General features: G+C 48.2%; 4 protein-coding genes and 1 pseudogene across 8 annotated transcripts; 1 reads left to right on the forward strand and 4 right to left on the reverse strand.

The window, feature by feature from the left end:
* Positions 1-1,981: 1,981 nt before the first annotated feature.
* STX3 (syntaxin 3) lies at positions 1,982-51,148 on the forward strand. Of its 4 annotated transcripts, XR_008685662.2 has the most exons (12): positions 1,982-2,110; positions 20,271-20,354; positions 34,310-34,409; positions 35,144-35,218; positions 36,263-36,330; positions 39,303-39,411; positions 40,403-40,476; positions 40,581-40,715; positions 42,369-42,479; positions 43,934-44,035; positions 46,562-48,992; positions 49,526-51,148. XR_008685662.2 is itself a non-coding variant. In XM_055424198.2 (11 exons), exons 1-10 carry the CDS (start codon positions 2,081-2,083, stop codon positions 44,015-44,017), a joined length of 870 nt encoding a protein of 289 aa, XP_055280173.1. In that variant the 5' UTR covers positions 1,982-2,080; the 3' UTR covers positions 44,018-44,035; positions 46,562-51,148. The 4 variants fall into 4 exon arrangements, 3 of the variants coding, with proteins under 3 accessions (XP_055280173.1, XP_055280175.1, XP_055280174.1); XM_055424198.2 differs by having other exon boundaries at positions 46,562-51,148; XM_055424200.2 differs by lacking the exon at positions 1,982-2,110 and adding an exon at positions 14,230-15,238 and having other exon boundaries at positions 46,562-51,148.
* A 227-nt stretch (positions 51,149-51,375) lies between these two features.
* Positions 51,376-55,824, reverse strand: MRPL16 (mitochondrial ribosomal protein L16). The gene is made up of 4 exons (XM_055424201.2): positions 55,673-55,824; positions 55,336-55,401; positions 53,084-53,232; positions 51,376-52,041 (listed from the first exon to the last, which is right to left on the reverse strand). Exons 1-4 carry the CDS (start codon positions 55,725-55,727, stop codon positions 51,556-51,558), a joined length of 756 nt encoding a protein of 251 aa, XP_055280176.1. The 5' UTR covers positions 55,728-55,824; the 3' UTR covers positions 51,376-51,555.
* Positions 55,825-66,344: 10,520 nt separating this feature from the next.
* CBLIF (cobalamin binding intrinsic factor) lies at positions 66,345-85,403 on the reverse strand. Its single transcript, XM_055424197.2, has 9 exons — positions 85,310-85,403; positions 84,225-84,401; positions 83,250-83,363; positions 82,679-82,819; positions 81,267-81,448; positions 73,261-73,438; positions 71,552-71,753; positions 69,314-69,432; positions 66,345-66,639 (listed from the first exon to the last, which is right to left on the reverse strand). Exons 1-9 carry the CDS (start codon positions 85,386-85,388, stop codon positions 66,578-66,580), a joined length of 1,254 nt encoding a protein of 417 aa, XP_055280172.2. The 5' UTR covers positions 85,389-85,403; the 3' UTR covers positions 66,345-66,577.
* Positions 85,404-91,803: 6,400 nt separating this feature from the next.
* Positions 91,804-92,849, reverse strand: LOC129554205 (ADP-ribosylation factor-like protein 6-interacting protein 1 pseudogene; annotated as a pseudogene).
* A 5,948-nt stretch (positions 92,850-98,797) lies between these two features.
* Positions 98,798-115,167, reverse strand: TCN1 (transcobalamin 1). 2 transcript variants are annotated; one of them, XM_088843357.1, is made up of 9 exons: positions 114,685-115,167; positions 110,656-110,835; positions 109,543-109,683; positions 107,589-107,744; positions 106,259-106,437; positions 103,309-103,492; positions 101,242-101,425; positions 99,293-99,411; positions 98,798-98,985 (listed from the first exon to the last, which is right to left on the reverse strand). In XM_088843357.1, the coding sequence occupies exons 1-9, from the start codon at positions 114,887-114,889 to the stop codon at positions 98,924-98,926; spliced, it is 1,410 nt and encodes a 469-aa protein (XP_088699483.1). In that variant the 5' UTR covers positions 114,890-115,167; the 3' UTR covers positions 98,798-98,923. The 2 variants fall into 2 exon arrangements, with proteins under 2 accessions (XP_088699483.1, XP_055278789.2); XM_055422814.2 differs by lacking the exon at positions 114,685-115,167 and adding an exon at positions 113,449-113,600.
* Between the last annotated feature and the right edge of the window lie 26,059 nt (positions 115,168-141,226).

The following is a 141,226-nucleotide window of genomic DNA, read 5'->3' on the forward strand; positions in this document are numbered from 1 at the left end:
TTACTGGTTGGGGCATAGACTTGGATTACTGTGATACTGAATGGTTTGCCTTGGACATGAACAGAGATCATTCTGTTGTTTTTCAGATTGCACCCAAGTACTGCATTTTGGACTCTTTTGTGGACTATGATGGCTACTCCATTTCTTCTAAGGGATTCTTGCCCACAGTAGTAGATATAATGGTCATCTGAGTTAAATTCACCCATTCCAGTCCATTTTAGTTCTCTGATTCCTGAAATGTCAATGTTCAAGCTTGCCATCACCTGTTTGACCACTTCCAATTTACCTTGATTCATGGACCTAACATTCCAGGTTCCTTTGCAATATTCCTCTGTATAGCATCGGACTTTACTTCCATCATCAATCACATCCACAACTGGGTGTTGTTTTATCTTTGGTTCCATCTTTTCATTCTTTCTGGAGTTATTTCTCTGCTGATATGAACAAAGCTAGTGGACATGATGGAATTTCAGTTAAGCAATTTCAAATCCTAAAAGATGATGCTGTGAAAGTGCTGCACTCAATATGCCAGCAAATTTGGAAAACTCAGCAGAGGCCACAGGACTGGAAAAGGTTAGTTTTCATTCCAATCCCAAAGAAAGGCAATGTCAAAGAATGCTCAAACTACCCCACAATTGCACTCATCTCACACGCTAGTAAAGTCATGCTCAAAATTCTCCGAGCCAGGCTTTAACAGTATGTGAAATGTGAACTTCCAGATGTTCAAGCTGGATTTAGAAAAGGCAGAGGAACCAGAGATCAAATTGCCAACATCCGCTGGATCATTGAGAAAGCAAGAGAGTTCCAGAAAAACATCTATTTCTGCTTCATTGACTATGCCAAAGCCTTTGACTGTGTGGATCACAATAAACTATGGAAAATTCTGAAAGAAATGGGAATACCAGACCACCTGACCTGCCTCATGAGAAATCTGTATGCAGGTCAGGAAGCAACAGTTAGAACTGGACATGGAACAACAGGCTGGTTCCAAATAGGAAAAGGAGTACGTCAAGGCTGTATATTGTCACCCTGCTTATTTAACTTCTATGCAGAGTACATCATGAGAAACGCTGGGCTGGAGGAAGCACAAGCTGGAATCAAGGTTGCCGGGAGAAATATCAATAACCTTAGATATGCAGATGACACCACCCTTATGGCAGAAAGTGAAGAACTAAAGAAGCTCTTGATGAAAGTGAAAGAGGAGAGTGGAAAAGTTGTCTTAAAGCTCAACATTCAGAAAACAAAGATCATGGCATCTGGTCCCATCACTTCATGGGAAATAGATGGGGAAACAGTGGAAACAGTGACAGACTTTATTTTGGGGGGCTCCAAAATCACTGCAGATGGTGATTGCAGGCATGAAATCAAAAGACGCTTACTCCTTGGAAGGAAAGTTATGACCAACCTAGACAGCATATTAAAAAGCAGAGACATTACTTTGCCAACAAAGGTCCGTCTAGTCAAGGCTATGGTTTTTCCAGTGGTCATGTATGGATGTGAGAGTTGGACTGTGAAGAAAGCTGATCGCCGAAGAATTGATGCTTTTGAACTGTGGTGCTGGAGAAGACTCTTGAGAGTCCCTTGGACTGCAAGGAGATCCAACCAGTCCATTCTAAAGGAGATCAGTCCTGAATGTTCATTGAAGGGACTGATGTTGAAGCTGAAACTCCAGTACTTTGGCAACCTGATGTGAAGAACTGACTCATTGGAAAAGACCCTGATGCTGGGAAAGATTGAAGGTGGGAGAAGAAGGGGACGACAGAGCATGAGACGGTTGGATGGCATCACCGACTCGATGGACAGGAGTTTGGAGAAACTCCGGGTTGGTGACGGACGGGGAAGCCCTGCGTGCTGCAGTCCGCGGGGTCGCAGAGCGCCGGACTGCGCTGGGCGCCGCTCGGCCGGCCGCGGGCCCTTTAAGGGCGGGGCGCGGCCCAGGTGAGGGCGGGCCGCGGGGCGGAGCCGCGCCCCCGGGGCCGCGTCGGGAGCGCGGGCGGGCCTAGCGGGGCGGCGGACGCTCCTCCTCGCCGGGCCGCTGCCTCTTCCGGCCGCTCACCTGGGCCCCGGCGCCGGCGCCAGCATGAAGGACCGGCTGGAGCAGCTGAAGGCCGTGAGTCCGGGGGCGGGCGGGCGGCTTCCTCCGGCCCCGGGTCCAGGCCTGCGCCCCCCGGGCCGGACGCACGCGGCCCCCTCCCGGGTCGCCTGCCGCGAGGCGTCGCCGGGCTGCGCTCTGCCCGACGCCCCCCGCCCCGCCGGCTGGACGGCGGCTGTCGAGAGCGGGGGTCCCGGGGGGCGTCCAGAGAGGCTCCCCGTGAAGGTCGGGGGCGCGCGCCGCCTGCCGCCGCTGCCGGGCGCTGCGCCCCGACCCGCCTCTCCGGGCGCCCCCTAGTCTCTCTCCCTTGGGGGGCGCTGGGAGAGCAGCTCCCGTGGGCGACCGCCTGCCCGTGAGCTGATCTGGTCCAGCGGATGGGTCCCGCGCCTCGCCATCCAGCTGTCCGTAATTATTAATCCCCCGCCCGCGCCCCGCATCCGTGGGACGGCTGTGATCAGGGCCAAGGATCTGAAGGGAGTCCGCTTCCAGCCCCGCTGCATAAAAGCGGTGAAACTTTAGGCTACCTACTCTTTTGAACCTGTTTCCTTATCTGTGGAAGGAAGGTTAATGGTACCCTGGAGATTTGTGTTGAGGTCGGATGATGTAATCGGGCTTAGTATAGAGAAAGGGTAAAGCATGGGTTTTTACGTGCAATATTCATTGACTCATTGAATAAATAATTACTGATTGTTCTCTATGGGGCAAACCCAGTGCTAAGCCCTGGGGATTGGGTGACTCAGGCTCTGTCTTAGGGGAATTTAAGATCTAGCCCTTGATGCAGAGTCGTCCCATCTACTTGGGAGTCTGTCAGAGGCGCGGCCGCTTAGGCTTCCCTCCAGAGCAAGGGAATCGGAATCTGATTATCCATAAATCTCTCCAGGTGATCTTGAGCACACTGAAATCTGAGCAGCAGGGGTCTGGATAGAGCTGGGGTTGCCTCCCCGCTCCACTGCCTACCAGCTCTGCCCGTGACCTTGGAGCCTGTTTTGTCATCTGTGAAATGGGTCATCCTGAGGACTAAACCCAAGAGGGCGCACCCAGGACTGAGCAGTGGTGGAGCTCACGCTGGTCACTGTAACATCCCTCTGGAAAAACGAAGCCTTGGGCAAGCGTGAGGGAGTGCTGGGCTGATGTCACAGTTGTTTTCTTTCCCCGCCCTAGTCTGAGCTGAGACCTTCCTGACCCTTTCACCACAGGGGAGGGGAGGGGACGGTCACTGGTGGTGGGAGTCAGCCGCCTTGCCGCCTCCTTGCCCTTTGTCATCTGAGCCTCACAACATCCCTGAAAGGACAGAGCAGAAGTGGCTGCCTCTGTTTGTAAAGAGGGGGAGACTAGAGCTCAACCTGGGGAGAACGGATGCCCCGGGTCACGGGGCGGACGGGAGCCCCATCCAGGGAGGAGCCAGGCTCCTGACCTCTCCCTGAGCCCTTGTCCCAGAGGCAGAGAGCAAAGCAGAGTGAGGTGTTGAAGACTCGCTGGTCCACTACAATCTGCAGTCATGAAGCAGTGCAGAGCTGGTTGGCAGAAGAGGCAGTGCCCTTCCTTAAGTGAGGAAGTCCATTTCCAGGGCAAGATGTCCTTTCAACAGACAGCAGAGAGCCTCAGTTGAGCTCTTCATCCCAAGCATAAATTCAGCTTGTTGGGAGGAACCCAAGCAAGTCCCTTTGCTTCTCCGAGCCTCAGTGTTACCGTCTGTAAAATGGAGCCAGTGCTGTGTCTCTCCCTTTTCCTCCCGGGAGCGTGGCGGGAGTGAGATTGTAGACGGAGCTGTGAGGCTGGGGGTGCGGCCTCGTGGAGCAGGGAGATGGATGAACACGCCGTGCAAAGAGGACGGGGCTCGGTCTCGGAGAGTCTGACGGTGGCTTTGCCGCTGAGCGCCTGCTCCTCGGTGTCACTACGCCTCACTGCTGCTTTCACCCCGCTGTGTGACAAAGGGAGTTCGGTGGAGCTCCAAGTCCCTTCTAGCAATGTTAACGTTTTCCTAGCTCACCTCCCCTAGCCAGCCCCTCCTTCCTCCAGGAGAGAGAGAGCGGGCTCCTTCAGGGCAACATCTTCGCTCTCTGATTCCTTTTGTCATGGTTTGCTAACCTGCTCAAAGCCAGTTTCACCCTGAGTGGCAGGGCAGTTTGACCTCTGTCAGCAGGGATCTTTCTAAACCCTGGGGCCAGCGGAGGTGAACTGCCCCCAGACAGCTGAAGAGCCTTCCTGTGCGGGGCGTCAGTGCTGCTTCTGTGGATAGGAGGAGAATAGTGAAGCTGGGAGGCTGATGGGCAGATGTGATGACTCTATAAAGCATTTTTTTTAATTTTGTTGCTTATTTATTGACTGCTGGGGCTTTGTTGCTGTCCTGAGCTCTCCTGGACCTGCTTGAGGGGCAGCCCCTCTCCCGCTGTGGTATGCGGGCTGCTCATGGCAGTGGCTTCTCTCTTTGCAGATCATGGGCTCCAGTAGCTGCAGCATGGGGGTCCAGTATTGTGACTCCCCGGCTTCTAGAACACAGGCTCAGTAGATGTGGTGCATGGGCTTTGTTGCACTGAGGCCTGTGGGATCTTCCTGGGATCGCACCTGTGTCTCCTGCATTGGCAGGTGGATTCTTTACCCCGGAGCCACTCAGGGAAGCCCTGTCGTTGGGATTTGTGATACTCAGAGCTGCCCAAGGCGGGGCTAGGCTGGTGGGACCTGGGAGGGAGGCTTGGTGGGATGTTGACTGTTATAGGAATTTGAGCCTTCTTGGAAAGGGAGGCAGCCCATGAAGAGGTTCAAAGTCTCCATCAACCCTGAGGGTGTGTGTTTCTAAAAGGGCTTCACTGGGAGCCTGTCCCAAGCACAAAGTGGATCACCGTACCCTCCCCTCAGGGTCACTGAGGGTGAAATGAGATAATCCCTGATAATCACCCACTGCAGTCAACTCAAGTTCCCCAAACAGACGGGCTGGGAGCAGCACCTTCCCTGAAGGGCGCCCCTTCCTGCTGCCGCGGTCACCGGCTGTGACTCATGGGTCTCTTCTTGCTCTTCTCCTCCTGGCAGGCTGGCCCAGAAGCCTGCGCTTTGGTGACGTCAGGCTGGCCGGGAGCTGTGGTGCCCACGCCCAGCCCGTCTCACCAGGCGGTTCCTGCCGAGGTCTCAGCCGCTGAACTTTGGATTCGCTGAGTCCAGACCCTTCCCGTCCCGGAGCCTCTTGCCTGGCCCTGGTTTCATTCAGCCAGTGTTCAGCCAGCACCTGCTGTGTCCCCGCCCTCCCAGAGGCGCCGGGGCGGGGGTGGGAACTGATGCTGAGGGACACACATTGCTGGCCCTTGGGGATCACAGTGAGCGAGGGGGACACACGAGGAGCAGACCAATCATCCCGTCCTTGAGGCGGAAACGGCCCCGGAAGACCCCGTGGGCCGGTCCCTGGTGCTCGGGCTCCTGGGCCTGGGGGCTCTTCCCAGAAGAAGTGATGCTTCCGCTCGAGGCCTTGTTGAGACTGAAATCTACTCTGTTCAGAGGCTGGAGAGGCTCCTTAGAAGAAACGCAAAGATCCTGGAACTTCTCACCCATTCTCCCTTTGGGCTTCACAGAGACACCATGATTGGTGCTTTTTAGCCTCATGAGCTGCTGGGCATCCTGACATGTAGAGTTTTTTTATTTTTGGCTATGTTACAAGGTGTGTGGGATCTTATTAATAATAGTTCCCCAACCAGAGATTGAACCCAGGTCACAGCAGTGAAAGCTCCAGGGAATTCTAGGCAGAGTTCTTATATAGAGTCCTGGTCTGAAAGAACACGTGGTCATATAGGGAAAACCAAGGGATATGGTCCATGAAAGGCAAACCCCCAGCATCAAATGGAAACAGTGACATTATTTTGGGGGGGCTCCAGAATCACTGTGGATGGTGACTGCAGCCATGAACTTTAAAGATGCTCACTCCTTGAAAGAAAAGTTATGACCAAACTAGACAGCATATTAAAAAGCAGACATCATTTTGCTGACAAAGGTTCTTCTAGTTGAAGCCATGGTTTTTCCAGTAGTCTTGTATGGATGTGAGACTTAGACCATATGGAAGGCTGAGCGCTGAAGAATTGATGCTTTTGAACTGTGGTGTTGGAGAAGACTCTTGAGAGTCCCTAGGACTGCAAGGAGATCAAACCAGTCAATCCTAAAGGAATCAACCCTGAATATTCATTGGAAGGAGTGATGCTGAAGCTGAAACTCCAATCCTTTGGCCACCTGCTGCGAAGAGCTGACTCACTGGAAAAGACCGTGATGCTGGGAAAGATTGAAGGCAGGAGGAGAAGGGGACAACAGAGGGTGAGATGGTTGGATGGCATCACCGACTCAATGGACATGAGTTTGGGTAAACTGCAGGAGTTGGTGATGGACAGGGAGGTCTGGCATGCTGCGGTCCATGGGGTCGCAAAGAGTCGGACACGACTGAGCGACTGAACAGCAGCAGCATCAAAGCTGACCATGCTCACAGAGGGGCAGCAATGTGTGGAACGGACAGAGAGCTGGAAACAGAGGTTAGCCAGAGCCTCCGCAGAGACCCAATAAGGACGCGCTAATGAAATCGACAGCTGAGGAGCTAAAGACCAGAGAGACTTATCCCCGCTCTCTGTTCGGTCTTGTGTCCTGCAGGGCTCGTCCCTGGCCCCCTGCCGCATTTTGAAGCTCCCCGTATGAGTGCCCCCGGAGCGCGGCCACATCGGCTGTACAACCGTCGGAACAGGGGGCTGTGCTTCCCCTTTGAAGGTTTCTAATGGTCCTGGTTCCTTCCTGCCTCCCCGGTCTCCCTGGCCGGATTTGCTCCCTGGGAGAGCTGCCCCGGCTGAGCAGACGTTGGTGGAGCTGAGATGGGAGTGACAGGGATTGTGAGGGATTACAGACCCAGCAGCCAGAGGTCAGAGAGAGAATGCTTGGCTGGGGGAAGGCGATTAGTTCTATTTTTACTCCCGGGGTGGGGCGGGGAGACATGCTTGAGCTTGCTGTCTTCCCTGCCTTCAGGGTCCCTTCCCTGTTTGGCAAAATTCCTGCCCATCTTCCCAGGCTTGCTCCTTACAGGTAACGCCCCGAAACACAGCCCGGGACCTGCCCCCCTGCCAACCCTTGTGGGTTGCACGTTGCTTCAGAGCAAAATAGTTCTCTTCTGTTGTCAGTGGGTTTTTTCTTTTCTTTTTTTCTTCTTACCGTGGCGTGGGCTTGAAGCACCTTCCATCTGTCTTATGAGTTGGACTCTTTAGTCTCCGAAGTCCTGCTGTTGCTCAGATCCACGGGTCTGTGACTTGGTGTCACCTCACCCTGTCAACTCAATGGTCATTGATTGAGCTGCCGCTTCCTGTTGGAAAGGACGTGCGTGTGTCTGACCCTCTCCACCCTGCAAGGCGAGGTGGTGGTATACAGTATTCCCATCTTACAGGAGAGGGGACTGAGGCTCAGGTGGGCTTGAGATTCAAGTGGTGAGGTCAAGAACTGAGCAAGCCCGTCTTGCTTATCTGTTACACTGTCGTTGACCGCCTTCCCAGATGCCCTGTTTGCCCCTTGACGTGGTGGCAGATGGGACCCATACCCTTCCACGTGGTAAACTCATGTCTGTCGACTGATCAGTAACATCGTGGCCCTCACACACCCCTTATTCTTCACTGGGACTTACTCTTCTGGCTTCATCCCCTCTGGGTTAGTGAAACTTGACTGGCTCGAAGTGCAGCATTTACTCTGGAACCTGTAGATTTGCTAATGAAGCCAGAGGTTGATGGTTCACCTTTAAGGATAAGGATGGGTGAGTTCCAAGGCTCGTACCTGTACCTGAACTTCCAGCCCTACTCCTCATGGAGGGTTACCCCCTTTCGGGAAGACCAGGAAGGGGAACATGTGGGTATCATGGTGAGAACCCAGCCACCTCATTGCTCCCCTGGAAAATCTCACACATCCCTGAAGGCTCAGTTCCAGTGTCATCACTGCGGGAAGTTTCCAGATCTGAGCTGATGTCATTCAGCAGGCCTTCCCGGAGCCGCCACAAACTCTTCATTTTTGTTGATACGTAAAAGCAGCCACGTAATGTTACGGTTTTGGAAGCTGCCTGCTGGTGAAGTCCTGTGTGAGAGTCCTGACCACACTCCCACAGCCCAGGAAGCTGTAAACCTATGGTTTTTCCAGTGGTCATGTACGAATGTGAGAGTTAGACCATAAAGAAAGCTGAGCGTCAAAGAACTGATGCTTTCAAACTGTTCTGCTGGATGAGACTCTTGAGAGTCCTTGGACTGCAAGGAGATCCAACCAGTCCATCCTAAAGGAGATCAGCCCTGTATATTCACTGGGTGCTGAAGCTGAAACTCCAATACTTTGGCCACCTGATGCGAAGAGCTGACTCATTGGAAAAGACCTTGATGCTGGGAAAGATTGAAGGAGGGAGGAGAAGGGGACGACAGAGGATCAGATGGTTAGACGGCATCACTGACTCAATGGACATGAGTTTGAGTGAACTCCAGGAGTTGGTGATGGACAGGGAGGCCTGGCGTGCTGCAGTCCATGGGGTCGCAAAGAGTTGGACACGACTGAGCAGCTGAGCTGCAACAACAGGTGAACTTGCTGGGAGGTTCGGCAGTCCCGAGGGGGCCTTATCTCCAGTGTTTTATATCAGGCCTCTTTGCAACTTCCTTCCCTCTCTGCTGTTGGGTCAGCCTGTTTCCTGGCTGGGCCATTTCCATGGCAACGTTCCCCTGTCTGCATGTGGAAATTTGAGTGAGGCTCACCCCCAACCTAAAGAGATCAGTGGAGCGTATGCTGTCTGGGTTTGTTTAGCTGCCTGGGTCAGGAAGCCCGCGGGACAGCAGCGGGATTGCTTTTGTAGGAATGCATGTTTTATGCTAGATTAATTTTGGACTGGCAGAGGGCTTCAAAGGCCTACAGGCTTCTTCCATTGCCAGTGTCTTACATTGTGATGGGGCATGTGTCTAAACTGGGAAACCGACCGTGGTACATCGCCAGCCGCTCAACTCTAGACTTCTTGTGGGTGCCACTCGTTTTCCCACGGATGGTCCTTTCTCTGGTCTAGGATCCCACCCAGGATAACACACGGCGTTGAGTCGCCCAGTTTCCTCAGCGTCCTCTGAGCTGTGACAGCTGCTCAGTCTTTTCATTCATCACGACCTCTTTGGGACAGCCTCTGTGTGTGAGCACTTTGGACGTGTATTTCTAGGGGACCAGGGCTGTGGTTGGGGGGGCGGCAGTTGCTGTTAAGATGCATCTCTCCAGGGTGATGGACCTCAGGGATCTGCATCCAGCGACCCACTCTCCTCCTGGCTCTGGCACTCGGTCTTCGGGGTCTGGGGAGGTTGCCTGGCGCCTTTATGCTTTGGTTTTCTCAGCCGTAAGGTGGGGAGAGTCCCCGGAAGATTCTTGCAGAGATTAAACACCTTGGTGAATTTAAGACCCATGTCTTAGGCTCTGGTCTTATTTTTAGTTATTTTTTGACCACACACTGTGGCGTGCAGGGTCTTACTTCCCTGATCAGGGATCAAACCCGAAGCCCCTGTGCTGAAAGTGGGAGTCTTATCTACTGGATCACCAGGGAAGTTCCAGGCCGGTGTCTAGAGTCCTCCTGGCAGGTGGGCTGCTCAGTAGCTGCCAGCATTCCTGGGCTTTCCTGGTGGCTCAGCCGGTAAAGAATCTCCCTGCAGTGTGGGAGACCTGGGTTCAGTCCTTGGGTGGGAAAGACCCCCTGGAGAAAGGAAAGGCTACCCACGCCAGCATTCTGGCCTGGAGAATCCCATGGCCTGTATAGGCCACGGGGTCTCAGAGTTGGACACGCCTGAGCGGCTTTCACTTTCACAGCCATTAGCGTGAAAGTGAGCATCCTGGGGCGGGGGGTTGGGGGACAGAGGCTGAAAGCAAGTTGGGGAGGAGGCTGAGGATGAGGGAGGCAGACAGTGTAAGTTCCTTCCTCTTTCCTGCATCCTTGGCAGCTGGATGCTGAGGGGTGTGGGGTGCTGATGGGCTTGGGAGGAGGGGAGGAAGCCAGGGAAGCGTGGAGAAGCCTAGGGTAGGGGAGGAGGAAGCAGAGGGTTCACTTTTGAATCTCCCTGAATGCTCCTGGGGTGAGAGGGACAGCAGGAAGAAGGTGTGGCCCTCCCGGCCCAGATGACTCCCTGCAGGCGTCCTTTGCCGTTTCCCCAGGGGTCACCTTGCCATCCGTTCTCTAATGCCCCATCGTCACCTGGGCGTTCGGTCCCTTGGACCGAGAGCTGTCATCTCCCCCCACGTGGTGACGGGATGGCCTGGGCGCCGCCCATCTGAGACCGTGAGGTTCAGGGGAGAGCAGGGTGCCCAGTCTGGTCTGCGTTATTGGGAGATGAGAGATGTTCAGTAAATACCGCTGGCTGAGTGAGTGGACAGATGGATCTGGGACTCCGGATGGGACTTAGTGGTGAATGAGAAAAATGTTGTGGGTGAGGCCCTTGGTTTTGAGACCCCAGACCTTTGTCTGAAATGACCCACTGTGACCCAGGGGTTGGCCCACGCAGGGGTCCATTTGTTCCTTGTTAGCCCTGCGGCTCTGGGTGCGTTAACTTCCGGTCACAGATCGCTCGTCAGTGTGGATGAGTCTCCCCGCACGGTGGTTTTGTTTCTTCCTCCTTCCTCTAGATGAACTTCCAGCTCACTTCACTACTCCTGCTCGATATCCTGCTCAAGGCCTGCCCAACAAGAGCAGAGGAATGAATGTGGCACGTGGGGTGAAGCTTCGATGAGTTTTGTGTCCAGCAGATGGAGTGCAGGATCTTTTCAAGCTTCACAGACGATTAAAAAACACTGACCATGTGCTCAAACAAATAAAATGCTAAATTCCACAAAATATTAAGTCATATAGGACTTGTTCCCTGATGACGATATAATGAAGTTAGATATTAACTATGCAATAATAGCTCTCCTTAGGTTTACCCACTTTGAAGATTTAAATTCTTAATGTATTTAGAAAGAACTGACTCACTGGAAAAGACCCTGATGCTGGGAAAGATTGAAGGTGGGAGGAGAAGGGGACGACAGAGGATGAGATGGCTGTCATCACCAACTCGATGGACATGAGTTTGAGTAAACTCCAGGAGTCGGTGATGGACAGGGAGGCCTGGCGTGCTGCAGTCCATGGGGTCGCAAGGAGTCGGCCACGACTGAGTGACTGAACTGAACTGATTTAGAAAGTTTACCTACTCTTCTAAATAACTCATGGGTTCAAAAGAAAGCAAAATGGAAATGACAAACTGTTTAGAAATGAATGATGAGTAGTAAAGGTCAACATTTTTGAGAATTAGCAGAAGCAGAATTGACAGAGAGCTCTGTTTCTTTAAATGCGTATGTAGAGAGATGACTTCATTCAGATAAATGAACCACATGTCAGTCCGTTCTAAGGGACCTGCTGTCACCTGAGAATTGGCATTAGAGTTGCATCTTTAGCAGAAACTCATTTTACTGAAAACTGGTAGCATGGCATGGTCTTGGGAGTTAGTCTGTACCCGCATTGCTCTAAACAGTTCCCATGCATTCACTAATGTAACCCCACAACAGCTCCAGGAGCAGATTACTCATGCTGCATGCAGGGAGCTGAGTCTGAGAGGTTAAGTCACTCGCTTAAGGTGACACAGCTACTCAAGTGGCAGAGCTGGGTCTTCAGCGCAGGCAGTCATCTGTATCTCTACAAACCCACACGTCTGTGGGCTTATACACTGGTATGTTTCTTTAAAAAATTAAAAATACTACTTATTTGGCTGCCCCAGGCCTTACTTGCGGCATGTGGGATCTTTTAATATGGCATGCGAATTCTTAGTTGCAGCTTGTGGGGTCTGGCTCCCTGACTGGGGATTGAACCCGAGCCCCCCGCATTAGGAGCTGAGACTTTTAGGCAGTGGACCACCAGGGAAGTCCCTACACTGGTATCTTTTTCATTCCTGCACATAGACGAGTCCAGTTCAGTTTCACCGACATTGCAGGGTCCCTGAAATAACTGTGGATGTGTTTCTGAGCCGGCCTGGGGAGGGCGTCTTCAGACAGAGTGTGGAGGGTAAGAGCTGGGAGCCCTGGCTTCCGCAGCCCTGCATTTGAGCCCTGACGCTGCTCCTTATTAGTGAGGTCACCTGGGACGAGCCATTTAACCAAATGAAGTAGTCGTCTCAGCTGTCAGTGGGGTGTCGTACATGTCCCTCCTGGGGTTGCCATGAGAAGCAAATAGTACGTTTGAAACCACAAAAGTGCCTGCAACAAAATACCCTTATTATCATCGTGACGGTGGAACGCCTGGAGCTCGGTCAGCTGGGACTTTGGCTCTTGTCCAGTTGTCCAGGGACTCGGTGGCCTTGGGTTAATCTGGTAATGAGTTTATTCCTCAGCGTCTTCATTTCCAAATGGGGCCAGTTCTTGCCTCAGACTGTTCAGCCAGAACCACATCTTGAAAGTGAGAGCGTGAGGCTCACCCAGGATGCTGCTGTCGCTTGGTTTCCTCTTAGTTCATCAGGCAGGGTGTTAGCAAAGAGGCAGAAAGGGGAACGTCCCCTCCGGGAGGGTTTCAGTGTAGGAGGGCGAAGGGGCGTTGACGGAGGTCCCTGGGACTCTCAGATGGGGAACAGAGAGCCCTGAGTGCCTGCTGAGAGCTGACACTTACTCAGACTTTCTGGCTCTCTTCATTGGAGGAGAGACCAGAAAAACCAGACGCTGGGCCCAGGCAGGGGGGTATGTGTGTGTTTGGAGTCCTTGGATGTGCTGGCATTTGTCCTTGGGAATCCACAACCCCTCATCCTGGAAAGGAGGCTCGGAGGGTGGGGGAGGTAGGCAGTAGGGATGAGGAGAATCACACGTCCTTGTCTCTTTGAACTAGATTTAGTGTGTGAAGATCTGGGTCTGTAAACAACAGTCTCCCAAGCACAGAGCTCTTTCCACGTGGAGAGGAGGAAGCAACTGGAGGGCCCGACCTGCCGACCCCGGTGCTTTCCCAGCAGGGACATCGGGACCAGACGCGCCTCCCCAGGCCGGACTGCTGGTCCCCCTGTTTCTGTTGTCATCTCCTTCACCCCGAAACTTTCCCGAGGGCTCCTGAATCTCCCTCGGTCAGACACCCACTGCGGGAGGGGCATCAGAGAGCCCGTTAACAGAGACCTCTGCATCTGGGGTGGCCTTTCCCCTGTTTCTTTGTCCCTTCCGCATTGACGCCCTGACTGGTAAGGATGCTTCAGGAGCTGCGGACGATTTGGGTGTACCCTGCAGCCACGCCTCCCCTTGGAAACGAGGCAGGGCTGCGTCTTCTTTCCGTTCTCTTTAGAAGGCCCGCTCACGCGCTCTGGTGGGCTCCTGCTGGCCAGTGCCTCTTCCTCTCCCTTTCTCTTCTCTCTTCGCAAGAGGCCTAGTTCTGAAAGTGAAATCGCGCATTCAACCTCGGTGTAAAAAGCAGATGAAGGTGGAGCTCTGCAGGTGGAAGAGGGGATGCAGGCTTGACTCCCCCGCCCGCATTCCCTGGGGGGCTTTGGAGGCATCCCCGAGGTCTCCTGGGGGTTCACAGAGTCGCGCTGGAAAGCTAAGCTCCTTACATGGTGAGAAAACCGAGGCTGAGTGGGGACCAGTGTCGGCCCGAGGCCCCCATAGCGCCTGTCTCAGCCCCGCTTTCAGCCAGAGGGTGGTGGCCACCTCGCACCTCCCAGGGGCTCCTCAGGCAGCAAACCGCCAAGCAGGAGACGCAGGTTTGATCCCTGGGTCGGGAGGAGCCCCTGGAGGAGGCCATGGCAGCCCGTGCCAGTATCCTTGCCTGGAGAATCCGTGGACGGAGGAGCCCGGCGGGCTGTGGGCCAGTCCACGGGGTGGCAGAGACAGACACGCTGGAGCGACTGAAACCAGGGCTCTGCGGGTGGCAGACGCTCCTCTGAGAGGAGCCCACGGAGGCGGCCCACAGGCGAGGCCGACAGACAAGGGGCTGATTGGCGGTCAGGCTGGGTAGGGGGATTGCGGTGGTGCTGAGTCCTGGTTCTGCGTCCTCCCACCGTGTCCAGAGAGGGTGGCACGGCCCTGCCGTCCTCAGGGGCGTGGAGGCCCAGGCAGGGGGCGAAGGGGGACAGAGGTGAGCTCCGTGCTGCTGAGTCACGGCCGTGTCTCCTGGCAGGCGAGGAGAAGGAGTCAGGGCGGAGGAAGCGGGTGGCGGGCACGTGGTCCTGGCAGGCGTTTTCAGCTGCGGCCGCTGTGGCAGCTGCTGTAACACTGCGGTGGCCACACACCTCGATAAAGATGCCCCAGTGCCCTTCCAGGCGGCGCGCAGTCCCGCCGGCTGAGATAAGGCACATCATGTGCTTTGCTGGCCCTGGGGCTCCCAATGCCCCTTGGCCCCTGTGAGAGCACGGATGCATCCGAAGGGAAGGACCCCCACCCAGGATCCAGTGGCTGTGTTCTCCGGGAAACCCTGACCCAGTGTCACGTGGCTCAGATGACCTGGGGCGATGGCCGCTTCCTGGAATTGTCTCGTCTGGACTGAGCTTTGTTGCTATTGTTGTCATTTCTGAGGGCAGCTGGCTGCCGTGGGACAAACTGTAGGAAAAACTTCCCATCCTGGGAAGATGGGCGTCAAGGAACCTGGGTTCTATTCCCGGCTCTTCCAATAACTCATGGTTTGGTCTTGGGCTTTGGTTTGCCCATCTCTTAAGTGAGAGAATTTGATGATAGAATCTGTAGGGTTACTTTCAGCTCTAACATTCTATATCTTTTTTTTTCTTTTGGTTCTTTCCTGTTTAAGAGTACTTAGATCCAGATAAGAGCTGTAGAGATGACTTTGCAAGATCTTTTGTATAGTTGTTTTATTGAGATGTTACCATGTGCCAGTATTTTGGTCATCTGATGCAGACAGCTGACTCATTGGAAAAGTCCCTGATGTTGGGAAAGATTGAAGGCAGAAGGAGAAGAGGGCATCAGAGGATGAGATGGCTGGATGGCATCACCGATGCAAGGGAAATGAACTTGGGCAAACTCCTGGAGATGGTGAGGGACAGGGAGGCCTGGCGTGCTGCAGTCCGTGGGGTCGCAAAGAGCCGGACACGACTGAGGGACTGAACAACAGCAGCAGCCATGTGCTGTTCATCGTGCAAGGAACTCCAAGTCTTATTTAACCCTCACAGAAGCCCCGTGGACACTGTTGCTCCTGTTTTGTAGGTAAGGAAATTGAGGCTCAGAGATGTTGAGCCAAGTAAGGAAATAGTCACTGAGCCTCAGTGACTAACATGAGGGGTTTCCCAGGTGGCTCAGTGGTAAAGATTCCGAACCTGCCAGCGCAGGAGATGCGAGTTTAATCCCTGGGTTGGGAGGATCCCTTGGAGAAGAGCATTGCAACCCACTCCAGTATTCTTGCCTGGGAAGTCCCATGGACAGAGGAGCCTGGAGGGCTACAGTCCATGGGGTCGCAAAGAATCGGACACGGCTGAGCGCGCGTGCACGACGAACATGAGACGGGGTCACTTACAGATCCCTGGCGGTCCTGATGCTGCAGGGTTGATCTCGACTCAGCCTTTGTGTGAGCGCTTCTGTACGTTTAGACTTCACGTCCTTACAGTTAGGTGGTGGGGAAACAGACACTTGTTAGGCACTGCTGTGTGCAGTGTGAAGCTTCCCACAGGTGAGCTCTTCCAAGCCTCGTAAGAGACAGGGTATGTGGTGTATGGCCACTTAGCAGCAGGAGAACTCGGAGCAGTCAGAGAACTTGCTGCAGGCCTCGCAGCAGGTGATAATGGCGGGCCTCGAGCCGCAGCTCTGGGGGACCCACGGCTGCTTTTCCCCCAGTTCGGGCATCCTCTCATTGGAGGTGTTTGCTCAAAGCCGGCAGGTGGGGAGTCCGAAGGCCCGGGGACTCGTGCGTATCATGACGGACGGCTCACGCCTGTCCGTGCTCCGGGACACAGTCGTTCCCAGCTTCCAGAAACTTCTCTGAGTTCGTCCCATTGTCAGGCAAGTGTATGTTCCTCGGTTTTTGTCTTGTTACCACAGAGATTTGGGGTGACAGACATGAAAGCCCCCTCGGCGTGTCGCAGCTCTCGGGTCTCGAACGGACCGTGTCATCGCTCTTAGACAAATCAGTGTTCCAGCTCAGTGTTCCAGCTCTGGCTTATTCAGAAGACAGCAGGAAAACCCGTGCTGGAGGCGTGAGGGCACGTGGACCCAAAGACGCGAAGGGAAGGGCCCCCCCGCGCGGGAGGAGGGAGGGCTAGCCTTGGCTTCTCTTTCCCTGTGCTGCTTTCCCCTGGGCCTGCCCTATAAATTGGGCCGGCCTGGAGTGCGGTTCGTTTTACCTCAGGTCCTCACTCCTTCCTTTGTTCTGTTTTTGCGGGCTTTTCTCTTCCTTATCTCTTAGCCACCGCCATTCTGGACTCCTTTTCCCTGTTCTAACCGCCTAACACCATGGTGCGGTCTCACCTCATGTCCTTAGCACATTTGCCTGTCTGAATGGAACTGAGTGGGCACACCCATGTGTCCTGTGTGTGAGTTTCGTGTGTGTTCACAAACCCGAGGTGTTTTCCCTCCGTGGGGGTCTCTCTAAGACTCTCAACAAGGGTGCGCTGAGCCGCCTTCCTGCGGGAAGGTCGGGTTCCATTTTCTAGCAAGGGTTTTGGAGATCTTTCACAGGAGATGGAGACCTCTGGAGTCCACTGAGAGGCCCAGGTATTGATGATAGTTGGTAAAAGCAGCATTTTATCTCAAACTTTAGAAAATGCTGGTGGATCCAGGCCGCTGGTCTCGGTGGGAGTTAGTTATTAAACTAAGTTGATTCAGTTTTTGTTACATCTACAGCATATGGTACGTGCTCAGTATACATTCGGAATAGCTTAATTAATGACAAGTACAAGTAATTTCAGGGCTTCCCTGGTGGCTCAGTGGTAAAGAATAGGCCTGCAACCTAGGAGCCAAGGGTTCAACCCCTGGGTTGGGCAGATCCCCTGGAGAAGGAAATGGCAACCAGCTCCAGTATCCTTACCTGGAGAATCCCATGGACAGAGGAGCCTGGCGGGCCACAGTCCATGGAGTTGCAAGAGTAGGATACAACTTAGCGATTAAACCACTACCACCACAAGTCATTTCATTTCATACTTTTCTTTCTCTTTGGCCTGCCATGCAGCCTGCAAGATCTTCTCTTACCAGGGGCTGAACTCGTGCCCGCTGTGTTGGGAGCACAGAGTCTTAACCACTGGACCACCAGGGAAGTCCAAGTACGAGTAATTTTAATAGCAAGTGACAGAAGCTTCTGGCTAAACAAGTAAAAAGCTGTATTACAAGAATACTGTTGGGCTCATTGAAAGAAGACTGCAGAAGATCTGTAGAGCTTGTGCTGAGCTGGGGAGTGGTTTAGGGAAGGTGGAGATGAGGGTAGCATCTTTGTTGGGTGTTGCTAGAGGGCGATTTGGTACAGTTCATTTCACGATTCAGAATCCTCAGGGAGCCTGGGTAGGCACTGATAACTTACCCAGAATCATGTGGGGAAGGTGGAGGAGGTTAGGTACCTTCCCGAAGGAAGATGTTCTGGGCAGGCACACACTCCAAGTCTTCAGGCGAAGCCCAATGCAGCCCCGACCCTCCGGGAGTTCAGGTCGGTGTGGAAGGATCGGTAGGTGAAGGGGTGATTAATGTGGGTGGGGTGGGACTGAAGAGGGTTTGCACAGAATGCATTGGGAGGTCAGGGAGGTTTTAAATGTTGCAGGGGGTGGGGGTGGGGGAGTGTCAGATCAGGGAGACAGAGAAGTTTGTTTGAGATTGAATTGTAAAGGCTCAATGAAACTTTGCCAGCTGGACAAATGCGTTCCAGGAAGAAGTCCTCGGATGACAGTTCAGCGAGATGAAAGCATGGAGTGTCCAGAAACATGTTAGGGGTACCAAGCGCCTGGCCCAGAGATGCGTCATAGAGAAGACAGATGTGTATACCTGTGGCTGATTGATGTTGAGGTTTCACAGAAAACAACAAAATTCTGTAAAGCAATTATCCTTCAATTAAAAAAAAAAAGAGCCATGAGTGGGAGCCAGATCTTAGGGGGCCCTGTGCTCTGTTAGGCTTTGGGACTTTTCTTTTTCCCCCTTAGACCATTTTGGGGGCATTTCCCTCTCTTTTATCTTCCTTTTCTTGAACACAAAATCTTAAAGAATACTGAAGGAGGTGACAGTGCCTGGTCAAACAATATCTAAATGCCTAACAGTACTTAACTGAATTCTTAAGGAATGAATTTGGTTTCAGGAAAGGGCCTGGGATTTTCTAGGTAGGAAACATCCTACCTGGGCACAGGCCCACTAGGCTTTGGGACTTTTAATCCTGGGATGTGAACTCTCACGGAGAAGGATGAGCTCAGCCCCAAGTGTTAGGAAGATGCTCGCAGGGCCGCAGCGGCGTCCTCGACGTCCAGGTCCTTGCACGAGGCTGTGAGCCTCAGGTTGCTGAGGGCTGCAGACACACCAGAGAACGAGGCGGGGACCTCCGTCCTCACCTGTGTCCACCTCTCTGCGACCCCAGGGACTGCAGCCCACCAGGCTCCTCTGTCCACGGGGTTTTTCAGGCAGGAATACTGGAGTGGGTTGCCGTTTCCTCCTCCAGGGGATCATCCCCACCCAGGGATCTAACCCAGGTCTCTGTCATTGCAGGCGGAGTCTTTACCCACCGAGCTCTCAGGGAAGCCCAAATGAGGGGGCGGCAGTCAAAGGCGGCTCCCCAGAGGGCTGGAGGGCCCCAGGTTTCAGAGGGAGTTCCAGGAACTCCATCAGCCGTAGCCCATTCCGGGGATGGTGGCCGGGGAGGGGACGGGGCCCTGGCGGCCTTGCTTGCCTGTGGAGTCCTGTGTTGAAAGTGGCACATCTTGACTTAGGAGGCCCCAGGCCCCTGAAGTGGGTGGAGAGCCGGTATCGAGGTTCACCCCCCTCGCCGCCTCCACCGCCAGCAACCCCTTCTCCCCGGTGCCCAGAGACGGGGTGCTGTGTGCACTGCAGCAGTCCGGGGGACGTCTGGGAAGAAGGCAGAAGCAGCTTGGGCCCTTTGGCGGGTGGGAATGGGGGCGCTTCTTTCGCTGCCACTTCGTGGTCCTGCAGAGGTGGTTGAATGAGATGTGGAAGGCTGGGGTTGCCGGGGGTGCTGGAGGCTGCGGGAGGGCTTCCTGTTTCCTATGAACACGAGCTCTGACCGGGGGCTCTCGCGGTGCCGTTTCCTTTACAATGGATAGTTGCTGAAAGCAGGAAAAGGTTTGCTCCCACTGTGAGGATTTGAAGCTGGTGCTTTGAAGGAATCGGGACTGTTCTAATACATATATCCCTGGTAGGGTAGGTCATGCACCTGAACGTTGTGGAGAACAGGTTAGAAACACGGGGTCCAGACCCAAAGGATGGGCTGGAATCTGTTGTCTCCAACGCTCAACTGTGTGACTCTGGCCAAATCACTTGGCCTCTCTGTTTTAGGGTCTCCAAGTTACAATGACAGCACCAATACCATCATTACCACCCCCAAACGCAACGTTCGTTGAGTGCTTACAGTACGCCAGGCACTGTGCAGAAGTGTTTTATGTTCATCACCTCATTTATTCTGTTTACAAACCTGTGATTTAAGTGCTGTTATGATTAGCACTTTATAGATGAGGAAAGCTGGGGTCGATCGATTGGTGTTTTTCTTTTTTTCTCTCTTTATATTTAATTGAAGTCGCTCAGTCCTGTCTGACTCTTTGTGATCCCATGGACTATACAGTCCATGGAATTCTCCAGGCCAGAATACTGGAGTGGGTAGCCTTTCCCTTCTCCAGGGGATCTTCCCAACCCAGGGACCAAACCCAGGTCTCCCACACCGCAGGCATATTCTTCACCAGCTAAACCACAAGGGAAGCCCAAGAATACTGGAGTGGTCAGCCTTTCCCTTCTCCAGGGGATCTTCCCAACCCGGGGACCAAACCCAGGTCTCCCGCACTGCAGGCGGACTCTTCACCAGCTGGACTCCCTGTGGTTGATTTACAGTGTTGCATTAATTTCTGCTGCAGAGCGGTAATTCAGCGACACACATGTGTACATTCTTCTTGGGAGCTAGGATTTAAACTCAGAGTGTGTGAGAGGTTGATGCTCTGAGAGCTGTTCTGAGATTGGCACGTCGTGCGTGCGACGCGGTGCGCGGCGCGCGTCCGGTGCTCTGGGCTTTCCTGGGGTTTTGGTCTCACCCCGTCCTTTTCGTCCCTCACAGAAGCAGCTGACGCAGGATGATGACACCGACGAGGTCGAGATCGCCGTTGACAACACAGCTTTCATGGACGAGTTCTTCTCTGAGGTGGGTGCCTTCCGATGTGTTTCTTCTGAATGGACTTAAGGAAACGCAGCTTCCTTAGGCAAGAATAAAGCCCGTAGGTCTTTCAGGGGTAGCAGAGGAAAGCCAGTCTTCTGCTGGGGTGGGGAGCCAGACCGAGAGGTTGCGAGGAGAGTCTCCTGTTACTGGGGAGCACGTGGACTTTTAATCTTACTGAGAAGGCCAGCAGAAGGTAAGTTATATACGTCAAAGAGATGCTGTTAAAGTCTTATGCTCATGATAACATTTTCATGATATCCTTTCTTGCCTACAGTACAGAATTTAAATAGAGAACCAACCCAAGGGACCCACCACGAATGTAAGAAAAAGAAGAAAAAAAAAATGCGTTTCATGGCATTTTTAGGCCTGTAATTGGGATAGATCAGAATTGTTAACCAAAAATTCAATCCCTTTGACTTAATTCTGGTAACAATTCACAAACCAAGAAACCGCCAGTTTATGTTTTTTGAAATTCAGCAGAGGCAGAAATGGGTGGCCCCTGTGTACAGATTCACATGGCCTTTGAGGTAGAGGGTCCTGCTGGAAGGTGCTCTGGGAGACGTGAGTGGTGGAGAGCTTGGGGCCGCAGCTCAGCCCTGTGGACTTCCCCGGGCAGTCCGGGTGGTTAAGACCTTACCTTGCAGTGCAGTGGAGGTGGGTTCGCTCTCCAGTCGGGGGTGACCTGACATCCCACATGCCGCATGACTAAAAAACCAAAGCATGAAATAGAAGCAGTATTGTAACAAATTCAATAAAGACTTTAAAAATGATCCATATTAAAGAAAAAAAAAAATCTCAGCCCTGCTTCTGACAGCTGCCGTGCTTAGGAACGTTCCTTCACAGGCTTGCTTTCTTTCTCTGTACACTGGGACTGATAGTGTAATTCCCCAAAGGACTATCGGGAGGATTAAGCGGGTTCGTGTTTCTGAAAGTTCATGCCGCACCTGCCATATATGTGTTTCAACAAGACCAAACCAAACCGCTACCAGTTCCAGCGCTGCACAGCCACCATACTATGGTTTCTGTATTTAGGCTCTTAATTGCTGTATCTAAAGAGGGGTCCTGTTCTCTCTTCAGGGCAGGTGTGGGTTCCTCTCGGCCTCTGGGGTTTGGGTGTGGAAAAGCCACCCTCTGGTCCCTCTCTCAGTGGAGTGGAGCGGGGCTTGATGGCTCCTGCCACTCGTCTGTGAGGGTCAGAGTGGTTTCAGGGTGAGCGTGTGCATGCCTGATGGGGAAGTTAGCCCGGACTGCGCCCCACCCTTCCCGTGGGTGGGCCCGTCCCTTTGCTGGAGGAGTCATGAGATCAGACGATGCTTGAGTTATTTATGAGTCCAGTGTCGTTCTAAGTGTGGACCCTGGAAGGAAAAGCTCTTTCAGTTCAGTGCTGGGGGGGGTGTGAGGAGCAGGGACGTCACTGAAGCTCGTCACCCTGGTCTCGCCTTGGAGAACTAGGTACATTGACTTCTGTCCTAAGATCAGGACTTTCTGCAGTAATGGTGTCCTCCCTTTTCTCTTAACCCACTAAGCGGGGACCCAAGAGGCAGTGTCCCTTGGGAGGTGGGCAGATGGGTGCACCGTGCTTCCAAGACCTGGTCTGAGTCCACCTCAAGCCTTTAAGTAGCAGTTGCCCTCGGGCCAGTTCCAGAACCCAGCTGGGCTTTAATCCCCGCTCTGGAAATCAGGAACAGCAGGACTTACCTTTCAAGCATGGCCCGAGGATCCCTTGAGATCACGTGAGGATCGTACATCTGGAAAGCATTATCTGAGCCGGACAGTGCCAGATGGAGGGTAGTTATTTTTGGAGACTTAGCAAGGTCTCAGGGGCTGCCGCTTTTCTTGCTTTCTCTTTGTTAAATGCTTTTCTATCATTAAAAAAAAGAAAAACGCCCCATCATTTTTAAGGTGGAGAAGGGGACAGCATGCTTGGCTGGAAAGAGCATGAATCTTTTGGACTTAATTCCTTATCTGCTGCTAACTGTGTGATCTTGGGCACGTGTCTTTTTTTTTTTTAACATTTTATTTTATACTGGGGTATAACTAATTAATGGGCTTCCCTGGTGGCTCAGAGGGTGAAGAATCTGCCGGCAGTGTGGGAGACTTGGGCTCGATCCCCGGGTTGGGAAGATTTCCTGGAGAAGGGACCCCCTTCAGTATCCTTGCCTGGAGAACCCTGTGGACCGAGGAGCCTGGTGGGCTGCTGTCCACGGGGCCTCACTGTCCACGTTCAGTCGAGTCGGACACACTGAAGCGACTTAGCATGCATGCATGCATATATATATGTATGTCACAAAGTCTGCTTTAGAGAATGCGGCCTGGAAATATCCTCGAAGGTGGGTTAAAGTGCATTCCAGATAATGGGGGTGTGGGGAAACGAAAAGGTTTACACACCCAGTACCTCCCGCAGGATGGAGCAGAGTAGGTTGCTTGTGAATGTACTCTTGTGATAAAAGTACATGAGACTCTTATCTTTTGGACTTTTGGACTGCTTCCAGCAAGTAGGTCATCCCTGGTTATTTGCAAGGACTGACGGTGTGAACCACAGATGGTCAGAGAGGCATTTGCAAGGTGCAGATGCAGTCACAAGGCCAGGAGGTTTTCAAAATGTACTTTGCCCTGTGAAACTCAAATGATTTATCTCGCCTCCCAGATACTACAGAAGAGAATTGACCCTTGGGGGTTGAGGCTTCATAGGCTGATTAAGCCAGGGTCTAGCAAATGATAAACCTCAGATTTTTGTCTAATTTGCAGTTGTCTGCATATTTTCCTTGGTCTTTTTGTTCAGCTGGCAGAGAGTACAAAGTTTTAGAGAAAACAGGACCTACCTGAGAGATGGCATCGGTTCTGATTGTATCTGCTTATATAACAAATCACTCTACCAGTTAGTGGGGTAGAAAAACCTTTCTGTAATACTGATGGAGTCTGCGGATTAGGAATTTAGGGTTCAGACAAGGGCCCAGTGGAGGCTTTTATTGTTTTTTCTTTTTGGCCCTGCTGTGTGACTTACGGGATCTCGGTTCCCTGACCGGGAATTGAACCTGGGCCCCGGCATTGAAAGCACTGAATCTTAACCACTAGACCACCGGGGAACTCCCAGGGGCGGGCTATTTTTGCTGCGCAGTTTCTGGGGTCTTGACTAGCCAGAGTCTGAAATCTCAGAGACTTCTAACTCAGGCGTCTGGTGCCTGAAGGAGACACCAGGGTGTCTCAGAGGAGAACTGTATTTCACCTCTTCCTGTGGTTTGGGCTTCTCAGCACGCTGGACTCAGGGTCATCGGTTTGGTAGTGAAGCTCAGGGCTCCAAGGCGGGCCTGGCAGCCGTGGAAGTCACACCGCCCACCGTTTGTACTGTACGCTGTTGCTGAAGTGGTCAAAGCCTGATTCCAGAGAGGACTATACAGCTACCCCTCCCAGTGAGGGGACGGAAGGATCTGTGCCGTGACCATGTGGCCCGTCACTTACTATCTTCTTTTGGCTGCACTGGGTCTCAGCTGTGGAATGTGCAGAGTCCTGCACTGCAGGGCATGGGCTCTTTGGTACGGTGCGCAGACTTCTCAGTACTTTGTAGCACAGCAGGCTGAGTTTCCTTGTGGCATGTGGGATCTCAGTTCCCCGACCAGGGATCAAACCCATGTCCCCAGCGTTGGAAGGCAGATTCTTAACCACTGGGCTCACAAACAAGGCCCCATGCCAAGTTTTAAAACCACCAGAGTCACAGCTCCATGTGACATCACCCTACACCAGCGTCACTTCACAGGAGGCCTGGGATTGATCCCTGGGTCAGGAAGATTCCCCGGAGGAGGAAATGGCAACCAACTCCAGTCTTCTTGCCTGGGGACTCCCACGAATGGAGGAACTGGTGGGCTACAGTCTATAGGGTTGCAAAGAGTCGAACATGACTGAGTGATTGAACACACACACACCCCCCAGCATCACAGGCAGTGAGAAAGGTTCCGAAATCCTCTCATCAGGGAGGAAAGCTACCCAGACCTTCACGCTGGCCATCCTTGCAGCTCATTGGCTGGCAGTGGATCACATGGGAGTGGCCACCCTTCGGTTAGAGTGGAGATCAGAAAAGTGAGAACTTGGCTAAGGGGCAGGATTGTCAGGATTACTGTAGAATCATCCTCTAGACCTGGCAACAAAGAAAATCCATTCTGTTAACATGGAAGGGCAGGGCCAGGTGGGGATGGCTATTTGGATGGTGGTATGAGATCTTCCCTGGTGGTTCAGAGGTTAAAGTGTCTGCCTCCAATGTGGGAGACCTGGGTTTGATCCCTGGGTTGGGAAGATCCCCTGGAGAAGGAAATGGCAACCCATTCTAGTCCTCTTGCCTGGAGAATCCATGGATGGAGGAGCCTGGTAGGCTACAGTCCACAGGGTTGCAAAGAGTCGGACACGACTGAGCGACTTCACTCACTGTTAGATGCCCAGAGACTTCTATGATCAATTATGTTTGAGAAACACTTCACACTCTTCTCCTCCCATGGAGATTGAAAGTGCACATGAACTTGTTAAAGATTCTAAGGAGCCCTACAATAAAGACACCTGGTTAACTTACCTGTCTCAACATTTGTTTTTTCATGGAGCCCTTTCTGACATGTAACTGCTGCTAACAAGATGAATGAACTCATTGCCTAGAATGCTGTTATATTCTTTTCTTTCCTGGATGTGCTTAAACCACTGTCAGTTTCACAGTGGTTTATGGAGCAAGCTTGTCTCCAGAGTTACATGTAATCATTTCTTTATTCATTGAACAAACTTCTACTGAGGGACACTATGTGCTTAGCACAGTGATGCGATCTGTGTGAAGGAGAGAACAGGACTAGTGGCTGGTTAGCGAAACTAGGAGGTACGCAGTCTTGTGACTTTTGTTAAAACAAAGATCCTCAAAGTGGGTGTAATTTGGAGATCTCGGTATTAAGTGGAATCTAGCAGGTTAAACACTCTTCACCTCGTTCTTGAAGTACATCTTCAGATGCCTAGTTTGCTGGAAGGTTCTGTGTTTTCTACCGTGAAACAAACATGGTCGACCCCACCATGGTCTGGCTCCACTAGAGGGGCCCTGGGCCTGCCTTCTTTGTCCCTCCGACCTGCTGGTGCTCACTTCCAGGATGCCTCACCATCCTCTGGCTTCTCAGCTCTTGCGTCTCTCTCCCTTTTTTGGCTGCCCTGGGTCTTTGATGCTGTGCATGGGCTTTCTCTGCTTGTGCTGTGGGCTTCCTTGTGTAAGGATCTCTGCTTGTGCTGTGGGCTTCCTTGTGTAAGGATCTCTGCTTGTGCTGTGGGCTTCCTTGTGGTGTAAGGATCTCTGCTTGTGCTGTGGGCTTCCTTGTGTAAGGATCTCTGCTTGTGCTGTGGGCTTCCTTGTGTAAGGATCTCTGCTTGTGCTGTGGGCTTCCTTGTGTAAGGATCTCTGCTTGTGCTGTGGGCTTCCTTGTGGTGTAAGGATCTCTGCTTGTGCTGTGGGCTTCCTTGTGTAAGGATCTCTGCTTGTGCTGTGGGCTTCCTTGTGTAAGGATCTCTGCTTGTGCTGTGGGCTTCCTTGTGTAAGGATCTCTGCTTGTGCTGTGGGCTTCCTTGTGTAAGGATCTCTGCTTGTGCTGTGGGCTTCCTTGTGGTGTAAGGATCTCTGCTTGTGCTGTGGGCTTCCTTGTGTAAGGATCTCTGCTTGTGCTGTGGGCTTCCTTGTGTAAGGATCTCTGCTTGTGCTGTGGGCTTCCTTGTGTAAGGATCTCTGCTTGTGCTGTGGGCTTCCTTGTGTAAGGATCTCTGGTTGTGCTGTGGGCTTCCTTGTGTAAGGATCTCTGCTTGTGCTGTGGGCTTCCTTGTGTAAGGATCTCTGGTTGTGCTGTGGGCTTCCTTGTGTAAGGATCTCTGCTTGTGCTGTGGGCTTCCTTGTGTAAGGATCTCTGCTTGTGCTGTGGGCTTCCTTGTGTAAGGATCTCTGGTTGTGCTGTGGGCTTCCTTGTGTAAGGATCTCTGGTTGTGCTGTGGGCTTCCTTGTGGTGTAAGGATCTCTGCTTGTGCTGTGGGCTTCCTTGTGGTGTAAGGATCTCTGCTTGTGCTGTGGGCTTCCTTGTGTAAGGATCTCTGCTTGTGCTGTGGGCTTCCTTGTGTAAGGATCTCTGGTTGTGCTGTGGGCTTCCTTGTGTAAGGATCTCTGCTTGTGCTGTGGGCTTCCTTGTGTAAGGATCTCTGCTTGTGCTGTGGGCTTCCTTGTGTAAGGATCTCTGGTTGTGCTGTGGGCTTCCTTGTGTAAGGATCTCTGGTTGTGCTGTGGGCTTCCTTGTGGTGTAAGGATCTCTGGTTGTGCTGTGGGCTTCCTTGTGGTGTAAGGATCTCTGCTTGTGCTGTGGGCTTCCTTGTGGTGTAAGGATCTCTGCTTGTGCTGTGGGCTTCCTTGTGGTGTAAGGATCTCTGCTTGTGCTGTGGGCTTCCTTGTGTAAGGATCTCTGCTTGGGCTGTGGGCTTCCTTGTGGTGTAAGGATCTCTGCTTGTGCTGTGGGCTTCCTTGTGTAAGGATCTCTGCTTGTGCTGTGGGCTTCCTTGTGGTGTAAGGATCTCTGCTTGGGCTGTGGGCTTCCTTGTGGTGTAAGGATCTCTGCTTGGGCTGTGGGCTTCCTTGTGGTGTAAGGATCTCTGCTTGTGCTGTGGGCTTCCTTGTGTAAGGATCTCTGCTTGGGCTGTGGGCTTCCTTGTGGTGTAAGGATCTCTGCTTGTGCTGTGGGCTTCCTTGTGTAAGGATCTCTGCTTGTGCTGTGGGCTTCCTTGTGTAAGGATCTCTGCTTGTGCTGTGGGCTTCCTTGTGGTGTAAGGATCTCTGCTTGGGCTGTGGGCTTCCTTGTGGTGTAAGGATCTCTGCTTGGGCTGTGGGCTTCCTTGTGGTGTAAGGATCTCTGCTTGGGCTGTGGGCTTCCTTGTGGTGTAAGGATCTCTGCTTGGGCTGTGGGCTTCCTTGTGGTGTAAGGATCTCTGCTTGTGCTGTGGGCTTCCTTGTGTAAGGATCTCTGCTTGTGCTGTGGGCTTCCTTGTGTAAGGATCTCTGCTTGGGCTGTGGGCTTCCTTGTGGTGTAAGGATCTCTGCTTGTGCTGTGGGCTTCCTTGTGTAAGGATCTCTGCTTGTGCTGTGGGCTTCCTTGTGTAAGGATCTCTGCTTGGGCTGTGGGCTTCCTTGTGGTGTAAGGATCTCTGCTTGGGCTGTGGGCTTCCTTGTGGTGGTGGAAGGACTCTCGAGCATGCAGGCTCAGGAATTGTAGTGTGCGGGCTTAACTTGCCTTGTGGCCTGTGGGGCCCTAGTTCTCTGACCAGGGATCAAACCCATGTCCCCTGCACTGGAGGTGGATTCTTAAACACTGGACCCCCAGGGACGTCCCTCAGCTCTTGTGTCAAGAATTCCCTGTATTTTGTTACTTCAGTTAAAATAACTAGATAGATTTCCATTTTCTTGACCATGTTTTGGGTGGCACAAGCCCAGATACACTTAACTGACTTGACCACGAATCCTAGTTGTCACAGGTCAGTATAGCTCTGAGATCGTGAGTCTCTTCATTCATAAAAGCACAGTTGAAACACTGTTCATAGTCTTGGTGAAACCCCCGGCGGGACTTGACTTCTGATGCCTGGTGACTGAGCCTGTTCACTGTCCCTTCCTGTCAGTGTTTGTTTGCTTCCCAAAGCAAAGAAGCAAACAAATCAAAGAGGACTTGCCTTCTAATACAAAGACTTGGGATTATGTGATTTTTGAAGAAAGGAGTGTGCAGTGGACAAAGGAAGAATCATTTATTTGACCCTTACAATCCCATTACCTTTGTTGCCTCAAGAAGGTGGCATGTAATAAATGTCAATAAATAAGTATGAAAGATTTAACACCTAACTTAGGAGTATGACGGGTGGTGGTGGTAGTTGAGTCATGTCCGAATCTTTGCAGCCTCATGGACTGTAGCCTTACAGGCTCCTCTGTCCGTGGGGTTTCCTAGGTAAGAACACTGGCGTGGATTGCCTTTCCCTTCTTGAGGAGAATCTTCCTGATCCAGGGTTCAAACCCAGGTCTTGCATTGCAGGTAGATTCTGTACCATCCGAGTCCCCTAGGTAGAACAGACAAAGCCTTACACCCTGCCCCACAGTATCTGCCAGTCTCCAGAGTAGTTCTTTCTCTGCTTTTAGAGTAGGTTAGAGTCCACTGGCTAATTAGGTCCACTGGGAATAGGCCATCCATGCCATGAAAATAGCTCCCTCCTTTTAGTCAGACAGTGGTGATTAGTCTAGTCCTTCTGGGTGGGGAGGGGTTGAGTCCAGGACCCCGCTGGACACCAAATCCCTGGGTGCTCAAGTCTCTTTCCTGAAGTGCATAGTATTTGCATATAATCTGCACATAGCCGAGTATCTTAAATCACTTTAAACCATTTCTAGATTAGTTATGATGCCTAGTACCATGTAAATGCTTTGTAAATAGTTGCCAAATAGTTGGCCAATTTGAGTTTTGCTTTTTGGAACTTTCTGGAATTCTTTTTCCCCTTGAGTATTTTTGCATTGAATCCATACACACAGAACCTGAGGATAAAGAGCGGCCCGTATACTGTGGTAATTACGGTTGGTTCCGTGAGGCCGACACCCGGTGTGAAGAGCGGTTGACTTGCTGTCCTTGGTGGATGTCCCTCGGTGGTTGCAGACATCGCGTTTTGTTAACATCGGGATTGTCTCGAGGCTTAAAGGAGACCTGCTTGGAAAGGCTCCGCGAAGTGCGGGGCACGCAGCACACGCGCAGCCCTGCCGGCTGCCTTCGTCTTTACCGGCAGCAGCGCCGGCGTCTATGGAGCACGCACTGCGCCACGTCTTACCTCGCGAAATGCTCACACCAACTCGAGGAGGTGGCCAAGAGGATAATCCTCGATTCACAGCGAGAGGACTGGGGCTCGGAGGGTAGGCGGCTGTTTAAGGTCGCAGAACTGCTGAGGGTGGAGCTGGCGTGTGCGCCCGGTTTGATCCTAACTTATTTCTTAAACTGTGCTATCTAGATCGCCCCATTCCTGACACATCATTGAAAAGCGCCTTTAGAACAGTACTTATTTTTTTTATTTGGCCATGCCAGGTCTTAGCTGTGGCCCGTGAACTCCTAGTTGTGGCGAGTGCAATCTGGGTCCCCAGGCAGGGGTCGAACCTGGGTCCTTGGATTGGGAGCTCAGAGTCTCAACCACTCGACCACCAGGGAAGTCCTAGCAATACATTTCAGAAAGTAACATACAATAAGTAGGCACTGAGGATATGTCAGCTGCAAACTTAGCGTGCTGATTTAAAAAAGAAAAACGTCTGGATTGGTTCCCTCGGTCAAGAGCATTTCTTGAGCACTCCTTGGAGAAAAGTCCTTCCAGGGAGCCTTGGTTAGAGAACAAAGAAAGAAGACCCGTGGTGTCGGTCAGAGGTCACTGAACCGGTCTCTCGGAATGGTGAGTGGATTCCACCCCTCTACCTGACCCAGGCTGGATACGCATGGACCTGGGAGAAGGTGAGCGTGGTTCTTGCACCCTCACCTGGTCCAGGAGGCGGGGTTTGGATCTGAGAGGCGGGGTTCAAACCTTGGTTTTGCCTCTTTCTGCCGTTCCCGCCGTGACTGACATCCTTGGTTGCTTTAAGCTGCAGTGTGCTCCTGCGTAAAAGGGTAGCGATGGTGACATCACAGCCATGCAGGGAAGGGCCTTGTCTCTGGGACAGGTGTGAGTTAAATCAGGTTTAGTTCTTAAATACTTTATTGTGCGGGGTAATGTCAGTCTCTTTAAAACAACCAGAACACACAGACAAACAGCACTTGAACATTTCCATTAGGCACTTCGATCTCCTGTGCGCCCTTCTCGTCCTGGTCTTTGGTTATCTGGCAAATGCACAAAAAGGAAGTTAACTGCATGTACCTGCTACCATGAGGTAGTCAGAAAGTCGCCTTTGAGAAAAACTAACACTTCCAAGAAAAAACAGACACAAAGTTAGAAGAAGAAAAAAAAAGCTCTGCGATTGGCCAGTTGCCCCTCCTAAAGTCCTGAGGTGTTCTGCGATTCCTTAGTGAGCTGACTAAATCGCTGGTTCACTCAGTCAGAGTCCCTGAAGCCCCTCCAGATGGGGAGGCTACTGAGGACAGAGGGAGGGGGCAGCTTCTGTGGGTGGAGGATAAGTGGAGGTGGCAGTGGAGGCCCCTGACCTGGAAAGTTCTACAGACAGGCTGAGGAGAGAGCCTGGGGTCCAGTTCTCCTATCTGCTGGGCCTTCTAGTCTAGTCAGGTGTCTAGAGCGACTCTGAGCTTGGGGTCCAGCAGTCTCATCCTACCAACTTCCTGCCTTGTCTTCCTAGCACTGAACAGACTTCAGTCAGGATGCTCTTCACGTTATGGAATAATAATATTCTAGGAGATATCTTTCGAGTCATCCAGTCCATTGAATTTGCATTACCTTAGGCTTTTGACTTCCTCTTTTTTAAATTGGAGTGTAGTTGCTTTATGATGCTGTGTTGCGTTTCTGCTATCGGTCAGTCCGCTATCTGGGTCCATACGTCCCCTCCCTGTTGGACCTCCCTCCCACCAGTACCTCATCCCGCCCCTCTGAGGCCAGCACAGAGTGTTGGATTGGCCTCCCTGTGCTGTCAGCAGGTCCCCACGAGCTGTCCGTTTTCCTCACGGCTGTGTGTTTGCGTCAGTGCTGTCTTCCCAGGTCCCCGCACCCTCCCCTCCCGCTGTGTCCACACGTCTGTCCTCCGTGTCTGTGTCTCTGTTCCTGCCCTCACATGGCTCATCTGTACCAGTTTTTAGGCTGCACATATATGCATAGGCTCGGATTACCTTGATATTGAATGGTTTGCCTTGTAAACGAACAGAGATCTTTCTGTCGTTTTTGAGATTGCATCCAAGTACTGCGCTTCGGACTCTTGTTGACTGTGATGACTACTCCATTTCTTCTAAGGGATTCCTGCCCACAGTAGTAGGTATAATGGTCATCCGAGTTAAATTCACCCATTCCAGTCCATTTAGTTCACTGATTCCTAGAACCTCTACGTTCATTCTTGCCATCTCCTATTTGACCACTTCAATTTGCCTTGATTCATGGGCCTAACATTCCAGGATCCTATGCAACATTGTTCTTTACAGCATCGGACTTTACTTCCATCACCACTCACATCCACAACTGGATGTTGTTTTTGCTTTGGCTCCATCCCTTCCTTCTTTCTGGAGTTATTTCTCCACTGATCTCCAGTAGCATATTGGGCACCTACTGACCTGCGGAGTTCATCTTTCAGCGTCCTATCTTTTTGCCTTTTCATACTGTTCATGGGGTTCTTAAGGCAAGTATACTGAAGTGGTTTGCATTCCCTTCTCCACATTTTGTCAGAACTCTCCACCATGACCCGTCCGTCTTGGGTGGCCCCACACGGCGTGGCTCATAGTTTCACTGAGTCAGACAAGGTCCATGTGATCAGTTTGGTTAGTTGTCTGTGACTGTGGTTTCCATTCTGTCTTCCCTCTGATGGAGAAGGATAAGAGGCTGATGGAAGCTTCCTGATGGGGGAGACTGACTAGGGGGGAAACTGGGTCTTGTTCTGATGGGCGGGGCCATGCTCAGTAAATCTTTAATCCAGTTTTCTGTTGACGGGCGGGGCTGTTTCCCTCCCTGTTATTTGACCTGAGGCCAAACCATGGTGGAGGTGATGAGGATGATGAGGACCCCTTCAAAAGGTCCCATGATGCACTGCTGCACTCCGTGCCCCCGACCCTGCACCAGGCCCCCGCTGACCCACGCCGCGGCCAGAGACTCCCGGACACGCACAGGCAAGTCCGGGTCAGTCTCTTGTGGGGTCCCTGCTCCCTTCTCCTGGGTCCTGGGGCACAAGGCTCTGTTTGTTTTGGACTGGATGAAGCACAAGCTGGAATCAAGGTTGCCGGGAGAAATATCAATAACCTCAGATATGCAGATGACACCACCCCTATGGCAGAAAGCAAAGAAGTAAAGAGCCTCTTGATGAAAGTGAAAGAAGAGAGTGAAAATGTTGTCTGAAAGCTCAACATTCAGAAAACGAAGATCATGGCATCCGGTCTCATCACTTCATGGCAAATAGATGGGCAAACAGTGGAAACAGGGAGAAACTTCATTCTTTTGGGCTCCAAAATCACTGCAGATGGTGACTGCTATGACAACCTAGACAGCGTATTAAAAAGCAGAGACATTACTTTGCCAACAAAGGTCTATCTTGTCAAAGCTATGGTTTTTCCAGTGGTCGTGTATGGATGTGAGAGTTGGACCATAAAGAAGCTGAGCACGGAAGAATCGATGCTTTTGAACTGTGGTGTTGGAGAAGACTCTTGAGAGTCCCTTGGACTGCAAGGAGATCCAACCAGTCCATCCTAAAGGAGATAAGTCCTGAGTGTTCATTGGAAGGACTGATGCTAAAGCTGAAACTCCAATACTTTGGCCACCTGATGGGAAGAGATGACACATTAGAAAAGACCCTGATGCTGGGAAAGATTGAAAACAGGAGGAGAAGGGGATGACAGAGGATGAGATGGTTGGATGCCAGTTCGACCCCTGGTCTGGGAGATCCCACGTGCCGTGGGGCAGCTGACCCGTGGGCCACGACTCCTGAGCCCGCTTCTCGAGCCCGGGACTGCAACTGCTGAGCCCCGTGCACAGCTGCTGACGCCCCTGCGTCTAGAGCCGGTGACGCCGCCGCCGTGAGAAGGCTGCACAGCACAGCAGATATAAGAAGTAGAGATAGGAAAGTAGATACGAGGAGAGCTCAAGTTCCTCTCCCCTGCTTTCTTTGACCGTTGCAGAGCCGTGATCAGGTTTTCTTTTTTTTTAAAGAAATGGATTATTCACTGGAAGAATGGGCTGCTGGAAGCTGCATCGTGAGTTGTCTTTCCATTGCATCTCAGGGGCTAATACCCTCCTGTGTGGCATCTTACGAGGTTTCTGTTTGTTGACTGTGGCCGTGTTGGCATGCCCTTCGCTGTGGAGGGCGGGCAGGTGGATGTGGAGGCTTCGGGGTGTCTTTGATGTGAGCAATCCCCGGAGGGGCCGTGGGGCCGGGGCCCCTGGTGCTTGTGAAGACAGAGCTGAGGCTGAACTCAACAAGCGGGCGGCAGAGTCCGTGGGGTATAAGGCTCGCCTCCGAGTACTTTCTTTCTTTGTACTCATTTGGCTACTCCGGGTCTTAGCTGCAGCATGCGGGAGCTTCTACAGCGGTGGCATGGAGACTCTTAGTTTCAGCCCGTGGGCTCTAGTTCCCCGGCCAGGGATTGAACCCAGGCCCCTGCACTGGGAGCAGGGAGTCCTAGCCGCTGGACCTCCAGGGAGGCCCCGGGACTTCCCCATGCACACCTGGCCCAGTCAGGAGCCTCAGAAAGGAGCGGACACGGCCCCGGCTCCAGCTCCTGGGTCCCGGTCGTCCAGCGCGGTCAGCTGCTGGGCGGCGTCTCCCAGGACGCGCCGCCGGGGTGCGGCGGCTCCCGAGCATCTCCCCGCCTCGCCACTGCTGCTCACTCCGGGTTTGCTCTCGCCGTTCACCGTTTTCCTCCTTCCTTTCTCCGTGCGTCGCCCCCTCACTGTGCTTCCCGCTTCCGGAGCGGCTGAGGGCCTGCCCGGCATCCTGACCCTTCCCTCTGACGCTTCCTTGGGCAGCTCCTGGCTCTTCTTGACTCTAGCCGGGAGCCTCCATCCGAGGCGGGCAAGTGTCTCCCCAGGGAGCAGTGAAGACGGAGCTTCGCCAACGGCTGCTGGCACGCCTTTCTCTGCCTGCGGATGGGTGCACGGGGCGCTCCCTGAGGTTGGGGGTCCTCGGAAGGCTTCCCGGGGGCAGCGTCTCCCTCCCCAAGCCCCGGCGCTGGGCGGCGAGCGGGCGAGCGCCTCCCTCGTTTGGGGCCAGGGTCTCCCTCCTGACGCCACGGCTGCGGCCTCTCTGCTTACAGATCGAGGAGACGCGCGTCAACATTGACAAGATCTCCGAGCACGTGGAGGAGGCTAAGAGGCTCTACAGTGTCATCCTGTCTGCGCCCATCCCCGAGCCAAGTGAGTGCTGACCCCCGTGACGCTGGGCCGCCGGCCTCGGTTTCCCCCCGGAGCAGCAGGGGAGGGGCGTGTCCCCTCACGCTCACGTGTGTGCCGTGTCACCAAGCACCCTCCTCACCCTCTCCTGCTCACACTGCCCGGCTGGCATCTGTTTATTTCTTAGGCTGCGCCAGCTCTTGGATGCAGCGCGTGGGATCTGCGCTCTTTGTTGCAGCATGCAGACTCTTTGGTTGGGGCCTGTAGGATCTGGGTCTCTGACCAGGGGTCGAACCTGGGACCCCTGCATTGGGAACGCGGAGTCAGCCACTGGACCCCAGGGACGCCCCCATCACCTCTGCTTTTCACGGTCCCACTTGGCCAGACCTTCCTCTCCTTCGCAACGAGTCCCTCTCATGACTGGCGGGGACTCTTCCTGCTGCTGGCATGCCTCATCTCTGCCCCCGCTTTGGGTTTCTGGAAGGTGCACCTGTGCTGTTTTCTCTGCTTGAAACGCTTCCCCAGTCCCTCCTTTTGGTCCACGAGGTGTTTTTATTCTGTAGGTGGAGGGCAGGGTGCCTGGAAAAATGCCTTTAAAAAATGAGCTCCCTGCGTTCTCCTGATGGCTGTCTGGGGAGCCCCTGGGGATGCGTACTGCCCTGGACGCCTGAGAAAGCACGGCCCCTCCTCCGTGGATTGTTGTCACTGACAGGCGTTCAGTCTCTTCTAACCGATTCTGCCGGCCTCTGTTTACGCAGAAACCAAGGATGACCTGGAGCAGCTCACGACCGAGATCAAGAAGAAGGCCAACAACGTCCGGAACAAGCTGAAGAGTAAGGGCTGAGGGGCGGCAGCGCCGCCGCCGGGGCCGGCCCTCCTGGCGCAGAGCGTGGCGTCTCTGCTTGTGATCTGGGCTCTGTCTCTGGCCTGAGGGATGATAGCCCCAGAGCCTCGCCTCTGGTTGAGTGAGGCGAGAATTGGAGTTTGGGGACGGGAATGGAAGTGTGCTCTCAGCTGCTGAAAGTCTGGTGGCTCGGGGCCCTTGACTCACTCCCTCGCCTTTTCCTGGTCCCGTTTCCTCCCCCAGCACCTGCAGACGTGGGAACAGTGATGTTAGTGATGTGAGGATGCCAGACAGGTTAGTCTGCAGGCATCTCCTGGGGACCAGGTGTATCACCTCGCATCACGCCCACTCCCGCCCCTCAGTTCGGGCAGTGTTCTGTGCAGCCACTGTCATAGATTCAGTTCATCTGGGAGCCCAGAAGCTTCTTTAGGTCCGTGGCTGTCATCTGCATTCTCGCCCAACTTACTGTCTTTGGTGATGAGTGCATGCTGCTGCTCAGGGAGAGAAAACGGCGTCGCTGAGCCTGAGGTATCATTTCTTCGCCCGCTTTGGACCGTACTGCCTGTTTTCGTGGGGGCACAGTGCAGGTTTCTGCTGGCCACTTCCAGTCCAGCAGTGAGCCTGTGCCTGCCATCTGCGTATTCGTGCTTGATTTTCACGTTGGCATTGCGAGGTGGGCCCTGCAGCACACCCATTTTTCCAGACCGGAGAACAGGAACACTGAGGGCACATGGCTTTTCCAGGGTAACACACCGGGACGTGGCAGGGCAGGGATTTGAGCACGGGTCTCTCAGTGACGGGGACTCGTGCTGTTAACTGCTGTGCTGAGACGTGGCCAAGGGAGACCCTGGAGTGAAGGTCGTGGAGTGCATGTCCTGGGGCTCAGACGTGAGCTGGCTTGAGACAGGACCTGCCTGCTGCTAGTCTCCCGGGCTGGTGTGTGTGTTTGAGAGAGAGGAAGCTGCACTGCACAGTGAGTTTCTTGGAGGAGAGCAGGGGCTGTGTTGCTGGAATAACCTTCTCTCCCATCCAGGCATGGAGAGGCATATTGAGGAAGATGAGGTGCGGTCGTCGGCAGACCTTCGGATTCGGAAATCGCAGGTGAGATTCTCCTTGGCCTAACAACCATCTATCCCAATCTTTAAATTTTTTTTTTCCCTTAGCTGTGGAGTCTTTTTTATTTTTAAATATTTATCGAAGTAGAATTGATTTACAATGTGGTGTTAGTTTCAGATATACACAAAGTGATTCAGTTACGACATGCACACACGCACATGTGCATTGCTTTTTCAGACCCTTTTCCATTGTAAGTTATCACGAGATATTGAATACAATTCCCTGTGCTGTACAGTAAACCCCATTTTGTATACAGCACTGTGTGTCTGTTAACCCTATATGCCTAGTTCATTCCCCACCATAGAGGTACTCCTCTACCAAAGTTACCAAACTTTGGTAACCAAGTCTGGTGTCTCTGTTTTGTACATAAATTCATTTGCATTAGTTTTTAGATTCCACGTATTTAATACCAGTGATGTTTTATGACATTTGTCTTTGACTCACTGCTTGTCAGTGAGATACTCTCTAGGTCATCCACGTTGCTGTGAATGGCCATATGTCATTCTTTTGCATGGCAGAGTAGTATTACATTGTATACATGTGTCACATCTTCTTTATCCACTCCCCTGTTGATGGACACCGATTGGCTCTTGTGAATAGTGCTGCGGTGAACACTGGGGTCTGTGTACCGTTTCTAGTCAGCGTTTTCATCTTTTCTGGATCTGTGCCCAGGAGGGGGATTGCCGGATCATACGGTAGCTCTGTTTTTCGTCTTTTAAGGCACCTCCCTCCTGTTCTCCGTAATGACACCAATTTACATTCCCCCCAACAGTGTAGGAGAGTTCCCTTTTCTAGCTGTGGATCTTTAAAAACAAACAAGCGGACCTTATTTGGAACTCAGTGTGAAGAACTGGTGGAGGGGAGCTGCCCAGGTCGAAGTGGGGGACAGGGCTGAGAGCAGCCCTGGTGGCCCCTCTCACACGGTCCTCTCAGGAGGCACCTGAGGTTCCTAGGGCACAGAGGCCGGTGTAGTGAGCCTCCCTGGTTTACAGGAGAGGAAACCGAAGTCTTCTCTCTCTTGGTCGTCAGTTGTCCAGCTTGGAGTCAGGCTGTTTGGCGGTCATCAAAGATATGATCCTTGTCACTGAAGAACAGGCGTGATGTTCCAGTGTCACAAGGAAGCTATGACATAGGACCCGCAGGAGAGAGGGTGGGAAGACGAGATCAAATTCTTGTGCTCCCAGCATCGGAAGAGCCTGGAAGGACTGAGGCGCCCAGAGGAGGCTGGGCCTTGGATGGGCAGGAGGCCGACATGGGCAGGCTCAGGGAGAGGTTGTCCTTGGAGGCATGCGGGCAGGAGTGGTCTGTGGAGAGTAGGAGTGGTGTAGGGTGGGTAGGGGCAGACATGAAGAGAACAGTCTGTCTAGAGACAAAAGTTTGTCACAGGATAGTGGGCACTGAGTTTTTGGTAGAGAACCCAGTGCCATATTCCAGGGCCCTTTGACTGCGGTCTCGGGAGTTTGGATGCGATCAACTAGCTGGTATGCATTTACTTTGGGTTGCAGTCTGTTAGGAGGATAATCTGGTAGCCATTTGAAAACTGGATCAGCGTGGGGAAGAGCCAAGGGCCGGGTGGGTCTCTTGTTGGGTTTTTGCAATGATTTTGGTCTGAATTTGCATGGTGGTGGGTTTGAAAGTGCCGGTATTGTTGATTTTGAAAAGAAAAAACCTTCATGGGGCTTGATGCTGAGAAGTGGGCAAGGAATAAAAATGATGATGATTTGAGTTTAGGCACCAGGGCTGTTGATGGAATGCATTGGGTTACAAGCAAGAAAATTTGAAGCAGGAAAAGCTGGGCGATCAGTTCGAGTAAGAACGCAAGGGTCTTTGGATGTGGAGGGGAGTCGGGCAAAGCCTCTGGGATTCCCAGAGTATCTCCTTTGGCCTCAATTACTCTGTGAGTTCAACAAGACAGGTTAGCAGATAACTGAAAGCATGCTTTGAAAAGGTGAGCTGGCTTTCCCGGTGGTGTACAGTTGCTGCTGCTGCTGCTAAGTCACTTCAGTCGTGTCCGACTCTGTGTGACCCCATAGACGGCAGCCCACCAGGCTCCCCCGTCCCTGGGATTCTCCAGGCAAGAACACTGGAGTGGGTTGCCATTTCCTTCTAGGAAGCCGTAAAAACTGAGTCTTGTACCTGGTCTTTGGGTTTTTGTTTTGTTTTCCTTTTTAATTTCTTTTACAATTTTGAAAGGTTACTTTCCAGTTATTACACAATCCTGGCTATATCCCCCCTGGTGTAAAATGCACCCTTGAACCTTCTGACACCAGGACTCTACCTCCCTCTCCCCCACCCGTCTGTCCCCTCTCCACCTTCCCGCTGGCCGCCAGTTTAGCCCCTGTTTCTGTGAGTCTGCTTCTTCTCTGTTATAGTCATCGTTTGTTGGATTTTTAGATTCCACATATAAGGGGATGTTATGCAGTATTTGTCTTTCTCTGCCTTATTTCACTTAGCATAATATCGTCGAGGCCAATCTAGGTTCTCACAAATGGCAGGACTTCATTTTTACCTGCTGGGTGTACTCGATGGTGTGTGCGTGCACACGTGGGTGTGTATCACATCTTCTTCATCCAGTCCTCTGTTGATGGACACTTGGGGGGCTTCCATCTCTCGGCAGTTGTAAATAATGCTGTTGTGAACATTGGGGTGCATGTATCATTCTGAATTAGTATTTTTATACATATATATGTGCATATTTTATACATATACACATATATACACACACACCCAGGAGTGGAATTGTTGGGTCAAATTGTAGCTCTATTTTTAGTTTTTTTTTTTTTTTTTTTGAGAAATCTCCAGTTTCCCAGTGGCTGCACCAGTCTGCCTTCCCATTAAGAACGGCCCTTGGCCTTGCAGTCCTGGGTTGGGTGCTGCCGTGGGTGAGGCTGGGGCCGGGGCTCTGAGCCGTGCCCCTTTGCTCCTGGGGGCTCACGGCCTTGGCCTTGTCCCTACAGCACTCTGTCCTGTCCCGCAAGTTTGTGGAGGTGATGACGAAGTACAACGAGGCGCAGGTGGACTTCCGCGAGCGCAGCAAAGGGCGGATCCAGAGGCAGCTGGAGATCAGTGCGTGTTTGAAGCGCATTCTGTGCCCTGCTCCTGACCTGCCGGGTGCTGGTCTGTCCGGTCATCAGGCCCAGGGAGATGGGGCCTCCGGGTGGCTTCTGCCTTCCGTTGTGCGCCCCAGCTGAGGATGGGGCTCGTGGCACTGCCTCTGCCTGGATGTTCTGTCTTAGGCTGAAAGCGGGTGGCTCAAGGGCGCCAGGTCCAAGTCGTTGGTTGCCATGGGAACCAGCGTTTCCGCATCCATGGAGGGAAATACCTGCTACACAGCCCTGCTCCCTGGGGCTCATGGCATCTTTGCTGCCTGTTTGCAGGTTGCCCCGTTTGTGTAAAGGCGTTAATACAGCCTCGCCCTTTAGGAATCAGGGCGGAACATGCTCTGAGCCAGACACTGAATGAACACTCAGGGAGGGCAGGCTGCCGGGACCTGGGGGCAGAGCGCGCTTGGGCGGAGCAGGGTGGGGGTAAGAGCGCGGGAGGGAGGGCTCACCTGGGAACTGGCCCCTTGTCCTGAGGACTTTGGACCCTGTGGCGGAGTGAAGGGGGTCAGGAGACGTTCCGAGCTGGAAAGGAGTATAGTCAGGCATGGACTGCAGGAGGGTAACTGCTGATAAGGTCGAGGCTGGATTGGGGTAGGGGAGACATCGGAGAAAGGCGAGCAGAAGGCTTGTAAAGGCCACGGCGTAGAGTGAAACTTACTGTGCTCCCACTGGGATTTCCAGGTGGTTCAGTGGTAAAGAACCGTCTGCCAATGCAGGAAACACAGGAGGCGTGGGTTCAATCCCTGGGTTGGGGAGATCCACTGGAGGAGGAAATGGAAGCCCACTCTGATATTCTTGCCTGGAAAGTCCCACAGACAGAAGCCTGGTGGGCTACAGTCTGCGGGGCCGCAGAGTTGGACACGACTGAGTGACTGAACATGGCCATTTTCAGGAAACTTTTGAAATGATAAGCTTTGATCTTCTATCTGACACTCTCCTTTTTTGCTATAAAGCCGGCAAAAAGACCACCGACGAGGAGCTGGAGGAGATGCTGGAGAGTGGGAACCCTGCCATCTTCACCTCGGGGGTGAGTGATGCTGCGGGGCTGTGGGGCGGGAGCCCCGCAGGGGTGCCCAGGAGGCTGAGGCGGGCCTGGGGGCAGCTGGTCCATCTCTCTCCGGCCTGCTGTAGATCATCGACTCTCAGATCTCCAAACAAGCCCTCAGCGAGATCGAGGGCCGGCACAAGGACATCGTGAGGCTGGAGAGCAGCATCAAGGAGCTTCACGACATGTTCATGGACATCGCAATGTTGGTGGAGAACCAGGTGAGGCTGTGGGCACCGCAGGCCGGGGAGGGGGCTTCCTGAGGAGGGCTGGGGGGCGGGCTACAGGAAGCCGCGGGGGTCGAGTGGGGACGGGGAAGCATCAGGAATTAGCATAGTGCAGTCCCAGAATCCCAGTATCCCGGGAGAGGAAGGCACCTGGGGTCCTGACGCTTGGGGCAGTTGCAGCCTCGTCATTCGTGCCGGTTACCCCGGCCTGGAAGTCACGTCTAATTAACGTGAGGTTTGAAGTGCTCTGTAACGTACCTATTCCCTCCGGCCTTGGGATCATCATCATTATTGCTCTTTTTCATTAGTGACACAGGTTCTTAATGGTGATGCCTTAAAACAATCTCCTGGTAGGAACTATCGGTGTTTTGCTGGTGACATTGAAAACATGGGGTCTTCCTCCAGATTATGGTGAAAAGTTAGGTGTAACGGAGATTCTTGTGTTTTTCCATTTTTGCTTTTTCTTCTGTTTGAGTTTTTCCAAAAATGTTGACTTTTTTTTTTTTGCTGAGGAACAGCAAAAGGAATGAAGGGACAGCAAAAATAATATCAATGGGAAAACTCGAGCCCCTCAGGGTGCTTAGCTTGGCAGCCTGTTTTGTTCCGGGTCAGCTTGCCCTGGGACAGCCCTGTTCCCTGCCTGTGGGGTCAGTGTCGCATATCTCGTGGCTCCTGCTTCTTAGGGTGCAGTTAAATGCACTGATGTGTAATGGTTTGGAGCCACTCTCACCATGAGCTCCCAGTGACTCTGCCACCTGGAAAGGAGTCTTCCTCCTGTGTAGCCCGAGCGCTGCGTGGCTGGTCTTGACACCAGTTTCCTGCTCCGGGCTCGGGTGCCTCTGCTCCCTCCCCTTCCACCCTTGGAGACCGTTCCTCCTGTCCCTCCATCCGCACTCTTGTTTTTTCTCCCCACACTGCCTTGCCGAGGAACTGGTTTGAGATTCAAGTGATGGTAAGTGCTGTTCTCTCTGCCAGAAAGCCAGGGGTTGCGTGGAATGAAGGTCTTGGTGGGTGGAGGGAATTCCCATCTTAAGATGCGCAGAAGTCAGTGGGAAAGACCGAACTTCTGGTCAGGAAGTAACAGCTAGGGAAAGGTCGGGAATCTTACGAAGAGACCGTGATCTCTTAACCAGATAACTCAGGTAAAACCAACATCTTGTTACTTACAGGGCCTGGGAATGCCTTAGAGAAAGCAAGCGTCCCCACCTCAGCTGTTTACTGAGCACCCGCCGTGCGCTGGGCACTTTCTGTAGTAGCGGGCACTCGGTTCAGACTTGACGAACTTGGTTCAGATCTGAGTGACCAGGAAGAGGCCAGCCTCCTGGCAACGTGAGAGAGATGTATTCTGGCTTCTCTTCTCACATGTTTCATTTTTTAAAAGGGGAGCGGGGGGACCCTTCAGGATATTCCAGGCGTCTAGACCACGTGCTCCTGGCATGCAGGGCGCTGCCTCGCACGGAGCAGTAACGGAGTGAATATTTCGGGGCCGGGCCTGGGAAAGCACGGGCAGTCACGGGGAGGTGTGCGAGGTCACCGCGGAAGGCCGCACGGCAGCTTTCCGGTGCTCCCTGTGGCGCTGTCTCTGCGGGCGAGCTGGGGCCGCCCCGAGGCACGGGCCCGGGGCGTGACGGGGCCTGTCCTCCGCAGGGGGAGATGTTAGATAACATAGAGCTGAATGTCATGCACACGGTGGACCACGTGGAGAAGGCCCGGGAGGAGACCAGACGAGCCGTCAAGTACCAGGGCCAGGCCCGCAAGGTGAGCCCCGCCGCGCCAGAGGGCCGGGTCCACCGAGTGCGCTCTCTCGCTGTCTCCTCCCTCTCCCTGTGCCTGTCTCTGCCGCGCCACCTCTTGCATCCGGGGAAAGGGCGCCATGATTGACCGTATTGAGAACAACATGGACCAGTCCGTGGGCTTCGTGGAGCGGGCCGTGGCAGACACCAAAAAGGCGGTCAAGTATCAGAGTGAAGCGCGCAGGGTGAGCCCCGCGTCTCGGCGGGACCGGCTGGCTTCTCCTCTCCCTGGTCGCCCCCATCCATGTTCCTGAGATCCCCCTCCCTTCCCTCTGTCCGACCTCCTCCAAAAGCCTTCGTCAGCTCTCCCTAGAGAATAGCTTCCCTTCCCTCCCCGGCGTGTCCCGCATGGATCTGGCTCCCACTGTCTCCACCCAAGAGCCTACACTGGCAGGCAACTCTGCGGGTGGACCCGTCACTGCCCAGTGTAGCTGCTGGTCCACTGGACAGAGCTCATGGTCCATCTGGTGTTACACATGGCTCCTCTGCCCTTCAGAAACTCTCTCCTCACTGCCTTCCACTCTGACAGCCCACACCTGTCCCGTTTCGTCTCTTTGCCCTGCTGTGAGCCCAGCTATGTGCTGATGGCTGCGTGAACACTCTCTCTCAGGGCACACCTGTGTTTTCTACTTGATAGATCAAACAGTTGAGACTCACTGAGGTCCCTGGCCACCTAGAAAGCGTAGGAACCTGGGATTCAGATTCGGGTTCCAGCGCAGTTCTTCCCGTCACATCATCCTGCTCCACTGCCCGCCCCTGCCTCTAGTTCTGGGGCCGCTGTTGCTTGGAGCCTCTGCCCAGTCACTGCGGTAGCCAGCTCTGGTGGGGTTTGCCTTTTAGCCTGCTCATTTCTGACTTGCGCTCTGATATTTTCATTCTTCAGTTCTTTTTCTTCAACTTTACCTGTTGCTTGGGCAGGTGTCTAGGGAGCTGGGAAGTTATTTCACATGATGAGTCCTGTCTGGTTGGCAACAGGACCTGTACTTGCAGACCCTCGGTCACTGTCCTGGGTTTGACAGGTGGGAGAGATGGATGGGAGTTTGCGTTTAGGAGGACCATGTCAGATGTGTCTGCATACTCCCCCTTGAAAAGGAAACACTCAGTCACCTGGTATCTTGGTTCACGGATGCTTAGACACCCTGTGACCATCGTGGTTACGGCTGTCCACATGTGAGAGCTGCAGTGTGAGTCGGAGCGATGGAGGCTCTGTATTTCCACCTGCTGGCACTGCTAGTGCAGAGGCAACTTAAGCAACGCGATCCCGGTGGAGCGTCTTTATGTAGCGGTGGCAGCTTTTCACTGCGCTCTGTTGGGGTCGGTGAGATGCGTCCAGTGCAGAGGCGGGTTTTGGATGGCTGAGGGCGGCTTTTTGCTGGGTTGTAATAGTGACTTGTTTTATTTTCTTACCCCTCTCTCCAGAAATTGATAATTATCATTGTGATAGTGGTTGTGTTGCTGGGCATTTTAGCGTTGATTATCGGACTTTGCGTTGGGCTGAAGTAAGGGCGGCCGCGCTGACATGTAAGTACAGGGAAGGCTCTCGGGGCTCGGGACCGGCTCGCTCTTGGGAACCTCGCCTGGGATTCCCGGCTCTGCATCTCCTCCCACGGCTGTCCGCGGACCACACTGTCAGTCCCTGCTGCTTCCTCCGTCTCGTCCTCTTCTTGGGTCCTGGCTGCAGCTGGGCGTGGGCTCTCGTGGTTTGTCCCCTGAGGGGTCTGGCCCTGCCCTCGCACGTGTGTCAATGTGTTCTTCGCTCCCGAGCACCTCATCTTCACCCTCCCTCCGAGCAAGCCTGCTCCTCAGCTGGGCGCGGTCTCCAGCCGGGACCTGGGGCGTGTCCTCTGAGCTCTCGCTGGCTTTCAGGGGTTGGGCTTTGCCTTCCCTTTCCTTTCCGTGTAAAGGGAGCTTTGAATCGGGATTCGTGGCTGCAGGGTTTTGTTAGTGGCTGACTGGCCAGATCTCGAATGATATGGTAGCTAAGGTTTTTTGAGTGTGCAGTTGTGCCAACACCTAATACACGCATCACTGACTCCTCACACCACCTTCAGGAGACAGGCGCTATTATCATCTCTGCTTTATAAGTGAAGATGCTCAGGCTTAGAGAAGTTAAGTAACAGGGCCAAGTTTGAGCACACAGCTAATAGTGGACCTAGGGGAATTCTTTCTATGTCTGAGCTACTCTTTGTAAAACAAGGTGGCCATTTATCATCATCTGCAAAGTCTGGAGAGCCTTAGAGGATGGCGACTTTAAATTTTAGGATATTAATTTGTAAAAAATCTGGTAAAAACAATAGAGCTGACCACTGAATCAGGGGTTCACGTATGTAGCAGTAGCATGAGAGGAGTGACCTAGTTATTGGGGCTGTGAAGACCTCCGTGACTTCTTGAGTATTTTTCTGACTGAAACATAGCATTATGTATTGTGTAAAAAAGACTGATAGACACTGAAAAAGTGAACAGAATTAACTTTTAATATTATTGCCGATAATCTTATGGCATGCTCACACACTCGGATGTGGTTTTACATCATTCAGACTATGTTATCAACAGTTCGGTGCCCAGTTACAAGGCCACAAGCATCATTTCACAACACTCAAGTCTCTTTTGAATCTCATGTTCAACACAAGATCGTGAATATACTCTCAATTATTTAACATGTTCCCAACGTTGGAGGATTGCCATTATTGTTTTGCTATGACTAACAGTATGATTAACTTTTACAGTGTTTTCCTCCTTTTTACAAATTCATAGAAGGTGGGTTACTGAGGTAATAGATACATTGATGTGATACCAGAGCTGGCCCTTCACTTTTTGCCTCAGTTTGCCCTTTCTTCCTTCCTCCTCCTCCCATGTGACCAGAGGGTCTCAAAGTCAGATTATTATTTTTAACCCTAAACATTCAACTTCTTGAGACATATATCCATTAGGTGACTGCTCTCTCATAAGTAATTAATTGATTTGCTTTTTTCCCCTCCTGGTACTTGGACTCTAGTCCATGACATGTTTTTGTTTGTATAATTTTGTTCTGATTCTTCACAATCCCCCAAAAAGGATATTAACGTTAAGATATCTCTCCATATCCATGGATGAAGGATGTCTTCCAAATTCACAGGGCCCTCACCATTCCTAATTCCAGGAGTTCAGGATGTAAATCGTTCTGTAAAATGAGGAGGCTGATCAGCCCACTGTTTTTAGCTGACTTAGCTGACTCCTAAGATGCTAAGTTGCTGAGCCCTTGCTGGGTCGCTTTCCTGTTCCCTGACCAAGTCCAGACCGACTGGCACACAGGCCTGGATGCGGGCATCAGACCTCGTCACAGAAGACACCCTACGTTCGTGCTGCCCAGTTGTGCTCTTGGATAATGGCATCACCCCCACTTTCATCGGGGAAGCTCGGTGGAGCTCAGGGAAATTAGGAACTTGCCCAGAGCCTGCTCAGCTCGCAAGTCAGAGCAGCCATAACAGGCCTCCCTGTCCTGCTCGCTGTGCCTTTCGGCTTCTAAGGCAGGCTGGGTGGGCGTAGAGGGAGAGAGAAGACCCCAGTGCCAGCAAGCCTCTGAGCTGCGTCTGAAGGAGCTGACGGGGGCCCTGCACACAGCACAGGTGCCTCTCCACCCACACGTCCATCTAGGAGCTGACAGCCCCTGGGAAGGCTTCTAAGGAGCCCAGGGGTTTCCCTTTTTTTCCCCTCTCTCTCTTGTAACAGGGCTTTTGGATCTTCCCAGGTGGCTCAGTGGTGAGGAATCCGCCTGCCAAGCAGGAGATGTGGGTTGGGTTGGGAAGATCCCCTGGAGAAGGAAATGGCGACTCACTCCGGTATTCTAGCCTGGGAAACCCCACGGACAGAGGAGCCTGGCGGGCTATAGTTCGTGGGGTCACAAAGAGTTGGATACAACTGAGCGACTCAATAAGAACAGGACGTTTGGGTTCTCGCATGCTGGGTGTTTACTCCAGGCCCCGTCGTGGGATGCCTGTCGGATGTGTCGGTGTGTGGTGACTCTTCCACGATTCTGTCTGCAGCTCATCTCTCCTCTCCACCTTCCAGGTGTGTGTCTGAGTCTTACTGTTGCTCTTCGCCATCACCTGGGGTGCTGACCCGACCAGCATCTCCTCCCCCTGCCTGGTTTCACCCCCAGCCTGATGTGGCCACCACCCCTGTCTTCAGATGGGAGCAGAGTGTGAATGGCCTTCCTGAGAGAGTGAGCCCCGTTCCTTTGTTTCCCTGTAACCACCCCTGGACCCGACCTGGCAAACGGTCTCACCCGGGAGGAGCCTCAGCTCCGTTGCCACCTCTCCTGACCCACCAGCTCTGAAGCACCTTCTCCTGGACTGTAGGAACCAAGCCAGCTTCTCTGTCTCCCCTCCGATGTGTCAAACTATATCCTGTGCCTTGGAGAGCCTACCTGAGACCTCCCCAAGGTGCTGTATTGTCTACCTCACGGAGTGTTCTTCCCAGCATTGTAATATTTTTTTTTTAAGTGGGATATCTTTAACAAAACAAGGGGATTCTTCCAAGTTTGGTGACAATAAGACTTGGGCCCGGGCCTCCCGCCTGGCAGGATCCCAGTCCTCCCAGCTTATTGTCCTTGCCTGAAAGCAGGAGGCCCCGGCAGAGTCGCTGTGGTCTCGGAAGCCGACTTCTCTGAAATGCAGGCTTGAAATGAAGCGCTCAGTGTGCTGAGCCACCTTCCCCGTGTCCGCTGCGCTTCCTCACGCGGCCTCAGGGAGGCACCGTCTGCGGTTCCTGTCTGTCCGGGTTGGGCTGTGGGGTCACCGTTCCCATGTCTGAGTCTGGGGAGCTGGCTGTTTACTGCCGGAGTGATGCCTGAGAAGCCACTGCGGGGAGGCCCAGGATAACCAGGCCTGTAAAGTCAGCCAGGGCTGAGGTGCTTGAGCCTCAGGCTCTGGGAAGCTTTCAGACGGGAGTAGCTGTGAGTCTTCAGGCATTTCACGTGTTCCAGATGTATTTTTATAATCGTATGTGTGACATGTATGTACATATATGCATGGGTCTCTCGGGAAGTAGGGAACTGGAAATGAGGATATTCTAACCTCAGTATTAGAACTGAGGATATTTTGAGTGAGGCTAAAAATCAGGTACGAGCCATTCGCTTCCCTGCAGACGAATCACAGTAGAAACGTGACCCTCTCGTGTCACCGAGAACTTGCTGTTTTCCGCACAAGCGCTCAGACACCCAGATGGCTGCGGTGGGCACCAAGCGGGTCCCCGTCAGCAGAGAGGAGGGATGAGGTCGACACCCCTCCCCACTTGCTGCCTGGGCTACGCTTGTCCTGATAACATCCCATCGCAGTTGGGATGTGTCCTGTGTCCAGGACTAAGCCAGCTCGGGAAGCCAAGGTCCACTCAGCAGTTCTTCCTGCTCCCAGGTTAGTGGACTTGATAGATACCTTGTCACCCCCACTCATCATGGAGGAAACAACAGCCAGGTAATTTTTAAGCGTAGTTTCTGTGCTGAGCCAGGGTGAGCCCCCGTGACTCCCGGCTGGTCCTGGCCAGCCTCCTGATTCGTATTTCAGCTTTGACTTCAGTGCTTTATAGGAGAGGGGAGCAGCCTGACCCAGGCACCCTGCCTTCCTGTGCCAGGGCTATTCACTCAGCCAGCGCCCAGCATGCGGACGGAGCCGAGGGGCCCCGATCGCCTGTGGCTGTGATGTCCGACTCAGGCCTGGCTCCAGCAATGCAGGCAGCCAAGCGCTAATCAGACCTGTGCTCTGCTGAGACTGAGGCCTAGGGCTTATCATTTGGATACAACAAGTGAAGGGTTTTTTGTTCTTTTTTAAAAATGTAAACTGGATAATTTTAATTGCTAATTTAAAAATAAATGACTGTATACTGACTGTGAAGCGGTTCTGGCTCCAGGTCCCCGTGAAACACTTGCTGATGGGCTGCCCCACGTGGTGACTTGTGTTTGCTTTGGAAAGGGGTGAAAAAAATGTTTAACCATGTGCTAGAGCAGGTGGATAGAAACTTCTAATTTTTGAAAATGGTTTAACTCCCAAAGAATGCACTGTAAAGATCCATGTATTTGGATCTTAGATTTCAAGGGATTCCCCCGAAAAGACTTTGGCTTACTCACTGAGAATATCTGTGGCTCTGCAGGGGGATAGTGGGGTGAGCCTGATGTGATGGTAGCCGCAAGGCAGAACAGAATGTGAAAATATGAATCCTCTGAGCTTGCTGTTGATCAGATCTGTGAATCTCTCACTGAGAGGTGACGTGGCTCTTAGCATCTTGGGCTCTAGAAGCCAGATCCATCGTCCTTTCCCTTCACGTCCACTTCCACACCCAGACCCAGCCCTGTCTGAAACCCTCTCTGCAGTGATCTCGTTTCTCACGTGCTTTTTCTTTCCTCGTCTGGATGAACAGAAGAAGGTCATGATCATGATCTGCTGTGTTATCCTTGCGATCATCTTAGCTTCTACTATTGGGGGCATATTTGCCTGAAAAACAAAAGGTGAGCCATCTCTGGGGGCCGAGGGTGAGTGGGGGTCAGACCTGTTTTCACTGGAGATGCTTGTGTCTTGAAGGCTTTGTTTGTCACCCGGTGCCTTAATCCGCGTGGGATTGGGTGCTGGAGTAACAGTTGGAGAAAACTGAGAAACAGAGGGACATGAGTGAAGAGGGAGCCGGTAGAGCATAGGTGGATGCGGAGACAGGAGGCGGCTGTCTGTCCTGTAAGCAGGTCTGGCAGCAGAGGGTTTTGTTGGGAATCCTTTGCCTAAGGGTGTTGGCTTCCTATAGTGAAGGCTCTCCCGCAGCGAAGGCTTTGGTGGAGAACAAATTTGTTACTGCCTAGAAGCACCCTGAAACTCTGGAAGAGGGCCACAGGGTGAACCCAAAGTAAGTCACGTTCTTCCCTTCCGAGGTCAGGAAGGTTTTTGCAGCCCTGAGTTGTCCTTCACACCTGTAGATGGGAGTGGTGGCCCTGGCCGCAGTCATCCTGCCGTATGATCTATGATCTCCCCTCCGTTTCTGTCGTCCCTTCAGCCTCGCAGATGGACCCTCACTGCTTTCTGTCCTTCTTCCACCTCTGTGGGGCCGCCACTTCGCCGCCGCAGACTCCTCCCAAGTTCTTCTTTCCACTGTGAAACCTCGTATGACACAGGACCTCAACCATCTCCCCATTCAAAGTGACGCAAAGGGAGGCTTACGAGAATATGGCCTTGGGCGGCAGGCAGGGTGACTGGGCGGGGAGTATGGCACTTTGTGGCGGGTTAGGAAGGCGGTTTGCAGAGGAGAACACATAGGAGACTGTTTAGGAAATGGACTTGGAGCTGGAGCCCCCTGACGTCAGCTGTTGGGGGCAGGACTTCACCGTGGCGGGGGTCATCAGATCCAGGCGCTGCTGCTTCTGCACTTCCGGTTCCAGGTCTCACCTTTGACCCACCCTCCGTCCCCTTCCTTCTTCAGAGCCTCATAGTCTCTGAGGCGATTGTCCAGAGACAGACCCCAAGCATGGCTCCTCACTGCTCACTGCTTAGCACAGCGCCTGCCACTTACAGCTGCCGTCTGTCCCCTTCACTATGCTGATTTCTGCTATGAACAAATCCTTGGATTTGGTTCAACACTTTAAGGCCTCAGTGGGAAATGATCTACGTCACGTCTGTGTAAAAATGCCCCGGAGTGGGCTGATCCACTTACGGAAAGTGCAGCAGCGCCCCCTCACCCAACATACATGTTAATGTCCTTATCTACGGGAGGTGGCGATAGGAGAGTCGTCAATAGCCTGTTACTTTGCCGAGATGGCTGGCCCCGGGATTGTGGTTCTGTAATTAAACGTGGACCCCAAAAGAAACAGGTTGATGCTGTGACTGAGTGCCCCAGTCTCCGTGAGCCCTAACAGAGGTGACGATGTTAGGTCAGAAGGCGAAATGAACCTGTCACTATTACTTCTGATTCATGCTGGCAGCCTGAACGGGCTGCACTGGCCAGCAATGCATGTACAACAAACGGTTCCAAACACTGTCCTCTAGTCAAGGGTCAGGTGTGTTCTAATGCAACTTAGTGATTAGTTATTGTACAAGAGATTCACTAAAAATACATTAAAAATCACAGTATATGATTCTTGAGGACCACTCAACTGCTTGGATGAATTTGCACTTTGGAAAGTAACTTATTTTGCCATTAAGTCTAACTGTTTAAGAAACTGGGGTAAAAAAGTGGACACTTTAGTCAGGGCGCTGTTTTCTGCCCACTTTCAAAGCAGATGGTTTAACATTTCTATCAATCTGTATGTCCTTGGGTTTGTATACAGGATAGCAACCACTGCTAGCTAGCTCTGAAAAACAGATGAACTTTGTTCAAGGCAAACATGGAGCTGGAACCACGGCCCTTTCAATGACCCGGGCCCTTGCTCATTCAGCAGTAGGGATCTGAGCGCCGGGTAGCCCCTGCACTGTGCTAGGACCTGTAGGGACACAGACGAAGAGCCAAACACCCTCCATCCTCAGAGGGTTTCAGACCTAGGAAAGACCACAGCATTCAGCTTTTCTATCAGTTCCTTTCGCTAAAAGGCAAGGACATGTCTCTTGCCACACTGTCTGACACCCCCGCTTCCGTGACTGAGAGAAGATGGGTGGCTGGCCATAAATAAATACGCCTAGTCAATTATTCTGTGTACTGCTGTTTTTTGTTTTTCCAGAAAAAGTAAAAGTTTGTCACTAGTAAAGTGGCATAAAAACTAGCTCCTGAAGTGTGTATATGTAAAAGGTTGACTTGTATCAGAGGTGGAAAAGGAAACATGTGATTTAGCCTTGAAGACAGTCCTCTTCCAGTTGAGAACCAGTCAATCAGGTCTGGTTCTTGATCCTTTAAGGGACTGAGTGACCAATGAGAAGTTTCATCATCTTGAGCTGATGCTCAAACTTTAATGCACTTAAAAGAATCCAACCGGTGATGCACAGTTTTTCAGAGCGTCTGTCCATATGCTGCTCCTCGGTTATGACACCAGAGGTACCCAAAGCCCCGAAGGACTGGCTCAGGGGCAAGAAGGTGCGGATTCCCGCTCCTGAGCCTCACTACACGCGCTCAGGCATGTAGAACTTGCCCCAGTACCGCCCCCGGTGGGTCAGGTCGTAGGGGCTCAGCACCTTCCGTATGCCCAGCATGTTGGCGGTGGCGATGCGCTCAAAGGTCCAAGGGTTCTGGTTGCTCCGTTTTCGCTCCTCTCGGTCTTTCCGTATCTTCTCTAGAGTCTCACGGCTCACGGCCTTGGCAGGAAAAGGCAACTTGTGGGCAACCTGGTCAAGGATGCCCTGCACCTCCTGGAATTCGCAGCGCCCTCCCATCTCGACTATGAGGCGGCCCGCCTTCACAGGAGTCACGTAGTGGTCGATGGCGCCCTTGCCACCCCCCATGCGTTGCCCCATGCCCTTGCGGGTGATGGCCTTGAATGGGGCTGGTACTCGCCATAAGGCAAACATGTTCTTGGGGTCCATGAAGCGGTTGATTGTCAGGCGCATCATTTCAAAATGTCCCCAATGGAGGTAACCACCGCCCAGTGCCTGGAAGTGAACGGAAGAATTAGAAACACATGGAAATTTAGAGATCCTTCATTTGTGCTTTAACAGGTGGTGCTAGTGGTAAAGAACCCTCCTGCCAATCCAGGGGACATGACAGAGACAGGTTTGATCCCTGAGTTGGGAAGATCCCCGGGGGGAGGCCATGGCAACCCACTCCAGTATTCTTGCCTTGAGAATTCCATGGACAGAGGAGCCTGGCAGGTTAGAGACCATAGCATTGCAAAGAGTTGGACACGACTGAAGCGACTTAGCATGCCTGGGTGCTCTTCTTATGTTCTTATGGTAACTGTGGCTTCAATGATACACATGGAAGTAAAAATATAAATTCTAATAAGTACGATGGAGGAAAAGCCTAGGGTATGATAATAACTTAGAACAAGTGTGGACCCACTTCAATAGACAGCCAGGGAAGACCTCTTTGAGGAGGCGACATTTGTAGCTGATGCCAGAAGTGAACGAACCAGCCAAGGGAAAACAGGCGGGCGTTCCAGGCAGAGGAATGGCACATGTGAAGCCCACAGTGAGTCTGAGCAGAAGTCAGTGTGGCTGGGGTGAAGAGAGGGACGCAGAGCAGACCGAGGTGCTGAAAGGCTGGTGGGGGCAGGCTGGGCACGCTTTGGGAAGCGGACTTGAAAACCTCTGGCTGCCTAGTGGGAACTAAACCGGCGTCCACAGCCATCTGTGTAGGTAACGACATCAAGTCTTCACAGAAGCTACCTGATGAGTAGGAAATGTCTAGACATCTCACATACTAGAGCATGGATAATCTTGATCAGAGGTTTGAGTAGATCTCATGGTCTGACTATGGGATAAATGAGGTAATCTCTTCCGTCTCCTGCTTTTACATTTTCACTCTATATTAAAAAACATTTATGACTCAATGCTTACTGGGTGCTGCACGTCAGTTTAAAGAGCTGCTGGTGGCAGTTCTGGTGAAAGCTGTGGAGGAAGAGACCAGAAGGAACCCAAGGAGTTTGTTTTAGTCCCTGGCTTCTGTCCTGTAGCCATTTGACGCTGAACTCACCAAGATTGCAAAATTGCCTTCTGTGAACTCAGTGGCTTCAGTGGAAGGACCTCGTATGTCACGCAGGTTTTTAGGCTCTCTTCTCACTTTTGGTACAAGTGGTGCCCTTTCAACAAATCTCAGCTTGGGCTTTTCAGGAATGGAGACATCTAAAAGGAGCATAGACAACCAAGAATAAGTCAAACCAAAGGATTTGACTTCGGTCAATGTTGAAGGATTCATTTTTTTCCTAGAAAGATTCATAACAACCAGGTCAAAGCCTTAAAGTTACCACTCAACAACAATTCCAAAAGTGTGTTAGATGCACCTTGTGGATGCTTTCATTGACACTGGAATCTTTTGACTATGACAGTTGTTGATAGAAATGTTTTTGAACCTTTTAAGAGCAAAGTTTTAAATTGCCAACCAAAATGCCTTTTTTTAAAATGCCTACTCTTTTAAAATGCCTATCCTAAAGGGACTGTTAGGGAAGGTACAGAGATGTGAGACAATCACAAAATAACACGAGGTAACATTTTTTTTGTGTATGTGAATGTTTTGTGTGCTGCAATTAAGCTGAATTATTACATGCATTATCTCATTTAATCTTCAAAACAACTTTATAGCCCTGTTTCTTTTTTTAGGGCTTCCTTTTTAAATTTTTTTAAGCTTTTAAAAGTTTAACACACATATATTAAAGGGCCCAATAAAAAATGTGAATTATCACTACGGGAACACACAAACATACACACATAACTATCATTCAGATAAAGAAATGGAAGGTAGTAATTTTAATCTCCATTTTATAGAAGAGGAACTTTAGGCCTGGAGACATTTTATAATTTGATCTGGGCCATCCAGTTAAAACAGCAAAGCCAGACAGTATGATGCTATATTGTACACAGAACTAGCTATGTTCTGCTTCCCACATTCTTGCTGGGAAACTTACAACCTAGTACTCCTTTGATCAATGCTCTTTCCTTTATCTATTCAAGGGCATTTCATGCTGAGAGCTGTATATATCCTACCATGTGCTTACTGGGTGAAGGTGAAACCCAGGCCATACACACTACATCTTTATCAGGTCTGACACTTTGACAGTATGGAAAAAAATTAACTTGTAAGTAATTTACAGTTATTTCCATAGTAAAATAAGCATGGGTCTGTGATGGAGTCAAATATCAAACAGGAGACTTTAAAGACTACAAAAACTGTCCCCTGCCATTTCTATGTGTCTTGGGCTTCCCTTGTACCGCAAGGAGATCCAACCAGTCCATTCTAAGGGAGATCGATCCTGGGTGTTCATTGGAAGGACTGATGCTAAAGCTGAAACTGCAGTACTTTGGCCACCTCATGCGACGAGTTGACTCACTGGAAAAGACTCTGATGCTGGGAAAGGTTGGGGGCGGGAGGAGAAGGGGACGACCGAGAATGAGATGGTTGGATTGCATCACCGACTCTGTGGACATGAGTTTGAGTGAACTCCGGGAGTTGGTGATGGACAGGGAGGCCTGGAGTGCTGTGATTCATGGGGTCGCGGAGAGTCGGACACGACTGAGCAACTGAACTGAACTGAATTGGGCTTCCCTGGCGGCTCAGCGATAAAGAATCCGTCTGCCAATGAAGGAGATGTGGGCTTGATCCCTGGGTCAAGAAGATCCCCTGGAGAAGGAAACGGCAACCCACTACAGTATTCTTGCCTGGAAAATCCCATTGTCAGAGGAGCCTGGCGGGCTACAGTCCAAGGGCTTGCAGAAGTCAGACACGACTAAGCACACAACAGAGAAACTTAGTAATATTTTCTCCCGTCTCCAAGGCTGTATGCACTCCAGTAGATGTAGTAGTTTCACAGTTATGTGTACAAGATGAGGCCTTCAGAAGTCCAGACCTCTTTCATATTTTTGAGATTTCCAACATATTTTAAAAAGTGTAAGATTTACCTTAACTGTTTATATGAACAAATTAATGCTTTTCACACAATACACAATGCACACATGTGACCTCATTTGGAGCAAACATCAGAAGTCTAAACTGGAGGCCGATTAGGTGCAGCTGACAAGGGGGCTGCGGGTCTCGCACCAGTGACGAGAATCCATTAACGACGTTTCTCCGGCGTTTAGAACACTGCCTGGCTTACATTATGCCTTCCATACATGACTCCTGAATGGGGGAATGGGAATGGGGCCACAAGGAAACGCCTGCTCTTCACCTACCCCCCCGCTAGGTTCCATCACAGAAAAGGCTTACGAATCAGAAGACAGATACGCTCTCACCTTCAAACGTTGGCACCGGGAGCAGCGTCTTCAGGCCGGCACGGGCGGGCGGCGCTGCCCGCGAATCTACAAAGAAAGGTCAGACTAGACCGCGAAGGCGGCAGGGCCAGGGCCTGACGCGCTCTGCGCCTGCCGCTCCCGACAGAGCGGTCCTGTGGGCCGCGGGCTGCACTCGGGGAGACCCGAGGCGCTCGGCGCCCGAGAAGGCCCGGCCGGGGACCCCTGCACGCGGAGGGGCTGCGGGCCCGCGCGCGCGTCTCCCGCGAGGGGGCCTCGGGCGAAGCGAGACGCCCGACGGGGGCTGGGGGCGAAGCCTGGGGCACAGGGGGCAGCTGACCTGACAGGGCCGCTCGCAGGAGGGGCGCGCGGGCGCCACTCAGCAGCCGCCACATGGTCGCGCGCGCGCGGCCGCCCAAGGCGACGCCCAGGAGCCTCGTCCCCCGCCGCGCCAGCCGCCGCTCCGTCGGGCCGGAAGTCGCGCTCGCGCCGGTCCGGCCGCAGAGAGTCCCGGGTGGAAGCGGAGGACACCGGAGGCTCGGGTCCTGGGTTCCGGCCTGGCGCCCGCGGGGCTGGCGGTCCGTCCCAAGATGGGTCCGGCGGGGCCGGGCGCTGTCTCCGCGCAGGACCGCGCGCGCGCGCGGCGAGGTGCTGCCGTGCGGTGCAATGCATCGCGCCGCCTCTCGCCGCTCCTCCCTCCCGGGACAGTGGGAAAAAGCGACGGACGCATGATTACCTCAACGTTTCCCGGGCGCTGCACTGAATGCGCCTCGTCCTGGCGTTGCGTCCTCACACCCGCTTCGCAGATCCCGTCTCCAAGGCCAGAGGTCGACCTTTCCCCACGCCCCGCACCGGGAAAGCCGTGCAGCCCGAATTTGAGCTTGGTCTGCGATCCCGAAACCCAGTGAACGCACAATGTCAAAACCTGGTAACCACTTAAAATGAAAAACGGTGTGATTATTCTGGGAGAAGCTTGGGCAAATCATCTTTATGGGCCTGAAGCTTTTCCATAGTTAGAAACAGGCTCTTTCCCCAGGCTTCTAGACGGAAAATGGGATTACCAGTTGACGCTGATGTCTGCTGGACGTAAATCCTGCTAAATCCGTGTATGGTCTTTCTCCAAGGATTAATTTCGTAAACGGCAACAGTAAAATCTATAATCTCGCAGAACTATTGGGACAACCCTCCCTGACCACAGTTTTATATACTTCTTGACTATTTGCACAATGAATCTGTCGGAGAAGTTTGTGGGTTTTATTGCAGGCACTCATTTCTGTCCCAAGAACGGCTCTGAAAGGGTTAAACTGCCCCCCACCCCCACCCGCCCTGCCTGGGTCAGATTTTGGGCACCTCTTCTGTGCTCTCCCTGCCTCTCCACAAAAAGTGAGCGATTCCCACTTGCTCAGGCATTTAAAAATCTCAAGCCGAACGCTGTCTGATATTGTTTTGGGTGGAGACTAAATCTTCAGTACAGGCACTCGTTGATTGGACTCTTGTCTTTTGGTACCCTGAAACGTCTACTTCATTACTTATTTTACAAGAACAAAACATTAACTCAAATTTCTGCATTTAAGTAGTAACTGTAATGTCTATTTTTTTCTTTGTAAGAGTTAAGTACAATGGAGGCTACAAATATGAAAATCCAGGGATCCTATCTTTATGAATTTATGTAGAGAGGATATGATGGGAGTACAAACAGCTGACACTGAGACGTGAGAAGAATAAATAAAGGATGTGAAAAGTGGAAGGATGGACCTGAGGTCTTCTCGGATCACAGAGAATGATTTTTCCCCTCAAATTTTTCACAGCTGTTTATTTACACTTCTCTTCTGATAGTTCCAGGGCTAGTTCTTTGTAGGAAAATGAGGTTCAGGGATTAAATGATTTGCTCTACAGCTGCTGCTGCTGCTGCATCACTTCAGTAAGCCCACCAGGGTCCCCCGTCCCCGGGATTCTCCAGCTAGTATGGTGCAAAATAGGGAATCTTGACAGGCTTAGTTTTGTTGGAATGTTTGCTGCTGCTGCTGCTGCTAAGTCGCTTCAGTCGTGTCCGACTCTGTGCGACCCCATAGACGGCAGCCCACCAGGCTCCGCCATCCCTGGGATTCTCCAGGCAAGAACACTGGAGTGGGTTGCCATTTCCTTCTCCAGTGTGTGAAAGTGAAGTCACTCAGTCGTGTCCGACTAGTAGCGACCCCATGGACTGCAGCCTACCAGGCTCCTCTGTCCATGCGATTTTCTAGGCAAGAGTATTGGAGTGGCTTGCCATTGCCTTCTCCGGGAATGTTTGCTGCTGCTGCTGCTGCTGCTAAGTTGCTTCAGTCGTGTCCGACTCTGTGCGACCCCACAGATGGAAGCCCACCAGGCTCCTCCGTCCCTGGGATTCTCCAGGCAAGAACGCTGGAGTGGGTTGCCATTTCCTTATAGCATCTCCAAAAGTTGGTTTTCAGACTTTTCTCAGGCCTTCGTTAAACATGTAAATATCTGGTTCCTACTTATTAAGAAACTCTAAAGATGGGGTTCAGGAATTCCTGTCTTGAACTAGCCCTCCTAGTGATTCTAATACCTGATTAAGTTTGGGAATCTGTACTCCGTGAGCACTTTGAAAGTTTAAAAACTAGAATACAGGCACAAGGCATTGTTTCTGGGTTACCCAGGCCAGTATGCACTGAGATTTGTAATTTTCCTATCTGTGTAAATATTGTCTAACACCTCATTTTTTAATTTCTTATTTTAAACTCCAGAGATGGAGGTAACAAATCTGTAGCCCAGTCCCAGGTCCAGGTGTTGACTGAACATAACATGCACGGTGCACATAATATGCATACACACACACACGTGCGTGTGTGTGTACGCGCTCATTTTAATAGAAATATTGGATTTTTGCTTATCAGATTCTAATCAGAATATCATAATGTAATAAATAACCATGCAGTCTCTTCAATTCAGGAAGCCCACAGAACCTTCTCAAGGGGCTAATTAATATTAGCTTTTTTTAAAAATAAATCCATTTAGGTTCCATATGGTATAGAGTGTTTTTAAAAGGGCAATGGTACCATCATTTTTTCCACAACAAAAACAATGTACTGGCGACTTCCCTGGTGATCCAGCAGTTAAGAATCCGCCTGCTGACGCAGGTGACACAGGTTTGACCTCTGGCCTGGGAGAATCCCACACGCCGCAGAGCAGTGGAGCCCGTTCGCCACAACTATTGAGTCTGTACAGTAGAGCCCGCGAGCTGCAGCTGCTGTGCCGTCACGCCCCAGCTGCTGCAGCCTGAACTTCCAGAGCCCGTGCTCTGCAACGCGAGAAGCACCGCAGGGAGAAGCCTGCGCACAGACCAGGCGCAGCCCCGCTCCCCGCAAGCAGAGAAAGCCCGTGTGCAGCAAGGAGACCCAGCGCAGCCAGAAACAAGCGGGTAAAGTAAAGGCACCGCGTGCTCTAACACAGTATTAACAATGAACACACTGGAGCGACCTGCTCTTTACCAAGCGCTCTCATACACACACAGCTTATTGAATTAGAGGCCTTTTTTTTCTGTAGATGATGGCGGATACAAGGCTCAGAGAAGTCTTCCTTCAATACACGTGTATGTACTGAGCATCTGCCTTACTGCCATGAGACACACGAGAGTGTCCACACATGTCCCAGAGCTCTCCAGCTAAATCAGAGCCAGTCAGGCTCTTGGGGGGCTACTAGAGTTTTACAAGGGAGTTATTTCCAGCATTTCTCATGGAGCGAGTCAACAGGCACGAAGAATGGATCAGCTTCTGTTTGACCAAGAAGAAGGAAGAGTGACAACTGTTGTTCTTGCTTTTGTCTTGGAATTTACAGACGAGATCCATGGTATTTCTGTGAATGGTTTCACCATAATAAATGAATCCCTATTGTGGCTTAGTCATTTACAAGTCTGTTGTTATAGACCATGCTGTAATAAACATCCTTATTCATACCATTTTGGTACTGTTTTGGCATTTCTATTGGGCAAATTCCAAAGAAAAATAACTGGATCAAAGGGATGTTCATTTAAAATGCTTTTGCCTCATAAAATTGCATAAAGCTAGGCTTCACCAACAATGTATGAGCATGACTGTTTCTATGCACGCTTTCTGAGAAAGGATATGAAAGTTCTTTTAGAGCTTTGCCAGTAGGACAGGTGAAAAAACCACGTCCAATGTTATGTCTATAACAGGCCTTTAACGCAGAACTGCCTCTGACCGGAGAAGGCAATGGCAAGCCACTCCAGTACTCTTGCCTGGAAAATCCCATGGATGGAGGAGCCTGGTGGGCTGCAGTCCGTGGGGTCGCTAGGGGTCGGACACGACTGAGCGACTTCACTTTCACTTTTCACTTTCACACATTGGAGAAGGAAATGGCAACCCACTGCAGTGTTCTTGCCTGGAGAATCCCAGGGACGGGGGAGCCTGGTGGGCTTCCGTCTATGGGGTCACACAGAGTCGGACACGACTGAAGTGACTTAGCAGCAGCAGCAGCAGCAGCCTCTGACTGATGGGGTCACGCAGAGTCAGACACGACTAAAGTGCCTTAGCAGCAGCAGCAGCAGCAGTTTGGCCCGAGGCCCCGCGGTGAGTGGTAGTCCCTGTAATTCAGACTGGGGAGCTGAGCTCCCTGGGCCGCGCTTGTTCGTGTGAAGGAGCGGAGAGGGTTGGCTGCTGGTCTCAGCTGCTCAGTCCCCTCCAGGGTGCAGCTCGTCACTCGGTCGTGTCCGACTCTTTGGGACCCCGTGGACGGCAGCACGTTAGACTCCTCTGTCCATGCGATTCTTTAGGCAAGAACACTGGAGTGGGTTGCCCTTTTCTTCTCCAGGGAATCTTCCTGACCCAGGGATTGAACCCTGGTTTGTCGCACTGCAGGCAGATCTTTAGCATCTGAGCCACCAGTCTGTAAGAAGCACTGGAAAAGTCAAAAAAGGAAGGGGGAACTGGTGATGACAATAAGGGTTTCTGTTCTCTGGACAGGGTTGATAATCTGTGAGTTTCACTTCCCTCCCAGCCGCTCAGGGATGAAGTGCTCCGTGAGGCTCAGTGAGCAACATTTCAAGATCATCCCGCTGACTCAGGGCTGGGAAAGTCTGTGTTTGGAGGCTGACCAAAGCAGCCCGCGTCTTCAGAGTAGAAGGAAGTAGCCACGTTTGCACTGATGTGAAGTCAAAGGTGTGACTGTGCTGTTGACTGGAAGTGGACCCCCGTGCAGTGTGCCGTTTACAGTTTTCGTGTGTCCTGGCCAGCAGGACCCCTTGGGGAGGCGAGGAGAAAGAAGCCAGAGGAGTTGTACCGAAGGATGGCCAGGGCCAGCGAGAAGAGTTACAGGCAACAGTCAAGTGTCAGCAGAGATGGATGTGCCCGCATCAAGGCACCTGAGATGTCCTCCGCAGTTAGCGTGTGTGTCCTCCAAAAACCCCATGAAGCACCCTAAGGAGAAAGTAAAGTGTTCCCTGCGTGACTTCCCTGGAGGCCCAGTGGTGAAGACTTTGCCTTCCAATGGGGGGGGTGTGGGTTTGATCCCTAGTCGGGAGCGAAGATCCCACATGCGTCCCAGGCCAAAAAACCAAAACACAAAATGCAAGTAATATTGTAACAAATTCAATAAAGACTTTGAAAATGATCCACATTAAAAAAAAATATCTTGAAACAACTATCTGGGACCCAGTGGAATGCTGTAACAGAGTATCCCAGACTGGGTGGCAGAAACAATAGAAGCTTACTGCCTGGCCGTTCTGGGGGCGCCAAGGGTGAAGTCAAGGTGTCAGCAGCGTTGGTTTCCCCTGAGAGTTGTGGAAAAGGGTCTGCTCTAAGCATCGCTGCTGGGCTGGTAGATGGCCGTCTTCTCCCTGTGTCTCTTCCTATCGTTTTCCCTCTACATTGGTCTGTCATGTGTCCAGATCCCCACCTTTTATAAGGACACTAATCTTATTAGATTAGGGCACACCTTGGTTACCTCACTTTAACTTTTTCTCACAGATTTCCTCTGTGAAGATCCTTGCTCCAAACAAGGCATTTTTAGGTGTTGCTGGTTAGGTCTCCAGCTTACCTTTTCTCAGGGGAGAGGAGGGCACAGGTCAACCCATAGCAGGTGCCATGACTGTAAGCCATCCCAAAGGGGTCAGAGGTGAGGGGTCAGGGGCAGGAAAGGTCTTAAGTGTTGGTAAATGTGCAGAAATGAGAACTAAAGACCCCTCCCCTTGCCCCCATTTTTGCTTTCACCCCTCTCTCTCTGGCTGAAACTGAAAGAGGGGAGCAGCTTTACTTTCAAATGCAATTCCAAGTTTCAATTATTACACAGTTTTGGACATCTTAGTTACTGAAGTCAATATGTTTCTGTGGCTGGGGGTGACAACGCAACTTTTCTTTAAAATCAGGGAGTGAGGAGACAATGCAACAAAATGGCCTTCCAGAGTTAGTCTGGATAAACAGTAGCAGACTAAGCTGTAGCTGATTTCCGATAGCATTCTCTGAGCTCTGCGTACTGACATTGCTTGCATCCTGGTTACACACTTTGCATATTATTTTTGGCTGCACCCTGCTGCGGTCGGGGGTTCCCTGACCGGGGACTGAACCTGGGCCCCCTGCCTTGGGAGCGCAGAGTCTTAAACACTCAACCACCAGGGAAGTCCCTAGTTTGCAATTTTAAAAAATTACTAGAGATGATGAACTTTTCTCATCTTTTCGGTTTCATATCTTTTTGTCTTTTTCTGTATGTGTGATTCGCGTTCTTGTGTGTTTTGATTTTCAGTCACACTGTGCATTTTTTTTCATCTGTATTCACAGCTGCTTGCTGTGTATATTAACTCCTGCTCAGTTGTATGTGTTTTGTTTTGTTTTCATCTTTCAGTACGTCCTTTTTTTGAGGCATGATGATTATTTTTTAAGCAGTAAATTCTCCCAGTAATTTTAAGAGTTTTTGAGACTGATCATATGATTATAAGAGACAGAGGTAAGGCTCTAACATAATTATTTTCCAAGTTGAAAATCCTCATTTGATATGTGACTTTATAATGTACTAAATTCCCACATTTTAATTTTTTTGAGTTCCTTCTGACATTTCACTCCACTTCCATAATCTCTCTGTTCTGAAACCAGTGCTGCGCTGTTTTAATTACTGTTACTTTATTACACATTTTTACATACATCTGGTCAAGTTGTTCACTTTTGCACTTTACTCTGCAAAAAAATATTATGGCACATTTTGCATGCTTGGTCTTCAAGATAAAATTTAAAACTGTTCTTTTCTTTTTGTTTCATTTCGCTTGTTTGTTATATTTCTCCAGGTACATGGTTAGTTCCTTTGAAAACATGAAAGGGCGGGCTTTTCATTTCATTTATTTTTCTTATTAAAAAGTTTATTTATTTTTAATTGGAGGGTAATTGCTTTACAGTGTTGCTCTGGCTAGAGATTCCAATACTACACCGAATGAAAGGGACAAGAATGGGCTCCTAGTCTTGTCCTTGAGCTTGGAGGAAATGCTTTCAGCTTTCCATGGTTGAGTAAGATGCTGGCTGCACGACTGTCGTTTATAGCCTCATCATATTGAGGAATGTTCCCTCTATACCCCCTTTGTGGTTCCGCATTGTTTTTCAATGGGGATAGAATTTGGCGGTAATCTTCCTTCCTCTTTCCCTCCCAGCTTCACAAAAGTAGTTAGGCGCAGCTGACCATTTCCTGACTGCTTTTGAACTGTGGTGTTGGAGAAGACCCTTGAGAGTCCCTGGGACTGCAAGGAGATCCATCCAGTCCATCCTAAAGGAGATCAGTCCTGGGTGTTCATTGGAAGGACTGATGCTGAAGCTGAAACCCCAATACTTTGGCCTCCTGATGTGATGAGCTGACTCATTGGAAAAGACCCTGATGCTGGGAAAGATTGAAGGTGGGAGGAGAAGGGGACGACAGAGGATGAGATGGTTGGATGGCATCACCGACTCAATGGACGTGAGTTTGAGTGAACTCCGGGATTTGGTGATGGCCAGAGTCGGACGCGACTGAGTGACTGAACTCAGCTGAACTGACCACGTCCTGCGGGAAACAAGCTCAGCCTTTACCAGCCATGACCGCTAGAGGGCACAAGAGCGCTTATTATAGTCACTGAAACGCTTTACCAGCCATGACCGCTAGAGGGCACAAGAGCGCTCATTATAGTCACTGAAACGCTTTACCAGCCATGACCGCTAGAGGGCAGAAGAGCGCTCATTATCGTCACTGAAACGCCGGAATGCAGTCTGGAGCATTACCGGTTATGCAGAAATAAACGCATACATATCGCATTTAATTAAGGTACTTCCTCAAAGCGGAATTGCGATTCCTCATGGCAGATCCATCCTCAACCTCGCTCCCCTGTCCCCTGCCCCTGCCAACACATATGAACACAGTTAATTACTGCTATGCTGAGTAACATCAGTCGTGTCAACTCTGTGACTATGGACTGTAGCCCGCCAGGCTCCCCGTCCATGGGATTCTCCAGGCAAGAATACTGGAGTGGGTCGCCATTCCTCCTCCAGGAGATCTTCCGGACCCAGGGATCCAACCCGTGTCTCCTGCATTGGCAGGCAGGTTCTTTACCGCTAGTGCCAAAGGGGAAGTCGGTCAGTTACTAGGCAGGAAGTTAAAACGAGGCTTTCATACCTGAAACCAGCCTAGGGTCCCCGCTGTTTGTCGCCTACGCCCCTCTTTTTCCTTCAGTGTCTATCATTAGAGCAAACGTTGGGTGCGAGACTCACACACACACACTTTCCTTGTGTGTGTGCAATTGTTACCCAATATTATTATTAAACGAGAAAAAGTCGTTGTCGTTTAATTTTTAGGCTGTGCCATGCAGCATGTGGAATCTGACTAATAGTTCTTCGACCAAGGATTGAACCCGTGGTGCCTGCATTGCGACCACGCAGCCTTAACTGCTGATCCGCCAGGGAAGTCCCAAAGTCATCTTTGTTTAAAAATTCCCCCCATTTTCCAACGCTCAACTGTCATGTGTTGAATGGAGAATGGAGAAAACTGAGAAAGAGAAACAAACAGACAATTGATCACTACTCATTCTACCATGCAGAGGTGCCCACTGTCACACCCCGGGAGCGGTGATACTGTGAAGCTGCGTAGTCTAACCTCTTCGCTTGGCTCTGCCTGGGTGTCTTTTCATGTTATCAAGCATTTACCTTCAGCACGAATTTGAGTGACTTTTAGAATCCCATCACGTAGATGCACGGGCCCTGCCTACTTGGCTCTGTTGCTGGACACACAGAGGGCTTCCGTTTCCCCCAGCAACAAGTGTCACGGTACGCCCCGTGCGCGCGCACGCTCAGTCGTATCCGACTCGGACCCGAGTCTGCCAGGCTCCTCTGTCCATGGAATTTCCTAAGCAAGAACACTGGGGTGGGTTGCCATTTGCTACTCCAGGAGATCTTCCCAAACAAAGGCTGAACTTGTAAAAACTCACAACAAATTAAGTGTAGGAGAAACGTGTTAGGACGCGTCGGTTGCCTGACTCTCTGCGACCCCGTGGCCCGCAGCCCACCAGCCTCCTCTGTCACGGGACTCTCCCGGCAAGAATACTGGGGAGGGTTGCCGTTTCCTTCTCCAGGGCTCGAACCCATATCTCTTATGTCTCCGGCGTTGGCAGGCAGGTTCTTCACTACCAGCGGCACCTGGGAAGGGCATTTTTTCGCCACTCCCCGAGGGCTTCTTCCATGATGGTGAGGGTCCTGACCTTTGTCTGGGATCCTGTGACTTACCTTACAGCCGTGATGGGGTGAGGACCTGGGCCTGTGGGCCATGCTTCTCTCCTGGGGGCCAGACTGTTACCAGAGGGCAGGTTCTTGCTCTGAGATGCCAAGAGGGGTGGCCTGTGATGCAGCAGTTAAGTCTGTCCATGTCTGGGTTCAGTTTTAGAAAGTGTATTGAGGCTGCACATCTAAGGCTCATTCTCTAATTGTCCCAGCTGCCTTTTTTAAAATTTATTTTAAAATTGAAGGATAATTGCTTTCCAGAATTGTGTTGGTTTCTGCCAAACATCATGATGAATCAGCCATGTTCAGCCAGGTGAATATCAGCCGTATACACCTGCCCCTTCCTCTTGAACGTCCCTCCCAACTCTCTTCGCAATCCACCCCCTAGGTTGTTACAGAACCAGCTTTGAGTTCCCTGAGTCACACCCAGCTGACGTCTTGATTCCTATACATCTGTGTCCTCTTATGCTTTTCCCCTTCCTATAAATTTCAGAATTGGAACTTTTCGGGGTCAAAGTTGAGGCTGTCTTAGGTCTTCTGACACAAATTTTCATATTCTTCTCTAGAAAGTTTGTACCAATATTGACTCCAACATGCAGAGTTTAGAGTTTGATTGTCTTAAATTTTCCTCCCAAAGATCTGTAACTACTCAAGTGTCCTGGCCTGGAGAATTCCATGGACTGTATAGCCCACGGGGTTGCAAAGAGTAGGACATGACTGAGCAACTTTCACTTTCAGTTCTCGTGTGTGTGTGTGTGTGTGTGTGTGTGTGTGTGTGTGTATACATTTAGGATAGGGTGAGGTTATCGATACATACCTGTATTTTACATCCAAAATATTATATGTATTATTTATGGAGCACAGTTACAGATATATAGCTACCTTTAATATATAAAACATATTATATGCTAAATTAATATTAATATTAAATATAATTATGTATAAATATAAATTATATCAAATATGTTTGAAATGTGATTTACCCAGAACAAACACTGGAAATGGAAGGGGAGAGTTGTGATATAACAACATTGATCTAGTTCTGAACCTTGTGGGAGTTTTATATGGAATAATTTTTGTCACATGGATGGATGGATGTGTGTGTGTGTATGTTTATAATAGGTGATTTGAAAAGGAGAACTTAGTATAAGATACAAAAAGTTTTTTTAAAGATTTCCTTTATAGAATAAAAGACTGTGTTGCTAAATCAATCAAAAAAAGATCAGAATGACCTTCCAATATGTCAGCCAGGGGCCCCTTTCCCCTCACCTTACATTTAAATGCTGTCTTGCCATCATGGTCGTGAAAAACCAGACTTCTTTCATGGGTCACAGACGTTGAGACTCCAGAGATTTGCATCATTTATTTTACACTGTGGTTTCCATGTTTTAACCAGTAATATGGTGGCATCGTAAATACCCACTTTTTTTTTGCATAGATTTGGAATGATGTGGAAAAAAAATTGCAGCCATCCTCCGGGGACGTTTGATAGCAGCTCTGTCCCCCTTCTCTTAGTACTGTGTGAAGTTGGCTGTGATGTGCTCGTGGTCGCAGGGCGTGTAGTCGGCGACTCCTGGAAACGGGCAGAGAAGCAGCGGCCTTGAGCGCGCGCCCGTGGCCGCGGGGCCCGCCCGCTCCGCTGGTGGCCGGGGCGCCGCCGAGCCGCTGCAGTGCCGCTCTGTGACCACGTCCACTGTAGCAGCCGGGCTCCTCTGTCACGGGCTTCTCCAGGCAAGGAGACTGGAGGGCGCTGCCGTTTCCTTCTCCAGGGCACCCTCCCCACCCAGCCTCCCCACCCTGCGTCTCTTCCGGCTCCTGCGCTGGCAGGCGGGTCCTTTACCACCAGCGCCACCTGGGAGCCCCTTAAATTGGTTGCTGCTGCTGCTGCTGCTGCTGAGTCACTTCAGTCGTGTCCGACTCTGTGTGACCCCATAGACGGAAGCCCACCAGGCCCCCCCATCCCTGGGATTCTCCAGGCAAGAACCCTGGAGTGGGTTGCCATTTCCTTCTCCAATGTGTGAAAGTGAAAAGTGAAAGTGAAGTCGCTCAGTCGTATCCGACCCTTAGCGACCCCACGGACTGCAGCCTACCAGGCTCCTCCATCCATGGGATTTTCTAGGCAAGAGTACTGGAGTGGCTTGCCATTGCCTTCTCTTAAATTGGTTAGGGGAACAAAATCGCCAGAGTTGACTGCTATGAAGGAAGCATGGAGTTGAGCCTTCGAGGTCTTTTTTCCAGGCTCTCTGCTGCCATGTGGAGCAAATCTTTGGCCAAGCCCCTTAGGTCGTGCCAGCCTCCTTACCTCCTATATACAACTGGACTACTAGTGTTTATGCTGAAGAATCATTTCCAGGATTATAAATAATGACTGCCAAGTACCTAATACAGTACCTAACACATAATAACTGTGCAAGAAAATTGTTACTATTAAAACGGTGTACATAAGCCAAATTTAGAGCATTCAAGTTGGGAACTCATATGTTCTGGAGGATTTAAGGAAGGGCAGTTAGTTGAGAATTTTGTCTTTCTGGCCAGGGAACACAGATTATGACATAACTGATGGTTAAGTTTGAAGTAACCAGGCGTCAGAAAGCTTGACAATTCCAGGCTCAAATCGTTTTGGATCTCAGAGGACATTTTTCCCCCCAGAGAAGAAAACTAACTAGTAGAGAGGAGAATAAGCCTGACTTAAGTTTCCAGGGCAATTAATGAGATGAAAACTGTAAGAGAATTAGTAACAATGGTGATACGCATTTTTGAACAAATACCATGCAAAAGGTGGTGAACTTACTCTTTTCAAACGTGTTACTTCTAACCCTCACGATAGCCTAAAGGGTAGTGCTATTTCCAATGGATATGTGGGCACTGTGGCTCAGAGAAGAGTCATCATCTGCCTAGCGTAGCTAGAAAATAAGAGAAGCGGCTTTAGGAATTGCCTGGTGGCCCGGTGGTTAGGACTCAGTGCTCTCACCGCCAGGGCCCAGGTTTGATCCCTGGTCGGGGAACTAAAATCCCACAAGCTGGGCCACGTGGCTAAACGGGAGAGAAGGGGTTTGAAACCAAGGCTGACGTGACTCTAAAATCTTTCTTACATGCTTGGCTGCAATTCCACAAATTCTGACGGGCCAGATTTTGTTAAATTCATGACAGGCACTAGGAAAGACATCTGTCTCGTTGTTATCTTGGATAATGAAGCATCTTGACAAAGCTCCAGTCCGACTCTGCTACGACTATACTGACTTCACATCTCTGTGCGAACATCAGATGTCTAACTTAACATCATCCTTAGACAAAGTAGACCAGTGCTCGTTAAGGCAGAGGATATTTCAGCGTTTGTGCAAACACTTTGGAGACAGTTAAGGTTTTTGCTGAGTCTGAGTTTCATTCTTCACAATTTCTCCAAGCAAGCATTCTTCATTTTGACGATTTTTAAAAACACTACTATCAAAGAAGGTGAAAATGGACCCTGAGGGAAGCTGTGGACTTGATTCCTGCTCCATAACATGCTACATATGTGCCTTGGGCAAGTCTCTTTTTCTGAGACAGTTTTTTCCTGCTTAAAAGGAGAGTCACTAATACCTTCAGAGTTGATGTGAGCAGGAAATAAAATAATGTCAGGACACTGATAGCGGTTGTTTTTACCCCTCTCCCGATCTCCTCTGGCTGTGCGTTTGCTGCTCCTTCCTTTCCTGCATACGTGTCTTTTAACCCCAAAGTGGTCATCTTCTTAAGTCACACACTTTTTGTTGTTGTTCTTTTTTGTTGGTTTTAAGTCTTTCTCACACCTGCTTTTTCTTTCTTTAGCTCTTATTACTTTAGGTCAATCCACTTTTCTTCACTGAATATTTTTTTTCCACTAGCTCAGAGTGGTGTTAGAGTTCTTGATTTTTTTTTTTCTGAGCCACATAGCCTATGGGATCTTAGTTCGCTGATCAAACTCACGCCCCCTGTAGTGAAAGCGTGGAGTCTTAACTTCTGGACCACCAGAGACGTCCCAGGATTCTTGATTTTTTTAAAAAACATGTTTAAATAACTGATCATTTGTTCTATTTGTTTATCTATCTAACATCACTGTATTCATGATCTATGTGCATATGTACATACAAAGCTGCTATATATACAACTACTGTATATACACATACTCTCAATTCTTTACCGACTGATGAATAAATGAATTAAACATGGAAATGAAACACTTTAGACTTCAAACAGTGGAAAACATGCCTACACTCTTTTTCTTCACTCACCTTCTATTAAAGGTGTTTTGCCACTCAGGAATTGCCAGTATGTCTTGTCGTTAACATTTCCAGCGATATTGTTAATTGAAGAGACCTGAAGTCCCCAGGATGTCATTGTGGTTTCAAATCTGTGAGAATAATATCATACGTGATTAATGCCTTGCTGCAAGTCAGGCAATAAGAAAAGATGAAGGGCCAGAGACCTTCTAAATGCTTCAAAGATCAGAAAAAGATGTCTAAAAGAGAAAATGCAAATGACTAATGAACAAATCATTTACTTCACTTGGAATTAAATAAAAATATGAATGGGTTTTAAAAAACATGTCAATAAGCAAATTAAAAAATGTTAATGTCCAACAATGGGCAAAAAAATTAGGTGAGTGATGGAATAAATATCCAAGATTGACTCTTTGGCAGTTATAAAATTCATGTTTTTCAATACTTTTCAGTGACATGAAAAAATGCTTATGCAATAATATTAAGTGAAAATGTGGGGTACACATTGGATAAGAAATATTTATCTATCTTATGTATATATGGATCACAACTATTTGTAATACACATGGAGAAAATACCAGTAAAATTATTAAAAATATCAACAGTGATTATGTTCTGGATAGACTTTGCATGCTTTGTTTTCTTCTTTACTTTTTTCCCCCCTCAAAACGTCTCCTATGTATATTTACTATATTATAGTTAGAAAAAAAAATTCAGGCAAAGTTAAAGCTCAGATTGGAGAGGAAGTAAAGTATATTCAGAAGATAAGCCATTCTACAGAAGTTAGAGAAGTTCTGGAGCTGGTCTGCAGGCCGCAGACACGTGTACTTATCCTAACCCTGCGCAACTGCTCCCATGTCACTCATCTGTCAATTCCTTGGCCTTTGTCAGTCTTTCTCCCGGACATCTCTCTGCAGAATTTGGATCATGTCATCTTTCCTTTGAAAGTAACTCGTTTTTCCTTCCCACGACTTAGCATCTTCCCCTTCACCCTCTTACAGCTTCGCTTCTCCGTATTTCCCTACTGTTTCCTCTTTTTGCAAACTATAAACATTCCCCCAAATTCAATATTCTCCTTTTTTCCCCCCCAATTGGGCAGTGGAAAGAATGGGCTATGGAATCAGTCAATCTCAACTCTACTAGTGACATGTTATGCGATCTTTAGAACATTACTTAACTGTGTGGGAGCTAAGTGGTTCCATCTGTAAAATGGGAGTAATTTTGTCTCGGGTTTTAGTGGCAGCACTGTATCCGCCACCTGCTACGCTGTCCTTAGCTTCCATCGTCGCCTCTGTCGGGTGAGGACACAGTCTCTTTCGCTTACCCTGCGCTCTTTTTCCTCTTTTTCTAGGACTCCTTTTAAGCCTCCAAAAGCTTCCTGATGCTTCCATTTCAAACTCAGACAATGAACTTGTCTAAAGGGACTGTTTTTCTCTGAAGGACACTCTTTCTTCCTGACACTCCCGACAATAGTTCTGAAGCTTCTTTCTCTTGCCTCTCCACATCCAGGCCCTCACAAGCCCTGGGGCATCTTCCTTGGCATGAGTGCATTTCTCCTAGATAAAGTCCTCCTCACTTTGCATAACAGCTCTGTTTCTGTGGTTATGACCTAGCTTTCCTCCTTGCCATTCACTCTCCAACCCAATTAACATCTTGCAACTTTTCTTCCTCAAAAACTTGCAAAGCTTCACCACAGGGTGAAGTCCCATGTCCTCAGCCGGGGATTTCAGGCTGTCCAAGGCATCACCCAGTCTATCCCTTCAGGCATCGTTCATCTAGTTCAGTCCTGTATTCTGTTCTAGTCAAGCTGGTTTATTCATTGACCCTAAATTCCTTTCTCAGTTCTGTCTCAAATGCTTTGTGCTCCTCTAAGAGTTAGAGGAATTTATACCCAACACTTGTTATCTCTGGGGTGAAAAATCCCCTCCTCTTGGAATACCATCCTTTCATATCTTGCTGTATGAGGCCTATTCTTCGAGGCAATCCAAAGCGTTCCTCGACCCTTCTAATCCATTCTGTGCTCTCTCTCTGAATTCCTGTTTTGAAAACTCCATCGTCTACCGACTTGAGTGATTTAATTTTTATGAGGGCCTTGCCTCCTTACTAGATCACAGGCACCTTGAGGGGCTCTTCGATAAAGATCGGTTACTTTATCAGAAGGGAAAAAAGCAAGACCACTAAGGAAGGAGAGAGAGAGTGGGAATTCAGATTGAGCTTGGAAGGAGCGGCGACCATCACTGGAGCACACACTTGAACTCGGGGTTTCGGCGCTGTGCTTCCTCCAGGACAACAAGCAGCACGGATCCTTTCTTCACACTAACGCTGATAGTCGCGTTGAAGAGCAGCTCCACGCCTCTCAGCTGGTTACTTATGGTGTAGACGACAGTGATGTTGGAGGCTGAGGTGGGAACAGGGCTGGGAGAGTTGGACTGAGTTGGCTGCACCTCTTGATCTGTGGAGAGCACAGAGGCCAAACTCGTTAGAGATTATGGAGTTCGCAGTTTGGCGCAAAATCTCTGTTATTGGCAGAGCATCCCCAAAACATTTCAAGAAATGACAATGATTCTGTGTCCTTTCTGCAATGTTCCGAGAAACTGGTGTGATCTATGAAGCTGTTTCCCATCCTAGAGAAATGCTCACAGCTGAAGAACCGACAGCTCCCTTAATAATGAAAATTTCTTTTGTTAAAACGATTTTTAAGCTGAAGGGAGGATTGTGAGCCCTAAGTCATGTATTGTACATGGCACTCCCTGTTCACTTGGGGCTTTTTGTTAACTAGAAGAATCTGGAAGCAAAGGTAATACATTTCAGACCATTTAACAAAATACCTGGGTAACTAGTGTGGAATCCTAGGAAGGACTCTACGGCCACCTTGTTCAAGTTGGGAAATCTTTGGTAAGCAGCCTAAGGAGTTAGGTGAGTGTGGATGAATTTGGTACAATTGGGACTGGATTGCTTAATTGTGGTCTCTGTAGATTCTGTACTGTAACTGACAAGGAGCTTGCTAATCTCTGCTTGTACCAGGAAGTCCATGTAATTTAGGAAGAATCATATTTTATGTTGCTATTTGATTAGAAGGAAATATATAATATCTTTGTGCCAGGTTTTCACCCCACCCCTGTGGTGCACTGTGAGCATATTCTTATATCTCTAAGTCTTGACTGTAGAATCAACTTAGTCCTTCTAAGCTTCCCAGGCAAACTCAATGACTGGGCAGACTTTCTTTGCTTTTGCACTGTGTGACGCTTCTATTTCTACTCAATACTTCTTTCTTTTTAAATACATTTTTGATGTGGACCATTGTTTAAAGTCTTTTCTGAATTTGTTACAATTTTGCTTTCATTTTTGTTTTTTTGTTTTTTGGCTGCGAGGTGTGAAGGACAGGGAAGCCTGGTGCGCTGCAGCCCATAGTGTCACAAAGAGTCGGATATAACTGGGCGACTGAACACATATGGGGTCTTAGTCCCGTGATCAGGGATTGACCCTCCACCCCGTCATTGGAAGATGAAATCATAACCACTGGAGTGCCTACTTAATATTTATTTCATGCTTCCAAATACTGCAGTTTTTGTCTACACATTATTTCCTGGCTTTGTAAGGAGCAGATATGATAAGACATTGCATCATGTTTGGTGCACTTGTCAATGGATGAATGAAGTCATCTTAATTTGTTAGGACCATGGACCGTCTCTCTCCACCAGCATCCCACAAAATGCCTCGCCTACAGTAGGTGCTCAATAAACGTGTGCTGAATGAGGTGGGCATGGACTGAATCCCAAGGGCAGGACGGCACGGCTGCATGTAGCACACAGCTCTGGGCGACGACGTCAGATGTGGCTCTGCCTGGAAGTCACGGTATAGCAAGCCCTTATGCCACTTACAATTGGTCCACTTAGGTCCAGTCATTCCTGGCATAAGATGCCACTTTATAGGCAGAGAGACATGTTCAGAGTCCTTACCAGGGCCGCAGGACACTTGGGGCACGTCTAGGTAGGTCTTGCCTCTCAGTGAAGGGAGGATTTGGGCGATGGACATGGGGTTTTGGAATTTCCCCTCCTTGATCTCGCCCAGTACAGTATCCACGGTCTGCTGGCAATCCCACTGCTTGTTGGGTTTCTGAGGTGTCACGGAGAGAGCCTGGGGCCAGGGGGAAGAGACACAAACACACAGATTAGGTGTAGCTGAGAGTTGGCCTTTATGTCTTGTAAGGGATAGACGCGATCACTAATCTTTGTGATCAACCAGAGGTTCTGGACAATGTCTGTCTCATTCTCAGTGATGTCCCCACTGCTTAGTGCAGCGTCTGTCATATAGCAGGCCCTCAATAAATATCTGAGCTACACTTAGACTGAGGCTTCCGAGGTGGCTCAGCGGTAAAAAATCTGCCTGTCTATGCAGGAGAGGTAGGAGACGCAGGCTCAATTCCTGGGTCTGGAAGATCCCCTGGAGGAGGACATGGCAACCCACTCCAGTATCCTTGCCTGGAGAATCCCATGCACAGAGGAGCCTGGGGGGCGACAGTCCACGGGGCGCTCTGAGCTGGACACGACTTGGGACTGAACAACATCAACACTTGGATCCAGGGAGTGCTATCCAGGCGGATGCATTTGCTCACAGTTCTTAGAGGCAGCAGGGCGAGGGGAGCTGGCAAAGCAAGTCTCTGGGGCGCTCTCGTCTAGGACAACCTGGCCTCACAGACGGAGACCCCTTCCGCTCTCTGCTTTGCACGCCCTTCGGGGGACTGGCCCCTCACCTGATCACACTGGACCGCCAGCCAGAGGGTCCGCAGCTCGCCCTGCGGAGGACGCGGGGGCGGGGCTAATCGCCGCGCGCGTCCTCTTGGTGACGGTGATTGGTGGACGCACGCGCCAATCAGAGCCCTTCCCTGACACAGACGCCGGAGGGAGAAGCCTCTTCTCTTCCCCTTCCGGGTTAGTAATCACTATCAAAGTTGCAAGATTTGAGGGTGTTTTTGTCTTTGACTTCAAAACACTCTTGCAAAACTTTTCCTGAAACAGCCAACTCATGAGTCATATTTAATTTGTAATGGTTCAGATTCATTTACTAGTTTTCATTGTATTTATATTGCCCAAATGCTTTTTAAATTCTACTTTAAATTTTAATAATCTCCTAGCCAACAAATGCGGAGAAGGCAATGGCAAGCCACTCCAGTACTCTTGCCTAGAAAATCCCATGGACGGAGGAGCCTGGTGGGCTGCAGTCCGTGGGGTCGCTAAGGGTCGGACACGACTGAGCGACTTCACTTTCACTTTCAGATTTATAGTCACATCAGTTCAGTTCAGTTCAGTTCAGTCGCTCAGTCGTGTCTGACTCTGCGCGACCCCATGAATCACTGCATGCCAGGCCTCCCTGTCCATCACCAACTCCCGGAGTTCACTCACACTCATGTCCACAGAGTCGGTGATGCCATCCAGCCATCTCATTCTCCGTCGTCCCCTTCTCCTCCCACCCCCAATCCTTCCCAGCATCAGAGTCTTTTCCAGTGAGTCAACTCGTCGCATGAGGTGGCCAAAGTATTGCAGTTTCAGCTTTAGCATCAGTCCCTCCAATGAACATCCAGGATTGATCTCCTTTAGAATGGACTGGTTGGATCTCCTTGCAGTATAAATATGTCATATTATATATATGTGTATATATATATATATAGTCACATAATGTCAAATAGGAAAAGGAGTACATCAAGGCTGTATATTGTCACCCTGCTTATTTAACTTATATGCAGAGTACTGGAATCAAGATTGACGGGAGAAATATCAATAACCTAAGATATGCCGATGACACCACCCTTAGGGCAGAAAGTAAAGAGGAACTAAAAAACCTCTTGATGAAACTGAAAGAGGACAGTGAAAAACCTGGCTTAAAACTCAACATTCAGTAAACTAAGATCATGGCATCTGGTCCCATCATTTCATAGGAAATAGATGTGGAAACAGTGTCAGACTTTATTTTTTGGGCTCTAAAATCACTGCAGATGGTGATTGCAGTCATGAAATTAAAAGACGCTTACTCCTTGGAAGGAAAGTTATGACCAACCTAGATAGCATATTAAAAAGCAGAGACATTACTTTGCCAACCAAGGTCTGTCTAGTCAAGGCTATGGTTTTTCCAGTGGTCATGTATGGATGTGAGAGTTGGACTGTGAAGAAAGCTGATCGCCGAAGAATTGATGCTTTTGAACTGTGGTGTTGGAGAAGACTTCTTGAGAGTCCCTTGGACTGCAAGGAGATCCAACCAGTCCATTCTAAAGGAGATGAGTCCTGGGTGTTCATTGGAAGGACTAATGCTAAAGCTGAAACTCCAATACTTTGGCCACCTCATGCGAAGAGTTGACTAACTGGAAAAGACCCTGATACTGGGAGTGATTGGGGGCAGGAGGAGAAGGGGATGACAGAGGGTGAGATGGCTGGATGGCATCACCAACTCAATGCACTTGAGTTTGAGTGAACTCTGGGAATTGGTGATGGACAGGGAGGCCTGGTGCGCTGAGATTCATGGGGTCGCAAAGAGTCGGACACGACTGAGCAACTGAACTGAACTGAACTGAAGGCGCCAGTGAAAGAGGAGCATGAGAAAGCTGGCCTAAAACTCAGCATTCAGAAAACTAAGATCATGGCATCCGGTCCCGTCACTTCATGGCAAATAGATGGGGAGACAGTGACAGACTTTACTTTTTTGGGCTCCAAAATCACTATAGATGGTGACTGCAGCTATGAAATTAAAAGATGCTTGCTCCCTGAAAGAAAAGTTATGACCAACCTAGACAGGCTATTGAAAAGCAGAGACATTACTTTGCCAACAAAAGTCCATCTAGTCAAAGCAATGGTTTTTCCAGTAGTCATATGTGAATGTGAAACTTGGACCGTAAAGAAAGCTGAATGCCGAAGAACTGATGCTTTTGAACTGTGGTGCTGGAGAAGACTCTTGAGAGTCCCTTGGACTTCAAGGAGATCCAACCAGTCCATCCTAAAGGAGATCAGTCCTGGGTGTTCATTAGAAGGACTGATGCTGAAGCTGAAACTCCAGTACTTTGGCCACCTGATGCAAAGAACTGACTCATTGGAAAAGACCCTGATGCTGGGAAAGACTGAAGAGGCAGGAGAAAAAGGGTACGACAGAGGGTGAGATGGTTGTTTGGCATCACTGACTCGATGGACATGAGTTTGAGTAAGCTCTGGGAGTTGGAGATGGACAGGGAGGCCTGGCGTGCTGCAGTCCATGGGGTCACAAATAGTCACGACTGAGCGACTGAACTGACTGAACGTGCTAGTGGCCATCTTTCTCAGACACTTTGAAGAAGCAGGAGAGAAGCAGAAAAATCATGACTGAGAGACGATGATAGACTGATGCCTGATATCTTATTTGAGACCTTTATTCTGATTAATTCTGAAATCACCTGGATCCTCTAGTTTATGTGAAATAGTAAATCTCAGTTTTTCTTTTCTTAAGCAAAAACTGTTCGAGTTTGTTATTTGCATAATGAGTCTTGATGAATATAGCATGCAAGTCACTCTACTGAGTTTTCTATCTCATGGGTAAAATAGAAATCATAGCTCCTGCCCTACCTTAGGGGTGGTCATTGGAGGTTCAGATGGGATGCTATGCAAAAGCATTTTTTTTTAATTAAAAAAAATTTTTTTTGGCCGAGTCTCTTGGGATCTTAGTTCCCCAAGCAGGGATGGGATCGGTGCCCCCTACAGTGGAAACACAGAGTTTTAATGACACGCCTGTTGAGCAAGTCCCTGCAGCAGCATTTTGTAATGTATGATGTAGAAGCTGTCCTTCCATCTCCTTCTTTTTAGGATTGTACTGACTGCAGCCACCAGAGCATGTTAGTGGGTTGGGGTTGCTGACAACTGAGTCACCTGAAGCTTCGAATGAAAAATGGGAGATGGGAGGGGGAGCCAGATGCGGTTGTGAGCTGCAGACAACAATGTCAGCAGCAGGCAGTTCTGACAGGCCCTGTTGACCCCTGCAACCATGACCGTGGCTCTTCCCAAAGTCCTCTTCACTGGGCTCTTTGGTTAAAGGGCATCAGTTAGGTTTTCCCAGCAACCACATCTGGTCCGCTAGCCACGTTCCTCTCCAGACCCTGCTAAGTGACCTGTATCCCTTGGGAGAAAACGTTACCGACGGCAGCTCTCTAGGCAGCAGTGAGGCATTCGGCAAGAAGAGGAGGGGTGGCAGGGGTGAGACGGTGGGACGGCGCCCCCGACTCAGTGGACGCGGACGCGCACAGACTGGGAAGGCAGTGGAGGGCAGAGGAGCCTGCTGCAGTGCGCGCTGCTGCAGTCCGTGGGGACGCAGTCAGACACGGCTCAGTGAGGAACAGCAACACGATGTGTTAATTGTTAGAAGCCTATAGCAGCTTGGCAGGAGAAGTTTACCTTTCCAAATTAAGTTCTTGCCAGAGGAAACTGGAAAGCATTGGCATGTTGATGGAAGAAAGATCAGGGATTCAGGAACAGAGAGAAGGTCCCCTGAGTGCCCCTGGGAAACAATGTGAGTGGCCTAGGTCACTTGAAGGGCAATGATAGCAGGCAGAGGTGAGTGAAGGCTGCTGCTGCTGCTGCTGCTGCTGCTGCTAAGTCGCTTCAGTCGTGTCCAACTCCGTGCGACCCCATAGATGGCAGCCGACCAGGCTCCACCGTCCCTGGGATTCTCCAGGCAGGAACACTGGAGTGGGTTGCCATTTCCTTCTCCAATGTGTGAAAGTGAAAAGTGAAAGTGAAGTCGCTCAGTCGTGTCCGACTCGTAGCGACCCCATGGACTGTAGCCCACCAGGCTCCTCTGTTCATGTGATTTTCTAGGCAAGAGTACTGGAGTGGCTTGCCATTGCCTTCTCTGGTGAAGGCTGCAGAGGAAGCTCAGTTCACATTATTCCCTTGGGAGAGACCACAGTTATTAAAAGCCAAGTTATGTCTGTGATTTTTTTTATACTTTTGCTATTATGGGGAAAATGAAATCCCAAGAGAGTCAATATTTGCCCAAGATGGTGGTCAATCTGAGATTCAAACTCAAGCTGTTAGAGCCTTAGAAACCTTGATGCTGAAGTTCCAATCCTTTGGCCACCTGATGCGAAGAACTGACTCATTGGAAAAGACCCTGATGCTGGGAAAGACTGAAGGCAGGAGAAGAAGGGGATGACAGAGGATGAGATGGTTGGATGGCATCATCAACGCAATGGACATGAGTTTGAGCAAACTCCAAGAGATGGTGAAGGACAGGGAGGCCTGGCGTGCTGCAGTCCATAGTATTGGACACAACTGAGAAATTGAACAGCAGCAGAAACACTTGACTTCCGACATCAGAATATTTTAGATTAGAAAAAGTTTATATAGTAGATACCTGGTGATTTCAGACTTACGATTGCCTGGGTAAGAAATTCTGGCCTGATGGAGTTAGGGAGAGGCTGTGTAACTGATGAGAAATCCACCTGGCCTTTGACATTTGGGTATGAATGAGTCCCTGCCTTTTTCCAAGGGAAACTTTTAATTCTCAGGTACAGCTTATCACAGTGTACCTTGCAGAACTGACAAACCAAATTAGCAAGAGCAAACACCTCTCTGTCTGGCGCTAAGGAGAGCAAGGTTATTTTAAGTGAGTCATGGACAAAACACCATGGGTTTCTCCCAGACTTCCTCTGTTCCACTACAAAGCTCTCTCGACCAGAGCCCTGGGAATACTCTTGTGTGATTCAGCCAGTGAAACAGTGTTTTGTTCTCTGGCAAAATCCCACTGACCACAACCTGATGGAGAAACTGATTTTATTTTCATTGGCTGGCTCCTGGCACTGGGGACTGTGTGTGACAGGAATGGGCTTCTAGTCTCTTTGTGCCCTTTGCAGGTCTTTTAATCTTAATTTTAAAAATATTTTAAAAATTGAGATATAATTGACATGTAACATTATGTTTGTTTCAGGTGTACTGTACATTTTATGTTTGTATATACTGTCAAATGATTGCAATATAGTCTAGCCATCCATTGCCACACATAGTTTCACAGTTTTTATACTGTGATGAAAACTTAAGGTTTACTCTCTTAGTAACTTTTAAATATATAATATAATATAATGAGCTATAGTCACCATGCTATACATTGCATTGCTAATTTAATACACAAAACACCAAGCCATTCTATGCATCCTCCTGCACTAATCCAGATCTAAATTAGATTTAGGACTGGCATCGTAACACCATGATTCTATTTCTTTATTTTTTATTGATGTATAGTTGATTTATGGGCTTTCCAGATGGCTCAGCTGGTAAAGAATCTGCCTGCCATGTGGGAGACCTGGGTTGGAAAGATCCCCTGGAGAAGGGAAAAGCTACCCTACAGAATACTCTAGTATTCTGGCCTGGAGAATTCCATGGATTGTATAATATTATTTTAGTTTCAGGCATATAGGATAGCGCTTCAGTATTTTTGCAGATTATACTCCGTGATAGCTTATTACCAGATAACGGCTGTAGAGCCCTGTGAACAGAGCATGCCCTTGTTGTTTATCTGTTTTATACCTAGTAGTTTGTACCTGTTAACCCCTTGCCCCTAATTGGTCCTCCCACATCTCTCTCCCGTTTGGTAACCACAAGTTTGTTTTCCATATCTTCGAGAATGTTTCTGTTTTGCATATACACTCACTGTATTATTTTTTAGATTCTACGTGTAAGTGAGATCATATGGCATTTGTCTTTATATGCCTGTTTAATTTCACTGAGCGTAATATTAAGATTCTCTGGTTCTTGGGCGTTCCATGTTGGCAAGGTCATGTTGTAGTTTTTCTGTTACTCCTATAGGGCTCAGAAGGTAAAGCATCTACCTGTGATGCAGGAGAACCAGGTTCGATCCCTGGGTCGGGGAGATCCCCTGGAGAAGGAAATGGCACCCCACTCCAGTCTTCTTGCCTGGAGAATCCCATGGACAGAGGAGCCTGGTGGCTACAGTCCATGGTGTCGCAAAGAGTTGGACACGACTGAGTGACTTCACTTCACTTCATAGGGCATTTTGAGATGATTTGGCTGCAGATGACCCTTTAAGTTCTGAGTCTAGTTGGTTCTCTCCCTGCTATTTTATTGGTGTGTTTTCCATAGGAGGCTGCTGCCCTAATGAGTGGAGGGAGAGGCGTGTGTGTGTGTGTGTGTGTGGTTGTATTTGGAGCTATATCAAGCAGCATCTCACAGCATCCAAGCCTCAGACTCTACACAGGGGAGCACTGCATATAGGCGGGATGGCTGGACACATCTGGCGTTGCCATGTAGTAGGGATCTTTGTGAGGCTGAATTGACGTCAAGAGAGTAAAACAGCCGGCAAAGATTAGATGTCTAGGTAGCTTTCGCTTATTTTCATTAATCCTTTTGAATATGATCCCACATTTTTTTTTGGATCACGATACAAGGCTGATAAAAGAACATTTGATTGGCAAGATGGAATCAGAAGAGTCAATGTTACTTGAGGACTTACTCAAATAGCATTATTTTTTTAAATATACCAAACTCTTGGGCTAAGTCACTTCAATTGTGTCCGAGACACTTTTTGAACCCCTGGACCGGAGCCTGCCAGGCTCCTCTGTCCATGAGATTCTTCAGCAAGAATACTGGAGTGCGCTGCCGCGTCCTCCTCCAGGGGGGTCTTCCCAAGCCAGGGATAGAACCTGGGTCTCCTATGTCTCCTGCATTAGCAGCTGGGTTCTTTACCACTAGGGCCATCTGGGAATTTTTATGAACAAACTGATCATTATTAATAGTAAAGGAATACATTTCTTGGATTTATTATTTTTCCCCAAGGAAACAAAGAGAGTTCATGTATACTTGTTTTTATACTTCACCGGTGAAGTAGAGGGGAATTAAGGCTTACCTGCATTTTTTTTTTTTTGGCCAGGCTGTGCAGCATGCGGGGTCTATTTTCCTGACCAGGGACTGAACCCGCCTCTCCTGCAGGACGCGTTTACCTGCATGGCGAGGCCAGTGCTGTAGATATCTCCGATGATGCCATTGTCCTGGATCCTCGAGCTGATCTCCTCCACGATCTTCTTTAGCAACTCAGCAAACAGGGCACGGTACCCTTCCTCTGAACCTATGGGGATCCTGTTGTACATACAGGTCAGAGCCAAGGTCGCCACTGCTCCTGCGTCTGTGAATCACAGCAGAGGGTAAGACCACCCCGTCCACAGTATTTTGAACAACCAACATTTTCCTGTTGGATTGCTGCGTTCAATGAGGACTTTCCTAGTGGCTCAGTTGGTAAAGAAACTGCCTGCAGTGCAGGAGACCCAGGCTTGATTGCCTGGTCAGGAATATCCCCTGGAGAAGGAAATGGCAACCCACTCTGGCACTCTTGCCAGAGAATTCCACGGCAGAGGAGCGGGACAGGCTGCAGTCCATGGAATCGCAAAGAGTCGGACATGACTGTGGTGCTAACTTCGCTTTTTCACTTTACTGTGTTCAGTAACCTCCCTGACCCTTCAGGACAGCCTGTGAGGTAGGACCTCTGATTGTGTCCATTTCAGGGATGAGGGTATGGAGACTCAGAGAGGTCCTTGCTCCTTACTAGCTATGCCGCCCTGGGCGGTTCCCCAACCTCTCTGAGTGCACCCCCCTCCAGTCTTCTTGCCTGGAGAATCCCATGGACAGAGGAGCCTGGTGGCTACAGTCCATGGGGTCGCAAAGAGTTGGACATGACTGAGCGACTTCACTTCACTTCATAGGGCATTTTGAGATGATTTGGCTGCAGATGACCCTTTAAGTCTGATTCTAGTTGGTTCTCTCTCTCCCTGCTATTTTATTGGTGTGTTTTCCATAGGAGGCTGCTGCCCTAAGATTCAGAGAGGAGCTGTTCAATACCAAGAGAACGTCTGGACGTTGTAAAGAGAAGCCCTGAGAAAAATAGAGTGTGGACGCATCAGTTCAGTTCAGTCGCTCAGTCGTGTCCGACTCTTTGTGACCCCATGAACCGCAGCACTCCAGGCCTCCCTGTCCACCACCAACTCCCGGAGTTCAGTAGGGATTGAAGAGGAGGCTTAGGGTGGAGCTGAGTCTAGATGTTGGTTTAATAATTTAACTGCTGTTTGGGGATGACTCCTGACTTGGATGACATGCTTATTGGTCCCAGTGGAGATTCTGGAACCGCCAGACACGTCAAGGTTTGCCCTGGTTTTCTGTTTTGCTTCTCTCTTTCGTGTGTACCTTACGCTTCAATTATCCATCACACGTCCACCAAGCCCAGCATCCCTCACCTGCTGACATCTTCCTGGTCCTCCCCTCCTCCTCCATGGAAAGCCCCCCCCCGATGGTCCCCCCAGTTCTACCCTTCAGTGACCTTGGGGTCCCAAGCTCAGGGCAGCGTTTGAAACCGGTGACTTACCCACGTCAAAGGGAGAGGAGTCAGCCAGCAGGGTCTTGGCGAAGCGGGCTGCTATGGGTAAGGTCATCTCTGGGTTGTTCTGGCACAGCGCCAGGATGGCCAGACTGGGCCCATAGAAGGTGGAAGCGTAGGAATCGAGGCCTTGAGAGGGGACAGGAGCCTGCGTAAGACTAATGTTCACTGTAAGGAAGGCGTTTGTGAAAAAGGAAAAGCCAGACCTTTGAAATGGACATGGTTAGAAATCCTGTCCAAAAAGAAAGATACTGTATTGGCAAGAGATAACTTCCTGTGTCTTAGAACAAGAATGGCATCTGGCAGGGGGACGGAATAAAAGGGAGGCTGCTGTCTTCAGGGGAAGGCATGCAATCGTGTCCTCCCGGGAGGGCGGTCTTTTCCAGTTCGTTGGACGGGAAGCGGAGTTCTCACGTGGGGAGTATCAGAGTGGCCTGAGTGGAGGAACAGCGGGTCTCTTCCCTCCACATCCACCCTCCCCGCCTCCTCTGGACAGATTTAAAATTCTCAGGAAGGGCTGCTTGCCTCACTCCCCGCCCCGCTTCTGATGAGGTCTTACTGGAAGGTGTCCATTTCTCCATTTGGGTACGCAGAGTCAATACTCTGTCCCCGGGGTCTCGGCAGGAGGAGGTGAGGGCCATGATGGTGAGGGCGAGCTGACCAGCGGTCAGGCCTGTGGAGGAGAGAACACCGGTAAACAAAGGCATTTTCAGAGAGAAGAGCTCCGGCGGTCAGGCTGAGCTCTCTGCTTCTTTCCAGATCACTTTGATTTGTTAAAAACAATGTGATCAGATAGTTTTTTGACCTTTCTTAGGGAAAGAAGAGTGGGAAGACACTGCAGGAATGTTTAACCTTTTGGCCTCTATCTGGTTTGACCACCTCATTCAGATTTCCTGGTATCTGTTTAGAAAGGCAGCAAGATACCTCTGCAAATTCATATGGAAACATGTCTAGTTACAAGACACTTTTAACTCTACTCAAGTTTCTCTAACTTGGACCTCAAGGCAACTCCTGTGAGGTAGGCAGAACAGAGATTTTACTGCTTTTGTTATTATTGCTGTTCATGTTTAACGTATTTATTCTTTTTGGTTGTGCCATATGGAATATGGGGTCTTAGTTCCTTCCCCAACCAGGGATTGAACTTGCATCACCTTACATTGGAAGTGTGGAATCTTATCACTGGACCGTCAAGGAAATCCTGCTGTTAGCGTTATTGTTACTCAAATGACCTGCGTTTTGTAAATGACAGAGGTGAGATTGATGGGAATCTGTGAGCACTTCAAGGTCACAGAGTTAATAAGTGGCAGAGTCAGACCTGGAAGCCTGCTCATTTATGTTTAATCTAGAGCTCTTTCTGCTTTACTGCCCTCCTAAGTGAATGCCCCAGCTCGAGGTTCCGTCCTTCCAGGGAGGTAGGGAAAGGTGTTTGGGTGATTCAGGCACCATCACAGGTAGCGTTGGGGTGGAGGGACTTGGGGAGGGGGGTCTAGGAGTGGAGATTCAGGGAGCCCGCTAAGGGGCTCTGGTTTCTCACCGGCTGTGTCACTGGCCACGAGATCGAAAGTCAGGAGCTTCTGGGCCTCCACGTTGTAGGCTCCGGCCAGGTTCATGGCAATCAGGATGCTGGGGTTTGGGAAGGCAGAGTTGACCACCGAGTTCTCCATGATCATTTGGATGCCATCGACCCAGGGCTGCTCTGCTGAGGGAACAGCTGCGAAGCGCAAAGCCATTTACTAAACCCCTCATCCTCACTCTCTTCTCAGAAATGTTTTCTGCATCTCTTAGGAGAAAGCATCTCTTTTTGGTATCCTTGAGGATGCCCCCGTTAGGGGTGATAATTAAAGAGAAATGGAGAAAATGCTGAGGTTTCCCTTTGAGGCCAGTTAGTTCCTGCCTGCATGCTCAGTCACTTCAGTCGAGTCCGACTATTTGCGACCCCATGGACTGCAGCCCGCCAGGTTCCTCTGTCCATGGGATTGTCCAGGCAAGAATACTGGAGTGGACTGCCACGTCCTCCTCCAGGAGATCTTCCCAACCCAGCGATCAAACCTGGGTTTCCTGCATTGCAGGCGGATTCTTTACCGTCTGAGCCCCCCGGGGAACCCCAGTTAATCCCTACATCTTTCCAAAGAACCGTGATCTTTAAGAAAGTGATTTTTTATTTAGCAACATCAAACGCTGTGGCTCACAGACATTTCATGCTGTTTCTAGCATGTTCCCAGGAATCACTGATTTCCTTGCATCCCTCTTTTTCTCACTTTTGCACAGGATGTAAGAAGGCCCCGGGCTACGACCTATCCTCAGCAGGCACCCAACATTCTCACTGCCAGTGGCCCATGGTCAGAAGAGTCACCGAGGGTCTCCCCCCGATCATCAACCGTCATTCCTGCAACAGTATTTCAGCCTCTCTTAATGTGAAATGCAGAGACTTGCCTCTCAAAGAACTCACGCCATTAAGTCAGGAGAGATGAACCGTACACACTCACACCTGCAAGGGAGCTCCTGGCACGACTGCTACTCCCAGGCACTCTCTCATCACCAGATGCCAGTGTCTGAGCTTTCTGCCCGTCCCCAGGGTAACCGCTTCCTTGACCTCCTTGGAAAAAAGGCCCTACTCACAGCACGAGCTTCGGGTCTGGGTGCTGGTCCTTGTCACAGCCCAGAGAAGGGTCAGGAACTGGAGGGCAACACGGGCCATCCCACTGCCTCCTGGTGTGTCCCCGTCTCCTGTTCCCAAGCCCCGATGTGTGCAGGTTTCGTGTTTCCCTGCTTCCCCTTATATATGCGGCTCTGAAAAGCAGTCTGCCCGCCTCCCCATCCCAGCCACTCCTCAGCGCTTATCCTGATTTCTGTTTGCTTATGTAAGCTTAACTACTCCAGACGCTCCAGGGTGTCTGAAGGTCATGTCTAGGCAGCACGGTCATAGGAAACACTTGGGACTTGCGATGAAGGCCAAGTGTCCTTTACTAAAGTCCTGGGAGGCTGGCTACTGTGTGAGTCTTTAGGGGACTTTCTCCTAAGCCTTTCCATACCCAGGAACCACTTGGCTATTTTTCAGCAACCACTTCGTTGAAGTTGGGGTGATTCCTAAGGCCCCACCTCACTTACAGTTCATGGGGTTCTCATGGCAAGAATCCTGGAGTGGTTAGACAGTCCCTCCTCCAGTGGACCACATTTTGTCAGAACTCTCCTCGATCACCCATCCGTCCTGGGTGGCCCTGCATAGCATGGCTTCATTGAGTTATGAAGCCCTTTCATCACAAGGAGGCAGTAATCCACGAAGGGGAAACTTGGGCAAACTCCGGGAGGTGGTGAGGGACAGGGAGGCCTGGCGTGCTGCAGTCCATGGGGTTGCAAAGGGTCGGACACAACTTGGTGATGAACAGTAGCAGCTCACTTACAGTCGGAGGCACTTGTTTTATGAGAAGTCCTTTTAGGCTCTCAGGTGAGCATTGGCCAGGTGACGTCTGGCTTTATCCAATGAATTAAGTCATCATGACTTGGGTTCCAGCCTATGTGCAAACAACAGACTGCAGTTCCCCAGACTTTTTTATTTTTAATTTCTCTTTCCTATCTAGTGAAGAAAGCAGTTTTAAACACCCAGGGCTTTCAGATATTGTCTTTTAAAGTAAGTAATTGGAAAATATGGGATCAATGAACTATATTAAGTAATATGTATATATTAATATTTTTGACATCACCAGATGGTCAACACCGAAATCAGATTGATTATATTCTTTGCAATCAAAGATGGAGAAGCTGTATACAGTTAGCGAAAACAAGACCAGGAGCTGACTGTGGCTCAGATCATGAACTCCTTATTGCCAAATTCAGACTGAAATTGAAGAAAGTAGGGAAAACCACTAGACCATTCAGATATGACCTCAATCAAATCCCTTATGATTATACAGTGGAAGTGAGAAATAGATTTAAGGGACTAGATCTGATTGATAGAGTGCCTGATGAACTCTGGATGGAGGTTCGTGACATTGTACAGGAGACAGGGACCAAGACCATCCCCATGGAAAAGAAATGCAAAAGAGCAAAATGGCTGTCTGAGGAGGCCTTACAAATAGCTGTGAAAAGAAGAGAGGCAAAAAGCAAAGGAGAAAAGGAAAGATATAAGCATCTGAATGCAAAGTTCCAAAGAATAGCAAGGAGAGATAAGAAAGACTTCCTCAGTGATCAATGCAAAGAAATAGAGGAAAACAACAGAATAGGAAAAACAAGAGACCTCTTCAAGAAAATTAGAGTTTCCAAGGGAACATTTCATGCAAAGATGGGCTCGATAAAGGACAGAAATGGTATGGACCTAACAGAAGCAGAAGATATTAAGAAGGGGTGGCAGGAATACACAGAAGAACTGTACAAAAAAGATCTTCACGACCAAGATAGTCACGATAATGTGATCACTGACCTAGAGCCAGACATCTTGGAATGTGAAGTCAAGTGGGCCTTAGAAAGCATCACTACAAACAAAGCTAGTGGAGGTGATGGAATTCCAGTTGAGCTATTTCAAGTCTTGAAAGATGATGCTGTGAAAGTGCTGCACTCAATATGCCAGCAGATTTGGAAAAGTCAGCAGTGGCCACAGGACTGGAAGAGGTCAGTTTTCATTCCAATCCCAAAGAAAGGCAATGCCAAAGAATGCTCAAACTACCGCACAATTGCACTCATCTCACACGCTAGTAAAGTCATGCTCAAAATTCTCCAAGCCAGGCTTCAGCAATATGTGAACCGTGAACTCCCAGATGTTCAAGCAGGTTTTAGAAAAGGCAGAGGCACCAGAGATCAAATTGCCAACATCCTCTGGATCATGGAGAAAGCAAGAGAGTTCCAGAAAAACATCTATTTCTGCTTCATTGACTATGCCAAAGCCTTTGACTGTGTGGATCACAATAAACTGTGGAACATTCTGAAAGAGATGGGAATCCCAGACCACCTGACCTGCCTCTTGAGAAACCTGTATGCAGGTCAGGAAGCAACAGTTAGAACAGGACATGGAACAACAGACTGGTTCCAAATAGGAAAAGGAGTACATCAAGGTTGTATATTGTCACCTTGCTTATTTAACTTATATGCAGCGTACATCATGAGGAACGCTGGGCTGGAAGAAGCAGAAGCTGGAATCAAGATTGCTGGGAGAAATATCAATAACCTCAGATATGCAGATGACACTACCCTTATGGCAGAAAGTGAAGAGGAACTCAAAAGCCTCTTGATGAAAGTGAAAGAGGAGAGTGAAAAGGTTGGCTTGAAGCTCAACATTCAGAAAACAAAGATCATGGCATCTGGTCCCATCACTTCATGGGAACTAGATGGAAAAACAGTGGAAACAGTGTCAGACTTTATTTTTGGGGGCTCCAAAATCACTGCAGACGCTGATTGCAGCCATGAAATTAAAAGACGCTTGCTCCTTGGAAGGAAAGTTATGACCAACCTTGATAGTATATTAAAAAGCAGAGACATTACTTTGCCAACCAAAGTCCGTCTAGTCAAGGCAATGGTTTTTCCCGTGGTCCTGTATGGATGTGAGAGTTGGACTGTGAAGAAAGCTGATCGCCGAAGAATCGATGATTTTGAACTTCTCCAATCGATGGTGTTGGAGAAGACTCTTGAGAGTCCCTTGTACTGCAAGGAGATCCAACCAGTCCATTCTAAAGGAGATCAATCCTGGATGTTCATTGGAGGGACTGATGCTAAAGCTGAAACTGCAATACTTTGGCCACCTCATGCGACGAGTTGACTCACTGGAAAAGACTCTGATGCTGGGAAAGGTTGGGGGCGGGAGGAGAAGGGGACGACGGAGAATGAGATGGCTGGATGGCATCACCGACTCTGTGGACATGAGTTTGAGTGTACTCCGGGAGTTGGTGATGGACAGGGAGGCCTGGCGTGCTGTGATTCATGGGGTCGCGGAGAGTTGGACACGACTGAGTGACTGAACTGAACTGAATATTTTTGGGATTGTGGCTGTATAATAAAGCAAAGTTTTATTATGGAGAACTGAAAATAATGAGATTATGAAGGAGAGAGCTACCTTTTTTCTTTTCTAACGACCTATTTTCACCCCACTCCAGTACTCTTGCCTGGTAAATCCCATGGACGGTGGGGCCTGGTAGGCTGCAGTCCATGGGGTCGCTAAGGGTCAGACACGACTGAGCGACTTCACTTTCCCTTTTCCCTTTCATGCATTGGAGAAGGAAATGGCAACCCACTCCAGTGTTCTTGCCTGGAGAATCCCAGGGACGGGGGAGCCTGGTGGGCTGCCATCTGTGGAGTCGCACAGAGTCAGACACGACTGAAGCGACTTAGCAGCAGCAGCAGCAGCAACGATCTATGTTAAGTAGCTTGTTTTAGAAGGCCATTCTCCAGTGAGTCCCAACTTAAAATAAGATTCAAAGTCCTTCAAACGACCTCCGGCCCTGTGAGATCTGCTCTCTGGCTTCCTCCTGGACCTCACCGCCATCCGCTGTCTCCCTTGCCCTTGCGGCTTTTGCAGCACCTCTTGTTCCTCCAACCCATCGGTCACCTTAGCCCTTGCCATCCCCCCGCCCGGGACATCTTTACTCCAAATACTGGCACGACGGCTCCCTCACTTCTTTCATTACTCTGCTCAGAGGTCAGTTTTGTTTTTGTTTAAATTTTATTTATTTATTTTATTACTTCTGATGGTGCTGGATCCTCATTGCCGTGTGGGCTTTTCTCTCGTTGCGTAAAGTGGGGGCTACTCGCTAGTCGCAGCGTGCGGCCCTCTCGCTGTGCTGTGTTCTCTTCTTGCGGAGCACGGCTCTGGGGCACGTGGGCTCAGCTGCTCTGTGACGCGTGGGGCCTTCCCGGATCAGGACTTGAACCTGTGTCCCCTGCGTTGGCAGGCAAATTCTGCACCAGTGAGCCACCAGGGAATCCCGAAGGCCAGCTTTTATTTATTTTCCTGTTTCCGTTTCCTTTTTTATTCTTTTAATGTTAAACTCTTAACTGCAGTATAGTTGCTTACAAGGTGTGCGTCCCTGCTGTATGGCAAAGCGAATCAGCCACATGTACGTATACATCCCGCCCTTGGGTCTCCTTCCACAGGTCACCACGGAGCATTGAGTGGAGTTTCCTGTCAAAGGTTAGTGCTCAGAGGCGCCTTCCCAGACCCCTGTGTGAGAGATGGCCTCCCCCCGCCACCCGCCACCCGCCACCCCTGTCTGCTACAGGCCCTGACCCCCTGTCACACTGTGCGCTTCATTTCCCGTCTGCCCGCTTCCCCACGGGAGTGTCAGCTCCACAGTGCCAGGGGCTTCCTCCATTCTGTCCACCGCCCTGTCCCAGGCATGGGAGATGCTACCTAGCTCCTAGTCGGAAGCAAAGGAATACTTTAAGGTTTTTAATTTTATCTCTTTGTTGAAGTACAGTTGATTTACAATGTTGTGTTAGATTCTGGGGTGCAGTGGAGTGACTCAGTTATACATGCGTATATTCTTTTTTATATTCTTTTCCACTATGATTTGTTACGGGATATTGAATATGGTTCCCTGGGCTGTGCAGTCGGACCGTTGTCTGCTTTATCTGCGGCAGTGTATCTGCTACCCCAGACTCCTCAGTTATCCCTCCCTACCCCTTTTCCTCCTTTAACAGTAGTTTGCTTCCTAAGTCGTGAATCTGTTAATGTTTTGTCAGTAACTTTCTTTGTATCACATTTTAGACTCCATTCTAAAGGAGATCGATCCTGGGTGTTCATTGGAAGGATTGATACTAAAGCTGAAGCTCCAATACTTTGGCCAACTCATGAGAAGAGCTGACTCACTGGAAAAGACTCTGATGCTGGGAGGGATTGGGGGCCGGAGGAGAAGGGGACGACCGAGAATGAGATGGCTGGATGGCATCACCGACTCTGTGGACATGAGTTTGAGTGAACTCCAGGAGTTGGTGATGGACAGGGAGGCCTGGCATGCTGTGATTCATGGGGTCGCGGAGAGTCGGACACAACTGAGCGACTGAACTGAACTGAACTGAACTGAACTGAACTGTTAAGTGATCTCAGGAGCTGCTTGTCTTTGTCTGACTTGGTGTGATCTCTGCTAGGTCTCTCCAGGTTGCTACAGACAGCATTATCAAATGGATACATTTTTTGGGGGGGGGATTCCAGCTTTTTTATTTATTCCCCTTTTAACAAAGTAGAAGAAATAATACAGGATTAAAACTGCAAAAGTAGTTAATTGGTAGAACACACATACACACAAAAAATCTGGATAGGAAGACAAGCTTATATACAAAGAGGAAACACATGTAAATTATGGTAGTTTGTAGGTTGTATGCGAAACATTTTAAAAAAAAAGTCAAACATGCTACACGGTGCCACTGTTTACAGCAATATTGAAGGGGAGAAAATAACACTAATTTAGGGACTGATACACCACAAGGTCCAGGTTTCACAGCATCAGTGCAATAAATTCACAAAACTATATTACAGCTAGTTAATCAGTTTAAGAATTGTTCTCAAATATGTCACATTTCCAGCCCTCAGAGGTCCATTCCTAGATTTCAACTACTCCATCTATGGGGACCAAAAGCAGCTAGCGTTACCATAAAAGGAGACTCTTGAGACTTATCTTTAAAGGCTTATTCTGGTCTTGAAAAATTAGTAGGATAAGGCTATTTTCTACTGAAATGAATCTTGACTCAACACAGGAAGACTTCTGTCCTTTATTGGCTGGTCTTGGAGTGAAGATCATAGACATGACTCTTAACCTATTATGGACTTTAGTTCCAATTAACTGAAAATCTGAAATTTAAGAGTCCTAAATACCAACTTGTATAAGCCTGCTACTAAAAAGCCTTTAAGGATGTACTAACTTCAAGTTTAAGTGCAAGGGAACTAGAGTTCTAAAAGTTCCTATCAGATTCCCCATTTGGGAGGAAGGATCAATGTTTCCTACAAACTGCTAAATTCTGCACAAGGGAGAAAACGCATGCTAAGACATGGAATTAGTTTCATTTTATTCCATCAGGCTTCTCCCACACTATCACAACAGGATAAGGAATGAATCTTAATTGGTCTCTTCATCAGAAGCGGTGAACTTGGTCTCTATATTCATGAAGCCAGTTTTTTAAGCAGACCATGGAAGCAGATGATAGAATAAGCTTCCTGAAGCCACAGACCACTATCCTATATCCAGCTAAAAAAAGATCAACTTGAACAGTTATCCCGAGTCACTGTTAACTGTACTAAAGGGTACACTGTTATTTTAAAAGTAAGAGTTCAGTTAACCCTGGGTGACAACCACAATGAGGAACTGAAGAAAGAATTGTCCATATAAGGCCAGCTGATAAGAACACGCCCATAAAGACACTGGGCATGAAGCCTTACTTGGCAAGTCAGAGTTTCTACTAAGGGCAGAGAGACGACAGCAGAGGGCTACTTCTGTAACATTTTAGTATCCAAACAGCATAACAGGCACTGTTCCCAAGGACAATGTATACTCCATTAATCACTAAATAAAGCTAATGCTTTATTCATTTTTCTTTTCTTTTTGTTTGAGAAGCTTGTTTATCTCTCTTTTGGCCATTCCAATGTATTTCGAAATGATTCCATGTTGGTTCAGTCCAGGAAGCAAAAGAAAGAAATTCACCATCAGGTAGGTGAGAAGGAGGTTGTGGACTTGCTGTCCCCCCCAAGCAGCCGCAGCAAGAGAAATGCTCACGGTCATGAAGTACATTTTAGGCTTTTCTTCCTTTAGGGTAAAGAGGCACTTCCGCCAGCCCACAGCTCTGCGTCGAGTTTTTGCTAGATTGCTGCAAATTTCATGGAATCTTTGCTGTTGCTCGGTGGTCCATTTATTGGAGCCAAAAATTCTAGGTGCCAGAATGGGAACAAGGGAGTCAGCCAAGCACAAAAACATAACAAAACAGGAAACACCAGATAGAACAGATGGATCTAGATAGTAGATAGTCAGAAATACCAAGGAAACCACACCCATGATGGCAGGTGGAAACCAGGCTCTTTCCCATCGGAGGACTTTATCTGCCATCAGCATCACTTCTCCCCATCCTTGTAGCTGCTCTTCCAGACTTGCAGTCTCTGCAGCCAGCAGATTGGTGTTGCGATTATCTCCTTCCACCATAGTTCTCGAGGTGCCGTCTCAGCGAGCACAGGACGCCAGCAAACCAAAACCTTCTCTGACTCCTTCACCACACCCCTCCAAATGGATACTTTTTGAATGAGCGAATTGATGAACATATATACAGCATAGGTGATGAAGCATTTTCTTTTCTTTCTTGGAGAATGTTGGTGGTGGTGTGGGGTGAGAACACAGGATGCGTGTCAGGGTGTGATACACGTCTGACATCATCTTACATTTCCACCTCCTGGCGTTCATGCCTTTATATAATCAGTCCTCTTGAGATGGCTGGACGGCCTCACTGACCCAATGGACGTGAGTTTGGGTAAACTCCGGAAGTCGGTGATGGACAGGGAGGCCTGGCGTGCTGCAGTCCATGGGGTCACAAAGAGTTAGACACGACTGAGCGACTGAATTGAACTGAACTGAATTGAAGCAGCTTTGGTCTGCATGGTGGAGAGCTTTGTCCACCATGTGAAGGAGTAGAATAATCCTCACACCTTTAAGATGTGCCCATCCTAATCCTTGGAATCTGTGAATGGATTGGGTTGGGTGGTAAAGGTGAGACAGGCTGGGACCTGGGACCCTTTGCTGCAATGTCTGAACCTGGACAGAGTCTCCTCAAGCCACAAAATACAAAGAAACGGTAAAGGACTGAAAATAGCTGTGTGCATGCTCAGTGGGGACGAATTTTGGACACAAGGTACATAAAGATCAAAAAAGCTCAGCTCGCACTTGGAAAGAGCTGAGAGCAAAAGCAGGGGGTTGGGAGCAAAATCAGGGGGTTGGGAGCAAAAGCAGGGTACTATGTAGGCCCCTCTGTGCCCCTCCACAAAGAGGTGGGCCGAACACCTGCGCTGCCCCTGCTGTCTGACCTGTGGACACACACCACTACCTTCACCCCCATGTAAGGAACCAGCTCGCCTCTGCTGGGGAGCCGGCTAGCAGGGGACTCTGTTATTTGTTCCCACTGCCCCCTGCTGTTGCAGGGGTCCCAATAAAGCTTTGTCTGAATTTCTTTTCTGACCTCTGATCAACTTCTGTTGATTAAAGAGACCAAGAACCTTGGTTAGTAATTATTTATATTTTCTTTGTATTTTTTGCTTGAGCTTCCTTATTTTTATTGTGGACCATCTTGATGGGCCCAGTGTCATCACAGGGATCCTTGTAAGCAGAAGAGGGAGACAGGGGAGTTAGAGTCAGAGGAGATGTGATGAAGGACGCAGAGGTCAGCGTGATTCGATTCCTGACTTTGAAGATGGTGGGGTTGAGAGCCTAGGAATGCAGGATTCCTGATGCAGCTGGAACACGCAGGGAAAGTGATTCCCCCCTAGAAGTTCTAGAAGAACACAGCCCTTTTTTGACACTTAGATTCCAGCTCAGAGAGTCCCAGTTCAGACTTCTGATCTCCAGAATTGTGAGAAAAATACTGTCTTAAGGCAGTACAGTTGTGGTAATTTGTTACAGCAGCAGTAAGAATCTCATACAGGGTTGGGAACCAGCCTGATGCTGACCTTGGGTTCCAGAGCCTGCGGCAACCAGCCTGAGAGAACCCATGCACCCTTGATGTATCTTCTCTTTGAACATCCACTCTCTTATACGTTGCCTCTTACAGCCACGGTTGCTTCATGTTGACACAATTGTTTCCATTTGCAAATAACTTCCAGAACAGGTACCACGGAGTCTACAGTTTCTCCAGGAGGGTGTTTTGACCACTGTTGGCTCACTCTTCACTGGGCCTCTTCCTGTGTTCGTTTTTTCTGTGCCTCATTTTTTGGTCCCAAAGTACCCAGAGTCTCTCTGGATATCTGAAAGGTCTATTTGTGTTAATTACTTCTTTGCAGGCATAAGATTCTGCCTTCAGACTCAGTCTAGGTTCTGATATAATTCCAACTGTAAGAGCTTCTCAGAATGCAAGTGTGGCCAGACCTAGGTTTCACTCACCAACATTAGTGAAATGGTAAAGGAATGTCATTGACCTTCTTGTCTGTTTCTGAGGTTGAGGCCATTTCTATCAGACAGCAGTGTTACTACCTTCTACTTAGAGACCACTGACTGGGAAAAACTCATCTTTCTCTGCCAGAAATCGAGGCTAGCTGTACTAAAGAGAAGTGTTGGAAAGCATAGTGCATAAAGTGAGGTTTGATACTTTACCCACTCAGAATTAAAAGAGAATTGAAAGAAAATGAGTTTCATGTTGTGATGGCATAGTATTTGACTCCATGTTGATATAGTGAGGAGATTAATTTCTTATACAACTTTTGGGAAAATTAGTCTAAAGAAATCGGGTAACAGGCAAACGGCCATGGAGTACAAAACGAAGCAGGAAAAGGCTAATAGAGTTCTGCCAAGAGAATGCACTGGTCATAGCAAACACCCTCTTCCAACAACACAAGAGAAGACTCTACACACGGACATCACCAGATGGTCAGTACTGAAATCAGATTGATTATATTCTTTGTAGCCAAAGATAGAGAAGCTCTACACAGTCAGCAAAAACAAGACCAGGAGCTGACTGTGGCTCAGATCATGAACTCCTTATTGCCAAATTCAGACTGAAATTGAAGAAAGTGGGGAAAACCGCTAGACCATTCAGGTATGACCTCAGTCAAATTCCTTATGATTATACAGTGGAAGTAAGAAATAGATTTAAGGGTTTAGATCTGATAGACAGAGTACCTGAAGAACTATGGATGGAGGTTTGTGACATTGTACAGGAGGCAGTGATCAAGACCATCCCCAAGAAAGAGAAATGTAAAAAGGCAAAATGGTTGTCTGAGGAGGCCTTACAAATAGCTGAGGAAGGAAGAGACGTGAAAGGCAAAGGAAGAAAGGAAAGATATACCATCTGAATGCTGAGTTCCAAAGAATAGCAAGGAGAGAGAAGAAAGCTTTCCTCACTGACCAATGCAAAGAAATAGAGGAAAACAATAGAATGGGAAAGACTAGAGATCTCTTCAAGAAAATTACAGATACCAAGGGAACATTTCATGCAAAGATGGGCTCAATAAAGGATGGAAATCGTATGGACCTAACAGAAGCAGAAGATATTAAGAAGAGGTGGCAAGAATATACAGAAGAACTGTACAAAAAAGATCTTCACGACTCAGATAATCACGATGGTGTGATCACTCACCTAGAGCCAGACATCCTGGACTGTGAAATCAAGTGGGCCTTAGGAAGCATCACTACAAACAAAGCTAGTGGAGGTGATGGAATTCCAGTTGAGCTATTTCAAATCCTGAAAGATGATGCTGTGAAAGTGCTGCACTCAATATGCCAGCAGATTTGGAAAACTCAGCAGTGGCCACAGGACTGGAAAGCTCAGTCTTCATTCCAATCCCAAAGAAAGGCAATGCCAAAGAATGCTCAAACTACCACACAATTGCACTCACCTCACAAGTTAGCAAAGTAATGCTCAAAATTTTCCAAACCAGGCTTCAACAGGATGTGAACCATGAAGTTCCAGATGTTCAAGCTGGTCTTAGAAAAGGCAGAGGAACCAGAGATCAAATTGCCAACATCCGTTGGATCATCAAGAAAGCAAGAGAGTTCCAGAAAAACATCTATTTCTGCTTTATTGACCACGCCAAAGCATTTGACTGTGTGGATTACAACAAACTGGAAAATTCTTCAAGAGATGGGAATACAAGACCACCTGACCTGCTTCTTGAGAAACCTGTATGCAGGTCAGGAAGCAACAGTTAGAACTGGACATGGAACAATAGACTGGTTCCAAATAGGAAGAGGAGTACGTCAAAGCTGTATATTGTCACCTGCTTATTTAACTTCTATGCAGAGTATATCATGAGAAACGCTGGGCTGGATGAAGTACAAGCTGGAATCAAGATTGCCAGGATAAATATCAATAAACTCAGATATGCAGATGACGCCATCCTTATATCAGAAAGTGAAGAGGAAGTAAAGAGCCTCTTGATGAAAGGGAAAGAGGAGAGTGGAAAATTTGGCTTGAAGCTCAACATTCAGTGAACTAAGATCATGGCATACAGTCCCATCACTTCATGGGAAATAGAGGGGAAACAGTGGAAACAGTGTCAGACTTTATTTTTGGGGGCTCCAAAATCACTGCAGATGGTGACTGCAGCCATGAAATTAAAAGACGCTTACTCCTTGGAAGAAAAGCTGTGACCAACCTAGATAGCATGTTAAAAAGCAGAGACATTACTTTGCCAACAAACGTCCATCTAGTCAAGGCTATGGTTTTTCCAGTGGTCATGTATGGGTGTGAGAGTTGGACTATAAAGAAAGCTGAGTGCTGAAGAATTGATGCTTTTGAACTGTGGTGTTGGAGAAGGCTCTTGAGAGTCCCTTGGGCTGTGAGGAGATCCAACCAGTCCATTCTAAAGGAGATCAGTCCTGAATATTCATCAGAAGGACTGATGCTGAAGCTGAAGCTCCAGTACTTTGGCAACCTGATGGGAAGTACTGACTCATTGGAAAAGACCCTGATCCTGGGGAAAGATTGAAGGCAGGAGGAGAAGGGAACGACAGAGGATGAGATGGTTCAACAGAGATAAGTTTGAGCAGGCTCAGGGGGAGAGTGAAGGACAGGGAAGCCTGGTGTGCTGCAGCCCGTGGAGTCGCAAACAGTCAGACATGACTGAGCCACTGAACAACAGCAACAACAATCTTAAGCCATTATTCTCCAATTTCACATAGACTGTGTGGTTTATAAAGATATCTAACAGCGGGCCCCCCGTGCTCACAGAACCATGGAAGTCCCCCGGCCTCTAACTGAGTTTTCAGGATGTGACGCAGACCTCAGAGGATGGACTCCATTGCTGTCCAGCTGAGAAGAACTCTTTCACACCCGGTTCGTGAAGACCAGGGCAGAGTTGCACCTGACAGTTGACGATCAGTGCCCGCAAGCAGGAGGAGTGCTCAGCCCCTGACCGTGAAGCAGGGTTGCTGGCGGGGGGTGGGGGAGGAAGGAAGAGAATCTTGCAAACACAAGGAGAAATGTCTAAGAGTGAACTGGGTTACGCCGTATACTGAGTACCTGAGGGAGATGTTGCTGAAATAAGTTCACTAATTCGACCTGCAGGCCTCTTCCTTTTGGAGGCTATTATCACATTTTTTAAAGGTTTTTTTTTTTTTTTTGATGTGGACCATTTGTAAGGTTTTTATTAAGTCTGTTAAAATGCTGCTTCTGTTTTCATCGTTTGGCCATGAGACACGGGGGGCCTTAGGCCCCCACCCAGAGATCGAGTCTGCACCGTGGCGCTGGGAGGTGACGTCTCAGCGTCGGACCACCTGGGGCGTCCCGTGCAGGCGACTTTAAGTGGGTTGCTCTGTGCTTCATCTGAAGCACCTTTGGCATCTTAAAGGCGTCTCTGTTCCTGCCTGGATGCGGCCACAGCTCAGGTACTTGGTGTACGGTGTAACCCAGTTCACTCTTAGACATGATTCAACTTTTTTTTTCAGGTGAGTTCTGCTGAACTGAACATTGGAGTCATTTCTTTTTTTGCATGTGGATTTGGTGATGTGCCTAAGAGAGTGATTTTCATGGTGAAATAATACGAGAAGTGGGACCTAGGGGAGCCAGCTGGCGATGGGGATGAAACGGTTCCTCAAACCTTGTGCGCTGACTTTTATGGATAGGCTGCACATTTTACTTTGTCTTGGGCAGTATTTTCTCTCTACCCACCCGCTGCCTGTATGAGGCCAATGTGTCTCCTCAGTTCCTCCCTTGCCCCCGGGTCTCAGAGAGCTCCGTCTCCCCATGAGACGCCTCCTTGATCTCACAGGTTGCTGCTGTACCATTTGACTTAGAACCTTATCTCCATTTCCCCCAGTTGCCCAAGGTCACCGAGATAGCAGGGGAACCGTGAACAGAACTCCTTAGACAGGCGGGTCTAATCTTTTTCACTTTGCTTCTTCCTGAGGTAGTCTTCCCTCTAATAGTAATTCCCTTTGATATTAAATGATTAGAACATGCTCTTTTTGTGTAGCTGTTGGTCTTTTATTGGACACTCAAAAAGAGAAGTAGAGGTTATTGATGTGCTGTGAGGATTGAGATATAAATGAAAAGGACCATGTAAGATCAATTTCCACATAGAATTGTACCACAAAAGGCTCAGACCCAGCTGAGGAAGGCTTGAATTTATTAGTATTTGCTCCAACGAACCTCCAAATTGTCTCCATTTTGAACAACATGACTCGCAGCTCCTGAAAAGGAAGAAGGAGACGTGGGTCCAATGATGTGATCACCAAGTCATCAAATAATGGGTCTGACTCTCCCAGACCCTCGGGGAAGGAAACGGCAACCCCCGCCACCACGTGTTCTTGCCTGGGAAATCCCACGGATGAGGAGCCTGCTGGACTACAGTCCATGGGGTCACAGGGAGTCAGACACGACTGTGAGACTGAGCACACTCTCATGCCCTTGGCGTGTTCCCCACCGAAGCTCACACACTCACACGTGAACGCTCAGGGCGCCTCACTCTGCAGGGCTGTTTCTCGTCCTCTCCCTTACCCTGGCTCAGTGGCTGGCCATTGCTCAGAAGTTTCCAGTAGGTTCTGTCATTACTGCTGGCCCTTATGCCCTGAACAGAGGTGACGTAGGGGCCCCACGAGGTCTCCTCCACTGTGAAGCTGTGGGGAACAGCGAGTTGGTACATGGATTCAGGATGTTCAAAGGCAACTCTTCCGTGGGCACTTCTTTTATGCACCTAAGAATCACTGGACGATATACACAGACCTCCTGGCCTTCTTCCCAGATACCTTGATTCTGGAGATCTGGGCCAGAACCAGGAATCTGTGTGTTTTATCAACATTCTAGGTCATTCTGAGGCAGGCCGTTTACAATCCATGCAAATTATTGAAACACTGCCTGTGGTTTCTGCCCCCGCTCCTGCCATAGTAGACACTTTGCCATCAACAGTTCCTAATCTTCTACCCAAGACAGTAACAGTTGAAGCTGCTAAACAGTACAAGAAGGTGTTAACCAGCTGTCCCAGAGGTTCTCAGGAAAAAGGAGAGGAAACTTTAATAGTTCATGTTTACTTATTAAGAAGTGACATAATCGATATTTGTTTCATATCCTTTAGTCGGATTTTTCTACCTTCCTGGGAACACTTGAGAACAGGCTGTATAATGATATATACCCACAGATACATATTTTCTTGTATATGATTTTCTCTGTTGCATCTTAGAGCATGTTATTAGACACAAGAAACGCTAGTTAGGCTTAAGGAGCCATTTAAGCCATATTTTTCAGAGGTGAAGTCAATATCGTCATTTTAATATTTGACCTCTCTAGGCCAGGGAGCTTTAAGTAAGGAGTCCCTGAATCTTCTGTAAAGTGGAGACGGCCTGGAGAAGCTCCCCAGCCTCTGTGAAACCTCAGATTTAAATGACAAGTCTTGCACTCACAGGTTTAGAGAACGAACTCTCTTTACGAGGGGGAAAGGGTGGCTGGTGGAGGTGTGGCGGTGTAGACTGGGAGTTTGGCAGTGACATGAACACACTGCTGTATGTAAAACAGACAGCCTACAGGGACCTGCTGTACAGCATAGGGAACTCTCCTCAATAGTCTGTAATAGCCTAAATGGGAAAAGAATTTGAAAAAAATAGATACTTTTACAGGTATCTGAATCACTTTGCTGTATACCTGTAACTAACACATCACCGTTAATCAACTATGAAGTGAAGTGAAGTCGCTCAGTCGTGTCCGACTCTTTGCGACCCCGTGGACTGTAGCCCACCAGGCTGCTCTGTCCATGGGATTCTCCAGGCAAGAATACTGGAGTGGGTTGCCATTTCCTTCTCCAGGGGATCTTCCCGACCCAGGGATCGAACCTGGTCTTCCACATTGCAGGCAGATTGTTTTACCCTCTGAGCCACCAGGGAAGCCCTAATCAACTATACTCCAATATAAGATAAAAAGCAACAAATGACACATTTTATGCATTTGTTCATTTTCTGGGATGAGAGTTCCACTCATCTGACTTTCAAAGGGGTCAGTGATTAAAAACCAATTGAAAACCACTATTCTAGACTCAAAATGTCTGACTTAGATTCTATTAATTGAAGGAGTTCTGCTGACAGAAGAGAGATCCCTGGTACTTATTTGTCTATCTATTAATTAATATCTGCTATGTGCTGGAAGAGGAAATGTTTCACCTCCCTTTTTAAAACCCCTGCTTTGCTATGAGGATGAACAGCAAAGCTGCTAACTGAGAAGTGTTTTAAATGCACATTGTATTCTGGTGCGGATGTATTCCTGCTGAGTGATAATCACATTAAATTCCTTAACCTTAGGTTATCTATTGGGCTTCCCCCATAGCTCGGGTGGTAAAGAGCCCGCCTGCAATGCACGAGACCTGGGTTCGATCCCTGGGTTGGGAAGATCCCCTGGAGGAGGGAAAGGCTCCCCACTGCAGTGTTCCGGCCTGGAGAGCTCCACGGACTGTGCAGACGTACCGAAACAGAGTCTCGTTTTTCTTCTGAGCAGCCTTCATCACGTCCAGGAAGACAGAACCGGCTCTCACAGTGACTTCGGTGTGACTCGTGTCATTGACCCGCACAGAGTATTTGACTAAGATGTCCAAGGGTGCAGCTGCAGGTGTCACAGTGTCAGGCTTTTCAGTGCTGACGTTGAATCTGACTGGCAGAGACAGAAGGGAGAGGAGAATTATTATTCAGAAGACTAAAAATGACGTCAGCGCCTGCACACCTCTCCAGCCCTGTACACTGACTCTTTCCCAGTCAATGCGGAAGAGGGCTCGTACCAGGAGCCCGGGTCAGCAGTTGAGGCGGGTATCTCTCAGACAACTAAAGCACGAATTAAAACCAGATACTCACCGGCTTGTGAAGCCTTGTGTTTGCCTCAACTTACAGCAGTTGCAGCAAACCAGTTGCCCGTTTCCCGTTTCTCAAGAGGCTCCTGACTATTGCTTTTTTTGCATTGGTTCAGGGTACAATAATGCCCCCACTTTTCTTTTCTCTCTTTTTTTGTGTGTGTTTTTCGATTTCTTTCATTTTTGTGATTTTAAAAAATAAGCCATTGATTTCTGTGTTTGTTTCTGGCTGTGCTGGGTCTTTGCTCCTGTGGGCCCCCCTCTAGATGCAGGGAGTAGGGGGCTGCCTCTGGTTGCAAGGGGAGAACACTCTTTCTGTCCTTGCTGTGGTTCCTCTGGTTGTGGACACAGGCTCCAGGCCACGCGGGCCCCGGGAGTGCGGCCCCCAGGCTCGGGAGCACAGGCTCAGGAGTCGCGGTACATGGGCCTGGGTGCGCCTCAGCACGTGGGGTCGTTCCGGGTCGGGGATTGAACCCATGTCTCCTGCACTGGCGGGTGGATCCCATATGACTGAGCCACCAGGGAAGTCCCTGGGCCTTTTAATTTTTTATTGAAGTATTGACACACAACATTATGTTAGTCTCACATGTAAAACACGATTCGACACTTAAATACATGAGGAATTGATCAGCACTGTGACTCTAGTATCCATCTGTCACCACACAAGCTTACGACAATATTGTTGACTATATTCTGTATGCTGTGCACTAGAGTGCCATGAAGTGTTTATTTCATGACAGGAAGTTTGTATCTCTTGGCATCCCTCCCCTATTTTCCCAACCCCCTGCCTTTTTATTTATTAGCATTTATAGAGAACATTGCATGCCAGGCACCATGTGCTAACCATTTTACATGAATTTTCTTCTTCAGTCTTTACTAGTGCCTGTTACATACTATTATCATTTGCATTTCTTATAGTGGAAAACTTTTAAGCTTAGGGTTTTGTCCAAGTTCCCTAAACCTATATGTGGCTGAATCAGAAATGACCAAGACAGAAGGAAAAGTCTCCTTTCTTTATACCTTGTTGCAAAATCAGTGGTTTGATTAAAGATTCAAGCCATAATTTTCTTATAACACTGCCACATTCTTTCCCCATTAACATCATGTCTCTGGGTGCTCACGTATCGAGCCTAATGAAAGGCCGGAGACGTTATACTTTTTAGGTTGGGAATGATGCTCAAAGTCTCTCTGTATCCAGCAATCAGAAAGCACCCCTTGAAAGACTGACACGCTTTAGTCACCTCCCAGCTGGCTTTGTGGCAAAGAATCTGCCTGCCAATGCAGGAGATGCAAAAGATGCTGATTTAATCCCTGGGCAGGGAAGATTTCCTGGAGCAAGAAATGGCAACTCACTCCAGCATTCTTGCCTGGGAAATTACATGAACAGAGGAGCCTGGTGGGCTACAGTCCAGGGGTCCCAAAGAGTGGGACACGACTCAGCAAGCACACTTATCCTTTAATCAACGCTGCCTCGTTGTCAGTGTTTGAACCAAGAACAGCATCTACCACGCTGATAAGGACAAGTCCTCTGGCAGTTACAGTCCCTGATGACGTGGAGGACTGAGTTCTGTCTGGGAACTGTTACACTTTAGAGGTTTAACTGGTTCATTTTGGTTCCCGAGGACATCTCGGTCTTACACACTTGGGTGTTATGCTGAAAGGCAAAACAGTCTGCTCATTAGCGCTATACCTGGATTGTGGCTGCAAAAAGGGTTGGTGACATCCAAGTAGGTCTTTCCCATCAAGGCAGGTAAGATCTGGGCTGCAGCAATCGGCAGGCTAAATGCTGTCTGAGAAATGTTGTAAAATACGGTGTGTAGAGTTTCTCGGCAATTTGCTTCATTTTTGTAATAGTCCGATGAGACAAAGAGAGCCTAGTGTGTTTGTGAGAGAGAGAAGGGGAAAGATGGGAGTGAACGGGAGAGACTGACATCGTGGGAAGCGTGAGTCATGGGGACCACCTTAGACCGCTAAGATACCTCTCAAGAAGCTTAGAAGCCAGTCTGGGTGGGGAGGTGGGGATTGTTTAATCACTCAGACTTTCACAGCGTCAATGAGAACAGCCTTTCCTCTACCGTGTTTACTCTTTATTGCTGACACTGAAACCATCCGAGACAGTGTTAACCAAACAGTATTAGCAGATTCTTGTAAAGGAGTCCCTAAGATGAAGGCCCTAAGACTGGTGTCTCCAACCCCCACCCCCACCCTGGGGACCGCACAGCAGGGGGTGAGCTTCAGGCAAGTGAGGGAAGCTTCCCTTCCCCTTCCCCAGTGCCCACCTTACCTTCTGAACCTCTGCTTGAGTTGCTGTCTGAACCGTCCCCCCACCCCCTTCCGCAGAAAAATGGAATTGTCTTCCATGAAACTGGCCCCTGGTGCCAAAAAGGTTGGGGACCTCTGCCCTAACAGAAGGGCTTCCCTGGTAGCTCAGCTGGTAAAGAATCCGCCTGCAAAGCAGGAGACCCTGGTTTGATTCCTGGGTTGGGAAGATCCCCTGGAGGAGGGAAAGGCTACCTACTCCAGTATTCTGGCCTGGAGAATCCCATGGACAGAGGAGCCTGGCGGGCTACAGTCCCTGGGGTTGCAGAGTCAGACAGGACTGAGTGACTAAGCACGGCACAAGCCTAAGAAAAGCGTCTGGCGGCATGGTCTTTCTGAAGGGGAAGAGCTCAGAAACATTAGTGAGATGGAGGAAAGCTTGGCAGAGAAGGCAATATGAGGCCAGGGCTCGGCGCTGTGATGGCGTCTCAGTCGGTGACATGCACAGATGAACATGTGACTGAAGGGAAAACGTAGGAACAGCCAGGGCAGGGCCTGTTTGTGGTGAGCGTGTCTGCGTTTCAGTAAGATCCCCAGAGGATTCCTCCTGGCTTCAGAGGACTGGTTGGAAAGGACATGCAGAGCATCACAGGAGGACAGCCTGGAGAAGAGGGTTGGAGCCGGATCGGCAGACCCTGAAGGTCATGGGGTGGTTGCTGGACAGTGGGAAGTCTAAGAGGTTCTTGAACAGAAACTCTCCAGGCAGCAGATGTAAACTGGACTCAAGGCCAGAATTACAGGGCAGGAAAATTTAAGAGGGTATTAATTAATTTCCTGGGAAATCCCATGGACGGAGAAGCCGGGTGGCTACAGTCCATGGGGTCGAAAAAGAGTTGGACAGGATTCAATGACTAAACAACAGAGTAAGACACGGACTCAGGTGCACTGAGCTTGAAGATGTTGTTCTGCGGTTTCTCGAGGAAGGACAGTTCCCCTGTTCATATGTTCTTGAAAACTCTTAAAGATGACCAAGTAGTCAATCGGGTTTTTTTTCTCTTTGGAGAGTTATTAAAAACAACACAAAAAGAAAACTCATTAGCGACTTCTCTGGTGGTCCAAGGGTTAAAGCTCTGTGGGGTGGAGTGGTTGAAACTCCATGCTCTCAATGCATGGGGCACAGGTTTGATCCCTGGTCTGGGAATTAAGATCCCACATGCTTTGGGACATGGCCAAAAAATAAATTAAAGTGAAAAAGGTCATCCTAGAAAAAACTCATCACATTATATCTTCCTTTATAAACAGTGTGGTGGGTAACCAGCTCTTGATCCTGCCGTGAATGAGTGCCACCTGTAGGCTGATCAAGCCCAAGCCCATGCTCCACACCTGAACTTGCGTATTAACTGATTGGTGGGATGGAAACATTAGCATTTTCTAAAAGCTCCTCTCCTCTAGGTAAATCGGAACAGGAAACCACGGCTTTGTATTAATTTCTCGCATCGCAAGTGTAAAGAGGAGCAACACGCAGATAGTCCTTGGGACCGGGCCCTCGGTTACATCGTCAGCCTCGTCTCGTCCTTTTTCCCAGGAGCCCTGTGCTGGCTGGGCTGAACACTCTGACCTTCCTAAATTACGGAAGGCACCTCCGCGCTTTTGTCCTTGCTGCTTCTCTCCGTATGAAAACCCTCTCATCCCGGGTCAGCCTGGCAGACCCCAGTTCACAGCAAAGACTCGGGGAAACCCTTCATGCTTTTCCTCACCTCTTGTATCGCCCCTGAGAGCTGAGCTGATCAGTGACTAAACTCAGGAACAAACTCCTGGTCTTCAAAGGACATTCACAGGGCTGTGTAAGCACTGAGTGTGAGTCTTGACACCAACTGTCCCGGCCCCGTCCCCTCTCCATCGCTCTTTGGCTTTGCTCCGTTAGGCGATATACTGGCTCTGTGACTCATGCTCTTACTCTAGGAAATGGAGGTGAGAATTCTTTCCCCATCGGGTGGCTGTGCATTAGTGACTTAATGTCAGTAATTATCAGCTGCTGTGGCTGCCACTGCTACTTCTTATTTCCATAACAACAACCTAATTTGGGAGGGAAGATGAGACACTGAACAGAGGAATGTGGTAAAGCGGGAAATGACATGTTTAAGACCAGAACAGACTGCAGTAGGCCCTAGCATGTCTTAATGCAGTCAGGAAAAGCAGCATAGAAACACTGGATGTGGAGAGTAAAGTAGAAGGGATACACTTCAGGCAGGGGAGGGAGACACGAGATTAGAACAAGGTCAGGCGGATCCTGAGTCCGCAGGAGACCAGGAGGGAAGGAGGAAGATGCTGCTTTCTGCCATGACCCCGTTCTCTGCCTCCGGTTTTGCCTTCTGACTTGCCTGCATAGCTTCTCCCGTGCTAAAGATGTTTCCAAAGAGACCCCGTTTTCCCTCGGCCTGGATCTTTTTCACCAGTGACGCTGTGTAATTAGCGATTTTATCCTCAGTAATCGCTTCCACCCTCTTCTGTGTATTCCTCCGCACACAGGTTAGAGCAAGAACAGCCATCGCTCCAGTATCTGGCAGGAAGCAAAACACAGGTGACCGAGTGACTAACCCTCCAGGGTTCACCCTGGACTGGGTGGATTCCTGGTATGTGGGGCTTTCAAAACTAACAATAGGAGGACTCCAGGCAGAACGGGATGCTTGGTCATGCTAGTTAATGATGCAAGAGAAGAATTTCCAGATACAGTAGCCATCCTCTCTCCCTGACCTCTCAAGTATGTCCAGATTCCTTCCTTACGTGGATAACCAGGAGCCTTGCACTCAGGAACTCACATCTTGGTCATAGAAATACCTATGGATCTGTTGGTGTAAACATACAAACAGTCTGCTTTTACGTTCCTGGTTGTTTTCATCTTTCAGCCACATTGGCAAAGAAATTGAGAAAACCAAGGATGATACACCAAACAAAAATGTCTGTAAATTTCCAGGTTTTTCATTAGACTGATCTGAAAATAGCACTTAGGAGAACTGTTTATTCAATAAACACCTTAATGGGGAGGATGTGGCAAAAATGAGGATAAGATCTGTTTTTCTGGCTCATTTCTTGGTTCTTTCTGTTTTCTTTAGGCCTGGTGCCTTCCCTCTCATAGAAAGAGAAATATAAGAAGTTCACATTCTCCTGATTACTCTGAGACACTGGATGGTGACTTTCTTAGAGCTTCGTGGAGAAAAATGAGTTTGTGGATCTGTCTAAAAGGGACTTCTTTTTGGATGTGTAAGCTGATCCAGGGGGAAATTTCTGGTCCTTTTCCACGGTGGATACACACTTTATTGATCAAAGTGTTGCATCTTACCACTGTTCGAGTAAGCCCAGGCATCCAAGTGGTCCCAGTGGGTTAGAGAAAGATGTCCTAAGATGTCTTATCTGATGATCCTCATGATCGATCCTCATTTTACAAGTGGGAAAATTAAAGTTGAGAGCTAACGTCCATTGGGACTCAGAGAAAAGTGGGAGAAGGAACTGGGCCCTTTTACTGCATTGCACTTCTAGAAAGAGGCTTAAAAACCATCCAGTATGCACGCTTCTAAAAAAAATCCTCTTCTGAGAAGACTATGGTATCGAGGAAAGAAAAAATTCAAGTACTTATTGGTGGAAAAATATAAAAGACAAGTTCTCCTGGTGCCCATGTCTTTGAAACCAAAGGAATTGGGTTTAATGACTTACCTACTGAGAACTGGTCCTCAAAATAAAAGTTCTTGTTTTCAGGAGTGAAGTAATAAGTAACATTGGCGATTGAATAGCTTCCGTTGAACAGACACAAGGCCAACAGGGCCACACTGAGCTGGTAATAGTTAGTCAGCGGGCTGCCATCGTGCGCTTCTGTCAGGGAGGAAAGGAATACCATATTCACGCAGGTGGTACTGGAATAGCACGTTTTAAGCTTATTTCTACTCTATCTCCATTTCTTCACATTAAACAAGAGAGGGGAGAGATTGCTCAGAGAAACAGCAAACCTGAGGCATTTAAAGTCTTTTAAGGTCCACCAAGGGCTTCCCTGGTGGCTCAGACAGTACAGAATCTGCCTGCAATGCAAGAGACCCAGGTTCGATCCCTGGGTCAGGAAGATCCCCTAGAGAAGGGAACTGTTAGCCCACTCCAGTGTTCTTGCCTGGAGAATCCCATGGACAGAGGAGCCTGGCGGGCTACAGTCCACGGGGTCTCAGAGTCAGACATGACTGAACAGCTAACACTTTTACTTTCAAGGGCCACTAACTTCAACTCAACTCCTTTTATTTTACGCCTGAGGCAATTCGGCATTAAAGAGATAAAAATACTGTTCTCCCAGCAATCCCACTCCTGGGCATGTATCCTGAGAAAACATTAATTCAAACAGATATGTGCACCCCAATGTTCGTTGCAGCACTATTTACAAGAGCCAGGACGTAGAAGCAAGCTAACGGAGAAATGCATAAAGAAAATGTGGTACATATATGCAATGGAATATTACTAAGCCAGGAAAAAGAACAGAATCTTGCCATTTGCAACAACATGGATGGGCCTAGAGGTTATCATACTGAGTCAGACACAGAGAGACAAACAGCATATCATGTCACTTATATGTAGGATCTGAGGAAAAGGTACACATGACCTTATTTATAGAGCAGAAGTAGAGTTGTAGATGTAGAAAACAAACTTATGGCTATACCAAGGGATAAGGGGGTGGGGAGGGATAAATCGGAGACTGGGATTGACGTATAGACAGTCACGTCCCACTCCCTGCAACCCCATGGACTGCAGCCTCCGTCCGTGGAATTCTCCAGGCAAGCATACTGGAGCAGCAAAAGTAAGACTGCACCCAGGCTCTGCACATGGTGTGTGCCCAGCTGCTCCGTCATGTCTGACTCTTCATGACCCCCTGGACTGCAACCCTCCAGGCTACAGTATGAGCTACAAAGGAAGTCCATATACACACTACTGTATATAAAATAGATAACTAATATGAACCTTCTGTATAGTACGGGAAAGCCTACTCAATACTCTGTAATGGCCTATATAGGAAAAGAATCTAACAAAAGTGTGGGCAGATGGCTATTAATATATAACCGATTCACTTTGTTGTACACCTGAAATAATACAATATTATAAATCAACCACACTCCAATAAAAATTTTTTAAAAATACTATCTTCATTACAGATACAGAGCTTGGTTACAGAGCTAGAACTTGAACCCAGAAATGCATCTCACTAGTAGCCGTGAGGGTCCACCTAGTTTTCAGTACTTTTGCCATCTTTGTTCTTGTACTAGAATCATTAAGGGTACACTTTGGTACTTATGACACAATGTCTCATCCTGATCAGCTATTTCGGGTGTAATTTGTCCGAAAGCCAAGCTTCTGAAGGACTAGAGAACTGTGACCTGTGCGTTTGCATGTGAGTGTGTGTATTTATCATCCCGTGTGAGGTAAGCTTGACGTAGGGTCCGTGCTTAGTTGAACATATTGGAAAAGAAACCTCAGGACGCATCTGAAAGAAAGAAGAAGGGAAAGTGGTCTTCAGAGGTATGGTGGGATGAGTGGAGTGAAGAAGTGAAGGAGCAAGTAGGTAGAGACTTCACACAGCTCTGAATCAGTGGAGGAGAAGACAGATATCCAGGGTCTCTGCGCATGTGATTCTCACCCATATTCTGAATTTCTGCTTGGAATCTGGCTCCAAGTTTGCTAACCAGATGAGCACCACGTATGAACTCTTTGTCCTGATTTTCACATGCTCCCAAAGCCAGAATACCCAAGGCAAGCTGTCCCGAGGTTAACTCCGTCTCTGAAAAGAAAAGTATTCAAGTTAAACAAGGTACATGCTTATGATTTTTTTGGCCTCCTGTCTCCCTTGTGATTTATATTGCTGTCACTTTTTGTCCTATTCTACTGTTTATTAATGTTTTATTGTCCTCTTCTTTATCCCCCCAAACAGAGCCTTTTCTAGCAGCACTGTATAAATGCAACCTAGACCTTAGTCTTTCCCATGGAATTGCAGGCTCTTTTTGGAATCAAGAAATCCTTGAACAAAGAACAGAGATAGATAAATAATAAAGCCTCGGGATCTTCCTCCTTGAGGGTGCCATCTCGCCAGGACAGGAATAATCGACTTGTATTTAAAATACCCAAATTCTCAGGCTCCTCCTATCCTCACAATAATATTGTTGGGTAGGTAGGGGTGGCCATATTTTCCCCTGATACTCATTAGAAAGCTTAGTGTTGACATGAAAGTTTCAATGTGGAATCTGGTCTCAATTCCAGTCCGTATCTCCACAACTCTATGGTCAGCTCTCTGCTGTCAGCTTTCTTGGTTGTGGACCCCGCTCTTGTGTGGTCATGAACTCAACTTACTGATGTAAATCTTAACGGATGAGAGTGTATGATTTCTTTTGCTTTTCCTATTTTCAGGGCCCAAAGAAGGAAAGCTTCACTCTACGGTAAGCAGCAGGGGGTTGAGGATTTGAGGTACCTTTTTGTCACCCCAATTTTAAAAAATTTTATGTGAACTTTATTTAAAAAAAACCCCACTACATACTTGGACTAGATTAAAAAAATTATTTAGGTAACATGGTTTATAACATTATATATTTTCATGTGTACAGTATTTTATTTCTACTCCTGTTCGGCTCAAGTTTTCTACAGCTAAGATGGATGTGCCAGGGATGACTTGGACAGACAATGTTTAGGGCTCACTGGAGACCATCTTCACAGATGGGTAAGTCTTGCCCTAAATATTCCGGGGAATATAAGCACTCACCTCTGCTATTTATGTCGTCTTTGATTTGCTGACTCAGCTGTTGTTCTAGGTTTCGACTCTTAACCCCAACAAGTCTGAGGGTCAACAGGACATTGGCACCTTGGATCCCTTTGGTGTAGTTTGCCTTTAGCATCGTGTTTATCAGAGGTTCTAGACGCGAGAAGTTTGTTTCATTTACCTCTGTGGAAGGGAGAGAGGAAATAAGAAACACACACAGAGAATATTAGGGCTAAGAACAGGAATGATATTAAAATGTTTAGTAGCGGATATGGCATAGACACAGACCCACTTGGTAGCCACTAGCAATGTTGCTGGAATGGCACAAGGGAGGTCTGGAGCCCCACTCTGCCATGTATTATTTTTTTCCCAACCAGCATGGAAGTGTTAAATATTTAAACAACTGGTTCAGCCTTACCATTGTGTCCTGCCTGGTAACTCGTGTGTGTGTGTGTGTGTGTGTGTGTGTGTGTGTGTGTTAGCCGCTAAGGCCCAGAGGGTGTCCTTAAGGGGCCTTGGTAATTGGAGTTTTAGCTGAGACTGCAATGTACATCTTCCAAGTCCCCACCTGTAACCCAATCTGCTTTCTGGATTCAGTAATTTTCTCCTCCATCTTCTTCTTATTCACCCGGGTTAATGCTGACAAGAAGGAGAGAGAAGAGAAAGAAGGCAAAAGTTCTACGTGTCATTAGTGATTGACCCCAAAGCTGCATTGTCTGATTGCCCAACTGGCCAGGCATCAAGATCAGGGCATTATTCAGCAGGAAGGACCCTTTGAAAAACCTTCCAGTTTTCGCCTTCAATGTGTCTAAGTCCCAGGGGCAAGGATGGAGGGAATCCTCCTATACTGTGGAATTAAAAAGAGAATCCAGAGCTCCCAAGAAATCTGGAGGAGAAGAAGAGTTAACCATCATTGAAAATATTTCTCAGCATACTTTGACCACCACCTAAGAAAATCCTTCCCATCTCCAGATTATCTCATGGACTTGGGGAATAGTGAAAAGAATGTGAACCTTGGGCTCAGGAAGATTCTTCCTGGGGTCTTCATTCCTTAACTTATAACTGGGGGTAAGTTATGTAACTTTCCTGACTTCAAGAAGTCAAGAAATAGCCAAAGATAATGGACAAGAAACCACCAAATAAGCCATAAGATACTGTGTGTATTATTACTTCTGCTGCTGCTGCTGCTGCTAAGTCGCTTCAGTCGTGTCCGACTCTGTGCGACCCCATAGACGGCAGCCGACCAGGCTCCGCCATCCCTGGGATTCTCCAGGCAAGAACACTGGGGTGGGTTGCCATGTCCTTCTCCAATGTGTGAAAGTGAAGTCACTCAGTCATGTCTGACTAGTAGCGACCCCATGGACTGCAGCTTCTAGCTCAACTCAAATTCTGTCACTATCCTTAGAGAGTCCAGGAAATGTTATTTTTCTTGCCCACCTGCCTTTAATAGAGTCAGGAAGATCTGAACGGAGTGGTTGAGAAAGGTCATGGTTTGTTACAGGCGTAACTGGACAATTGTGAGTCACCTCTGAGATTTGGTTGAGCATATTTTTTTGGCATTGAAATAGACTTCTTTAGTTCCTGGTAAAGGAACAACCTAGGTCAACTTCCTTAACTACTAAAAGCAAAGTTAATTATTTTGTACAGTGAATGAAACTTCAAAAGCTCGATGGAGAACCCCTGTTCTTATGCCACAACTGAGGAAATGACAGGCCAGGAGAAAGAGTTAAGAGCTGGCAGATTCTGAGCTTTCATCTTTCCGCTGTGGGGTGGATTTCTTCTTGTAGAGAGACCAGGCAGATGCAGCCGCAGCTGGTACCACTTAGTAGCATCACCTTTTGCCTGGTTGGAAGCTCAGTTCCACGGTAAAGAATTCCAGTAGAGAAATCATGTACCTGTGAGCTACATGATACTTTAAGAAATCACCTTCTTCAACAACCTTCTCTGGTTATTCTTCATGTACAGATGAAGCTAAAATGACTCATGGGACTTCCCTGTCAGTCCAGTGGTTAAAGTTCTGTGCTTCTAGAGCAGGGAGTCCAGGTTCGATTCCTGGCCAGGGAACTAGATTCCACATGCCACAACTGAGACGCAGCACAGCCAAGTAAACAAATAAGTAAACATTAACAAACACTGGCTCATTCGGTCACTAAGGGGTCACACTAGACCTGAGACCAGCTTTTCTTTCTCTCGCTTAGTATTTTTTAATAGAATCACACACTCTCTGGAGCCTATGCCTAAAGGAGAGATGATTGGTTTTTACCCATGTCCTGTTGGGAAGAGTTGAAAAGAGGAGGATGTACAACTTAGAATATCTAAACTCAGTAAGGACACGAGAGCAAGCTTCATTATTTGAAAGACGTTATTAACATTACTTTTTTCTGTGTAGTTACAAGGAGTTAACCCAAAACCTCCAGGTTGAACTTTGTAAAAATAGATTGTATCTCAAAGTCACAAGATAATCTTTCCATGATCTGAAAACTTTTCTGAGATCATGAATTTTCTGTTCTTAAAAGTGAATAAGAAAAGACAGTTCCTTGACAGGGCGGTTGTGGCAGAAAGGAAGAAGAGTGGAACAAGTTAATACTGAATCTCTGAGCCCTCTTAGAACAACAAGCTTCGTAGAACTGTCCTCACCATCTCCTGCCACCCTTTAGGTTACTCATAGAGTCCAGCGATGTCCAGCATTGGAACCGGGTCTTCTCTCAGGTAACTACACAGTAGTGTCATGCTGTTTTTAGCTCATAGCTCAAAATGCTCAAAGTCTAGAGCAATTTTAGCTCAAAGCATACTCACCACAGATCTGGCATAGTTGACTTGGGATAAGAGAAAAGAATAGCAGCCCCATTAGGGGGAGCTGGCGTGACGGTCTCATCTCTCCAGCTGTGCTCAGGAGTGGTGAGGCTGGGCTGGCCCTTTATGGGTGACGGACAGAGGGTACTTCCGTTTGCCTCAGTCTCTTTCACCCAAGCAAATATTGAGTAATGCCAGGAGGTGCGGTCAAGTGCGTTTTCCCAAATAACGTAATAAACCAGGAAGTCTTGAAAGGTATGGCTAGGGAGAATGAGGAAATAATATGTCTTTGTTTCCCATCTTAAACCTTTAGGGTTCAAATTCCCTTCAGTCCAATGAGAATAAATTATGTGAATGACTGTTTTCAGTACTTTTCCCTCTTTCCCATTTCACTCTGGATGTATAAGCAAATTATGTCTCCTGAGAGATTAAATGTGATGGGCGCAGGGCTTACAACACATAAAAATGGAGGCAGAAGTTGTAATTCTGAAGTTGGAGCAGGCAGGACAGGGGAGTTTGGCACATGGGAAGGTCTTTGACATAGTTGTTTGTTTTTTTAATTTTTTAAAAATTTTAGGCATAGTGGTTTTTGACCTAAGGTTTTTTTCCTAAGAGTTTTCCCCAAGAGTTTTCTGGCCCAGGAGGAAATCCACTAAGACATACATCAGATGTGGATTTTGAGTGTGCCAGGAAGGGTGCTACATGCTACGTGTAAGAAACGTCCATCCTAGTTCTTCCAAAAACTATTAACGAATACTCTGGATTTAAAATGTTTGCTCAGGGTCAGCAAGGTGGTGGAATATAAAGTCTCTGATCTATCCCCCCACAGAAATAGTAATTTTAGCAGTCATTCATGGACAGAAGTTCCAACCTGAAAACTTTAGGTTTCAGGTAGGATGTTATAAGACCCCAGCGGAGTTCTCGAGGAGGGCTGTATTGAGAAAGCAAACCAAAGGAAATGGACTTGAGTTTACAAAGAAGCAGGCAAACATGACACCACCAAATGAAACCAGAAAATAGACCTGATAGCGTACACAAGACACAGGGAAGAAACTCCTTGACATTTGTCTTGGCAAGATTTTTTTGGATATGACACCAAGAGCATAAATAGTAAAAAGAAAAATAAACAAGCAGGACTATACCAAACTGAAAAGCTTCTGAATAGCAAAGGAAATCATCAGCGAAGTAAGGAGGCAGCCTCGAGAACAGGAGAAAAAACATTTGTTAGATCTCTCATACCTGATAAGGCTGTGGTGGTTGTCCTTCGGTCGCTATGTTGTGTCTGACGCTTTGCGACCCCATGGAGTACAGCACGCCAGGCTCCTCTGTCCTCCACAGTCTCCAGGAGTCTGCTCAAATTCATGTCCATTGAGTCAGTGATGCAATCTAACCATATTATCCTCTGCTGCCACCTTCTCCTTTTGCCTTCAATCTTTCTCAGCATCAGTCTTTTCCCATAAGTCAGCTCTTTGCATCAGGTAACCAAGTATTGTAGCTTCAACTTCAGCAATAGTCCTTTCAATGAATATTCAGTGTTGATCTCCTTTAGGATGGACTAGTTTGATCTCCTTGCAGTCCAAGGGACTCTCAAGAGTCTTCTCCAATACCACAGCTTGAAAGCATCAGTGTTTTGGTGCTCAGCCTTCTTTATTGTCCAATTCTCACGTCTGTACATGACCACTGGAAAAACCATAGCTTTGACTAGACAGACCTTTGTCAGCAGTGTAATGTCTCTGCTTTTTAAACCTAAACACTGTCTAGGTTTGTCATAGCTTTTTGTTATGAAAAACAGTATGACATTTTCTTAAGAAATCAAAGATAGAACTATTGTCTGACTCAGCAATCTCAGTTTTGGGTATACATCCAAATGAAATGAAATCAGTATTGTTACACAACTCAGGCTCTGTTGCTTGTTGCCTCAAGGAACCTTACTCAGAGACAAGTGTTGGTTAAGCAAAAGTAGCTTTATTTTAAGGAAGTTTGCAACCTGGGGAGATGGTGGACTACGGTCCGAAAGAACCAACTCCCAACCCCCAGGTGTTATCCAGGATTTACAGAAGAGGGGAAGCAGGAAACGGCTGCAGGCCATGTGCTGGGGCTAGGCTGCTCTTCTCATCATGAGATGCCTTGCTGATGCTGGAACTTGAGTGTGGTCATTACACTGTCCAGATCAGCACACTTGTTCTTTGGGCCAGTGGTCATATATTTCTTGCAAACCAGGAACAAAGGCAGAAAGAGAGCAAAAAGGTCTCAGTGAAACGGGAACCAGTCCACCAAACCCCTGAGCTTTAACTATTAGCAATTCTTTGGTTATGAAACAAGCGTGATGACAGTATCTCAAAGTGTTATCTATATCCCTGTGTTCTTTGCAGCATTGTGGACAATAGACAGGATTACGGCATCAACCTGAGTGTCTGTCAACTAATGAATGACTAAAGAAACTGTGACACACACACACTCACACGGATGTTTTTCAGCCGTGAGAAAGAGGGAACCTCTGCCGTTCGTAGCAAAATGAGTGGATCTTGAGGGCATTATGCTAAGTGAAATAAGTTAGCGAAAAACAAACACTGTATGATCTCAGTTATATGTGGCGTCTAAAAAGAATCAGACTCATAGAAGTGGATGGTAGAATGGTGGATGCCAGGGGCTGTGGCTTGGGGGAAACGGGGAAATGTTGGACAAAGGGTACAAGCTTTCAGCTATAAGATGAATATATTCTAGGGATCTAATGTACAGCGTAGTGCCTATAGTTAATAATATTATATTGTAAGCTTGAAATTTTGCTTAGAGTAGATGTTATATGTTCTCCCCCTCACATACACAAAAATGGTAACCATATGAGATGATGGATATGTTAATTACTTGATTATGGTTGATTATGGTGATTAATATATGTTTATATCAAATCACTTTAAACTTCCAGATGTTCAAGCTGGTTTTAGAAAAGGCAGAGAGGCACCAGAGATCAAATTGCCAACATCCGCTGGATCATGGAAAAAGCAAGAGAGTTCCAGAAACACATCTATTTCTGCTTCATTGACTATGCCAAAGCCTTTGACTGTGTGGATCACAATAAACTGTGGAAAATTCTGAAAGAAAGAGATGGGAATACCAGACCACCTGACCTGCCTCTTGAGAAACCTGTATGCAGGTCAGAAAGCAACAGTCAGAACTGTACATGGAACAACAGACTGGTTCCAAACAGGAAAAGGAGTTCATCAAGGTTGTATCTTGTCACCCTGCTTATTTAACTTATATGCAGAGTACATCATGAGGAACACTGGGCTGGAAGAAGCACAAGCTGGAATCAAGATTGCTGGGAGAAATATCAATAACCTCAGATATGCAGATGACATCACCCTTATGGCAGAAAGTGAAGAGGAACTCAAAGGCCTCTTGATGAAAGTAAAAGAGGAGAGTGAAAAGGTTGGCTTGAAGCTCAACATTCAGAAAACGAAGATCATGGCATCTGGTCCCATCACTTCATGGGAAATAGATGGGGAAACAGTGGAAACACTGTCAGACTTTATTTTTGGGGGCTCCAAAATCACAGCAGATGCCGATTGCAGCCATGAAATTAAAAGACGCTTACTCCTTGGAAGGAAAGTTATGACCAACCTAGATAGTATATTAAAAAGCAGAGACATTACTTTGCCAGTGGAGGTCCGTCTAGTCAAGGCTATGGTTTTTCCAGTGGTCATGTGTGGATATGAGAGTTGGACTGTGAAGAAAGCTGATCGCCAAAGAATTGATGCTTTTAAACTGTGGTGTTGGAGAAGACTCTTGAGAGTCCCTTGGACTGCAGGGAGATCCAACCAGTCCATTCTAAAGGAGATCAGTCCTGGGTGTTCATTGGAAGGACTGATGCTAAAGCTGAAACTGCAATACTTTGGCCACCTCATGCGAAGAATTGACTCACTGGAAAAGACTCTGATGCTGGGAGGGATTGGGGGCGGGAGGAGAAGGGGAAGACAGAGAATGAGATGGCTGGATGGCATCACCGACTCGATGGACATGAGTTTGAGTGAACTCCAGGAGTTGGTGATGGACAGGGAGGCCTGGCATGCTGTGATTAATGGGGTCGCAAAGAGTTAGACACGACTGAGTGACTGAACTGAAGTGATATCAAATCATCTTGTTGGTCATCTAAATGTATATATACAACTTTTGTCAATAAACTTGGGAGAAATAGAATCTATCAGCTCAGCTATGGACTTAATTACGACATCTTTCCTCCATTTTCTTCCTCTGCTAATGCTAATATGTTGATCAAGCCTGGGTTTGCCTCAGTTGTCATTGCAATGGACAGATTCACTTACTGGTCATATTCTACCACCTCTGATTCATTGTGTCTGTATTACTTGCACAGTTCTCCAATCTCTTCAAAATACAACTTTAAAAATGTGTCATGCTTTCCTGGTTATTATGTCAGAAATAATGTCCTGCAACTACCAACTACTTTCTCATTTCTGTCTTAAAACTATTCTGTTCAGACCCGAAACCCCCTACCCCTTCTCTGAACCTGGGGTGTGGTGGGCACGCAAGTCTCACGGTTACATGTCATTTGCACACTGCTGTGTCCAACATGGCTTTAAAGTGCTCACTCACTCACCTGACAGTCGGTTACTCTTTCTCTCCTTGAATGCTTACTCTAGCAGTCTGGAGCACCACCCTTTTGTGGAGCTCTCCCCTAATTTTCTGACGGATCCTTTTTGGTTTTCTCTCACTGCTATACCCTAAGGTGCCTGCTTTTCTAAAACTTGTAATATTCTAGTGTTCAGTTCCTAGAATTCTTCTTTTTTCTTTCAGTTCAGTTCAGTCAAGTTGCTCAGTCGTGTCCGGCTCTTTGCGACCCCATGAATCACAGCACGCCAGGCCTCCCTGTCCATCACCAACTCCCGGAGTTCACTCAAACTCATGTCCATCGAGTTGGTGATGCCATCCAGCCATCTCATTCTCTGTTGTTCCCTTCTCCTCCTGCCCCCAATCCTTCCCAGTTTAGTGATCTCATTAAATCTCAAGGCTTTATTTTTAATGTGGGCCATTTTTAAAGTCTTTATTGAGCTTGTTACAATATTGCTTCTGTTTTATATTTTGGTGTTTTGATCACGAGGCATGTGGGATCTCTCCTCCCTGAATAGGAATCGAATCTGCACACCCCCTGCATTGGAAGGTGAAGTCTTAACCACTGGACGGCCAGGGAAGTCCCTAAATCTCAAGGCTTTAAGAGACACCTGGATATGAATGTTTGTAAAATTTATATATACAGGAGATCTGCTTAATTCTAGACTTGAATTTGAGCTTGGTCATGGGAATTACTTGGGTCCACAGGAAGTCAAAGCTGTGCTTTTTCCAGTAGTCATGTACAGATGTGAGAGTTGGACCATAAAGAAGGCTGAAGGTCAAATAATTGATACTTTTTGAACTGTGGTGTTAGAGAAGACTCTTGAGAGTCTCTTGGACAACAAGGAGATCAAACCAATCAATGCTAAATGAAATCAACCCTGAATATTCATTGGAAGGACTGATGCTGAAGCTGAAACTCCAACACTTTGGCCACCTGATGAGATGAGTGCACAATTGCACTCATCTCACACGCTAGCAAAAGTAATACTCAAAATTCTCCAAGCCAGGCTTCAACAGTACATGAACCGTGAACTTCCAGATATTCAAGCTGGATTTAGAAAAGGCAGAGGAACCAGAGATCAAATTGCCAACATCAGTTGGATCATCAAGAAAACAAGAGAGTTCCAGAAAAGCATCTACTTCTGCTTTATTGACTACACCAAAGCCTTTGACTGTGTGGATCACAACAAACTGGAAAATTCTGAAAGAGATGGGAATACCAGACCACCTTACCTGCCTCCTGAGAAATCTATATGCAGGTCAAGAAACAACAGTTAGGAGTCACTAACCATCCCTTAAACCAGCTTGGCCTCACTAGCTCTGAACTTGGAGTTGGCTGGTCCGGAGGAAGACCCTGATGGGGGAAGCATTTTGGAGGCACAGGTTTGCTGTAGGGACCACGCAAGCCAGGCTCTGTGTTTGTGCCCTAGAAGCTTGCGGTCTAACTTTTATCCCAGAACCAAATGAGGAAAACATGGAAAGAAGCTGGAGTCCCCCATTCTGCCACCACCACTGAAGAAGATTGCTGCTGGCTCTTCAGGGATGCTGAAATCAGGAGGACAGCGGAGAGATGGGACTAGGGTGCATGCATGTGCTTGTGTGTGTGATTTAAGCCTGAGAAGCTAACTACATTCATGCAATAAAGGGATGGGAAAAAAAGAAGCAACAGTTAGAACTGGACATGGAACAACAGACTGGTTCCAAATTGGGCAAGGAGTACGTTAAGGCTGTATATTGTCACCTTGCTTATTTAACTTATATGCAGAATACATCATGTGAAATGCCAGGCTGGATGGAGCACAAGCTGGAATCAAGATTGCAGGGAGAAATATCAATAACCTCAGTTATGCAGATGACACCACCCTTATGGCAGAAAGTGAAGAGGAACTAAAAAGCCTCTTGATGAAAGTGAAAGAAGAGAGTGAAAAAGTTGGCTTAAAGCTCAACATTCAGAAAACTAAGATCATGGCATCTGGTCCCATCACTTTATGGCAAATAGATGGGGAAACAGTGGAAACAGTGACAGACTTTATTTTTCTGGGCTCCAAAATCACTGCAGATGGTGACTGCAGCCATGAAAGTAAAAGATGCTTGCTCCTTGGAAGAAAAGCTATGACCAACCTAGATAGCATATTAAAAAGCAGAGACATTACTTTGCTGACACAGGTCCATCTAGTCAAAGCTATGGTTTTTCCCGTGGTCATGTATGGATATGAGAGTTGGACTGTGAAGAAAGCTGATCGCCGAAGAATTGATGCTTTTGAACTGTGGTGTTGGAGAAGACTCTTGAGAGTCCTTTGGACTGCAAGGAGATCAAACCGGTCTATCCTAAAGGAAATCATTCCTGAATATTCTTTGAAAGGACTGATGCTGAAGCTGAAACTCCAATACTTTGGCCACCTGATGTGAAGAACTGACTCATTGGAAAAGACCCTGATGCTGGGAAAGATAGAAGGTGGAAGGAGAAGGGGATGACAGAGGATGAGATGGCTGGATGACATCGCTGACTCGATGGACATGAGTTTGAGCAAACTCCTGGAGTTGGTGATGGACAGGGAAGCCTGGCGTGCTGCAGTCCATGGGGCGCAAAGGGTTGGGCACGACTGAGCGGCTGAACTGAACTTAACTGAACTGATGTAAAGAGCTGACTCATTGGAAAAGACCCCGATGCTGGGAAAGATCAGGGCAGAAGAAGCGGGTGAGAGAGGATGAACTGGCTTGAGGGCATCATCAACTCAATGGACATGAATTTGGGCAGACTCCGGGGGGTAGTGGTGGACAGAGGAGCCTGGTGTGCTGTGGTCCATGGGGTTGCAAAGATCGGACATGACAACAAATTCTCGGAGTGAACAACAAATTCTGAAGTCTTTATTGAACTTGTTACAAAAGTGCTTCTATTTTATGTTTGGTCTTTTGCCCTCAAGGCCTATGGGAACTTACCTCTCGGAGCAGGAATTGAATCTACACCCTCTGCATTGGAAGGCAAAGTGTTAGCCACTGAACTGCCAGGAAAGTCCCTAAATCTCAAGGCTTTAAGTAAGACCTGGATATGAATGGTTGTAAAATTTATGTCTCCATACAGATCTGCTTAATTCTAGGCTTGAATTTGAGCTTGGAAATGTGAATTACTTGGGTCCACAGAAAGTTAGAAATGTGATGGAAGAGGAAGGTTGAAAAATTGGTTTTGCACTGAGTTCTGTTGACTCTGGAGACCTACTGTGTGTGGATAAAGCTGGCCTACTGCAAGGACCATGGAGTGAGGGACAGAGAGTCTAGCTGTCAGTCTGCCGACTCCCGACTTGCAGAGAGGTGAGTTTAGATCGCTTCACATCAGTTGAGCCACCAGATGAATAAAATAACATGAATAACTATTTAAACCCAGAGCAAACTGCTGACCCATACGTTTAAGAAAATGATTGTTAATCCACTAGGTTTTGGAGTAGTTAGCTATGCCGCAGTATATAACCGATACCATGCTTAGATTTTTTTCCAGTTCCATAGTTCAAGCAATACTTTTGTACGCTGACCATCTATTTTACTTCTAGCTACTTCATTATTGATTAAATGATGTCTATCAGGCAAAACACTCATTGTCACTCTGGTTCTGTTACTAATTATAGTAATTGCTCCAGTCTTGTCTTTGATTGTTAAGTACTGTCGTCTAATGTTGGCTAATTTAGGATCCCCTAAAGCTTTCAGTTTTCTCCTAACTTGACCACTTTTCTAAAAAACAGATTTTTTTGGAGATATAATATACATCCTATACAATTCAGCCGTGTAAGGTGGTTTCAATGGTTTTTGATTCAGTGGTCTTCCGTGTGTTCAGACAGTGCAGCCATCACCACAATCAATTATAGAACATTTTCACCACTCCAGAAAGATCCTTTGCCCATATTTAAGTTGGATCATTTATCTTTTTAGTGTTTTGTTGCAGAGTTCCTTGTATATTCTAGATACAAGTCCCTTATCAGATATAATTTGCAAATAACTTCTCCCATTCTGTTGGCCATCGTTTCTCCCTGAACTCTAGAATCCTTGAATATAGTTGATGCTGCAATTTGAGACACATTTCCCTCACGACTTCTTTAGCAGTAGCAGCACCTCCAGCCTGACTGTCCTCCTTTTTTTGACTCACTGTGTGTATCTGAAACAGTGTACGCATTTAACTTAAGTGCTCTGTGTGCTCAGGGCTTTGTATTGAACTGTTGTTTTTCTCATGCTGTACATTCTAGCGTTCTCACATCCAGGTTGAAGGCTTCAAACATTCAAATATTTCCCAAATTTTTATTCCTGTATTAGATTCCTTTCTGAGCCCCAACTTATAGCCAAATGTTTTCCCCACATTTCTGCTTGCATAACTCATAAGAATCTCAGAACACCCAGAGTTGAAATCTTTTTATTCTACTGCTAACTTGCTCCTTCTTTACTATTACCGTCTTTGCTGTAATGCCCTTGTGGCTCAGACAGTAGAGAATCCGCCTGCAAAGCGGGAGACCTGGGTTCCATCCCTGGGTTGGGAAGATCCCCTGGAGAAGGGAACAGCTACCCACCCAGTGTTACGGCCTGGAGAATTCTATGAATAGAGGAACCTGGTGGGCTACAGTCCATGGGGTCGCAGAGAGACGGACACATGTGAGTGACTTGCATTTTCATTTCACCATCTTTGCTATTTAGCAGCTGTGTGATCTTAGGTACGTGCCTTAACCTCTCTGAATCTCAGTTTACTTGTCAGAAAAATATAGATAATAATAGCTCTTGTCTCCTAAGATTTGTAAAAATCTGATTGGTTACCATAAGGGTGATTAGAATAGTACCTAGTACATAAAAGTGAAGTGAAGTCGCTCAGTCCTGTCCGACTCATTGCGACCCCATGGACTGTAGCCTACCAGGCTCCTCCATCCATGGGATTTTCCAGGCAAGAATAGTTGAGTGGGTTGCCATTTCCTTCTCCAGGAGATCTTCCCGACCCAGGGATTGAACCCGGGTCCCGCACACTGTAGGCAGATGCTTTACCATCTGAGCCACCAGGGAAGTCTCAGTACATAAAAGTCAGTTCATAATTGTTAACTCATTTTCTCACTAATCACTATCAACTCAGTTTATATACCTGAAATCTTGTTGTCAAGCCTGATAACCTCTGTCTTCCTCAGTCACTGATCTTATCAGTGTCGAACGCTGTACCTTTAGGGACCTGCATTTCTCAGCCTTTACTGCCATGACTCCACTCTCAGTTCAGTTCAGTTCAGTTCAGTCACTCAGTCGTGTCCGACTCTCTGCGACCCCATGAATCACAGCACGCCAGGCCTCCCTGTCCAAAACTCATGTCCACAGAGTCGGTGATGCCATCCAGCCATCTCATCCTGTCGTCCCCTTCTCCTCCTGCCCCCAGTCCTTCCCAGCATCAGAGTCTTTTCCAGTGAGTCAACTCTTCACATGAGGTGGCCAAAGTATTGGAGTTTCAGCTTCAGCATCAGTCCTTCCAATGAACACCAAGGGCTGATCTCCTTTAGAATGGACTGGTTGGATCTCCTTGCAATCCAAGGGACTCTCAAGAGTCTTCTCCGACACCACAGTTCAAAAGCATCAGTTCTTTGGTGATCAGCTTTCTTCACAGTCCAACTCTCACATCCATACATGACCACGGGAAAAACCATAGCCTTGACTAGATGGACCTTTGTTGGCAAAGTAATGTCTCTGCTTTTTAATATGCTATCCAGGTTGGTCATAACTTTCCTTCCAAGGAGCAAGCGTCTTTTAATTTCATGGCTGCAATCAGCATCTGCAGGGATTTGGAGCCCCCCAAAATAAAGTCTGACACTGTTTCCACTGTTTCCCCATCTATTTCCCATGAAGTGATGGGACCAGATGCCATGATCTTCGTTTTCTGAATGTTGAGCTTTAAGCCAACTTTTTCACTCTCCTCTTTTACTTTCATCAAGAGGCTTTTTAGTTCCTCTTCACTTTCTGCCATAAGGGTGGTGTCATCTGCATATCTGAGGTTATTGATATTTCTCCCAGCAATCTTGATTCCAGCTTGTGCTTCTCCCAGCCCAGTGTTCCTCATGATGTACTCTGCATATAAGTTAAACAAGCAAGGTGACAATGTACAGCCTTGACGAACTCCTTTTCCTATTTGGAACCAGTCTGTTGTTCCATGTCCAGTTGCTTCCTGACCTGCATACAGGTTTCTCAAGAGGCAGTTCAGGTGGTCCCATCTCTTTCAGAATTTTCCACAGTTTATTGTGATCCACACAGTCAAAGGCTTTGGCATAGTCAATGAAGCAGAAATAGATGTGTTTCTGGAACTCTCTTGCTTTTTCCATGATCCAGCGGATGTTGGCAATTTGATCTCTGGTTCCTCTGCCTTTTCTAAAACCAGCTTGAATATCTGGAAGTTCTCTACTCTAAATTACCATTATTTCTGCACCTTCATCATAACTTCCAAATTTTTGTCTTAGCCACTTGTTCAGTTCAGTCACTCAGTCGTGTCCGACTCTTTGTGACCCCATGGTCTGCAGCACGCCAGGCTTCCCTGTTCATCACCATCTCCTGGAGCTTGCTCAAACTCGTATCCATTGAGTTTGTGATGCCATCCAACCATCTCATCCTTTGTCGTCCCCTTTTCCTCCTGCCTTCAATCTTTCCCAGCATCAGGGTCTTTTCCAATGAGTCAGTTCTTCACATCAGGTGGCCAAAGTACTGGAGCTTCAGCTTCATCATCAGTCCTTCAAATCAATATTCAGGATTGATCTCCTTTAGGATGGACTGGTTGGATCTCCTTGCAGTCCAGGGGACTCTCAAGAGTCTTCTCCAAAACCACAGTTCAAAAGCATCAATTCTTTGGTGCTCAGCTTTCTTTATAGTCTAACTCACATCCATACATGACCACTGGAAAAACCATAGCTTTGACTAAATGGACCTTTGTCAGCAAAGTAATGTCTCTGATTTTTAATATGCTGTCTAGGTTGGTCATAGCTTTTTTTCCAAGGAGCAAGCGTCTTTTCACTTCATAGCCACTTGTACACCCTTCCAATTCGTTCTCTATCCAACTGCTAGAGCAGCAATTATCAAATTTGGCTAATTCACGCTGCTGCTGCTGCTAAGCCACTTCAGTCGTGTCCGACTCTGTGTGACCCCATAGATGGAAGCCCACCAGGCTCCCCCGTCCCTGGGATTCTCCAGGCAAGAACACTGGAGTGGGTTGCCATTTCCTTCTCCAATGTGTGAAAGTGAAAAGTGAAAGTGAAGTTGCTCAGTCGTGTCCGACTCTTAGCGACCCCACAGCTAATACATAGACACCACTTAAAGGAAAGGAATTCTCAAGGAACAAAGTTTGACATACACTCCCCTAAGGCTTTTAATCTATGAAAATGTCAGTTTTGAATTTTCCTTGCTGAAGAGATATTTTATCATTGTGCTGATCTAGTTTGAAAAAGTTCTTTAAATCCCCTTACAATTGAAAATATGTCTGTGACTCTTTGGGCTTGTAGTATTCAGTTTCACACCTAAAACCATAACTTTTCAAAACCATATTTCTGATTAGTTGTGTTCTGGTTAAAACCATGAAGCCTTCTGTTGCTCTTTGAATAAAACTCCATATTTTATTTTTTTTCATTTTGAATCTGTTTTTATTGAAATACAGTTATTTACAATATTGTATTAATTTCTGCTGAACAGCAAAGTGACTCAGTTTATATACATACAAATATTTTTATGTCCTTTTCCATTATGCTTTATCGCAGGATATTTAATATAGTTCCCTGTGCCATACAGTAGGGCCTGTTGTTTATCTATTCCATGTATAATACTAGAAAATACCATGGACGGAGGAGCCTGGTTGGCTGCAGTCAGTGGGGTCGCTAAGAGTCGGACACGACTGAGCGACTTCACTTTCACTTTTCACTTTCACATGTTGGAGAAGGAGATGGCAACCCACTCCGGTGTTCTTGCCTGGAGAATCCCAGGGACGGGGGAGCCTAGTGGGCTTCCGTCTATGGGGTCACACAGAGTTGGACACGACTGAAGTGACTTAGCAGTAGCAGTAGCACTATAATAATTGGCTTCTACTAAACCAGACTCCCACTCCGTCTCTCCCCCTCCCGTCCCCTTGGCAAGCACAAGTCTGTTCTCTGTATCTGTGAAGACTCCGTATTTTACACGTGATCTCTAAAGACCTGTGCCCTCTGACCTCGGCCCGTCACTCCAGCGTTCCCTCGCTCTCTGACATTAGGCCCCAGCCTCACTCTCTCCGGTGTTTCTCTTGGGGAAGTTTCTTCCTGCCTCTCGGCGTCTTTGCATGTGTGCCTTTTTTCCTTAGAATGCTTGCTTTCGCCTGGTGATGCTTCCTGTTCTCTCCACTGGCCCCCTCCTGTGTGAGTGCCTGGTTGCTCAGCCGTGTCCCACGCTTTGGGACCCCATGGACTGTGGCCCGCCAGACTCCTCTGTCCGTGATGTTTTGCGGGCAAGAATACTGGAGTGGGTTGCCATGTCCTGCTCCAGGCGAACTTCCTGACCCAGGGATCAAACCCACGTCTCCTGCACTTCCTGCTTTGGCAGGCAGATTCTTTACCACTGAGACACCTGGGAAGCCCCACCTTCCACTTAACTATGGCAGTGTTCAAACCCCCCGTGGTCTCAGTCATGTCTGACTCTTTGTGACCCATGGACTGTAGCCTGCCAGGCTCCTCTCTCCATGGGATTCTCTAGGCAAGAATACTGCAGTGGGTAGCTGTTCCCTCCTCCAGGGGATCTCCCCATCCAGGGATTGAACCCGGGTCTCCTGCATTGCAGGCAGATTCTTTACCGTCTGAGCCACCAGGGAAGCCAAACTTTATTCTAGCAATGTACATATAGAGGAAAAAAGTATATATGAAGTTTGATACTATTCTCACTTTCAGTCCTCCACTGGGGGTTTGGAACACACCCCTGTGGTTGAGGCGACTGTACGTCGCTCTCTCTGCATCCCCAGACTTGGTTGTGTGTCCCTCTTATCGACTGTCTGGGTAGTCTGTACCTTCCTTTGCAGCACTTATGAGAATTACTGTTAGTTATCTGCAGAATTATTTAACTGTGTTTATTTAATGCGCATCTCTCTGCCAGACTGCAGGTTCCTCAAAGGCAAGGTTATATCTTTCTTCTTTTCAAAATTTTATTTTTAATTGGAGGATAACCGCTTTACAGTGTTGTGTTGGCTCCCGCCCTGCAGCAGGGTGACTCGGCCACCAGTACACATGTGTCCCCTGCCCCTTGGAACTCCTCCCACATCGCATCCCATCTGCCCCTCCGGGTCTTCCCAGGGCGTGAGATTTGAGCCTGTGTCATACAGCAACCTCACACTGGCTATCTGTTCCACACACAGTGATCTGCGTGTTTCAAAGCTTCTCTCTCAGCTCAGCCAAGCCTCTCCTCCTCCACAAGTCTGTTCTCTGTGTCTGCATCTATATTCCTGCCCCGCAAACAGCTTCAGAATCTTTCCTGTTCACCATTGCATCTCCTATTGCACCATGCAAAATACCTGCCATGTGAGAGGTTGTCAAATATTTGCTGAAAGGAACTGCCCCAGATGCTTAAGCCAAAATATAAATTACTAACATGTATTGGCTGATAATCCCAATGGAATAGATGTTATATATTTACTAGAAAATAAAAGACTGAGAGAGCATTCAGGCTTCAAGCATCTGAGGTTTGGAGTCAAGGTCACCCATTATGAAGAGTCATCTGTTACTTAGTATTTGTTTATCTAATCAAGCAGATCCACTTGAGATTACCTGTACTCTACTCCTTTTGTTCTGCTTCTGTACATAAATAGGACTTACGTAATTCTGGTTATTTGCTTGATTGACTAGAGGTGAACACTGAGGAGTGAACCAAGATATCCAGTAAAACCCAGACCCTTCAAGGTCATCGGCTGAGCTACACAAGATCTTAAGAGCTTCCAGGTTCAGTTCAGTTCAGTTCAGTCACTCAGTCGTGTCCGAGTCTTTGTGACCCCATGGACTGCAGCACGCCAGACCTCCCTGTCCATCACCAACTCCCAGAGTTTACCCAAACTCATGTCCATTGAGCCGGTGATGCCATCCAATCATCTCATCCTCTGTCATCCCCTTCTCCTCCTGCCCTCAATCTTTCCCAGCATCAGGGTCTTTTCCAATGAGTCAGTTCTTCGCATCAGGTGGACAGAGTATTGGAGTTTCAGCTTCAGCATCAGTCCTTCCAATGAATATTCAGGACTGATCTCCTTTAGGATGGACTGGTTGGATCTCCTTGCAGTCCAAGGGACTCTCAAGAGTCTTCTCCAACACCACAGTTCAAAAGCATCAATTCTTTGGCACTCAGCTTTCTTTATAGTCCAACTCTCACATCTATACATGACTTCTGGAAAAGCCATAGCTTTACTGAAGAAGCTGAAGTTGAACGGTTCTGTGAAGACCTACAAGACCTTCTAGAACTAATGAGAGAGTCAATTCCTAGGCAGGTTGATAAGTAGTTTGGGGGTCCCCAACGAGAAAGGGGTCTGGGTTCTCAAGGAGGAGGAAAGGACAAACATCTTCTTTTTCTCTACAATCCTCAGTCACATAAAATGGTTTTTTCTTTAAGTCTGAAACTGATGATTACACAACAAACAACTCAGTTTAAACTCTGTGCTAGGGATTATACAACAACAAAGTATCCTGCTTGAGGACAGTTTCTCCTTCCTGAAAACCCTGATAGTTTAGAATGTATATTATGGGCCTGGGTCTGGCAGGATCTTTCTGTTGTTAAGTTCTAATCTTATTGTCTTAAAATGTAAATTGTGGGAGTGGGTCTGGTAACATTTTCACAAACCTGAGACATTCTTTTCGTTTATTGTAATAACCAATTAAAAAGGATATAACTCCCTTGGCTAACACTAGCTGGGGTGGCATTCTCCCCCTTCTGATGTCTGTGTCAGAAGCTTTCTCTGTCCCTTTTATACTTTAATAAAACTGCTATACAAAAGCTCTTGAGTAATCAAGCCTGGTCCCTGGTCCCAAAGCTACATCTTCTTCGGAGATCAAGAATCTGACCTTTCACTGTAAGCTATCAGCTCAGTTCAGTTCAGTCGCTCAGTCGTGTCTGACTCTTTGCGACCCCATGGACTGCAGCGCGCCAGGCATGTCTGTCCATCACCAACGCCCGGAGTTTACCCAAACTCATGTCCATTAGGTAAAGAATCCACTGGTAATGCAGGAGACGTGGGTTTGATTCCTGGGTCAGGAAGATCCCCTGGAGGAGGGCATGGCAACCCACTCCAGTCCGCTTGCCTGGAGAATCCCATGGACAGAGGAGCCTGGCGGGCTGAAGTCCATGGGGTGGCAAAGAGTCGGACATGACTGAAGTGACTGAGCATGCGTAATTTTCATCTGTCATGAAATACTCTTCTTTTGGTTTGGTTTCACCCACTTAGCTTACAGCTCTCCTCTCTGCATAGGCTAGTTTATATTTTATACAGTACATCTTTGTAGGGTGAGCATCTGGCAGGATATTTTATTTTGTTATAATGCAAGTGCATTAAGCTTTTGATAATAGAGGTATCCTCTTCAAAGACGGAAATCTCGAATAAACACATTGCAGATGGAGTCAGTCCTCATCTGTGGTTGACTTAAATAACTGACCATTTGACCACCTTAATTCCTGTTCTTATGCTATAAATTCATCATTAAAGGATGTGTCTGAAGAAAAACCTGGGTCCCCCATCAGGGATTCCAATAAAAGCAGAACCCCAGGTCTGGGCTGTCTTTCCCTTTCAACTAGATATGCTGAGTACCCTCCAGGACCTGTGAGTAAGAACCCTCATCTTTCAAACTTTCCTGATGGTTGTTGCTGAGGGAAACTTACAATCCTAAGAAAGGCCGCAATGGTGGGCCAGCCCACCTTGGCTCTGCAAGGGGAGACGTCTCTGGGAAGGCATGTCTGGCCATATCCTCACTGTTCCTGGGATGAGGGCAGGAAACAGCCTGGCTGCAGGCCTCACACCTCAAAACTAATGAAAGACTTATTTTTATCCCCACAAGAAAAGAGCAGATGGACATGTTCGTGAACCAAAATGGAGAAATGTTAAAAACTGAAAAGCACAATAAGCACTTTAGAGCAAGACTTTTGGCGTTACTATTGCCCTTCTCTCAGGGCACACCCGAAATATCAAGTCGAACACTGGTTTGACCTTGACCAGCCGTACTGCGGCGTGACTTGTCTGGCATCTCTAAGCTCAGTCTCCCTTTTTCAAGGCCCCTCTTCATAGCAGTTTATAATTCTCGTTCTAAACCTGCTCTTGGGGAGCTGTCATCATTGTTGTTCAGCCGCTCAGTCGTGTCCGACTCTGCGGCCCCACGGACGGCAGCGCGCCAGGCCTCCCTGTCCGTCACCATCTCCCAGAGCTTGCTCAAACCCATGTCCATTGAGTCGGTGACGCCATCCAACCATCTCATCCTCTGCCGTCCCCTTCTCCTCCCGCCTTCAGTCTTTCCCAGCATCAGGGTCTTTTCCAATGAGTCAGTTCTCCGCATCAGGTGGCCAAAGTATTGGAACTTCAGCTTCTAATGAATATTCAGGGTTGATTTCCTTTAGGATGGACTGGTTGGATCTCCTTGCAGTCCAAGGGACTCTCAAGAGTCTTCTCCAACACCACAATTCAAAAGCATCAATTCTTTGGCATTCGGCTTTCTTTATAGTCCCACTCTCATATCCATACCATACATGACTACTGGAAAAACCATAGCTTTCACTAGATGGACCTTTGTTGGCAAAAGTGAAAAGCCTTTGTCTTTCCTTTTTAATATGCTGTTTGTGTTTTTCATAGCTTTCCTTCCAAGGAGCAAGTGTCTTTTAATTTCATGGCTGCGGTCACTGTCTGCAGTGATTTTGGAGCCCAAAAAATTAAAGTCTGCCACTGTTTCCACTGTTTCCCCATCTATTCGCCATGAAGTGATGGGACCAGATGCCATGATCTTAGTTTTCTGAATGTTGAGCTTTAAGTCAAATTTCACTCTCCTCTTTCACCCTCATCAAGACCTGATTCATGTTAATGTTTGACAGAAAACAACAACATTCTGTAAAGCAATTATCCTTCAATTAAAAAATAGACAAATTTAAAAAAATTTTTAAAAGAAGCTCTTTAGTTCCTCTTCATTTTCTGCCATTAGAGTGGTATCATTTGCACATCTAAGGTGGTTAATATTTCTTCCTGCGATATTTATTCTAGCTGGTACTTCACCCAGCCTGGCATTTCACATGATGTACTCTGCATAGAAGTTAAATTAGCAGGGTGACAATACACAGCCTTGATGTACTCCTTTCTCAAATCTGAACCAGTCTGTTGTTTCATGTTTGGTTTGAACTGTTGCTTCTTGACCCACAGGTTTCTCAGGAGATAGCAAAGTGGTCTGGTATTCCCATCTCTTTAAGAATTTTCCATAGTTTGTTGTGATCCACACAAAGGCTTTAGCGTAGTCAAAGAAGCAGAAGTATACACTTTTCTGGAATTCCCTTGCTTTCTCTATGACCTGAGGAATGTTGGCTTTTTGATCACTGGTTCCTTTGCCTTTTCTAAAACCAGCTTGTACATCTGGAATTTCTCAGTTCATGTACTGCTGAAGCCTAGCTTGAAGGAATTTGAGCATAACCTTACCAGTGTGTGAAAGGAAAGCAATTGTCCAGTAGATTGAACATTCTTTGGCACTGCCTTTCTTTGGGACTGGAATGAAAACTGACCTTTTCTAGTCCAGTGGCCACAGCTGTCTCCAAATTTGCTGACATATTGAATGCAGCACTTTAACAGCATCATCTTTTAGAATTTTACATAGCTCAGCTGGAATTCCATCACTTCCACTAGCTTTGTATGTAGTAGTGCTTCCTAAGGCCCACTTGACTTCACACTCCAAGATGCCTGGCTCTATGTGAGTGACCACACCATCATGGGTATCCCGATCGTTAAGACATTTTTGGTATAATTCTTCTGTGTATTCTCGCCACCTCTTCTTTATCTCTTCTGCTTCTGTTAGGTCCTTACTGTTTCTGCCCTTTATTGTGCCCAGTCTTGCATGAAATCTTCCCTTGATCTCTCCAGTTTTCTTGAAGAGGTCTTCAGTCTTTCCCATTCTGTTGTTTTCCTCTACTTCTTTGCACTGTTCATTGAAGAAGGCCTTCTTATCACTCCTTGCTGTTCTCTGGCACTCTGCATTCAGATGGCTATATCTTTCCCTTTCTCCCTTGCTTTTCATATCTCTTTCTTCAGCTACTTTTAAAGCCTCCTCAGACAACCACTGGAGAAGGCAATGGCACCCCACTCCAGGACTCTTGCCTGGAAAATCCCATTGACAGAGGAGCCTGGTAGGCTGCAATCCACGGGGTTGCTAAGAGTCCGACACGACTGAGCGACTTCACTTTCACTTTTCACTTTCATGCATTGGAGAAGGAAATGGCAACCCACTCCAGTGTTCTTGCCTGGAGAATTCCAGGGACGGGGGAGCCTGGTGGGCTGCCATCTATGGGGTTGCACAGGGTCGGACACGACTGAAGCGACTGAGCAGCAGCAGCAGACCACCACTTTGCCTTCTTGCATTTCTCTTTCTTTGGGATGGTTTTGGTTACTGCCTCCTCTACAATGTTACGAACCTCTGTCTGTAGTTCTTCAGGCACTCTCTCTACCAAATCTAATTTCTTGAGTCTATTTGTCACCTCTACTGTATAATCATAAGGGACTTGATTTAGGTCATACCTGAATGGCCTAGTGGTTTTCCCTAATTTCTTCAATTTAAGCCTGAATTTTGCAATAAGGAGCTGCAGTAAACATCCATCCCCTTCATGGATCACAGCCCTCTAAAGGGGCTTATGTAACTCAATGAAGCTATGAGCCGTGCCGTGTAGGGCCACCCTGGATGGACGGGCCATGGTGGAGAGTTCTGACAGAACATGGTCCACTGGACAAGTGAATGGCAAACCTCTCCAGTATGCTTTCTGTGAGAATCCTATGAACAGTATGCAAAAGCAAAAAGAAGTTCCTAGACCCTTTAATAAAAAGACTGAGAATCAATAGACATGATGATCATTTCAAAGAACATTCATATGGTATCAATTTATTGGTTTAAATGTGCAGAAGCTTCTCATGACATATGAAATAACTTCTGTTCAAAATTTCTGTGTTCTATCAGGTGTCTGCAGATAGATGTTTTTAACTTCCCTGCAGTACATTCGAAGGAACTAAACATGGACTTTTAAGTTGAATCTGATATGTGAGACTTCCTAGTGAGTCCCACAGAGCAATTAGCTGCTTCTTTAACTGTTGGCAGCCTCTGATTAAGTGTCAGATTTCAGAGAATGCCACGTTTCAGCCACAGATGGTGTGTAACAGAGTAGATTGTACATCTCTTTAGTTTTCCCAATTGAAGCTGAGTTGATTTACAGTGCCGTGTTAGTCTCAGGTGTCAGCAAAGGGATTCAGTTACACACACGTATATGTATATGTATATTTGTTCAGACTTTTCCCTTATAGATTATTATAAACTATTGAGTATAGCTCCCCGTGCCATACAGTCAGTTCAGTTCAGTTGCTCGGTTGTGTCTGACTCTTTGAGACCCCATGGACTGCAGCACGCCAGGCTTCCCTGTCCATTACCATCTCCGGGAGCTTGCTCAAACTCACGTCCATCGAGTCGGTGATGCCATGCAACCATCTCATCCTCTGTCGTCCCCTTCTCCTCCTGCCCTCAATGCCCCCCAGCATCAGGGTGTTTTCCAGTGAGTCAGCCGTGTGCTATACAGTAGGTCCTTCTTATACTAGATGTATACTATTCTATGCATAATGTACACAGCCTCATCCTCTAGTAGGCAGGATGCATTAGACCCCTGAACCCATAGCCTCCCCTGGACATGGTTTGGTCCACAGAGAGCCGGGACCTGACCTCAGACACCAGGGTACAGGCGCTAGAAATCATACCTATCAAAATCCACTGATAAAACAGACTAATCAAAGCGTTTTGGAGGAGGGAGAGAGAAAAGCAGAAAAGGCACAGACGTACAGTATCAGGAGTAAAGGCAGTATGATAGAACAAAAGAGAAGACACTACTTTGATATCTATACTTCCAAGATGGTTAGCATGAGAAGCAAGTGTTTCCTAGAAAATATTGCTTCAACCAACATAAGGAAGTATAGAAAGTCAGTGTATGGCAAAACCAATACAATAACGTAAAGTAATTAGCCTCCAATTAAAATAAATAAATTAAAAAAAAAAGAAAATCTGAACCTATAACACAACAATCCCACCGAAGAGAAATGAAAGTACTGTGTCTATACAAGAATAGATGAACAAATATTTATAGCTTTATTCATAATAATCTCAATCTGGAAACAGCTTAAATGTCCACCAACTCACAAATGATTAAACACCGAGACGTACAGCGATTCTTTGGAAGACTGCTCAGCTGCAATGAGAAACTACTCTTACCCTTAACAGTCCAGACTGAATGAATCCCAAAAGCATTATGCTAAGTAAAAGAAATACCTTGGTCGTGGAAAATCTCTTCACAGCCGCTCCAGCAAAGTGCAGCTGCTGTACCTTACCTTGGACGAGGGGTATCTCCTCAAGGCCGCCCCTCCTGACCTTGAAGGTGGAGTAGCTCCTCTCGGCCCTCCTGCGCCCGCGCAGCCACCGCCTGTTGGACGTGGGGTAGCTCCTCTCGGCCGCCGGCCCTGGCCTCAGGCGTGGGCTAGCTCCTCACGGCCGCACCTCTTTGCGTGGCTCGTTGCGCCGGGGCCGGCGTCTCTCGCGTCGCGTCTGCGCCGCCGGGGCCGGCGTCTCTCGCGTCGCGTCTGCGCCGCCGGGGCCGGCGTCTCTCGCGTCGCGTCTGCGCCGCCGGGGCCGGCGTCTCTCGCGTCGCGTCTGCGCCGCCGGGGCCGGCGTCTCTCGCGTCGCGTCTGCGCCGCCGGGGCCGGCGTCTCTCGCGTCGCGTCTGCGCCGCCGGGGCCGGCGTCTCTCGCGTCGCGTCTGCGCCGCCGGGGCCGGCGTCTCTCGCGTCGCGTCTGCGCCGCCGGGGCCGGCGTCTCTCGCGTCGCGTCTGCGCCGCCGGGGCCGGCGTCTCTCGCGTCGCGTCTGCGCCGCCGGGGCCGGCGTCTCTCGCGTCGCGTCTGCGCCGCCGGGGCCGGCGTCTCTCGCGTCGCGTCTGACAAACTGAAATCATAATCACAGGAAACTAGCTGATCTAATCACATGGACCACAGCCGAATGTGGTCCCCTGGAGAAGGGAATGGCAAACCACTTCAGTATACTTGCCTTGAGAACCCCGTGAACAGTAACAAAGGGCAAAATGATAGGATACTGAATGAGGAATTCCCCAGGTCGGTAGGTGCCCAGTATGCTACTGGAGCTCAGTGGAGAAATAACTATAGAAGGAATAAAGGGATGGAGCAAAAGCAAAACCAATACCCAGTTGTGGATATGACCAATGATAGAAACAAGGTCCGGTGCTGTAAAGAGCAATATTGCATAGGAACCTGGAATGTTAGGTCCATGAATCAAGGCAAATTGGAAGTGGTCAAACAGGAGATGGCAAGAGTGAATGTTGACATTCTAGGAATCAGTGAACTAAAATGGACTGGAATGGGTGAATTTAACTCGGATGACCATTATATCTACTACTGTGGGCAGGAATCCCTTAGAAGAAATGGAGTAGCCATCATGGTAAACAAAAGAGTCCGAAATGCAGTACTTGGATGCAATCTTAAAAATGACAGGATGATTTCTGTTCGTTTCCAAGGCAAACCATTCAATATTACAGTAATCCAGGCCTATGCCCCAACCAGTAATGCTGAAGAAGCCGAAGTTAATCGGTTCTATGAAGACCTACAAGACCTTTTAGAACTAACACCCAAAAAAGATGTCCTTTTCATTATAGGGGACTGGAATGCAAAAGTAGGAAGTCAAGAAACACCTGGAGTAACTGGCAAATTTGGCCTTGGAGCACGGAATGAAGCAGGGCAAAGGCTAATAGAGTTTTGTCAAGAGAATGCACTGGTCATAGCAAACACCCTCTTCCAACAACACAAGAGAAGACTCTACACATGGACATCACCAGATGGTCAACACCGAAATCAGATTGATTATATTCTTTGCAACCAAAGATGGAGAAGCTCTATACAGTTAGCGAAAACAAGACCAGGAGCTGACTGTGGCTCAGATCATGAACTCCTTATTGCGAAGTTCAGACTTAAATTGAAGAAAGTAGGGAAAACCACTAGACCATTCAGATATGACCTCAATCAAATCCCTTATGATTATGCAGTGGAAGTGAGAAATAGATTTAAGGGACTAGATCTGATTGATAGAGTGCCTGATGAACTCTGGACGGAGGTTCGTGACATTGTACAGGAGACAGGGACCAAGACCATCCCCATGGAAAAGAAATGCAAAAGAGCGAAATGGCTGTCTGAGGAGGCCTTACAAATAGCTGTAAAAAGAAGAGAGGCGAAAAGCAAAGGAGAAAAGGAAAGATATAAGCATCTGAATGCAGAGTTCCAAAGAATAGCAAGGAGAGATAAGAAAGCCTTCCTCAGTGATCAATGCAAAGAAATAGAGGAAAACAACAGAATAGGAAAAACAAGAGACCTCTTCAAGAAAATTAGAGATTCCAAGGGAACTTTTCATGCAAAGATGGGCTCGATAAAGGACAGAAATGGTATGGACCTAACAGAAGCAGAAGATATTAAGAAGAGGTGGCAGGAATACACAGAAGAACTGTACAAAAAAGATCTTCACGACCAAGATAGTCACGATAATGTGATCACTGACCTAGAGCCAGACATCTTGGAATGTGAAGTCAAGTGGGCCTTAGAAAGCATCACTACGAACAAAGCTAGTGGTGGTGATGGAATTCCAGTTGAGCTATTTCAAGTCTTGAAAGATGATGCTGTGAAAGTGCTGCACTCAATATGCCAGCAGATTTGGAAAACTCAGCAGTGGCCACAGGACTGGAAGAGGTCAGTCTTCATTCCAATCCCAAAGAAAGGCAATGCCAAAGAAAGCTCAAACTACCGCACAATTGCACTCATCTCACACGCTAGTAAAGTCATGCTCAAAATTCTCCAAGCCAGGCTTCAGCAGTATGTAAACCGTGAACTCCCAGATGTTCAAGCAGGTTTTAGAAAAGGCAGAGGCACCAGAGATCAAATTGCCAACATCCGCTGGATCATGGAGAAAGCAAGAGAGTTTCAGAAAAACATCTATTTCTGCTTCATTGACTATGCCAAAGCCTTTGACTGTGTGGATCACAATAAACTGTGGAACATTCTGAAAGAGATGGGAATCCCAGACCACCTGACCTGCCTCTTGAGAAACCTGTATGCAGGTCAGGAAGCAACAGTTAGAACCGGTCATGGAACAACAGACTGGTTCCAAATAGGAAAAGGAGTGCGTCAAGGTTGTATATTGTCACCTTGCTTATTTAACTTATATGCAGAGTACATCATGAGGAATGCTGGGCTGGAAGAAGCACAAGCTGGAATCAAGATTGCTGGGAGAAATATCAATAACCTCAGATATGCAGATGACACTACCCTTATGGCAGAAAGTGAAGAGGAACTCAAAAGCCTCTTGATGAAAGTGAAAGAGGAGAGTGAAAAGGTTGGCTTGAAGCTCAACATTCAGAAAACAAAGATCATGGCATCTGGTCCCATCACTTCATGGGAAATAGATGGAAAAACAGTGGAAACAGTGTCAGACTTTGTTTTTTTGGGCTCCAAAATCACTGCAGATGCTGATTGCTGCCATGAAATTAAAAGACGCTTGCTCCTTGGAAGGAAAGTTATGACCAACCTTGATAGTATATTAAAAAGCAGAGACATTACTTTGCCAACCAAGGTCCGTCTAGTCAAGGCAATGGTTTTTCCCGTGGTCATGTATGGATGTGAGAGTTGGACTGTGAAGAAAGCTGATCGCCGAAGAATCGATGCTTTTGAACTGTGGTGTTGGAGAAGACTCTTGAGAGTCCCTTATACTGCAAGGAGATCCAACCAGTCCATTCTAAAGGAGATCAATCCTGGATGTTCATTGGAGGGACTGATGCTAAAGCTGAAACTCCAATACTTTGGCCACCTCATGAGACGAGTTGACTCACTGGAAAAGACTCTGATGCTGGGAAAGGTTGGGGGCGGGAGGAGAAGGGGACGACGGAGAATGAGATGGCTGGATGGCATCACCGACTCTGTGGACATGAGTTTGAGTGTACTCCGGGAGTTGGTGATGGACAGGGAGGCCTGGCGTGCTGTGATTCATGGGGTCGCGGAGAGTCGGACACGACTGAGCGACTGAACTGAACTGAACTGAACTGAACTGAAGTAAAAGAAATAAGACACGAAAGAGTACGAATGGTGTGATTCCATTTAAATGACATTCTGGAGAGGATGAGTTATAGAGACGGCAAATAGAGACTGGCTGTGGCCGGGAGAGCAGCTGACGGCAGGGAGGTATTGGTGCCTGGGAACATTTGGGTGATGGGGGTGTTCTGTGTCTTGATTGTTGTGGCGTTAACAGGAGTGTAGATGTTTGTCGAGATTCTTGCGACTGTGCGCTTTTTCAAGAGTGAGTTTTATTATTTGTGAATTTCACCTTAATTTTTAAAAAGTAAAAAAATTATAATTAATATTTAAACTGTAAAAGAAAGCTTAGGGCCAACCTTCAGTACCTTACAGAAGAGTAAAGGGATATAATAACCAAAGCAACGCATCAATATTTGCTGTGTTCAGAATATCATGCATAGTAATGAAGAGCTGTAAACAGACACGCCGAGGACAGCTGGACAACCTCACACTTGTCCCGTGTTTTGCACGGTCCCTCTAAGAAGTCTGGAGGTTTCTAGAACTTCGAATGTAGTAGATGAGGAGGGGAACGTCTTATTTCACCTTCTTGCTATTTCCTGTGCTGCCTCTTGAACTGTTTCATGCCCCAAATTGAAATATATTCTCACTCAGTTCATTTCAGTCGCTCAGTCGTGTCCGACTCTCCGTGACCCCATGAATCACAGCACACCAGGCCTCCCTGTCCATCACCAACTCCCGGAGTTCACTCAAACTCATGTCCACAGAGTCAGTGATGCCATCCAGCCATCTCATTCTCGGTCGTTCCCTTCTCCTCCCGCCCCCAACCCTGCCCAGCATCAGAGTCTTTTCCAGTGAGTCAACTCGTCGCATGAGGTGGCCAAAGTACTGCAGTTTCAGCTTTAGCATCAGTCCTTCCAATGAAAACCCAGGATTGATCTCCTTTAGAATGGACTGGTTGGATCTCCTTGCGGTACAAGGGACTCTCAAGAGTCTTCTCCAACACCACAGTTCAAAAGCATCAATTCTTCGGCAATCAGCTTTCTTCACAGTCCAACTCTCACATCCATACATGACCACGGGAAAAACCATAGCCTTGACTAGACGGACCTTTGTTGGCAAAGTAATGTCTCTGCTTTTTAATATATTATCAAGGTTGATCATAACTTTCCTTCCAAGGAGTAAGCGTCTTTTAATTTCATGGCTGCAATCAGCATCTGCAGTGATTTTAGAGCCCAAGAAAATAAAGTCTGACACTGTTTCCACTGTTTTTCCATCTATTTCCCATGAAGTGATGGGACCAGATGCCATGATCTTCGTTTTCTGAATGTTGAGCTTCAAGCCAACCTTTTCACTCTCCTCTTTCACTTTCATCAAGAGGCCTTTGAGTTCCTCTTCACTTTCTGCCATAAGGGTAGTGTCATCTGCATATCTGAGATTATTGATATTTCTCCCAGCAATCTTGATTCCAGCTTCTGCTTCTTCCAGCCCAGCGTTCCTCATGATGTACTCTGCATATAAGTTAAATAAACAAGGTGACAATATACAACCTTGACGTACACCTTTTCCTATTTGGAACTAGTCTGTTGTTCCATGTACAGTTCTGACTGTTGCTTCCTGACCTGCATACAGGTTTCTCAAGAGGCAGGTCAGGTGGTCTGGGATTCCCATCTCTTTCAGAATGTTCCACAGTTTATTGTGATCCACACAGTCAAAGGCTTTGGCATAGTCAATGAAGCAGAAATAGATGTTTTTCTGGAACTCTCTTGCTTTCTCCATGATCCAGCGGATGTTGGCAATTTGATCTCTGGTGCCTCTGCCTTTTCTAAAACCTGCTTGAACATCTGGGAGTTCACGGTTCACATATTGCTGAAGCCTGGCTTGGAGAATTTTGAGCATGACTTTACTAGCGTGCGAGATGAGTGCAATTGTGCGGTAGTTTGAGCATTCTTTGGCATTGCCTTTCTTTGGGATTGGAATGAAGACTGACCTTTTCCAGTACTGTGGCCACTGCTGAGTTTTCCAAATTTGCTGGCATATTGAGTGCAGCACTTTCACAGCATCATCTTTCAAGACTTGAAATAGCTCAACTGGAATTCTCACTAAGATATGCATATTAATGTACTTATTTTTTTTAAGTACTTTAAATGTAGTTTAAAAGTTTTTGTTTTCCCCAAAGTACTTTGGGACTTCTCTGGTGGTCCAGTGGTTGAGAATCCATCTTCAACGCATGGGATGTGGGCTAGATCCCTGGTCTGGGAACTCAGATCCCACATGCCTTGGAGCAACTAAGTCCATGAGCCACAAGTACTGAACCTGCGTGTTCTGGAGCCCGTGTGCCACCACCAAAGATTCTGCATGACACAAATGTAGAACTTGTACATTTCAATTAAGATCTGAAGTCAAATGAACAAATAAATAAACATTAAACATACTTAATAGAAAAGGGAGATTTTTCTCAGGGCATAGAAAGTAGTTAGGGATTTATTACAAATTAAAAAAATAGAGAAAGGTCATGAAAACATGAAGATAGAGGCTCAAGAGCAGAAGTAAAAAATTATCTAGAGATCAAGAAAGCCACTTTTCAGTGCCTTCAGCCTCATCTGGAAATGACTGTTCTCCTAGAGATTTAATCAGATGATTTTAAGATTTAAAGCACATATTCCTTTATCAGTTTTCTAGCAATTTGCTAACAGTGTTTTTGCAGATTGGCAGATATGAAAATTGGAGACACTGACCTACCTGTGCACAAGCCTTGGTCTTCATTTATACTGGCCTTCAGCACTGCCGATCTGGTTGGCAATATCTAGGAAATGAGGTTTTAATGTG

This window comes from Moschus berezovskii, chromosome 14 (genome assembly GCF_049115385.1).
Source record: "Moschus berezovskii isolate FMDL1 chromosome 14, NW_MosBer_1.0, whole genome shotgun sequence".
NCBI classification, from domain to species: Eukaryota; Metazoa; Chordata; class Mammalia; order Artiodactyla; family Moschidae; genus Moschus; species Moschus berezovskii.

Excerpts from the sequence above, each read along its gene's own strand:
- MRPL16 (XM_055424201.2), bottom strand. The coding sequence starts at position 55,727 with ATGTGGCGGCTGCTGAGTGGCGCCCGCGCGCCCCTCCTGCGAGCGGCC. Across the intron at positions 55,402-55,672 it reads CCTGCGAGCGGCCCTGTCAG|ATTCGCGGGCAGCGCCGCCC; the intron begins GTCAGCTGCCCC and ends CTTTCTTTGTAG. Across the intron at positions 52,042-53,083 it reads AAGGCAATTTTGCAATCTTG|GCACTGGGCGGTGGTTACCT; the intron begins GTGAGTTCAGCG and ends GTTCACTTCCAG.
- STX3 (XM_055424198.2), top strand. The coding sequence starts at position 2,081 with ATGAAGGACCGGCTGGAGCAGCTGAAGGCC. Across the intron at positions 36,331-39,302 it reads TTCGGATTCGGAAATCGCAG|CACTCTGTCCTGTCCCGCAA; the intron begins GTGAGATTCTCC and ends TTGTCCCTACAG. Across the intron at positions 39,412-40,402 it reads CCAGAGGCAGCTGGAGATCA|CCGGCAAAAAGACCACCGAC; the intron begins GTGCGTGTTTGA and ends TTTGCTATAAAG.
- CBLIF (XM_055424197.2), bottom strand. The coding sequence starts at position 85,388 with ATGGCCCGTGTTGCCCTCCAGTTCCTGACCCTTCTCTGGGCTGTGACA. Across the intron at positions 83,364-84,224 it reads CGTGGCCAGTGACACAGCCG|GCCTGACCGCTGGTCAGCTC; the intron begins GTGAGAAACCAG and ends TCTCCTCCACAG. Across the intron at positions 82,820-83,249 it reads GGAGAAATGGACACCTTCCA|GCCTCGATTCCTACGCTTCC; the intron begins GTAAGACCTCAT and ends TCCCCTCTCAAG.
- TCN1 (XM_088843357.1), bottom strand. The coding sequence starts at position 114,889 with ATGCTGAGAAAGATTGAAGGCAAAAGGAGAAGGTGGCAGCAGAGGATA. Across the intron at positions 109,684-110,655 it reads AGACGACATAAATAGCAGAG|AGACGGAGTTAACCTCGGGA; the intron begins GTGAGTGCTTAT and ends TTTTCTTTTCAG. Across the intron at positions 101,426-103,308 it reads TTTTTGCAGCCACAATCCAG|TCAGATTCAACGTCAGCACT; the intron begins GTATAGCGCTAA and ends TGTCTCTGCCAG.